The sequence below is a fragment of the Chanodichthys erythropterus genome, chromosome 13 (assembly GCF_024489055.1).
Source record: "Chanodichthys erythropterus isolate Z2021 chromosome 13, ASM2448905v1, whole genome shotgun sequence".
In the NCBI taxonomy this organism is placed as follows: domain Eukaryota; kingdom Metazoa; phylum Chordata; class Actinopteri; order Cypriniformes; family Xenocyprididae; genus Chanodichthys; species Chanodichthys erythropterus.
The window spans coordinates 36,534,361-36,656,256 of NC_090233.1; the positions used below are offsets into that span (position 1 = coordinate 36,534,361).

At 36.5% G+C, this 121,896-nt stretch overlaps 2 protein-coding genes across 12 annotated transcripts in view; both read left to right on the plus strand.

Annotated features, from left to right (window-relative positions):
- Positions 1 to 21,264, plus strand: part of si:ch211-225b11.1 (uncharacterized protein LOC561694 homolog) — a 21,556-nt gene extending 292 nt beyond the window's left edge. The window contains exons 1-14 of one of the 7 annotated variants that reach the window (XM_067408118.1): positions 2,327 to 2,463; positions 6,012 to 6,331; positions 6,418 to 6,573; positions 9,105 to 9,315; positions 9,465 to 9,597; positions 9,913 to 10,047; positions 10,677 to 10,780; positions 11,082 to 11,206; positions 14,955 to 15,067; positions 16,361 to 16,501; positions 17,090 to 17,189; positions 17,340 to 17,440; positions 19,411 to 19,581; positions 19,675 to 21,264. In XM_067408118.1, coding sequence (XP_067264219.1) covers positions 9,164 to 9,315; positions 9,465 to 9,597; positions 9,913 to 10,047; positions 10,677 to 10,780; positions 11,082 to 11,206; positions 14,955 to 15,067; positions 16,361 to 16,501; positions 17,090 to 17,189; positions 17,340 to 17,440; positions 19,411 to 19,581; positions 19,675 to 19,767 — 1,368 coding nt within the window. In that variant the 5' untranslated portion in view covers positions 2,327 to 2,463; positions 6,012 to 6,331; positions 6,418 to 6,573; positions 9,105 to 9,163 and the 3' untranslated portion in view covers positions 19,768 to 21,264. The other 6 variants (XM_067408116.1, XM_067408114.1, XM_067408117.1 and 3 more) reach the window with 6 other exon arrangements.
- Positions 21,265 to 55,274: 34,010 nt separating this feature from the next.
- Positions 55,275 to 120,252, plus strand: wscd2 (WSC domain containing 2). 5 transcript variants are annotated; one of them, XM_067407993.1, is made up of 11 exons: positions 55,275 to 55,322; positions 79,143 to 79,234; positions 94,206 to 94,320; positions 95,798 to 96,670; positions 102,690 to 102,804; positions 106,097 to 106,281; positions 108,987 to 109,108; positions 109,203 to 109,377; positions 115,481 to 115,645; positions 115,739 to 115,939; positions 119,651 to 120,252. In XM_067407993.1, the coding sequence occupies exons 4-11, from the start codon at positions 96,244 to 96,246 to the stop codon at positions 120,001 to 120,003; spliced, it is 1,743 nt and encodes a 580-aa protein (XP_067264094.1). In that variant the 5' UTR covers positions 55,275 to 55,322; positions 79,143 to 79,234; positions 94,206 to 94,320; positions 95,798 to 96,243; the 3' UTR covers positions 120,004 to 120,252. The 5 variants fall into 5 exon arrangements, with proteins under 5 accessions (XP_067264094.1, XP_067264096.1, XP_067264092.1 ...); XM_067407995.1 differs by lacking the exons at positions 55,275 to 55,322; positions 79,143 to 79,234 and adding exons at positions 69,830 to 70,351; positions 71,278 to 71,364; XM_067407991.1 differs by lacking the exon at positions 55,275 to 55,322 and adding an exon at positions 69,830 to 70,351.
- Positions 120,253 to 121,896: the final 1,644 nt, after the last annotated feature.

The following is a 121,896-nucleotide window of genomic DNA, read 5'->3' on the forward strand; positions in this document are numbered from 1 at the left end:
TTTTTTGCGCTTAAACGCTTGTAATGATGGGAGTTGGAGCTGAGAACAAGACTACGACCTTATCTACTAAGTTTGCATTGCAGCAGCTTGGAGAGGGAAAAGAGGAGGTAGATCTCGCCAAGATGACACCCGGCAATGCTGAAGCCATGAGGCTGGCAATGGCTGAACACCCGGCAACGGAACCAAGAGAAACGTGGGGACGACGTATGGAGTTCGTGCTCGCCTCGATAGGTTATGCGGTGGGTCTGGGGAACGTGTGGCGCTTTCCGTACCTGTGCTACAGGAGTGGAGGAGGTGAGTGACGAGACTCCTGCTGCTTCTCTCTCATGAATCACCATAGAGTGTTCAGCCACAAAGATGTCTTGCTCATCATGTTATTACCCCATACAAAAAATGTCATGGTAATCATAAACATAACAGTTTTCATCTGAATATTAATTATGATTTACAGTTATTAACAGTAGTTACGGGCATTTTGAGTGTCCAGAGATGACACATTATATTACAGATATTAATATATATATATATATAATTTAAAAAAAAAGAGGCTATATTTAAACTTTTATTTCCCTAAAAAAAGTCAACATATAGGGAGCCATTTTGTTGTCATGTGACATAAAAACCATAACGGCGAGAGGACCCTTTTTGTACTTGACTGTATGTCAAGGTTATTAATTATATATAATATATATCTCAAACATATAACATACCTTTAATGGAAAAGCACTTTTGTTTTCAGGTCAAACAGAGTAAAGCTTAGGAAATTTCTTGATAGGCATGACTCGAAATGATATCTGAAAATAACTTTTTTGAACATAATGATTACGTTGTGTACATTTATGTTGTAATGAAAGCCTTTTAATACGTTTTACTTGAGGTTCTACCACATTGTTTAAAGTAAAAACAATCCAAAATTGTATAAATAATTTTCATGACTTAGCCTACATAAATACAGAGATTACATTTCTAAGTTTATATTTAGTCTATAATATCATTATATTATGTTTATTGTATCTATATTTAGATTATTTGTTGAAAGCTTTTTTTTTTTTTTTTGCAGTTGTGTAACTAAGATGTAACAGTAGATCCAGGAGTTTGTGCCATTGGATATGTCTCTTGTTTTCACACGCTAGACTTTGTTTAGTCTTTGTGTTGTTTCTACCAATTCCCATTGTTAATCATTGACTTAAACCATATTCATTGACTTAGAATGGGTTGTTGTTTCCATGAATATCATCAATCCTCTGGATCAACATGCACATTGCCCAATTTCTATATCCTAATTATTGTTAATGTAATTCATTTTTCCAGGAGCTCATTGCTTCTACGTTCAGTTAAACTGCTAACAGTGATTGTAAATTAATTGCGTAAATTATTACATTATTTGCTATCTGCATTCTTTAAATTGTGATGTTGACATGCATTCTCTGTAAAGCTGCTTTGAAATGATATGTATCGTGAAAAGCGCTATACAAATAAATGTGAATTGAATTGAATTGAATGAATATTTATCAACCATAAATGTTCCTTTCTGCGTTGGCAACACACCATACTGTATATAGCATTTAAAAAAAAAAAAAAAAACGTAAAAAAAGATATACTAAAGGCATGCAAAAATTATTTGAATTGTTAAAAAACATGCAATATTTATACTGTCCCAAGAGTGACAATCAATAAAACTTAATTCCTGTAAGCAGTGATCTGTGATATTTAAGATAAACATGTTTTATAGGACAATTGTCACAAAGTTCACTGCAGATAATCCTGTCTCCCGTTGTTTAATGTTTGTATATAACCATATTTATTTTAGTGTGTTCAGTGCATATCCATATTGTCCAGATGAATGTTTGCTTTCATAAACAGTAAAACCATTCTCAACCTCAGATTTTATTTTGAATTTTTTTTAAATCAGAGGCAATAGATTTATGACCATCTATACATAACATGTCAATAAATCATCTTGCCCTTCCGAAAAAAAACTTCCTTTTTTCATGGTAACTTAGCATTAACATGAGTTGCAAGAAAATAGTTTTAACCTCACAGAATGATTTTGCGTAAAAAAAGAAGAAGAAAAATCATAAATAGAGGGGTGTCAAATTGAATTACAGGACTATTTGTCCATTGTTAATATACCATTGATTTATCCCTGTCAAATTTATGAAGACAAAAAGAATACATAAGTTACCATTGAAGCAAAACAATATATTTATTAAAAACTGTGTCCGTTTTATTTAAAGAATATTTAATCATTAATTTATTTTCATTATTTATTTAATAATTATTTGATCTTATCTCATGTTTTGTTTTCCAATCTTTCACATGTTCCAGGTGCTTTCTTGATTCCCTACTTTATCATGTTGTTTCTCTGTGGTATCCCACTGCTGTTCATGGAGTTCACCATTGGGCAGTACACCCATCTAGGGCCGGTCCATGCTCTGGCTAAAATATGTCCCCTCTTCAAAGGTGAGTGGACCATGTTTCCCAATCACTCATATCTCCTGGGTTTAATTCTACCATCCACACATAGTCCAGCAAATGTCCAGGGACATTCTAGCATTTCAGTCAACCTAATGGCCTGCTGTTCAACTCGCAACTGTATTTAAGTCTGTTGAATTATGATTTGGCGTTAAATGAGTTTAAGGAATATGTTTTAGAAATAAATTATATAAAGATATATTCCTTGTAAAATCTCTGGATGGCTTTGCCTGTTGTGCACCTTGTGGCATTGTTTGCTGTGTGATTTATTTATGTCCAGAGGCTTGTTCCATAAAATAAGTTTACCAAATAAGCCAGGCTTTTTTCAGTTAGTCTGACTCATTGTCAGTTGATTTGCTTCCATAAAGCAAATTACATAGCTCAGGCTCAGTCACTCAGCTGAGTTCCTCTAACACTCACCGACAGGAACAAAATTATATTACCACTGACTCTCTCGCAATACCATTATTTTACACTATTAACCACTATTAGTCCAAAAATAAATATACAGTATACAGAAAATTAACTTCAACTTCAAAATCAAGGGGTTCTATTATGCAGCAAAAATCACTTTTATAAGGTTTTGAACACTGATGTGTGCCCACAGTGTGTGACAACAACCAGCCTATAATGGTAAAAATTCACAAATTTTTTCCCATAAATCAAATGCAGTCTCTTAAAACGAGCTTAGATTTAGATTCAACGCCTACAGCCGGTGATGATCTGCGCTATTAGCATAGACAAAGCCCTGAGTGAGAAGCACAGAATCCGCCGTTTCTGTATCCTCGCTGTAGCAGCTGGAGTAGTACAATGTCTGTGCCAAAGAGCCATTACAAGTCTCCATAGACTCCCGCCATCTGAGTCACTGAGGACATCGTGATTAAATTAAATTTTCGAAGGAAATGTCCCAAAGACAACCAGTAAAGTCTTATACGTTGGCGCCAATCATTTTGCGCCGGATTGCTTCACAAATTAGGGTCTGCTCAAGTTGTTGCACCCACCTTTTCACTTTATTGCAATACAATACGTAACACAAATGCAATAGCATGTCATGAAAGCAAGATGACAACATAAGTTATTACCGTAATTAAACTAAACTATACCTGTTCTATCTCCATACAGCATATATTCTCTGGCTCTGTAGGCATCTTACAACAGTTCCCACAGGAGCACCTGTACAACGATTTATAGATTATCATGATGGAACATTTTAATCAATGACTTGGCGATAGTTAATGCCACATCAACTACATAAATTCATCAAGAAACCATTTAGAAACGTCATGTTGCATTCTACATGACTCCGGATCGAACATATAAGGCTGAACACTGCTACTGTTTAGTGCGTGAGATGGTACTGTTTTGTTGTTGCTGGTAATCCAGCAGACTCTGGCTCTGTAGTGGGCTTTGGCTCTGGCTTTGACTCTGTCCATGGCAGGTATCAGCTCAGGCACCGGGTCTGAGGCGGGATCAGGTTCTGTCTCAGTGATGGGCTCAGGTTATGTTTGCCATGGTTGATCGATTTGAGCCATCATCAACCTTTAGGGCTGCTTAAGAATAGCGTGCACACCAAATGATCTTGACCTTAAACCTGGGTGAAATTTGTGGGATTGCATGAAATTAAATTTTTCTTTATAGAATTTCCATAGCCCCGACTGATTTGCTAATTCAAGTCAGGTTTTGGTCTGTAATCCCTAATTTTCTTAGTGCACTTTATGGAACAGGCCTCTGCTTTGTTTCTACTGTTCTTTTTTCTTTTTTTTTTTTTTTTTACCTCAAACAAACAGGTAAAGCAAAAGTAGTAAATTAATCAAAAACAGGATAAATCATAAACATTAAATTTGAAACATAGAAACTGGAATAGGCTACTGTGCATAGACTGGTTAGATACACTGTAATTAGTTGTGATTTAATAACAGTCATGTTTCATGTTGATACAAAAAGAATCATCAGCTTAAGTTAGTTGAGAATTTTAAATTGAAATATCAAAAGTCCTTTAATCAAATGTTTAAAACATTAAATGCATAGCAACTGGAATGGAACACTATATAATAACTACTAAACAAGATTCATCGCCCCTCTTTTTTTCATTCTTAATGATTTTTCTGTCCCACTTTATATTAAGTGCCTTTAACCACTACATACTAACATTTAAATTAACCATTTGATACAATGCACTTATTGTGTACATACATGATTTTACATTGTACTTATATTTTATAATACATGTATACTACATATGTAATTAATTTCTAAATTTGATGACATCTATAATTACACTGTTGAGCCTTTCCTTACCCCTTAACCCACCCTAAAACCTACCCATACCAGCAAACCTGTCCTTAATCTTACCCATATCCCACCTCAATAGCAGCACGATTTGCAAAACAACATGAACAAGTACATCCTACCTAACCATTCTAAAACATCTTAAAACTAACATTTTTGAATAAAACTACACAATTTTATCCTAAATGTATTGTTTATTTAGCTTAAATAATATTTTTTATTTCATATAGGGGCATTCATTGCAGTTGCACCATCTGACTTCCTGGTTGCATCACCAAATTTTGCAACTTACTTTAATCAGTTTTCTTTTTTTTTTTTTTTTCTACCCTAACAAGTCCATACATATGTTTGTACCGCCTGACATGGAAGGTGTCCCATACTTACAGTAGCTATTTTCAGTTATCTCAACGGCTTTAAAACTACTGATATTTATAAAATTGGTTTATAGGAAAGGTTTCAAACTTAAGATTATGTCATAGTATTTTATTTTGAATTTCTTGCTATTAAATAGTTTTCTTAATCTGTTCATTTGTGCGGAAGGGTGCATCACCTGACATTTTGGAGGTTTAAGATACCAAAACATAAAATAAAATGTATTATTTGAATGTACTGAAAATGTTTTCAAACTAAATGGGTTTTATCGAATAAAGCAATGCGTGTCATGAATTTATCAAATTATTTTAAAAGGAAATAATGCACTTGGGCACAAAAATATGCACTTCATGTCAATGACCTATTATCATTTTGCTGGACTATGTTTTAGTGTTTTATGTTTTGTATGTTTTTAATCAACCTGTCTCTCTGTATTGACATGACAGTTCAAGCATGGATACCAAGTGCAAAGCTTATGTTCTCACCCTTGTGTTGGATTTTCCCTGTAAAATGTGTGGACCTGTAACTATGCCACTTCATCTCTGATGATCTGGTGATGGCTGATCTCTTGTGTTCATCCTGTGTTCTGTACCTAAATCAGTCCTCTTCATATTTGAACTCTTACTTTGTTGTGAAAACAACAATATTTATTCTTATTTTCCTTCTTGTAATAATACACTTTTAATAAAATAACAATAAAAGTTTTGGAAAAAACAATGCATTTTATGTAAATGGAGACAACCTATTTGTGAACAAAGTGAGTGTCATCATCAAGCTCAGCCATCACTGTTCATCATTTGGGTTTATTTTCTTGTCTTTTTTTTTTTTTTTTGGACATTCTTTCACCTGCTAACTAAAGACTTCTCTCCTCAAAGACAGAGATAGTCTACCCGGTCAAATCTTTTGGGTCCATCCCTTGATATAGCGCTCATTTCAGCCGATTATGGCTCCTTGCTAGAAGAGGGACTGAAGTAGGTAGTTCTTTCTGTACATTCTTTTGACTGAAATGTACTCTTATGTCACATTCTTTTTGATGTTTCTGATGATCCACCAGAAAAAGTGAGTAATGGGCTATTCAGTGGCTCTTCTCTATAATAGCTCTCCTTTCTGTCTCCTATCATTTCCTAATGGCTTAGTTAATCTTTCAACAGGTGTTGACATCAGGGTTGCATGATTTAACAACACGGTGCCCAAGGTCAAAATGGCAACACTTATACAAAACATTGGAATGGCTTACTGTGCACTAAACAGGAAAAAGAGAGTGTGTGTGTGTGTTTGCAGGCATTTCTGTTCAGTCATACAGCACTAATGTGATACAAAATAATGCGGAACTGGCGCCAGGATTTCATGTAGTACCTGGGAGATGATGAATTCTACTGGTTCGTGTCTGCACAAGAAAATGGAAAATACAGTAGTTGAGGATTTCTCCAAAAAAATGTATGATAAAGTTGTATGACAGAAAGCTATAATGCCTTTCTATACCTGCCTTATACTGACAGGTGATAATATTTGTCAAAGAAACAAAATTCTTACATAAGTTTTTATTAAACTGAGCTGAACATTTAAAAATGTTCTTTCATCTAGATTAGATTTTAAAGCCTTGCCTGTTTACACAATTTACATTTTGTATTGTGCATTTATAATATTTGGGGCCCAGCTCTCCATAAGATAATAACAATATGGATTTATGGGGGTTATTTACTCTTTGAAAGATAATACATATTTACATGTCAGTGCTTTCCCCTTTAATGATATGTGATGGTATTTTAGGTTCAAATTCGATCTTAAACAAACTTACAAACCTTTTAATAACTTCAAGTTTAACATAAGGTTTACAATAATGTTGCATGCAGGGATTTTAGCATAGTCAGTTAGATTGACTGTTAATTCTGGATTTCCAGTAGAGAATCCAATAATCCAATGATGCCTCTGGTCTATAGTATTGTTAAAGCAGTGGAATCATTTAGGCTCAGGAGACCAAAATGCTCTGGGGGAGTCTACGTGACCTCAGAAGGCACCACAGAATGTTCCAACAACAACATTCCTGTTTTCAGAGCTTTCTACTATTCAGGCCTGAAACAACTGTGAACATTCCATTTAGGTGGTGGGAATGGGACACAAAACAATGCTAAGCTCCGCAGAGAGTGATCTTAGCTAATCCACGGATTTAAAGCTGACATCAAGTCATGGCAAAAAACAAATCGGTGATCTTTGCATTGTCCTCCTCCTACCATGCTGATTTGGGCTACAAGGTTACTAGTTCATGCTGAATAGACATGTCTATATTGGATTCCGAACTGTTTAGTTTGGCAAGTAAATCATAAACAGACCACTAAAAATAGCACATTTTTGCTGTCTCTATATGGATTTTTTTAATGGCTTAAAAGCTTATTTTAAGAACTCTGATGATGACCGGATGGGTCTTTGAAGAATGTATTTGTTATTATCTGACACTTAATTCTTAAACATCTTCCTGATGTTCACATTTAGTTTCTAAATCTAATTCTGTTTCATTTCAGGCTTATATGAGATTTCAATCCTGATTACAGTTTGGCAATAATGAAACAAAATCAGTGGAAACAAGTCTGTTCGGTAAATCAGAATTTCAGTGATGTGCCAGCACAAAAGAAGCATAAGTTTTTCCCTGGCCATTGAATCTCTTTATAAAGAAAAGCATATTGTGTGATGTGCTAAGAGTCCTGTTTCTCTTGTTTTCTCAGGATGCAATTAATACATGAAATCATTCAGAAACAGAAATCAGCCAGTGGTTCTCAGCTTTTGTTGTTGATGTTAAGGCTATGCATCCAAATTTATCACTACGATATTTTGTTGTATCAATCACTTAATGAAAAGCAGATACCAACATGGACAGGTTGCGTGACATCCCCTCATCCAACTTGGCAGCATAAAAGACTGCATTAAATACAGTTCTGCTTGTGGCAAACACAAGATTTTTTGCACAATATATTTGGGCCTATGCAGAAGTTTGATTTTTAATACGTTTTTATATATATATATATATATATATATATATATATATATATATATATATATATATATATATATATATATATATATATATATATATATATATATATATATATATATATATTATATATATATAATATAGGGGTGAATTCAGGGTGATGGGGACAGTTTTTGCCATTGAGATGACTTGGAAAAAGTGTCTCAATCATTTTCACCCTACGATTTTGTACAGTTTGGTACCGTTTTGGGTCACCAATCGATATCCACTGTAAAACCAGTTAAGAACTATTGGTGTAAGCTACAGATAAGTGGTAAAAGCCATTCGAAGTTTAAGTTTTCATAAGATTGAAGTAAGATTATGAGACTACTTGTTCCAAAAACACATTTAATACCCCACAATATCAATCCAATCAGAAACACATGTAAGCAGGGTACAAATATTTTTTTAGCTCTTCAATATTGTGTGTGCCTGAGGTCTTTTGAAATCTAAGCTACAGCATAACATTGAACAGCCTTACTGGATTTATTCATGCAATCCTCAATAATAAAAAAAGAACCTCTTGCATAAGGTCTCTTGAGCCATAAGAAACCCCTGGTGTTTTGGCCAACCACCAAACTTTTCTCTAAGAAAGGAACACAGAAGAATCATGAGAAACTTAGTTTCTCTTCTTCTTTTCTTAGCATATGTTTATAAATATTGTCAGATAGAGTTCTCTTAATATAACTTGACTTAAAGTAAAATGAAAACATCTGTCATGAAGATTTGCTTTGTCTGTTCCTTTGAAACTTGTACGTCAACCTAAAAATGTACATCTGCAGGTCAACGGTTTTATTCTTTTTTTAAACTAAACATTTCAGAGCCTCTGAAGAGCCCTAAGTGCTGTTCCAATATGAGTCTTTTCAGCAGTGAAAGACTCGGACAAGGTGGCAGGAAACAGTGGCATTTTCTGGTGTCTCACTCTTTCTTTTTTTGTCCTCAGGTGTGGGGCTTGCCACAGTGGTGATTTCTTATGTGCTCTGCACCTACTACAACGTTCTCATGACCTGGGCTCTCTACTACCTGCTTCACTCGTTCAGCCCCTCATTGCCTTGGCAATCCTGCAACAACACGTGGAATGCAGTTGGCAACTGTTCCACTGGTTTTCCTGGCAATGCCACACATCTGCAATCAGCCAGTCAACAGTTTTTTGAGTAAGTGACAGATTTAAATTGTTTGCCGTCTTTAATGTTAATGCCATATTTGGTGAGAATTCTTGACTTTTTGTCAGAGGTTGATTTATAATTGTCCCATCCATCCATCCATCCATCCATCCGCAATTGTTCTGTGTTTTGGTTTTCAGTCATAAGGTCCTACAAATGACCACAGGGATTGAGCACGCTGGAGGGATTCGCTGGGAACTCTTTGGCCTCCTAGTCCTGGCCTGGGCCATTGTTTATTTCTGTATCTTTAAAGGGGTCAAATCCACTGGAAAGGTCAGAGTTCAGAGCTCACGTCATTTCTGAATAGATGCAATGTGTTTTAATTATCTAAATTAACCCACAATAGAATATTTATTCTACAAATTGATAGTTAGTTATTTATAAAAATATAAATAATGTGTTTGTGTGTATACAATAAGGCTCAGTATGTTAACTGTAATAGTAACTATATTTGTTCAAGTAAATAAACCTCAATGAATTTTAATCTAGTTGCTAAAGAAAGTGAGAGGAATAAAATAAAATATACTTTTTTTTTATACTATTGTCCTTGTTATTACCAATAAAAATCCCTTTGTTGACTGTCTATAGGTTGTGTACTTCACTGCCACGTTCCCTTATTTCATACTCTTTGCATTGCTGATCAATAATGTCCAGTTGCCTGGAGCAAAAGATGGTATCCTCTTCTTCCTCATGCCAAATTGGAGTAAACTCTTGGAAGTCCAGGTGAGATCATTTGCATAAACATACATGAGTCAAGTAGTGTTAAAAACAAACTTTAACAGTCAACATTATATTATAGCTTGCATGCTACCGTATCATTACTGCAGCACCACTGATAAACAACATTGTTGTGGGAATTGTGGCTGTTTACATTTTGACATGTAATTGGCACTTGGTGAAGTTAATCAATGGGTCTGGAGCAGATTTTAAAGAACTTTAACACTGCTAAATCTTAAAAAAAAAGCATGTATAATGTAAAAACAAGGTCACTGAATTAATTGTTTTATTACTTTTATGTTTATATTTATCCTATTTCTATTTGTGTTGCTTGTATTAATGCTTATATACATTGCCAAAACCAAACCAGTAATTACACATATTGTTTTCTTTTCATAAAAAGGATCTGATTGAGTCTGAATGTGTTAGCTACAAAAATGTTGTGATTAAATTGCGGTATTTAGATTGATTGACAGTACTGTAAAGCCCATAAAATAAAGCAAACATTAAATATGATTCCTGTTAATGCTTTATTAAAACATAACATTTTAGATGTCTGTATATGATAAAAAAAAATATATGGACAAAAATAAAACCCTACGCTTTTTGTGTCTTTGTTAATCTTATTGTTGTAGGTGTGGGTCAATGCTGCTGCTCAGATATTTAACTCCATTGGCATCTCCTTTGGTTCTATGATATCTATGGCCAGTTACAACAAGTACAACAACAACATCCTTAGGTAAGCAATATGGCAATGAAGTGTTAATAATACAAGTTAGGGGTATGGGATGGCTTTGTCCCAGCATTTTGTCCTTGATTTTATAGTTAAAAACATATTTTACATTTAAATAAAATAAATGTAGCTAAGTAAATGTAAAACTAAATTTTTAAAAAAGTAAAACAAATGAGCTGATGTCACTATCCAACTTGAAAAAGATTTTTATTTGCTTTTGAGTTAATTGCACTGATCAGAGCAAAAGGGTCTGTTATCATCAAGAAAGGCATGATTCACCTTATCACTATTATCTTCTATTTTACAGGGACACATTTATCGTCTCTCTGGCTAATTCAGCCACTAGTATCATAGCCGGCTTTGTTATTTTCTCTGCTATTGGGTACATGGCCCACATTCACAACCTACCTGTAGATGACATTGCCACAGATGGTAAGTTTTTTTTATTTTTATTATTATTATCAGTTTCGGCAGCTGTGAAACTAGTCCTCCCATGTCCTTGTGTTTTTCAAGGTTTGTTTACAAGCAGTAAATACATTGAATCGCTTGAACTGAAAAGACCACATTTTCTGTCATATTTTATTGCTGTGTCTCCATTCAGCCAAGAATCACAACTCAGTTTTAAGGACCAGGATCACACAGGCAGGGGCGGACCTGCATTAATACGTTAATAATACAGTATTCTAAATCTTTAACAATTCTTCAATAATTATTTTAAATAGGGGTGTGATGAGATCTCGTGTCACGAGATCTCGCAAGACTAAAATTTGATGAGATTTCTCGTCGAGGCGAAAAGTAGTCTCGTGATGTTGCCATGACAGAGTGGTTAGGATGATTAGGAAAGAACATGCCACCGCTACGTTTACATTACACCTCCACTGTCGTTTTGCTTTGTATTTAAATAAAAAACATTTAATTCAGTTGGATAACGGTCGCCGCCACTCCATATTCACAGAGTACGCGTGATCGCGAAAGTGAAAGTAAACGCGAGCACGTATTCAAACGCGATTTCAGTACCCCGCATTTTGAAAGCGGCTCCCTGATGAATACAGATATCTCTCAATATGAAAGCTGTCTTAGGCTGGGCAGTGTAGTTGTAACAATCTCTCAGCTCTGTATCAAAAAAAAATTTGGTCTTATTTGCACTTTGAATATTGAAAGAGTGTGATTATGGTTGCACATATTGTAAAGTGTTACCATAAAAATTAATAACAGTTTTCTCTTAATCTTATTAAGCACAAACAATAAGGTTTCATTTGTTAACATTAGTTAATGCACTGTGAGCTATCATGAACTAACAATGAATGACTATTTTTATGAACTAACATAAACAAAGATTAATAAATACTGTAGCAAATATATTGCTCATTGTTAGCTGATGTTAGTTAATACATTAAAGGTCCCGTTCTTCGTGGTCCCATGTTTCAAACTTTAGTTAGTGTGTAATGTTGTTGTTAGAGTATAAATAAAATCTCAAAGTTTAATGCCAAGCGAGATATTTTATTTAACAGTTTGTACTACATCCCTCTACTTCCTTCTTTAACGACGTCACTCAAACAATTTTTTGATTAACCTCCGCCCACAGGAATACACAAGAGTTGCGTTTGTAGAGTGTGTTTGTCGCCATGTCGTTGAAACGCTGTTATTTTCATCCCGCAGTCCAATCACCGGGTCTGATTCCGGCTCAAATTGATAGGGTAAAATTAAAGACATGTTTACAATAACACTGAGCGCGTGCATCTCCACGTTATGGTAAGAGGCGTGACCTTTCCGGGCAAGGAGCGCTAAGCTGCTGTCGAATCACAAAACAGGAACCGCTGACACAATCAGAACTCGTTATGTATTTCTGAAGAAGGGACTTCATAGAACAAGGAAGTCATCAGCCCGTTTTTATGACAGTGGAAACAGCTGTATACAGATAAGTAAATTATGTGAAAAATACTGTGTTTTTACATTGCACACTATAAACACAATCAAAGCTTCAAAAAACCACGAAAAACTGGACCTTTAATGTTAATAAATGAGACATTATTGTAAAGTGTTAAAATTTTCATTTATACTGTTTTATTTCTATGATCAGTTTGTGGAAAGGAGTTCAGTTAGGGGGTCAAAGGTTGTAGAAGCTCATAAATCATGTACAGTTCTGAGGTCTGAAGAGACTGAAATCATACAGAAGAGAAGTCAGTCAGTTGAGTTAGTGACAAAACCTTTTACAGTGCTTGAGTATTGTTGTCTTTTACTGCATATGATAATTCATACTCAGAAAGTAGAACTGAAATGACATTCATTATATTGTAAGATGATTAGTTAAAACATTTCAAATACATCTGCAGAATATTTTTCTAGTCATGTATTTCGCCATTGAGGATTTCTTAAAAATAGTGTGTAAAAATCTTGTCTTGTCTTGTGAACTCAATCTCGAGTCTCGTCTTGTGAGCTAACTGTCTCGTCACACCCCTAATGTTAAATGTGATTTGTCATGCATTAGAACTCTATCTTAATATTAATAAGAATATGCCAGTTCGCCAGTATGACATATGCAACACTAGTGGCACTTAGTGTAATTACAAAAAAAAAAGCAACCTTGCAAACAGCCCTTCATCATAAACACAGCTATTGCGGGTGCTTGTGAAGGCATGTCTCAACAGGTAAAAGTAGACTACATTCAATAAAAGGTCCAACATATGAGAAATACTTTTAGCTGTGTTGCTATGTGTCATGAAGCAGTGTAGGCTAACACTCTGTCTAGAGCGAACACAAGCATCCAAGGGCAAGGGATGTGCACTGGTCACATTATTTGACATGACGCCCCACAACTATTTGAGGCTGTTCACACTGGATACATGGTGGTTTCTACACCATAGTATGTATGTGCTTGACTGACCTGCCTGCAGTCCATTTCTTTCTCCTATTGAATATGTACTGCACATCATGAAAAAAAGAATCAGACAGCGACGACTGTGGACCTTTGACTGTCTTGTATCAGGCGAGATTAGGCAAAAATTCTGGAAATTTGTGAAAAATGTAACCTATTATTGTAGGTGTTGAAATAAATATGCACTGCTTTTGTGTGTGAAACAGGCCTAAGGAAGTCAACACCTTGTAAGTTAAGGAAATGAGAATGCAGTGGGGAAATTCCAGCTTCACAAGTTAAAATGAAGCGGGATGATAAATGAAAAGTTCTCAGAGAGAGGATAAGTGTGAGAGGAGGTGAAGGTAGGATTATGCCAGTGAAAGAGAATAAAAGAGACCATTCATGGAAGAAACAGGAAGAAATGAGCAAAGTGGGCAGAGCAGATCTGTGTGAATACAAAAAACAATGATAAAAAAATGTCCTTGAGTTTTGAGCTTCCCTCTGGAGAACCTCTCAGCAGTTAACAATATCAAAATATTTTTGTGTTTATATAACATTACTGTTTGCTATAAGATATTGTCATTCAAGTACATCAGTTAATACCCAACACAGAGATGCTGCCGCCCAGTGAAACCTGGATAGCTCTTCGGCAGTGTTATACTTCAGAAAAATGATTTGTTTGTACAGTGTTTGATATCCTATTTTTTAAGATTTGTTTTGTTTTATTTTTTATTTCTTTTATTTTTAGAGGAGGCATTTTCTCCTTTGCTTCCTCAGAAGAAAGACCACTGCCTCAACTATGCTCACCTTATCAGAAAATGATTTCACCCAACAGTCATCTTTCATTTCTCAGAACAGCAGGCAGATCTTTTTTCTGAGAAATGCAATTATAGTTGTGCTTTTCAGCAGTTTTGCTGAGTGTTTCACCATCATAATAAATGGTTTAATGTCTCTGTCACTTTCATTCTTTCACTCTTTGATTTCTCTCCTTATCAAAAATAAGACAGCTGTGCAGCCTTTTCCAAGCCAGTTTCTCCAATTCTTTTTACATTTTATTTAGTCTCTTTCACTTCCTTCCTACAATATCTTATTTTTGGTTTTGAGGTCTGTAGGAATCTAGAATTATTTCTTTTCATTTTTGCACTGATTTTTGGAGAATTCAAAAACAAGGAAAAATGCTAAACATTAATCAGATTCAAAGTGCTATGTGAAAGATTTGGTTCTCCTTCTTGGCCAAGACCTTTATTATTGTTTATGTTGGCATAATAACTAGTGTCATCTTTCTCTTGATTAGTGTGATATTTGAGTGTATGTGTTTTTCTGCAGGGCCCGGTCTGGTGTTTGTGGTATATCCTGAGGTGTTCTCCACCATGCCGATTTCTCAGCTCTGGGCTCCTCTGTTTTTCATCATGTTACTCTGCCTCGGACTGGACAGTCAGGTAGAAGAGGCCTCATAGCACAAGCATGCACAAACTAGCTCTGTTCTAAACCCTAGAAAGCTGACTTTTTGTCTAATACCTACATTCAGCAGGCAGCTACCTTCTAAAAAGCCATTCGCATAGGACAGATAACCAACTTACTGAAATGCTATTTAAACTTATTATTCTGCTCAGACTTCAAACTCAGCTCAGACCTTCAGGCTGTTCTGTGCTATATCTTTTCTAACTGATCCGAACTATTAAAATATTCTTTAATATCTAAAAAAAAAACTGAAGCAGCACATACGAAAATTTTGACAGCACAAACAAACAAGACTATTTTGGGTGAATTTGGGGGGTACAGTATAATATAGTATATTATAATTGCAGTATAATTCAGTGTCTAATATTTTAAAAACCTAAGGAGCACAAACAATTGGGACTTTATTGCTGACATATTGCATTGGGTGTGTGGCCAACTTCATGCAGGTTAAGCACCTAAAACTTTGTCAAACCTTCCGCTCAGCCTTTCTCAGGCCAACTTCAAAGTTTGTCTTGATGAACTTTTTTTTTATCTAGTTTTTTAATGGTTTTCTCTGTAAACATGCACTAAACTTGACTTTTGCAATGGATCTCACTATTTTTTCACTATTTCAGCATCTTAAATGCATATGTATGTAAATATTTTTATAATCAGCAATTCTTTGCATTCTGTTTTGTCACAGTGCATTCTGCAATTGTCTTCCTTATAAAGTATAAACATGATGCTGCCTTGGTAAAGTTTGGTAGGCCACAGATGGCAAATTTGCTCATTTTATGTTCTTTCATCCGTATCATAAGTTTCTGCAGCTGTAGGCCCAGTCTTCCCATGTCCTTGTGTGTTCTCAAGGTTTGTTGACAAGCAGGAAATTCATTGAATCTCGTGGAGTAAAAAAGGAGTATATTTATCATCTGATTTTATTGCTATGTTTCTGTACGGCCAACAATCACAATTCACAGGACCAAAATCACAGATTCTTAGTTTCTCTTTGAGCTGTGAAAAGCTGTTTCCTCATTGCACACACAGGAAAGGCGCAACTGTAAGGGAGTCGATTGCAAGCAAGATAAGAAAAATTAGTGTAGTTGCAAAAGTCTCTTTGTTGTCAAAATGTCTCATTGTTGTGTATGAAAAAGGTGATCAGGAAGTGCCCAGCTCACCAGGTTAAGCAACAGAGCTGAATGCATGTCTTTGTGCAATTTGTACATTCATATGTGATATTGGACTATAATTTTGGACTATTGTTTGTGTACAAATACATATGTGTATCTGTGCAGTTTGCCATGGTGGAAGTGGCTGTAACGTTCATCATGGATGGCTTTGGCAAGAAAGCTTTGCGAGTTTTTAAGAGGAAGGAGCTGATTGTTCTGGCAGTGTGCAGCATTGGCTTTCTGTTGGGGATTCCTCACATTACCAGGGTAAATATGCTCTAGTTTCACATTATAAACAAGTATTGTATTTTTACTTTAAGTTTTATTATACTTGGATCAGTTGGATTTTATACAACTGTTCCTGGCCTAAACATAATTTTAGTTTCATAAGAAATATTTAATTTAGAGATATTATATCTCAGTATTTTTCAGTATATATTCAAGTACTATATTCAATATATTTTTTTAAAATTCAAAATGTAAAATGCATTAAGTATAAATAAAGTCGTGAAAATGAATGGAACTAAAGTATTTGAAGGGAATGATATTAAATTTTTATTTATGTGCACCAATTTAACAATACAAATAACAAAAAGGATATATCTATTTACATATATTTTTACTAAAACATTTTAATGTGTGTGTGGACTTCACTAAGCAAGTGAGTAGTGAAGCAAATGTATAAAAATCAGTTTTGAATGAATTAATTGAAATGGACAATCTGACCTGATTCACTGAAATGAATCATTCTTACCAACTTGATTTTTTATTTGTTTGTGTAGCCCTTGTTTTGATTATAGAGATGAAACCTAACCCTTATTTCGGTACTAATGAAATAATATTTTATGTGTGCAGGGTGGGATATATGTGTTTCAGCTCATGGATCACTACACAGCTGTGGTGTCTCTAATGTTTCTGGCCTTCTTCGAGGTGCTCGCCGTCACTCTCATATTCGGTGAATGTAACTTCCTTCAGTGTGCACTTTAGACAATAGAAACTAGAAACTCATTGTACTGCTGCTCCTATTGAAATATGACGGTTCATGCTTTTCCTTCTCACTTCTTTCTTGCTCTCTTCCACATCTCACTCTCTCACACACATGCAGGAGTGAGACGGCTCAGTGTAATGGTGGAGAAAATGCTGGGAAAGAAACCAAACATCTTCTTCCGTGTCTGCTGGCAGTTCCTGTCACCCATGCTTGTGCTGGTGAGGAAAAAAACATTGTGATGCTCTGTATTCGATATTGACAACTACATTGATCTGTGTTCCAGTGTAAATAGCTTCAGAGTACACTTTTTGCCAACAAGCCTTTTTTTCCAGCAGTGAAGTGACAAAAATCAATAACAAAACTAACTTGTTGTCAGATTGTATTGTGCACACATCCTAAATGCCCTTGCCTTCCTATAATTCACTTTTCAAAATTTAAGGACATTAAACATTTTAAATAGCATTGAAAAAAGGTTTTACCTTTATTGATAATTATAGATATTTATAAAGTGGAGCCCAGTGTGTGTCTTTTCTAGTGCAGATCTGAGAGGTTGGTTGGGGTATGATGCTTCGGTTTTAATTAAAGGGATAGTTCACCCAAAAATGAAAATTCTGTCAATATTTACTCATCCTCAGGTTGTTTTGGTAACACTTTACAATAAGGTTTTATTAGTTCGCATTAGTTAGCTACTTTTAGTTAACATGAACTAAGAATGAACAATACTTCTACAGCATGGTTAATGTTAATTTCAGCATTTACTAAAACATTATTAAAATCAAAAGTTGTTAACATTAATTAATGCACTGTGAACTAACATGGACAAACAATGAACAACAGTATTTTTATTTGAAAACATTAACACAGATTAATAAATACTGTAACAAATCATTGCTCATTGTTAGTTTATGTTAGTTAATACATTAACTAATGTCAACAAATGAGATTGTTCAGCTGAGGTCAGTTCAGTGTTGATTCAGTTTCATACAATAACTGTACGAAATTGAAATTGTAATTTAGAGTTAAGATCATCAAAATTTAAATGAGTTCAATTCAGTTGTAAAGCAGCTCGTCATCTTCCAGCTCAGTTCAGTTCTCATTCCAATAATCTCTCAGTACAGTCAAATCAATAATATTGCAGAATATCAAGTGTCCCCAACTAAGCAAGCCAAAAGGTGACAGTGGCACTCAAAAAAAGGAACCCAAACTCTATCAGGTAGCAGAAATGGAGAAAAAAAAAAACCTCGGGAGAAACCAGGCTCAGTCGGGTGGCCAGACGAACGAACATGGTGTGGTTTAATTCCAGGCTGCATCACTAGTCAGATTGTGGATTGATCATTCATAGAATTTCATCCAGTAACTACTGCTTAAAAATTGGGATACATTATGCTAGAATTCCGTGCAGAGGGGTCAAAGTTGGCCATAAGGTCTATGCAGAGGACTTTTTTTTCATGGTTTTCACTGAGGATCTGTGTCGTATCAACGAGGTCTTCACAAGGGGATCTGTCTCTTGAGCTTGTCTTATCATGGTCTCCACTAACATTCAAGGCTGTTGTGGTCATCCAGATGCGAGTCTGCCATCTGACCTTGATGCGGACCAGATCAGGCTGACTATGGTGACCTTGGGATAAGGATGAAACGGAGACTAATACAAGTGTAGATGCCATTTTACTGGGAAGAGTTCCCTGTTCCAGTTGACCTAATTTATGCAGCCTAATCTTTAACTTTTGAATTATAGAAATGTGATAGTGTGTTATGTAAATGCTACGTTAAAAAGATTTGTAGATGAACAGGAAAAGGATCTACCGTGCCCACAGTCAATTTTGATATTCTGTGTTTTATCAACTGGACAGAATTTTGAGACCGTTTGAGACTATAATGCAATAGGAGCTCGCTCAAGTACTGAGAAGCTAAACCATATAGAGCTTTGTAAGTTTTGAACACAAAAAGACATTTTGAAGAATGTCCGACCAAACAGTTGCTGATGCCCATTTTTGACTTCCGTGTATGAAAAAAAAAAAAAAATACTATGGAAGTCAATGGGGACTATAAACTGTTTGGATAACCACATTCTTCAAAATATCTCCTTTTGTGTTCAACAGAACAAAAACACTCATACAGGTTTAGAACAACTTGAGTAAATTATTTTTGTATTTAATAATAATGATCTCTTTCCTGTCTCTCTCTGCAGGGTATTCTGATCTCCAGTATTTTTCAGTATACTCCAGCTCGATATGGCAAGTCTTACACCTACCCGCTCTGGGCAGAGGTGGTCGGCTGGTTCATCTCTCTTGCCTCCATCATCTGGATTCCACTTGGAGCTCTACATGAGCTTTGGACCACCGAAGGGTCTCTGCTGCAGGTATGTGCAGTGTACAAACACTCCCTATATCAATATTTGTTTTGTTTCGCCATGTCAGAATGAACCTAGTGCCTGTCTCTATCTCTGTTGCAGAGGTTGAAAAAGTCCATAACTCCAACTGTAGATTTGGAGCCTCTTTCAGAGAAACCATCTTCTGAGTCCATTGCGCTGTTTACTGCTACTTAGACACCTGTGTCTGTGTGTTCTTAATATGTTTACTCATTAGAGGTGCAAGGTAGTTCTGTTTAAACTGTAAAAAAAAAAAAAACTCATTTTATTATGTTTTTACTTATATTTATATTGTGTTTATTGCATTTAAAATGAATGCTGAAAAGTACAAACATCAAAATGGTCCCAGATTTACAAAATAGCATTGATATTGATCTTTTTTTTTTTAATTATTGAATTACTTTTTTACAGCTATTTATTTGATTATTTGACAGATTTGTAATGTTAAAAAAAAAAAAAGGCAGACTTTAGTAATTTTATGCACATTTTTCTTCAAGTAAAGAAATGTAAAATATGACATTCTAGTGAGAGATAAATGGCAAGATTTTAGTTGGTTTTCTCCATTCGCCTTGTTGTATTATATATTTGGATAGACTGATTTGTAGGGCTGATGAAACCTTGAAATGATGTTTAGAATATTAGGCTCAACATACTTGATTTTACAAAACTTCATTTCAAAATTCAAAACTGCACTTAACAAACTCCTGCACAAAATGTTTCCATGAAACTCTTTAATTCCATGTCAGCATCAATTTATTGTGGTACAAAAACATTCACTCTCATAGGCTTTAGCACAGATCAGAAAGAGCTTTTCAGATGCCTTTGTGTTAACAGAGGTTAAATGAACTGAGCTGAACTTATTTACAGCTTTTTATGACGCATGCAGGTTTTGCCCTCTACTTTGTTACTTGAACTGTGGCACATATTCTAAAACAGACATAGATGGTTGAGTAGTAAAAACATCTTTGCCCAAGTTTACGGATAAAATGTGAAAAAAAGGAAAGGTTGTAAGTAAAAATGTGTGCGCCCTTTTTAATATGCGCTTTTTGATGACACCTTTAAGGCCTATGCATTCTGATATAGATAAAGAAAAAATCATGTTTACTATTTTTAATTTTAGTATTCACTATTTTGTAATTTAAAGTAAACAGTACCTTTTGGAAGAACTGATTTTTTTTTATTTATTTTTTTTTAGTAAGCCAAAGTTTATATCAATGTCCATGACACTAAAATGAGAGCCATATTTAGAAATAAAATTGTTTAAAATGCGCAATGTTCAAACTAGTGATTTATAAATCAGAGATAGTGTCCACTGAAGAATTGACAAGACAGTACAACACAATACAGTTGTCATAGTAATCAGTAATAATTAGTAATAATCTGTGAAATCTGTCTTAATCAGTTGTACCAAACCATAGCACTGCTGTTATTGTTTAATGTATGTATTATTGTCATATGTCATCTTTTTTATCTCAAAATGTAGATACCACAGAAGAATAATCATTCATATTCAAACAGTTGTTCTCTATTGTGTCATCATTGACAGACTATAAAGATAAACACTTTTTATATATTTAAAATGCCATTTTATGTAATGACTGGCAGTTTCATATGCAAGTGGTCTTATCAAAATAAAAGGCTTTACGTTGTCAGTTTCCGATTCTTTTTCATTGTATTGGACAGTTCCATATTATGACCTGTAGTACTGCCGTTTCACCACAAGATGTCACCCCAGCTTAATTAACTACTGATGTCAGTCATTCATTTGGCACAAACACGCCGTTCAAAGGCAGTAACTTTTATTATTTATATACTTTATATAATTTTATATAGTTATATAATATTATTTCTAATTATATAATATTATATTTGATTGCTATATTTTTATTACTTTTAAAAACCCATTTATATTTTAAGTATTTGTAAAAAACATTTCAGATTTCCTTTTTTTCTTTTTAAATTGGCATAGAACTATCTAAGTTATTTTTATAATGTAACAATGGCCTGATGTGACCTAAAGTAACCTCATTTAAAAAATTAAAAAAAAAAACTGTAAAAGTGCAAACGCTGTTGATAATTCACAAGTTTAGCAAAAGATTTGAATGTGCATATTATTTGTCACATTGCAATGTGGGCTGGGGGTTGTATGAATAAAGAGTGATTGCTTCCTCTGAATCAATTGTATTTCCTGTGTCTGCGCACTATGTAACTGAAAAGCGGAAGCACTAATAGAAGTCAGTTGAGACTGCAGTTCAGATGGCAGATCAATACCCTTGCTCAGTGCAAAAGCAGGCTGAATGCCACCACAGCGGCTCATTTATAGCTAGCAGCAGATCAATACGCTGCAGCCTGCGATGGAGCAGTGCCTCAGTGGGAGAGATGTGCCACACTGCTGTTAGCTTGGCTCAAATATTGTGTGCAAGCAGAGGACAGGGACATTTGGATGTGTGTATCTACAACAGAAGCATGTTAGTTATTTAGGGACTGGAAAGGCTCCAATACATGAGTGTCTATATCAGAGAGTGTATAGGCTTTGGATCTGTGTGGCATTGGGAAGTGATATCTTTGTGACCTGACAGGACCTAATGCAATGAGAGAGGATCTCTGGGAGGAGCGCAGGTCTTTGGAGAGCTGCCCTAGGTCTTGGCTGACCTTTCTGTGACCTCTGGCTGACCCCTAGCTGATCTGTGGGATATCTTTGCAAATGAACTCCAGCCAAAGCGGCCTTCTCTTTTTCTTTTCTGGCGTAGGAGAGCGCAGGTGCGCTATATCACACTCAGTGTCGCTGCAGGGGAGGATTCACATCCAGTGGAAGAGGAAATCAGGCATAAAGCGAAATGAAGACACATGTCCTTTTTTTCCCTTACACACACTCACATACACACACACACACACACACACAGGCAGTTTTCAGCATTTGCTGTGGTTTCCAGTGAAATTGCAACTGTAACTACTTTCACAGTTGTCCAGTTTAAGCTCAAGAGCTGATCCTGTGATATTGTTGTAGGCCTAATATCTCAACTGTTATTCTTTTGTATTTTGTATGCAAAAAAGGTCCATCAACCAATCAGCTTCCCGGTCAACGAGTATCATCATATTCCTTCTACACTGTAAATATATCCTGTTATGGTACAAAAAAAAGGCCGCTGGTTGCCAGAAATTCACAGTAAAAAAATATGGTGACAACGTTTCATGTATTATGAATGGCATATTGGTGCCTGTAGCCTACAACTTACAACGTCTCGGTTACGTATGTAACCCTCGTTCCCTGAAGGAGGGAACGGAGATGTACGTCAGAAGTGACCGACGAATTGGGATATCGCTAGAGAGCCCTATCAGCTTTGAGTGAACTAAAACAAGCCAATGGAATTGGCGTGCGATATTTGCATAATGGCACCGCCTCCGACAGGTGTATATAAATAGGAAGCAGCTGCAATCGCACTCTGTTTTTTGGCTGAGGAGACAACTGGTGTCCGCGCAGCAGTGAGGGTACAGAAACTGTGGCGACGGGACGTACGTCTCCGTTCCCTCCTTCAGGGAACGAGGGTTACATACGTAACTGAGACGTTCCCTTTCAGTTGGTCACGTTCGCCGTACGATCAGGGAATAGAACCACTGGCAGTGGGCAGTTTCTGGGGAGGCAAACAGGTCTACCTGGGCCTCGCCGAAGTGCTGCCAGATCAGCTGGACCACCTGGGGATGGAGCCGCCACTCGCCCGCAAGTGGAGGCTGCCGTGAGAGCTTGTAGGCTGCACGGTTGAGCACACCTGGGACATGAATGGCACAAAGCGACCTCAGATGCTTCTGACTCCATAACAAGAGATGGCAGGCGAGTTGTGACATGCGACGGGAGCATAGACCACCTTGATGGTTGATGTACGCAACGGCCACAGTGCTGTCCGAGTGGACCAGTACGTGCTTGTCTGACAGCAGCTCCTTGAAGCGGCCCAGTGCAAGACGTACTGCTAGCAACTCCAGGCAATTGATATGCCAATGCAGTTGAGGCCCCGTCCACAGACCCGACACTGCATGCCCGTTGTACGTGGCCCCCCATCCGGTGGCAGAGGCATCTGTGGAGACCACAGCGTGCCTGGACACCTGTTCCAGGGGCACTCCTGCCCGCAGGAACGAGGGGTCCGACCACCGGATGAGGGTGCGATGGCAGCTCGGTGTCACAGGAACACGGAGCGTACCGCGCTGCCACGCCCATCTCGGACCCGGCCACGGAGCCAGTGTTGAAGCAGCCTCATATGGAGCAATCCGAGTGGCGTGACCGCGGCTGCAGATGCCAAATGCCCCAGGAGCCTCTGAAAGAGTTTCAGTGGGGCCGCTGTCCTGCGCTTGAGCGTACTCAGGCAGGTCAACACCGACTGGACGCGCTCCTCGGTGAGGCGCGCAGTCCGGGCGACCGAGTCTAGCGCGAGACTGAGTTAAGAGATCCTCTGCTTGGGGGTGAGTTTGCTCTTGTCCCAGTTGACCCGAAGACCCAACCAGCTGAGGTGAGCTAGAACCATGTCCCTGTGTTCGCACAACTGATCTCGCGAGCTGGCCAGGATCAACCATCCGTCGAGATAGTTGAGAATACAAACGCCTTCTTGAGGGGAACAATGGCCGCCTCCGCAACCTTCGTGAAGACGTGGGGTGACAGGGCCAGCCCGAAGGGTAGGACTTTGTACTGATATGCTCGACCCTCGAACGCAAACCGTAGGAAGGGTCTGTGGCGAGGCAGAATCGAGACATGAAATTACACGTCCTTCAGGTTGATTGCTGCAAACCAATCCTGGAGGCACAGACTGCTTCTGTGCGGTGGAGAACTGTTGGGCGAAGCTCTCCACCGCGTCGCCGAAAAGGCCGACTGGGGACACGGGAAAGTCCAAGCCCTTTTGCCTGGTAAACCTGCAAAAGGGCCAACTTGTCCACAGGCTCTGTAAGCATTCTCTGTCAGTCCTGACGAGAATTTATAGGCCCGGGACGGGAGACGCGGTTCACCGCGCCAGCCGGTGGCCATTGGACACGGCCGGCCTGAGGTACTAATCATCAAGCCGAGAGGGCCCGGGACAGGGTCCAAATTTATAGTTGTTTTCTGTAAAAAAAAATTGTTTTTACAGTGTACAAAAAATTATCTGCGCTGTGCAATCCACAATCATTTTATCGCTCTATATTCTTACTGTATGTCAACAATTCTCTCAATTGTGTGTATTTTTTAGTCATTTTTGGAAAATGAGACAAAGTTGATACTGAGAATTGGGTCTTTTGATTTAGAAAGAACAACCTTTGAACAATAAATATTTCCTCTGTGATGCTAATCAAGTAAGAGAGCAATGGCTAAGATCAATTATGTAAACTGCAAGCAAATGAATGAATGAATGAATGAATGAATGAATGAATGAATGAATGAATGAATAAGTGTTTAAACAAACAAGGCTCTTGCTACTGTGGATTCCCATTAGGGAATGAAGGGGCAGCTGTGTTAATGTTAACGGCTGAGTGTACAGAGTCTGCCAATCTGTGTATTTGTGCCTGCCTTGGAGTTTGCTGAAGGTTTGTATGTTTGTATAGTGAAGCTGTGTGTCTGAAAACAATGATAAGAATGAATCAGAGCAGCTCAAAGGACACAGAGAAATAAAGCTGAAAATACACACTCTCTCAGTCACCTTTGGTCTTACCTTTCAGTCTGGTGCCAGAGTGATTGTCTGTGTCCTTCTCAGATCTGTCACTGGAGGACATTCTAGATTTACTCTCTTCAGTCTCTCTGAAAGAGAGACGCCAGTAGAGTGGTACTTCATCTATGGGCACATTTTAAACTCTCTTAGAAAAAACACATTTCTCACTAGTTTATTTTATGTGTCTACTAACAACACAGCCAACAACCAACAATACATGGAATATTTATTTATTTTCATTGACCACAGTGTCATTTCCACCACATGCTGTATTGTGTATTGTGTGTGATATCATTCTGTGGTGGAAATGACCTTTTAAAAAATTTTGGAATAACGTGGTTGATTTTGTTTTGTTTTGCTTTTTTTTTTTGTATCATGATTTTTGTATCATTTTGACAAAATTACAGCTTGATATTATGTTCACAACTGAAATTAAAGGTGCCCTAGAACCAGATTTTACAAGATGTAATATAAGTCTAAGGTGTCCCCTGAATGTGTCTGTGAAGTTTCAGCTCAAAATACCCCATAGATTTTTTTTAATTTAATTTTTTTTACTGCCTATTTTGGGGTATCATGAGCCGATTCAGCGCACGGCCAATTTAAATCGCACGATCCCTGATCATTATACAGACTGCAAGTGTTTAAAAATGAAAATAGCGACGGCTCTCTTGTCTCCGTGAATACAGTAAGAAATGATGGTAACTTTAACCACATTTAACAGTACATTAACAACATGCTAACGAAACATTTAGAAAGACAGTTTACAAATATCACTAAAAATATAATGTGTAAGGCCCGCCCAATCAGCCCAACGGTGGTTTCCCACTGGGCGGGGAAGGTTTCTTGCGTGTTCGGTCTTTTCAGTGTGGCAAAATAGTTTAATTCCAATTAAACGTTTATCTGACACCATTTTATTATGACTTTATTTAGGTTTTTAGGTTAGGAATTTAGGTTTGAATGCCAATTGATAATTGACGATTTATACAATAATTTATCTAGACATATGATTATTCTATTTAACTCTTTACTCTTATTGTACTCGTTCATTCAGTTCTCAGAGTCGCACAGGGTCCTCGCACCAGCTGTTATGCGGGCTCACGATCACAAACTCGCCAGTCTGATCAATAACCAGAGGTTATGGCTAAAGCAAATTAACAACGCTGCCAATGCTTGCTATTGTTAAAAGGTACCCATGTAGCCCCATACAATCGCCTATATAACAACTTTAACAAAGTTAAAGCTCTGACAATAATCAGGGGTTATGACCAGTACTATGAGGTAATGTCGCCCCTCCGTAGTAATTTATCTGGCCCCATATAGTTAATAAAATAACTATATAACAACTTTAACTATAATTTGCATGAAAGACCCTGTGAAGGTGGACACACCCATTACAGAGAGCAAAATATCTCTAAAACCTTTAAACCTTTATTACCTTCTGGTTTACTTCTGTGGGAATGAGACCTTTGTACCAGTCGCACTGAGACATTTCAAATGATATCAAACATGTATAATGTTGTAAGATAACTGTTCACATTAAACCATATAGATTTTGGGTGAATTTCAGGTCATCTTTGCATGTAGAGAGAAGAGGGCATGAAGGAAGGGAGATGTAGATTAAGGCATTGCTGAGGTGTGATCGACTCAAATGGGGATGCTAATTTTGCAAGAGAAAGTTTGAATGTTAATTTCCTTTGTTTTCTCAACGAGTAGCCCTTTCACAGTCCAGACAGTCCGGCATTAGTCTTACACATGTAATCATGGATCATGTCAGTTATTATCGCTCCATCTGCCATTTTTCGTTATTGTTCTTGCTTGCTTACCTAGTCTGATGATTCAGCTGTGCACATCCATACGTCCTGCCCTTGTGTAATGCCTTGAACATGGGCTGGCACATGCAAATATTGGGGGCGTACATATTAATGATCCCAACTGTTACGTAACAGATTCGCCTGTTTTTCGGAGGTCTTTTAAACAAATGAGATTTACACAAAAAGAAGGAAACAATGGTGTTTGAGACAGTATGTCATTTCCATGTACTGAACTCTTGTTATTCAATTATGCCAAGGTAAATTAAATTTTTGATTCTAGGGCACCTTTAACCTTCTTTTTCTTCACACATTCTTCTTTTTAAGGGCCTTTTATTGACACTGTTGTCTCTTTGGTATTTTCATAAAACTTTAATTGGGGCATTATTGTTGACCATGGTGAAAATAATGATAATCATCATTTGTGTAAAAAACATAATTATATATTAAACATATTATAAAAAAACGAATAAAAACAAACAATATAAAATAAAAATCTAATATAAAAATTAAAAAAATATAAAAATGGTAAAAAATAAAATAAAATAAAATGTGACCTTCAAATGTAAAAATATTTTACATTGGATGTGGATTAGAGGTCGAGGGCTTGATCTGGTACCAAAGGCATTGCTGGTTGTTGACAGTTTTATTTTGCCTTTGTACCCCACACACTGCATTACAGAACCCAGTGCACAAGTATATATATACTTGCCTATTTATATTGCAACACAAGTTGAAATGTTGGTGAGTTTGTGAGCAGTAAGCATGCAGATGTGACCTTTGGATGAAAGGTTGCTATGATGTCTCTGCTTACTATGGTGATAAATCTGCTAAGAACATTTGTGTTGGGTTTTGTTTGTGTGTGTACCGACTATAAACCATGTTCTGTGCTCCTAAAATAGAGCTTGCCTAAAGTGTGCATATTTGTGTGACTCCACTGTTCAATGGATTTTAGCTGAGTGCAGATCTTTGCGTTTTAGCCTCTAGTCAGCTAATTGTATCTGTAATTTTTTGGATAGGTTTCCTCCCACTCTGCATAACAATGCTCGTGAGTTTATTGTGCCTCAGTCTTATGAGAGAGAGAGAGAGTTGTGTGTTATTTGTCTCTGTGTAGGAAGCAACAACAATACATCGTGCTAACCTCAGTTTTGACCTTTTCTGCTTACAGGAAATCAGCAAATGAATGCAATCCTTTATTCCTCATATCCTTAAGTCAGCAACAGCAGAGCAAAGCATTTGCTCTTTGCTTTCCATTTCAATAATAGCATCTTGCTTGTCAGTTTTCAATGAGATAATATGGTTAAAAGTATTCCTGTGAATAACACTTCTGTTCTATGCAATGAGCTTTGTGTTTGGATAGCATGCAAGATTAAGCCACACTGGTATAAGAGTGATAAAACTAATCGATACTTGCGATATTGATGCTATGTAGAGAAGATCAGTCCTCACTTAAGAGTATCGATACTAAAGGTTTTAACTAGTCTTTGTGTTATATGATTTAAATTACTTGTATCAAAATTTGAAAAACAAATACATAAAATCCACATAAGTATTTGTATTGGCAGTAATAGCATTGAAAAATGCCATACAAATTATATTTTATATATACTTTCTTTTTCAGTTGAATTAATTTGGGATTTAGTGTCTAAATATATTTATGATTAGTTAAAAATATTTAATTTATTCACACCCATAATATAAATCGATATAATATCTTTGGTTTTCACAGCCATATTTCAATTTTAATAATAGTAATTTTTCTCCTGCTAAAAGCAATGCTTTCAAAAGTATTACGGTTTCCTGGCATCAGTCACTTAATTTGAATGAGCATGGCAATTCTGAGGTGTATTCTGTGTGTATTTTGCTTTTTATATGATCATGAAATATGTAGTTTTTGATGCCATCAATTGCATTCATTTAACTGCCCATTTGTCCATGTTAGATAGCAGGTCAATTCATTTTGATTTCTGAAGTTTATTTTGTGAATCCTCACAATGCAATGATCCTGAAAGTATCTGCTATAATCCTCTTTCTCGGCATTGCCAGATGAATTGCTTGAATAAAAACACAGGAGGGTGTTCAGAGAAGAAATAATGATGGAAGTCTAGGTTTTTGCATTTATTCAACAGCCCAAACAGTTTATTCTCATCCCCTGTGAGGGTTTTTTTCCCCACTCAGCTGCTTCTTTTTTCCATCGGCTTCCCATATTGCTAGCTGAATGAGATTTAAGCCCCTATTTCCTGTCTGCAATGCAGTGGATAGTGGACTGACCTGATCGTCACTATGAGCCATGAGCCAATCACACATCCCAGCACAGTCCCTGTGAGCTGCTTCAGCTTGGCACATCTACATCTGGAAAATTGTTTTTGCCTGTCATTGTGGAACAACGCGGCAAATGTTACAAGTTCATATTAAAAACTTAAGTTAAAAAAAATATATATTTTGGGTACACTTTTTGGGGCAACACCCCTTTTTCTAAATGACCCTGTTGTAGCTATCTAAATGTTTATATATATAGTGGCGAGCAGTGACTTTTTCAACCGGGTATGCTTGGTGGTGCGTCACGTAAAAAATGTAGCCATTGCAGTTATAACGCTATACGCTGAGTGGGTTTAGCTAATAAACGTTCTCTCTAGACCAGGGGTGTCAAACATGCGGCCCGCAAAGCTGTCCAATCTGGGGTGATTTGAACTTAAAAAAAAAAAAAAAAAGAGATGCATTAGCCCAACGTTTTTAGATTTATTTTGGTCAATCTTTATTCCGGGCTTGCAAACAAACTGCTTTGTAATAACTTCAAAATTTAATTTATGGAAATATTTATGAAGTCTGTAAACAGGATGTTAACACAGATACATGCTGAAAACGGAAACAAAGAGGAGAACATGCGCCAGCAGAGAAAATACTGCACCATGCACAAGTTCACTGTTCGCAAAATATAGAAAGAATAATATAAATATTGAATTAGATATGAATGTATCTCTGAAGGGGACTGTCTTCAGAATTTTTGATGCAATTTCCTCTTATCTCCACATAAAGTAGTAGCCAAGCAGCACTGCTTTTTGTATAGAGATCGCTAAGACATGTGACCAACTGGGTGGCAACGTCATCAAAACGCAAAGAATTATGGGTATGTTTGGCCAGTTTACATGGGCTGGCATTGCAGGCTAATGTTTTGGCATGAAAATAATTAAAAATTAGCGTGATAAACAGAATATAATCCTACAAAATGTAGCGGGCTAAAGAAACATTGTCGGACCATACTGCCTAAAACTAAATCCTAATGCAAAGACGAGATATGACGAGCAAATAAAGGAAATCAAAGGACTGGATCCTTAAGAGCAGCGCGACTGGTCAAGGGACGTCAAACTGTTGCCTAACTTCCAGCACCCATATATATATATATATATATATATATATATATATATATATATATATATATATATATATATATATATATATATATATATATTAGAGAGAGAGAGAGAGAGAGAGAGAGATTTTAAGCCCCCTCATAAACACTTGTCCTCCTTTTGGAGTTGCGCTGAATCAGCCTAAAACACCCGCTCTAGAATCTTTATTAGGACGCTGCAGCATAGCGTTTAATGCCGTAAGATCTGGTCAAACAAACGATTGTCTGAAAGCGGTGTCAAATAAATATCTGATATATCATTGGTTAAAAACGTAAACAAGCCGGCTGGCTACGTCATATCATCACGTTTTGTATATGTATTTCTGTTATTTCCAGAAGTCCAGAAATTGTATGATTTCAGGCACTGTGCACTTTGCAAGACTTTTTTGAAACAGACATCACAATGTCTTGAATAAATACAAATACTGTGAACACTTTTTGCCTCTTCTGTTAGGCCTACACATAGGTCTACATCAAATTGTCCGGCAATGAATTCTTTTTCAGAATCACTGTATCATGATACCATCAGTATAATACTGCGGTCGAGCCAGCCGCCACCCAGAAATGAGCGGTCAATCTAGCCGCCCCTATATTTCGCGGTCCGCGCATACACTTGGTATTACGGTAAGACTGTCTGTGAACCGATCTGAACGTGATTTCACATTCATTCATTTATTCAGTCAGTCAGTCAGTCAATAAAAATAACTAAAAAAAAAATATTTCACAGCTCAATTTCACCTGAAAATGATAGTAAACCTCAAAGCCTGACATTGTATGCTGCTGAATTCCAAAATTAAAGCCCTCCAACACTCATACGCTGTTTTGTCCATACATTGTGAAACTGAATACATTTCACAGACCTATTTTACCTCGTGTGGAGAGGACACCTTATCACAGTGTTAACGGCACCGTTTCAGCAGGATATTCTGATGTTGGATTCCAAAATAAGAGCCCCCCAAAACTCATGTTTCTGCTGTTTTGCTCATATTTTCAGAAATTCATAAAAAATAAAATCCTAGTTTCCACAGACTAATTTCACCTCAGCTGGAGAGGACACATTCTCACAGTGTCAACTGCACCTTTTCAAGGCATTCCGATGTTGCATTCCAAAATAAGAGCCCCTCCCCCCCAAAACTCATGTTTCTGCTGTTTTGCTCAAATTTTCAGAAATTCATAAAAAATAAAATCCTAGTTTCCACAGACCAATTTAACCTCAGCTGGAGAGGACTCCTTCTCACAGTGTCAACTGCACCGTTTCAGGACATTCTGATGTGGCATTCCAAAATAAGAGCCCCCCAATACTCATGTTTCTGCTGTTTTGCTCATATTTTCAGAAATTCATAAAAAATAAAATCCTAGTTTCCACAGAATAATTTCACCTCAGATGGACAGTTCACCTTGTCACAGTGTCAACTGCACCGTTTCAAGACATTCTGATGGTGCATTCCAAAATAAGAGCCCCTCAAAACTCATGTTTCTGCTGTTTTGCTCATATTTTCAGAAATTCATAAAAAATAAAATCCTAGTTTCCACAAAACAAATTCACCTAAGATGGAGAATACACCTTCTCATAGTGTCACCTACATCGTTTCAGGACATTCTGATGTTGTGTCCCAAAATAAAAGCCCCCCAAACTTCATATCTATGCGCTGTTTTGTCTATACATTCAGAAAATCATAAAAATAAAAGTCCTAGTTTCCACAAACCAAATTCACCTCAGGTGGATAGTACACCTTGTCACTGTGTCACCTACACAGTTTCAGGACATTCTGATGTTGTATTCCAAAATAAGAGCCCCCCCAAACTTCATATATATGCCATGTTTTGTCTATACATTCAGAAAATCATACAAATAAAAATCCTAGTTTCCACAAACCAATTTCACCTCAGATGGACAGTACACCTTGTCACGGTGTCAACTACACAGTTTCAAGACATTCTGATGTTGTATTCTAAAATAAGAGCCCCCCAAACTTCATATCCATGCGCTGTTTTGTCTATACATTCAGAAAATCATAAAAATAAAAGTCTTAGTTTCCACAGACTAATTTCACCTCAGATAGACAGTACACCTTCTCATAGTGTCAACTACACTGTTTCAGGACATTCTGATGTTGTATTCCAAAATAAGAGCCCCCCCAAAACTCATGTCAGCTGTTTTGACTATACATTTAGAAAATCATAAAAATAAAATTTCTAGTTTCCACAAACCAAATTCACCTCAGATGCACAGTACACCTGCTCATAGTGTCAACTACACCGTTTTAGGACATTCTGATGTTGTATTCTAAAATAAAAGCCCCCCAAACTTCATATCTATGTGCTATTTTGTCTATACATTCAGAAAATCATAAAAAGAAAAGTCCTAGTTCCCACAAAACAAATTCACCTAAGATGGAGAATACACCTTCTCATGGTGTCACCTATATCATTTCAGGACATTCTGATGTTGTATTCCAAAATTAGAGCCCCCCAAACTTCATACACAGTTTGGAATACAACGTAAGAATGTACTGTAACGGTGTATTTGACACTGTGATAAGGTGTACACCCCATCTGACATTAAATTGTTCTGTGGAAACTAGGACTTTTCTTTTAAATGATTTTCTGAATGTATAGACAAAGTGTATATATGAGATTTTGGGGGGCTCCTATTTTGGAATACAACATCAGAATGTCCTGAAACAGTGTAGCTGAAACTGTGAGAAGGTGTACTCTCCAGCTGAGGTGCAATTGATTTGTGGAAACTAGAACTTTTATTTTTATGATTTTCTGAATGTATAGACAAAACAGCCGAAACATGAGTTTTGGGGGGGCTCTTATTTTGGAATACAACATCAGAATGTCCTGAAACGGTGTAGTTGACACTATGAGAAGGTGTACTGTCCATCTGAGGTGAAATTGGTCTGTGAAAACTAAGACTTTTATTTTTATGATTTTCTGAATGTATAGACAAAACAGTGCATAGATATGAAGTTTGGGGGGCTCTTATTTTGGAATACAACATCAGAATGTCCTAAAACGGTGCAGTTGACACTGTGAGAATGTGTCCTCTCCACCTGAGGTGAAATTGGTCTGTGGAAACTAGGATTTTATTTTTTATGAATTTCTGAAAATATGAAAATATGAGCAAAACAGCAGAAACATGAGTTTTGAGGGGCTCTTATTTTGGAATGCAACATCAGAATGTCCTGAAACGGTGCAGTTGACACTGTGACAAGGTGTCCTCTCCAGCTGAGGTGAAATTAGTCTGTGGAAACTAGGATTTTATTTTTTATGAATTTCTGAAAATATGAGCAAAACAGCAGAAACATGAGTTTTGGGGGGGCTCTTATTTTGGAATGCAACATCGGAATGCCTTGAAACGGTGCAGTTGACACTGTGAGAATGTGTCCTCTCCAGCTGAGGTGAAATTAGTCTGTGGAAACTAGGATTTTATTTTTTATGAATTTCTGGAAATATGAGCAAAACAGCAGAAACATGAGATTTGAGGGGCTCTTATTTTGGAATTCAACACCAGAATGTCCTGAAACGGTGCAGTTGACACTGTGAGAATGTGTCCTCTCCACCTGAGGTGAAATTGGTCTGTGGAAACTAGGATTTTATTTTTTATGAATTTCTGAAAATATGAGCAAAACAGCAGAAACATGAGTTTTGAGGGGCTCTTATTTTGGAATGCAACATCAGAATGTCCTGAAACGGTGCAGTTGACACTGTGACAAGGTGTCCTCTCCAGCTGAGGTGAAATTAGTCTGTGGAAACTAGGATTTTATTTTTTATGAATTTCTGAAAATTTGAGCAAAACAGCAGAAACATGAGTTTTGAGGGGCTCTTATTTTGGAATGCAACATCAGAAAGTCTTGAAACTGTGCAGTTGACACTGTGAGAATGTGTCCTCTCCAGCTGAGGTGAAATTAGTCTGTGGAAACTAGGATTTAATTTTTTATGATTTTCTGAAAATATGAGCAAAACAGCAGAAACATGAGTTTTGAGGGGCTCTTATTTTGGAATGCAACAGCAGAATGTCCTGAAACGGTGCAGTTGACACTGTGACAAGGTGTCCTCTCCAGCTGAGGTGAAATTAGTCTGTGGAAACTAGGATTTTATTTTTTATGAATGTCTGAAAATATGAGCAAAACAGCAGAAACATGAGTTTTGAGGGGCTCTTATTTTGGAATGCAACATCAGAAAGTCTTGAAACTGTGCAGTTGACACTGTGAGAATGTGTCCTCTCCAGCTGAGGTGAAATTAGTCTGTGGAAACTAGGATTTAATTTTTTATGAATTTCTGAAAATATGAACAAAACAGCACAAACATGAGTTTTTTTGGGGGGGGGGGGGGGCTCTTATTTTGGAATCCAACATCAGAATATCCTGCTGAAACGGTGCCGTTAACACTGTGATAAGAGGCTTGTTTGAGATGAGCAAATTCTGCGCAGAACCGATCACCGGTGATCACCGCGAGATGCATGCCGGTTAGAAATGTGTCCGAGGGTGGTCCGCCTTGCTCTGATGTCATGCTGACGTGTGTCAAAAACCTCTCGCGAGGGCGAGGCGGACGTGTCGGATTCTGTAGTCGAGCGCAGTTGCTCTCCACCGACTGCGCTGACCAAAAGCACGATGGGAAACGACTTGATGACGACACAGCTTAAAGCTTATTGGTTTAAACAACCGTGATGTATTGATCTCTTTTAAAATGTTTGATTTTGAAACACTAATACCATGATTTTATGCGTATACATTATGTGTGAATATTCCAAAAGTCTCTGACAGTGCGATCTCTCTGGGGGTTATGTGATTGTTATCATATTTATAAAAATATATAAAAACATGTCTGTAATTAAAATAAGAATGATTGATACACACATCCTTCGAATGGAAATAAATATCAAGTACTTTGGGTGTCTTGTTCATTATGTTTATTTTCCTATAAAAGCAACAGAATGTAAATTACATCCAGTTTATCAGCAACACAGCGCACAAGTGTGAATCCCGCGATATCCGCCTTAATCTCGCAGGTGTCTGATGCACTACGAGAAAGGAGAATTGTCCGTCTTGCCTGCACTTTTTTCACTCCTCCCCTCACTGCAGCCGCCTACTCTCGGCTGAACTTCAGGCGAGGCCAGGCGCATCTCAAACAAGCCTAAGGTGTCTCCACACGAGGTAAAATAGGTCTGTGAAATGTATTCAGTTTCACAATGTATGGACAAAACAGCGTATGAGTGTTGGAGGGCTTTAATTTTGGAATTCAGCAGCATACAATGTCAGGCTTTGAGGTTCACTATCATTTTCAGGTGAAATTGAGCTGTGAAATATTTTTTTTTTTAGTTATTTTTATTGACTGACTGACTGACTGAATAAATGAATGAATGAATGTGAAATCACGTTCAGATCGGTTCACAGACAGTCTTACCGTAATACCAAGTGTATGCGCGGACCGCGAAATATATGGGCGGCTAGATTGACCGCTCATTTCTGGGTGGCGGCTGGCTTGACCGCAGTGATATACTGGACAAAATTGTATTACGAGTACATTGTAATCGCAAGTACATCAGAGTCCTATGCAATTATTCTTGCCTCACTAAATGCCGCAAAGTGTCCTCCCTTTTGGTGTTATGGAAATGGCCACCATATATTATATATAAATATAAATTATAAATATAAATATATATATATATATATATAATATATATATATATATATAAATTTTACACACAAATATATATTTACACACAACTACATGAGTGTTAGTGCATACACACACGAAGTTTTCAGTAACTTCAAGTCGCTGCAACAGGCCCAGGTTTACAGATGGATGGGTCCAGAACCTGGACATTGTAAAAGTGGGGCAGAAAACGGTCTTCCGTTCAAAGGTATGCTAATGTTTTTAGCACACACTCCTCGCTCTCTCTCATCTATCTGCGTGCAGTCAGAATTCAACAAACCAGCGTGTGTGTGTGTGAGAGAGAGAGAGAGAAAGAGAGGCGCAGGCGCGATCGAACAGTGGAAACAAAAACATAGGCCTACTCCGTCATTTTGTTCATACAGGACATCTTTCAAACTGCAAAGTGTTTACTTATATTTGTGTACACACAATAAAACACAAAATTGTGCTTTTATCAAAATGTAAACTTGTCAAACTGTAACCTACAACTGTCACCCAACCAAAATCTCACACACACACACGCTGGTTTGTTGAATTCTGTCTGCACGCAGATAGATGAGAGAGTGAGGAGTGTGGTGCTTGAAACATTAGCATACATTTGAACTGACGACAGTTTTCTGCGGCACTTACAATCTCCAGGTCCTGCATCCATCTGTAAAAAAATACCTGTGCCTGCAGCAGCGACTTAGTTACTGTATAAAACAGCAGGCAGACGGCATCTTGAACACTGCGTTCTTCCCTCCATGCAAATAAGTCTGGCGCCGTGTGTATGTTTGTGCCGCGGATTCCCAAAATGCTTTTGGGAATCACCACCGGGAATACGTCATGATGACGACACATTAGCAATCTCTATAGCAGTAACCAAGGAAACGCTAGATCGCTGCTGTTCCATAAGCGCCACCTACTGTCAGAGATTGAATTTGCATTTTTATTCAGTCCGTCTGCTGATTGTGCAGATGTCTTATGAAGCATAATTTCACAAAGCTAAAATCAGGCTATGCTGTTTTTTGCTGTTAATCTTGAAATTATACAATCATTTAAATAACAATAATTTAAAAACAACTGCTTTTGTGCATAACATCTTTGTTGGGATTGTGATAAAATGCAGAGTTTGCCTCTAATATCAAAGGGCTACACATTTTTGTTTAAGGCCAGTTTGGCCTGTGAAAACATTAACAACAAATACATTTGCTTTAAAAAAAAAAAAAAAAAATCTGCAAACAGTACCAGAATCTGCCAATTTGCTTAAAAAATGGTGCTAATAAAAATATTAAATAAAGCATTATTTAAATAAATCTAATGGTCTTTTTGCTGTAAAACAAATGCAGTTTTAAAGAGCAGTGTACAAGTTCTCTGGCAAATTAATTTGTTGTTTATATGGTTAATATTAGGCTAATGCAACTATAAGGTTAAAAAAAAAAAGTAATTCTGCCACACATTGTTAACTTTTAATCCGGCCATCAACCTAAAATGAGTTTTACACCCCTGCTCTAGACCATGTTAGTTTACTCAGTTGCTTATGACACATAGAAACACAGCGAAAAGTACTTCTATGTTTTATTGAGAGTGGCCTACATTTACCTGTGGAGACGTGCCTTCACAAGCACCTGTAAAGGCTCCGGTATACTTCAAACGAACTTCTTTTTCGTTCTTCGTTTAAACGAATTTCGAAATGCATGACCAGCGATATACTATCTGACACCGCCCACACTGCTAAGAGTGACGTTTAGATGAATAAGTAAATATGTGCCGTGCACTTTCTTCTCAGTAACAAAATAAACACAACAAAAATGAGAAAACAGTAAGCATTTATTATAGAAAGCACAAGAAAAGCGTCTGATTATAATAGCATGGGAATGTTACCACGAGCTCTGCAAAGTAGCACTCCAGTCACGTCACGTCTTCATATAGCACTTTATTATATGGATTGCTTAAAATCAAGCAGCTTTACGGTATCAAACATGAAAAACTGTGTTAGTGCCTCATTTTTTTACAAGCACGACTTCATTTTGTACTATAAAACAGCTATCCAGTGTGTTTGTGTTTTCACCCGTGGAGATCTTACCTCAACAAAATCTACAGTCGAAATGAGTCAGAGACGCGGGTCCGTGTACGTTTTGATAGTTTGTTTTCCAATTTGAAAGGAAATACGCAGAACCGAGAAAACGGTCGTTTCCCGTTTTTTCGTTTGTTAAAAAAAACGGAAAAAACGAGATTTTGACTCGATTTTCGTTTTTTCGGGTCACGGATAGAAAACGGAAACACGACTTCAAAACTCGTTTTCCACATGTGGGCGGTCATTACACGCCCCTTTCAGCCGATTGGTCAATCAAATCTGAGCCAGTGACGTCGTCTTCAGTTCGTTCTACAAAATAACAGTCCTCTGCCGCTATATCAGATGTTGTCGGTACACGATCCGTTCCACCTGCACGATCCGTTCTACGCATGCTAGTAGACTCTTTAGAAAACGAGAGAAAAGAGAGAGACTGTGTGAGAGTGTGTGTGTGTGTGTAAGAGAGAGAGAGAATTTTCACTCTTAAATAAAACTTCTGTGTGCACACATGCAAGTCATTCAAGTCATTTCCATTGTCAGTTTGATACTCTATAACGTTTCCCCACACTTGTTTGTAGTTCTTTCTTCAAGTAAGTGCAGATAGTCTTGGCAGAAATGCATATTATGTTCCTTATTGTCTTCTGTAAACAACATTGAAGGGGTTATTTTCCTCATTTAGATTATATAGATATATATTAGCCTATATAGACCAATACTAATACAAATTACTCAACATAAAAGTTAACTATTAGCAGCTTTTAATAAAAAAAAATAAAAAAAACGACAAATCATCTTTGACAATACTACTGACCTCAGACCAAAACACAGCAAGTTAAGTAAGTTAAGCCTTATACCAGCAATGAATCGCAAAGGAGAGTATGAAGGAAACTGATCGTGTATGTTCATGTATCGACTCACAACTCCTTTATTATTTTGGATTGGCAACCACGTAAACACATTTTAATGCATATATAGCTTAAGCTACATTTAAAAGCATCAAAATAGACCCGCTGTTAAATGTTAAACACAATACAACTAACGTTAGGCCTACCGTCAAGTGTTACCGATAGTGTAGGGAAACCGTGACATTTTCTACTACGTAATTACGCACATGCGTGAAACGGATTGTGCAGGTGGAACGGAACGTGTACCGACACCTGTCATAAATCGGCTTTCTTCTGTGCAACCTAACGCGTATTTCACAGAATATTTATTTCAGAAATGTTAATCAGCACACAGACTGTTGTAATGCATAGTGAAACTGCACTACCCACACAAAGGAGCGGATGAAAAGAGCAGATTAAAAAAAAAAGAAGTTTTTATTTTATTCTATTTTGAATAAATAGAATAAATCACAATAAATACGTAGTGTAAGAACTTTTGAAAAACGAAAAATAGCTCATCTCTCTTTATTTATTTATTTATTTATTTATTTTATATGGCCTAATGCCTGCTGAATATAGGCTAATGTTAATAACCCTTTGGTTAAAAGATTGAGGGAATATGTAAAGATCAAACATTAAAGATCAAAATTACAGCTACATAGCTATTTTAGTTATGACAAAAATAATATATAAATGTTAAGCCAAAACGAATTAGTTTAAAGCTGAACTGAAAGAGAAACCGGCGTTATAACTAGGCCTACCTCTCTAATTTGACAAATCCAAATGTTTCAATATTCACGATTTGGAGGCTAAACTATATTTATTATTTACTAAACGCTTTTATTGTAGCCTACACAGACAACTTAAAATGAGCAGTATAACTTTTTTTAAATTTGGTTGAATGTATGTTATTTTGAAAATTAACAGACTGTGATGTCAAGTTACTAAAACTGATGTTGTGTGAGCGCGTGAGGCGCCGACGCGTTCACTTGAATTTTCGTATAAAAGCGGAAACAACTTAAAATACTCAGACATTTATGGTCAATGTAACACCATTCGAATCTGTGAAGGGTTAAATATGCCTATTATTTTTGTACACTCACAATAAAAACAAAACATTGCTCGTAAAATAAAGAAATTTTCTGCAGTCTCGGTTTCCTTTCTGTGAACTTCTCAAAAATGAACCGACACTCATATTGTCGCATTTTTCCCCTTTCATTTTGGTAATATGTTAATTACTTAAGTGAAATAAATTTCGCGCATAGACATATGCTATTTATTCCTTTTATATAATTTAATCCTTTTTTTTTTTCGTTCACAGAAGCGCGGCAGGTGGGTAATGATGTTCTGTTGTTTTTTCTGCTATTTGTTCATGTAGGCTAAAACTAACCCCCTTGGATTTTTTTGTTTTTGTTTTATAATTCACAGACATTTATCAAATTTCGTTTAATTCTAATTTAATATAATCTTGTCGGTTAATGAAACGATGATCGCATCAGTTGAAAGTCAGGGGGAAAAACAGAAATTATATTGACAAGGCAACAACAATTTTCGTTTAGTTTAAGTTTTTCAAAACATGAACTGCATACAGTAAATTTTCCCGCTGTTTAAGCCACGGATATTTACGAAATAAAATAATTATAAAGATGATAAAAGAGGTGAGTTTTTGTTTTGCTGTTGTCCACTAAAGCAATTGACGCAGAATCGCCAATAGCCGTTAAATCGAAATTGAAAGCAAAATGTTCAAGGCTGGGTTTCCCGAAACCTTCTTAACTCTACGTCGTTCTTAAATTATACCTCAAGCTGTACCTTAACGTTAATACGTGTTTCCCGAAACGTTCTTAGTTAAGTATACCTTCTGTAAGTCATACTTTCGTAAGGTTGGTCTGGACCACTCTTAGCTATACCTTATCACTGTTTATAGTCAATACGAATATAAATCTGAAGCTGTAATACACCCAGTGTTCGATTAGGATTATGGCAAAGAATAAAATGCAAAAAAAAAATCACTGCTAAATTCAAATGTGCTTTAGCGCTGATCCAGAGACAGACGCGCGCTCCGCGCTTGTCATGTAACTTTATCACAACTATTCGGTGTTTTTAACCTCATCGCGCTTTATTTTAGGTTTCAGACATTTAAATACACATTTGAATTAAGTAGGCTACTGCATAAAAAAGACATTTATAGTTTGTTAAATTCAAATTACACTTATGTCTACGGAAGCTGCAACAATAACCCTTTTTTTATATTTGATATGTTTTATTCATATCAGATACACATTGTTTATGAAACAATAAAGTTTACTCCATTCTTCTCCCAGTTCACCGGCCACATACTTTTATGTATTTCGGGGAAGATTTCGTATAGGCTATCCGACAGCTCTAACTGCCGTGCAAACTCATAGCGTGACAAAACACATTCACTTCCACATATTTTACAATCGTAAATTCATGATATAGTTAACAAGTTTGTGAATAAAAAAAAAAAAAAAAAAAAAAAAAACGATATAAACGCGATACCTACATGTCTGTCAGCTGCATGACGCGTCTCCAAGGAATTAAAACTTTATTCTAAATAAAGGTCGCCTTAAACTCACGCTGATGGGAGCTTCGCGCCCCCAGAATATAGATAAATTACAATATAGATTTAGTTTGCAATTTAGATTACTTTTATAACATATCATGAGTCCTGATAAATGCAATTTCTACTTCTGAAGTGCTTATTTTTTATAAAGAACACTGATTTCTCACATAACGCACTGTATAGAGTGAATTATCGATTCTCGAGCCATCGATATCAACCAATTCAGCACCGCCACCATGGACAGCACCTGGTAACGTGGCACTTAAGAAGATATACCTTAAGCAACCTCCTAAGGGATAGTTCGGGGAACCCAGCCCAGGGCCATAGCTAATTCATTCAAAAGCGAAGGAAAGACAGAAAAAGTGAGGATAGCAAGTAAACTGTGACATATGATAATGTTCACTGTGTTCATAAAAGTGTTTAATTTAAGAGATAAAATCAGCATGGCCATTTATAAGCTAAGCGAAACTAAAAAGCCCCCCGATGGTGATACCGTTATTAGGTGTTGCCACCTAGTGGATAGCCTATTTTCTAATATGATTGCATAGTTTACTGCAAGGAATGCATCTGCTAAATGATTGAATTTAAATGTATAAAATATAAACACAACATTAAAATAAGAAAAAAAAAAAAAAAAAAAAAAAATGAGTGCAGTAGCCACTGATCTATAATAGAGAATAGTCTATCATTATAGCCTATTGATCGGTGGTAGTAGCCCAAAGGATGTCAATGTCATGCGCTTGGTAACAGATGTAGAGGAATTTACATTTTAAAAACACAATGACAGCTTAAAAACAGACTTAATTCAATTTACTGTAGTTTTTTTTAAACTACTTTTATCTGTGCAAACATATTTCTGTGAAATACGCGTTAGGTTGCACAGAAGAAAAAGCCGATTTATGACATCTACTAATATAGCGGCAGAGGACTGTTATTTTGTTGAATGAACTGAAGATGACGTCACTGGCTCAGATTTGATTGACCAATCGGCTGAAAGGGGCGTTTAATGACGCCCACATGTGGAAAACGAGTTTTGAAGTCGTGTTTCTGTTTTCTATCCGTGTCCCAAAAAAAAGAAAATCGAGTCAAAATCTCGTTTTTCCGGTTTTTTTTAACAAACGAAAAAACGGGAAACGACCGTTTTCTCGTTTCTGCGTATTTCATTTCAAATTGGAAAACAAACTATCAAAACGTACACAATCAGGGTCTCTTCCGTTCATTCATGTTTTGATTTGATATTGAAATCAGAAAAATGAGAAAACCACACTTTTTTTCGTTTTTCATTTTCAAAATGAAAACGAAAAAACAAAAAATTGGCTTGATTTTTCTTTTTTCGTTCTGGGGTTGGAAGCAAATAGGCAGTTTGAATATTCGATCTCTACATGTGGGCGGGAATGAAACGCCTCTTTCCGCTGATTGGTCAACCAGACGTCAAACCATGTCGTCATCAGTTGTTCATCGGTTCAGCTCAACAGAATAAAAGTACCTCGTTTTACAGCTGTACTGATTCTTAACGCGTTTATTCTACATTTTATCTCTTTCTCATCAAATAGCCAGACTAGTGAATGTTGACACAAATCGTTCTGATGCAGAGTCAGGGCTTTATTCTGTGTAGACATTAATTCATCACGTGAAATATTAGTTTATCTCATAAATATTAATTTACTTTGCAGCTGCACACAACTACCCCCAGCCTACAACTTTGATACATTGAGTGTAGAAATGTCTTTTGTTTTAGACAACATGGGATGGAACTGAAATGATAGATAGGCTATGAATATATATATATATATATATATATATATATATATATATATATATATATATATATATATATATATATATATATATATATATATTGTGTGTATTTTACAGTCACAGCACATCTATTATGCCTATTCTATTTTGAGTTTTTTTCATAGAGAAGTGTAGGACATGTCAAATGTCAAATATTAAGTTATCATTCTGTTTCATAATATATGTGCAACATGCTATTTTTTTCCTTTTCTTAAAGCTATAACTTTTGTTTGAGGCAATATTCTGAGTTTATTTCATTAATATTGAGTATTAATGAATGTCACACAAACCGGTGTTTTAATTTCTCTGCCGACTAAACTTCCAATGCAGATCAGAACCGTTGTCTGACTGACTCGTAGCGCACAGAACAGTGTTTCATTCCTGAATGAATCAGAGTCTTTGAACAAATCAGTTGACCGAGTGATTCAATGGCCCAAAAGATTATAGAGCTCCAATTGATATATTCTTGAATGAATCAGGGTTTTGAACGAATCGCTTAAATAAATGAATCATTAACACAAAGACTTGCTGACACCTACTGGCGACATTAATTTCATAATCCAATTATCATTTCATTTTGTCATTTAAAATTTTCTCTATTCAAAATGATGTGTAAAACATTAATATCATTACATTATGCAGTTGTAATTCGTACACATATACTGCCCTCTCTGAGCAATCTAACAACTCATAAATCTAAAAGCAACTTCAGGTGCTGCTTCTTTGACACCTCTGCAGGCCTTTGTTTGATACTGATTTAATTGGTAACAACCTATAGCATCATATTATTGTAATTTAAATGACAACATTTAAGAACTTAACATTAAAGAAAGCATACATATCTAATAAGATTAGGAAAAAAATCCTAAAATCCCCTGTAAATCAATTAATCAATTTAATCAATTACAGTTAATTTCTGACACAGACAGATGACAATAAATAGGCTATAAAATACTCTTTATCTCATTATTGTTAGTGTTATTTCAGGGTTTTGATATATAGCCTAATATTGATAAAGTATAATTGATATCTTCTTAAGAGAGCACTATTATGGTTATTTTTAACACTGTTTTATCATTTTTCCCTTTATTTATTTATTTTACTTTTTTTTTAAATGTGTGAAAGCCTATTTCAAATGGGCATAAACGAGTTCACCTCCATCATCAAATCATCCAATTCGCATTTTAAGTCCATCTCTCTATAGCACCGCTTTGATGAACTAATAACATGTAATATATTTTCATATCTGTCATATTTCAAATTCATCCTAGATCCCAAAACTCAGGGTGTTGTCTACAACAAAAGTTATGACTGCTGCATATTTACATCGGCTACTGATTTGCACTTTTTAATTCAATGTGTGCCTATACATTCGCTGCCCAGTGCGTTGAGCAGCTTCGCTAGATTTTTATAGTTGGTCACTTCAATAAAACAGGCATTGTGCCAACATTGTAGAATGGACGTAATTGTGTGCAGCTGCAAAGTAAATAAATATTTCATGAGAAAGAGATAAAATGTAGAATAAACGCGTTAAGAATTCGTACAGCTGTAGAGCGAGGGACTTTTATTCTGTTGAGCTGAACCGATGACGACACGGTTTGACGTCTGGTTGACCAATCAGCGGAAAGAGGCGTTTCATTCCCGCCCACATGTAGAGATCGAATTTTCAAACTGCTTATTTGTTTCCAACCCCAGAACGAAAAAAGAAAAATCGAGACAGTTTTTTGTTTTTTCGTTTTCATTTTGAAAATGAAAAACGAAAAAAGGTGTGGTTTTCTCATTTTTCTGATTTCAATATCAAATCAAAACATGAATGAACGGAAGATATCCTGATTGTACACGGACCGACGCGCCACGCAAGTGAAAGCGGAGCGTCAGCGCACACCTGTTACGTTATCGTCACTGACCAATGGTAGTACGAAGGTGTTTTGGTGCTGGAACGAACTTTTCCTGAAAGTTCGCTTTGGCAAGTCGTTTCGAACTTCCAAAAAGAACACAAAACGAACTTCTTTTTGGCCTGATTTTGTTCGAAATGACGTCACATCAGTTCTTTCTTCGATTTCGTTTGAAGTATACAGGTGTTACAATATATTCGGTTCCTGAAATATTCTGTTCCACTGGGTGGCGCTTATGCGAATTCTTTTATGATATCCTCCTATTGTGGGCGTGTCCTTGAGACAACGCGCAAGTGAATGGAACTTAAAATATTAGTACACGCTCCTCAAATCGCATCGGTTTAATGGATTATTTCGAAAAGGTAATAAAATATTCAGTGTTAAGAAACAGTTCACATGTTGCTTAAATTATTATCATTATAGTCCAACAAGTAAATGCATACTTGATGTTATTTGTCACAATTTTTTTGTTGCAAAGCAACATCTTTTTTTTTTTCTTTTTTTTTAGTTTTTCACTTTCAACTGTTTTTCCAGCAAATTTCTTAACATGTAAATATTTGTACAAACAAAAAGATTCAACAACTGAGACATAAACTGAACAAATGTCACAGATGATTGATGAACATCTGAATGTCTGGTGTGGCACCTGCAGCTTTACAGAGCATCTCATCCTCATGGACAGCACCAGATTTGCAGCTATTTCTGTGAGATGTTACTCCACTCTTCCATCAAGGCATTTCACATTCTCAAACATGCCTGGAGGGACTTATGGGCACATGTGGTTTGGCACTGGAAGGACAATCAGCTGTCCTTCTGTCTCCCTGCACTCTCTCAGGCATCTTCGTGTGTGTGATGGAGGGATTCCCGCCGCTGTTTTGCCTCCTTTACACATTTTAGGAACATTGCAGTTTATTGCCCTGTTCACATCTGCAGTCCTCATACCTCCTGCAGCAGGACTAAGGCACGTTCACACAGGTGATCAGAGACCCTGGGCATCTTTCTTCTGGTGTTTTTCAGAGTCAGTAGAAAGGTCTCTTTAGTGCAGTGTTTCTCGACCAGGGGTCCGTGGACCCCTAGTGGTCCTTGACGTAATGCCAGGGGGTCCTTCTAAAATATCTGAATATGAAAATTTGTATATTTTGACATTTGACAATGTTACCATAAAAGAAGAAGATAATGTATAATATAACCGACAATATGGCTGAATATTAGACAAGTCAACTAACGTAGTAGTAAATTATACTTGATTGCATTTGGTCTTCACAAAGACATTAATGATACCAATGAGCCAATGTTATTCTGGGGTCCTTGAGGATGGTTCTAAATATGACGGGGGTCCATTACTCAAAAAAGGTTGAGATTCACTGCTTTAGTGTCCTAAGTTATTGTAACTGATTACATTGATTGACCGCTATAGGTGCATGTGAAATATTTGAAAAACATGACAAACATTGTTAAAACCTTTTCTAAATATCTGTAAAGCTTATTTGGATTGTACAAAATCATTTTTAAAATACTATCCTGAATTTTTTTTCATCTTTTCTTGGTTTAATTTTTTTAAAACAACAAATTCAGTTGTAGCCTATATAAATATTAAATACATTAAATGTTATAACAAGTACAGAAGTAATTACTCTATGAATGTAACTCAAACTGAAAAGACATTTAAAAATTCAAAACAATGTGTGAAAAGAAGCAATGCTAAATGTGAGGTTCTGAGGTAAATATTAAAACAGGGTCTTGGCACTCGGGAACAGCCTTCATGCATGTCCAGATCACACACTGCCAGAGCTATCCAAGACTTCAGCTCTCACATCCAGCCTGAAACAGACAGCGACTTTACAAGATGATGAGTATAATGTGGAAACATCACAAAAGCAAAACAAAACCATATGACATTGGTGATAATAACAATTATAACGTCATCTTGTAAAGTAGCTGTCTATTTTTTCTGTGCATTTGTGCTGTATTACCTCACAAAATAAATATGATTATTATCAGATTTTTTTTTTATTTGACTGCTTTTGAAATTGTTTTAAATCAGGTACATAAGGTTGTTTGAGTATGTGTTATGTTTGACACATTTCAGGGTTTTGTATTGCAATATCCTGCCTTGTCAAACTTTAAATAAAACTAAACTAAATTATAATTTTCTTATCATAATTATAATATTTTAAACAAAAATAACATTCTTTAAGCAGCTGCTGGCATGAAGACTGTCATCAAAACAAAGCTCCTAAGGTTTATATTCCAAAGGAATATTTTATTACCCGAAATAATCCATTAAACCGATGCGATTTGAGGAGCGTGTACTAATATTATCAGTTCCATTCACTTGCGCGTTGTCTCAAGGACACGCCCACAATAGGAGGATATCATAAATATTCGCATAAGCGCCACCCAGTGGAACAGAATATTTCAGGAACCGAATATATTGTAACACCTGTGCCCTCATTTATCAATGGTGCGTACGGACAGATTTGTGCGTAGTGAGTGCGTAAGAACAGTTTCACGCAAAGTGTGGGATTCACCAACTTGTACTTAAAGGTAGAAATGTGTGTAAATATGAGCACACCTCTGAGCATGCTTACGCAGATAATCTAGTGGTAGAATAGTGACACTACACACAAAGATCATTTAAGAGTGTCACAGTATGCATTAAGCAATCCACGTCCTGTGTTTCCTTTATTTATAAAACACTCAATTTATCAATTGTCTAGTTTTACACACAGTGCGTAATTGGTGTCACTGTAAAAAAAAAAAAAAATATGGTTAAGTAAATAATACAGAAAAAAACAAAACAAAACAAAACAAATGCAAGTTATTTAGCAGTACTCAATTTAAGCTTGTAGAAATTACAGTGAAAACATCAACATTATAAAATTAAGTAAAACTACTCAACTTTTTTGATACTGGTGTTCCCATCATGCCCTGGGCCTTGAATAATTAATGAGGTCAATTTTTTGCTGTTTTCCAGCTGTTTTTACACTGTTTTATCATTGCTTTTGTGGTTAGGTTTAGTAACTTAACATTTTGTAACATTTGGAGCTAATTTTCTACTCAAAATGCCAGAATCACGCTCAAAAATATTCCATCGAATGTTACCGTCATTGTGTGTTGTGTACCAAGTATTGAGGTCTCTGTGTTCAACAATAGCATTTACATTTAACGTGTAGATATGTTGTCTATACAATTTCTTTCATATTATCTGCTTAGATGTTTCCAAGTAAACGCATACATTTCAACAGCATGGTTTCATTCAGCGTTAAATTGTTTTGAGTAAAATGTATTGCAAGAGAATTGTAAACTAAATAGAAATTACTCAACTTTTCACTGTTAAAGTTACTTATAATTTTACTTATCTTAATTAAGTAGAGTAACTTAAACCCATATTTGAAATTTACTTAAATAGTTTATGTGTGGAAAAACTTAAGTAAAAATTAACTTTATCTTTATTTTATATTGCATTATTGGAAGACTTTGCAAACAATGCGCTCCAGAGAGCACATTTTCCAAGATCATGCTGATCTGCTTGGCAAGAGCTCTCTTTGCTATTATTGCAGTGTGGAAAAAACACAATCACGATATGAATCGCCGTCGATATTGAACGCGATATTGCGTGGCTTATCAGTGAACTACGGCTCTTTCTATTAAATGCCGCTTCATTTGAAAGCAGGTGATGGCGATTTAGCGGCTTTACTGAAGAAATGCGCGTAACAGCCCTAATATATATATATATATATATATATATATATATATATATATATATATATATATATATATATATATATATATATATATATATATATACACTATGAAAATAGTGTATATATATATATATATATATATATATATACACTATGAAAATAGTGTAAGTTATGATTTTTTCCCTATTTAGCTAAGTCTAGTTAGTTTTGTATCAAATAAAATGTGATTTTCGGTGATCGAGATCTGGCAGCAGCTCGTTTTTCCTCTTGGGCGAGCGGTCCGCTCATAGCTTATCCTGCCCATGTAAACTCGGATAGACCAGCAAACCAATGAGAACGCGGGACAATGAATCCTGTTAATACTTTCATGAAGAAATTTAAAAAAGATATTGACACAAATTGTTCTTTTTGCAAACAACACCCAGAAACCATTGTGCATTTGTTCTGGCTTTGCCATTACTCTAAAATATTGTGGAAAGACTTTTCCTTTTTTGTTATTGAGCACATTGATAAGGATTTCTCTTTGGGAAAATGTTTTGTTTGGAATTGTTAATTGGAAAAAAGAGCATTTAGTGGAAAACAACTTACTAAATTACTTACTAAATCTTCTTATTTTATTAACAAAATTTTATATACATAAATGTAAATTTTCAGGTCAGAAACCACTTTTTTGTGTTTTACCCACTGAGCAAATTACGTCCAGAAGACGTATTTTTGAGGTCTTGTCTCAGGTTGAAAAGACGTCCACTGAGGGGCCAGAATGAAAGTTTTTATGACGTCTTATTTTGACGTCTTCTGGACATCCGATATAGATGAACAAGCAGAATCACCAAAGGAGAAATATCACAATTTTTAAGCCACCATCATGGAGATGAGTTATATCATAATTTATTCATGAAGCAATGCATGATGGGAGCCATGGGTGAATTTTGATTGGTGGCTCCCAGAATGCACTGCAACATGCTTTTTGATGGCCACCACTGTTGAGATTCACAGGCTGATTTTGATGTCTGTGTGTGCCTAAGAGAAATATATATGTATGTTTTTTTTTTGTTCAGCACACCTTTTCTGAAATCATGTGAATCATATTGTAAAAGCTGATCTTCTGCTGTAGAATCACAGTGCTGCTGTAATCTATAATGCAAATCTAACTCAGATATTTTTTTTGCTTATCTGGCTGTTATGACTCAGTTAAAACAGCCCAAACAAATTTTAATATAATAAGTCAAGGGACAAGAGCCCAACTAAAGCAAACACTCATCTCCACGATGGTGGCTTAAAAATTGTGATTTTTCTTCTTTGGTGATTCTGCTTGTTCGTCTATATCGGATGTCCAGAAGACATCAAAAAAAGACGTCATAAAAACTTTCATTCTGGCCCCTCAGTGGACGTCTTTTCAACCTGAGACAAGACATCAAAAAGACGTCTTCTGGACGTAATTTGCTCAGTTGGGCAATATCACTTTCGTTTCGCTTTCAGATATCTCTATTATATATGCCATCACTGCTTTTAACTTTCTAGATGTAGTTACCGAAATCAAAACAGTCCATAAACTATATCCTCACGAAAACGTCAGTCAAGCCAGCTGGCGCCTCAACCTGAGAGATCGGCCTTCAAATTTCTCGGTTTCTAAATGGACGGTTTGGCTTGATTGACAAACGCTAACGTTCAGCCATGATTTATATACCATGGACCTGTCCTAAAACGTTAGCACGCTTTGATCTATGATTTGGAGATTGAGTGTTTCTCCATTCAAGAGCGTCACGTGACGTCACGTGATTGGCTAGATTTAAAAGCAAGACAGACTCGATACGGCAGCTGCTGTATGATACGCGCATCGTCAGGAGTTCATGACGATGTATCGTTGTATCGATATTCTGAGCACAGCACTAGTTCACACAGCTAATATAACCCTCAAAATGGATCTTTACAAAGTGTTCGTCATGCAACATATCTAATCGCATAAGTATGGTATTTATTTGGATGTTTACATTTGATTCTGAATGAGTTTGATAGTGCTCCGTGGCTAACGGGCTAAAGCTAACATTACACACTGTTGGAGAGATTTATAAAGAATGAAGTTGTGTGTATGCATTATACAGACTGCAAGTGTTTAAAAATGAAAATAGCGACGGCTCTTGTCTCCATGAATACAGTAAGAAATGATGGTAACTTTAACCACATTTAACAGTACATTAGCAACATGCTAACGAAACATTTAGAAAGACAATTTACAAATATCACTAAAAATATCATGATATCATGGATCATTTCAGTTATTATTGCTCCATCTGCCATTTTTCGTTGTTGTCCTTGCTTGCTTACCTAGTCTGATGATTCAGCTGTGCACATCCAGACATCCTGCCCTTGTAATGCTTAACATGGGCTGACATATGCAAATATTGGGAGCGTACATATTAATAGTCCCGACTGTTACGTAACAGTCAGTGTTATGTTGAGATTTGCCTGTTCGTCGGAGGTCTTTTAAATGAGATTTATATAAGAAGGAGGAAACAATGGTGTTTGAGACTCACTGTATGTCATTTCCATGTACTGAACTCTTGTTATTTAACTGTTATTTAATGCCAAGATAAATTCAATTTTTAATTCTAGGGCTCCTTTAATGCTACCAGTTATGAAACAAAGGGTAACATTTTAGTATAGGGAACACATACAAACTATTAACTACTGCTAATTTACTGCTTATTAATAGTTAGTAAGGTAGTTGTTAAGTTTAGGTACTGGGTAGGATAAAGAATGTAGAATAATTTCATGCAGAATAAGGCATTAATATGTGCTTACTAAGTATTAATAAATAGCCAATATTCTAGTAATTTGCAAGGTTATAAGCAACTACTTAAAAGACCCTAAAATAAAGTGTTATCAAACAAGGATATAAATAGCTTTAACCTCACACTATATTTCCACCTGTCACCATCACGCCAGACTCTCCCCTATTCACTCAGCCTTCACAGTCACCAGAGTACTAACCAAGCACACCTGCCATCAGCCCTCATGACCAGCACTATAAAGCACACACACACACACACACACACACACACACACACACACACACACACACACACACACACACACACACACACACACACACACACACACACACACACACACACACACACACACACACACAATGTCAGAACTTAAAAGTTTTCTGGCCTCATACAGAGAAGACAGACTCTCTCTCTCTCTCTCTCTCTCTCTCTCTCTCTCTCTCTCTCTCTACCATAAGCTCAGTTATCTTGTTCTACAACAGTAGTTCCCAACATTTTCCAACTTGTGGCCCACACAAACAAATGCGTGGCCCACTCCAAGAATTTTAACGGACCCGACTATTTGTGTTGTGTTGGTTAATGAGGACATAGAAACAGAGATTGTTAACGCAGTCTTTATAGAATAAACTGGCAATGAACATAAAATGCAGATAATGTGTTACCGACTTTTGTCTCCTCAATTGCTATGGTCACTGTCAATCATTGCAGAGTGAATTCTGCATTTGCAATGTGTATGTGGCCGTTAATCAATTAAGCTGTCTACAATGTACTATAAATCTCTTTACATCATGTCTTTGTTGAAATGAGAGGATTCTCCAGCTTGCATAACTCAGCACTGAACAAAAACTCTGGCATTTTGAGCGGTAAGTGGATTCTGACTCATTTAAACACCTCTAATTGGCTACATTGCTCAACACTGCAAAAGCTGGTTGCAAATAGAAACATTTAATGCTCTCTAGAGCACAAACAAATACGCATTGAATCAACAATATACTATTACAGCTTCATCTGAGGGTACACTTGCTTTCATTTGGGGCTTTGCCTTACCACTGCATCAAAGCATTAAGTATTGGAGATTATTTGAAAAACCTACTTTCATAGTCAGAGAGGTTTTACTCAACCTTGATAAAACCTCAACCTCTAGGTCAATATATATATATATATATATATATATATATATATATATATATATATATATATATATATATATATATATATATATATATATATATCAGTGGCGTGCGGCGGTCCTGTGAATGCTCTGCATACCCAAGCCATTCGTGGACTCGGCAATTAATAGGCTATTAACATTATAAATTACTATTGAATCCCTTGTTTGATGTGTACCATAAAGCCTACATGATTGATAATGCGTATCAATTATTATGATTATTTATTTGCCAAACTACGGTAATTTTCTTTAAATCTGCCAGTTACAGAGACTTCCGGGTAAGCTGATCTACAGCAGCTTTTTTTAAATTTTTTATTAAGAACATTATATAGACAAAGAACGAAGCAGTCACAAATAACAAAACATAAAATAAAATAAAAGGTACAAGACAGGGGTATATAACTAATCACAGAAGATCACCTTAAAGGAAAAGATTAAAAAACGTACAAATTTCGATTGTTTTTAAAGCCTTCTTGTTACAAGAGTTAAGGATAGTCCCAAAGTAATGCTGCAAAGGACGCACGAGAGGAGACCTGTGCATTTAATTAGTATGTGTATGCTAATACAGTAACAAATGTATTGCTCATGGTTGGTTCATGTTAATACATTATCTGATGTTTAATACGTTATTGTTAATTGTGTATTGTAAACTCATGTAGCCCATATTTTGTAGACCACGTTAATAAAAATGTATGTTGTTCTAGAATCATTTTTACAGATGAAAAAAAAAACAAAAAACAAAAAAAAAAACAGGCAGTATAGACATTATTATAATATTATAGCCGATATAATTAACTAACTTAGTTTTCTTACAAGTCAACTTACTGTTGCAAGTGAAATTAGTCATTGAGCTTTGTTGATATGCTTCAGTGTCACTATAATTGTCAATTCAGTTACTGAGGGAGTGACTTTAAAAGCAAGCTTTTAAAAGAAGCTTTTTTTGTGACATTTTTTTATATTTAATTTAAATCATTGTTTTTTTAAATGACAAAAACAAAATAGTTTTTTCAGTTATCATGACTGTTATAACACTGGTTACTCAAAATAAACACATATTACTGTTACTAAACTCTGCTCAAAAGAAATTTAAATTCTAAATTGAACCATATCGTGATACGTATCGTATCGTGGCTTTAGTATTGTGATGCGTATCGTATCGTGACATTGTTGGTGATACACAGCCCTAGTGTGAACTTTGTTTATGCACTGTTTAAGGCAAGCGCGAGCTCTGTGGGCGGGGAGCGTGAGCATTTAAAGGGGCCGCAGCCTAAATCGGCTCATATTTAATGATGCCCCAAAATAGGCAGTTAAAAAAATTAATTTAAAAAAATCTATGGGGTATTTTGAGCTGAAACTTCACAGACACATTCAGGGGACACCTAGGACCTATATCACATCTTTTAAAAAGACGTTCTATGGCACCTTTAAAATAACAAGCTCTTATGAAACTTTCATTGGGAGAGATTACAGATTTTCAAATTTAAATTTTAAAATAATTTTTTACTTAAATATTAGTGGTACTTAGCCATTCAAAACCCCATTTTGCAAGGCTGTTGTGGGTGATTGCTGGGGTGTTGCTATGCAGTTGATAAGGTGTTACTAATTTGGTTGCTTTGACATTCTTGATGGTGAGTAGTAATGAGTGCATGGTTCATTTCTCCTTTCTCTCTCTCTCTCTCTCTCTCTCTCTCTCTCTCTCTCTCACACACACACACACACACACACACACAGAGAGAGAGAGAGACACTGTCTTTAGTATGCCTGCCAAAAAGCCCCCAGAATGGTTTATGTAAACATAGATTAGGCTGTTGAAATATGAGATAGTCAAGTGAATAAACCGGTTGACCATGCAGCCAGATTTATACAGTACTATATGCAAGTTTACAGTAAATTATTTCTGGGATTAATTCCATGTTGCATGTTTTCAATTATAGCAAAATATTTAACTTCATAACATTTGCCTTTCATTTGATGCTTTAATATTTGGACAATTTAAAGCCTTTACAATATGTGGGATAATCTTTTATTCTCTTGGGGCATAGGTCTCCATTTTCACTCTGAATTACAACATATTTGCGCAATATCTCTCATACTTCAATGTGCAATATAAAATGCCATGAGTTCCTTTTATTGGACTGGCCTCAGATTAAATGTCTCCATCTGATCCAGTGTCAGGGTCCAAGTGAAATGTGATATATCAAGATGTGCTGGCAGGAAATGAGATCACTTAACTTACGTGTATTGAGTTTCAGCTCCCTTTAAACAAGACAGATTTTACTGTCTGCTGTGGTGGAGGATTTTAAAAGTAAGATTTTATTTCCTTTAATTATTTATTTAACATGAAAAGTGTGTGTAAAACCTGATGATCACATTCTCCAGCATTTGATAATGATCCACAGAGAATTTTGTGCTTTAATGGAAGCAGAAACATCTGACTGTTTGTAATTAAACATAGTAAATAGTCAAATGTTACATTGATCTCTGAATCTAAAATATTTTTATTATTCATTTTATGTAAAAGCTTGTTGTCTTCCCATCAAATTCTAAAATTGTCCAGGTTTAAATGCAAAAAAAAAAAAAAAAAAAAAACCCAGCATTTTGCACTGTACTTGTAATATACAGTATATCAGAGGCTCAATGATAACATGTTATATGTCACCGATGCAGGCTTTAATTTGTGGTAACTATGAGTTCACTGTATCTCTCTTGAGATTGTCATCTGAAGGTCAGATGAAGTTTTGAAGATATAGAGAAAGTCTGAATCTTCACAGGGAATTTATTATGCAATGCTTATGAAGGTTTTATACCAAAGAAAACGCAAATGAGATGTTTGTTTGTCAAAGCTGAGCTAACATGAAAATGTCAGACACATTTCACACATGACTGCATGTCCACAAATCAGTGCATCGATTAGCATTTGTCAGCCTTGATTTAAATGTGAGATGTTGTACTATTGGGTCAATTCATCATGTTTTTATATTCCTGAAAATGGGCTGTGATATGGAGCGTATGTGCAGTGAATATATGAGCTGTCACTACACCCTATCAACGCTCCCATGATTCCCTGCAGTAAATTCAGAAAAGCTTGAGCTCTCTCATTGTAATTTTACCTGATTTAACAGTCTTATTATCAGACAGTTGTCACGGTTATGGACTTTTATTCTGTTTTGTTAGTTCCTGTTCTCTGCTCCGTTCAGTTTTGGTTTTCTTGGTTCCTTGGTTCTCCTAGTTTGCTTCTATGGTTACATATAATTAACACCTGTCAGTCATTATTTTCATCTATTATTTAAACTCCCTGTTTTGTTCAGTCCTTTGTCCGTTCTCATTTCAATTTATGTGGTTTGTGTTTTTGCCTACTTGAACTTTGTTAACTCTGTCACAACAATAAGAAGTCTAGTATTTAAAGGAAGAGTTCACAAAAATGTCCAAATTCTGTCCTTCACTCATAATCTCAGGTCGTTCAAAACCTTAATGCTGTGATTCTTTATATACAAAAAAGAAAGGAGAATTACAAAAACCCTTACACGGCTATTTTTTCAAATAAAAAACAAACAAAAAAACATAAATAACAATAATTGCTCAAATACACAAATATACTTGTGTATTTGAGTAAGAATCTGAAGATCCTCGTGGATGAGCGCTGATCTTCCTGTTCTATGGCGGAATCGAATGATAAATGCAAAAGTCAATCTGAGTGATCAGTCCAATCCAAGCATGCTCCTGCTGTAAAACAGTCCCCGATTGGTCTTCACTCATTGTCCCTTCCCTCTATACCCACCCAGCATAGCTGAGATCCACACTTTATATTCAGTGACCTTCCAGAAGTTGTCAAATGACATTAGAAAACACTGCACCATCAGATCTTGGATGTCATACAGCTTTAGCAAAGCAGCATGTAATGCCACTCTATGAGGATTATCTCAAAATCTACGTGTTGTGTTATGTTTTGTTCTGTTTGGGCTTGTTTCAAACAAGAACTGCTCCAAATAAATATTCCTAATATTGTGTTGGTCCCCCTTTTGCTGCCAAAACAGCCCTGACCCGTCGAGGCATGGACTCCATTAGACCCCTGAAGGTGTGCTGTGGTATCTGGCACCAAGATTTTAGTAGCAGATCCTTTATGTCCTGTAAGTTGGGAGGTGGGGCCTCCATGGATTTGTTTGTTCAGCACATCCTACAGATGCTCGATTGGATTGAGATCTGGGGCATTTGGAGGCCAAGTCAACACCTCAAACTCATTGTTGTGCTCCTCAAACCATCCTGAACCATTTCTGGGTGCATTATCTTGCTGAAAAAGGGTTCATGGTCTGCAACAATGCTAAGATAGAGATGGTATGTGTCAAAGTAACATCCACATGGATGAGGACATGAGCATCAGAACTGGACCATGGAGCAATGGAAGAATGTGGCCTGGTCTGATGAATCACGTTGTCTTTTACATCACGTGGATGGCAACAGGATGCACTATGGGAAGAAGGCAAGCCGGCTGAGGCTGTGTAATACTTTGGGCAATGTTCTGCTTGGGTCATTTGTATACTGTATTTAGTGTAGAGAGCATCAGTGATTATAATAAGTTATTTTTATATTTGACGCAAAGCGACGCTCAAATCCAGTTTAGGAAATAATCAGCTGTTAAGTGACTGAATGCCAGAGGGCGGGGCCTATGGTGCATTGATGCACAACTATTTGTCAATGGTGGCAGGCGGTCTGGAGGCAGTCATATGCAAATGTTTTTACCTGTGTGACGTCACAGGTCACCCAATATCAGAACGAGCTGTTTTTGGAGCTTGATTAAATAAATGCTTTGTTTATAAAGAGGAGGATGTTTTAAGCTATAAAGCTTATAGGATGTTTTAATGGCACAAAGACCTGTATTTCAAAAGATCAAGGCAAATTTAATTTCTCGTGTCATCACCCCTTTTTGGTGGAGACAGTGATACATTTTTTCAGGATTCTTTGATGAACAAAGTTCAAAAGAACAGCATTTATTTGAAACAGAAATCTTTTGTAACATTATAAATGTCTTTATGGTCACTTTGATCAACTTAATGTGTCCTTGCTGAATAAAAGTATTAATTTCAGAAGTGTAATGTAAGTATATGTCTTGTAACTCGCCTTATGAAGCTAGACGATAGCTATGGGTTTGCATATGACAGTTTTTTTCTAAATTTTACCTGACAACCGTTTATTGATTTAGGACATTTGCATGATTACTCTCTCTCTCTTATGGATCCTATTCACAGATAAAGGGACGATTAATAGTTTAGTGGTGTAGGATGTCTTATTAAAAATCCTTTTTGAGTCTTTGAACCAATCTATCGGCCTTTGTTCTTCCATAATAGCCCTCATTTTAAATGATTGGTGCCCTTGAGGGTCATAGCCTGAAATTACCACAGTTATTATTAAGTCATCCTTAATACCTTGTAGTCAGTCAATAATAATTGCAGTGACCATTTTTATAAATGAACTTGAAGCATTACAATGGCAAATAAAGGCACATATGTGTTGAAATAAAGAGGCATAGAAAAATGTGGCTGACTGTCAATGTGCCTTATTCATGAAACACAAGCAGAACAAATTTGTGAGTAAAACATTTGCAAACCAAATATTATGTAAATCGTCACACTGAAATGAATTGCAAGTTGGGTTATAATGGTTTTACAAGTAATTTACACAGAAATGAGTTCTGTTCGTGTACATGAATGAGGCTTAATATTTAAAGTTTTTTTTTTTTTTACCTATAGAGGAAAATAGAAATGTTGTCGGCATGTGGAAAAATTTTTAGCAAGTGTAATTATTATAATGCCCCCACTTTTCTAAACTATTTAGGTCACTGCAGTGTTCACATGCACAACTGAAGTCTTTAATCTCAAGAGAGTTTAGTGATATCTAAAGAGAGAGGTAACGGGAAAGTGCTGACTGGAATCTTGACACTCCGGGTTCCAATCCCTCGTGGAATGAATCCATAGCCATCACTGAATGATTTGCCTAATAAAAGCTGATCTGGTTCTGTGGGCCAAACAATGAGCATTTCCTGAATTTTGATAATGAGATTACATTCCAGAACTAAAACTCAAACAACTCTTTGCTCCTGCCTGATAGAAATCACATACTGGATATTTCTATTTCTGTTGTTGACTTTGTAGATTAAAAGCGAGAGTTTAAGATAATCTTGTTATTTATTAATTTGACTGCTAATTAATTCTTCATGTGCCTTTAATAATTCACACCCTATTTTTTTCTGTCAAGAGCTAAGATAAATCATTTATCCCAACAGACTTTTCTCACTGTAATAAATGTTGATTGTTATGTCCAAAATATTCTTGTTTTCCCTTATAATATCTGTACCTATAGAAATCTATGATACTGGAACATAATATTTTTTAATTAGCAAGCATAATAGGGCTTTTATTCTGTGCATGTGATGTGTGCATGACTTCCTCTTTTTTTTTTTTTTTTTTTTTTTTTTTAGAAAGGAAACCTTAATATTTTTTAGAAACCTTAATATTTTGTTAAGTGGTAAAAAGAGAGTTATTTTATTAAATAAAAGCTGACCTTAAATTATCCAATGTGGCTTGAAACAATGTATCAAATATCGCCTGTTTAAGCAAAAGACATTTAATTTTTCATATTTCTGATATTTTGTAACTGGTAAGAAAAGCATGCTCTGGAAAAAACACATAGTAGGTTATATATATGATATAGTATATATAGACATACTGAACACTGTGACTGTTTTTGAGGGCAAGAGTTTCAAAGTGGAAAGTGGGAGCTTTTTCATTCACTCTGAAGATCTTCAGGATGGGTTTTACATATACAGTCAAATTGAGAGAACTAATTAAGACATGCAAAAACATCCTATAACATTTTTTTTTTTCAGCCAAGATTTGTAAATCTTTCAGTAATCTGTACTTTGTAACTGAAGATATTCAAGACAAGCGCAGACAAGAATTTCTTCCTATTATTTTTTTTTTTATCATGACGAATTGGCATTTTGGCAGAAAACAGCTAAACAGACGTCTGTTTTAAAATACAGGGTGAGTAATTTTTCACTTCTTTATTTGCTTAATAAAAGGCTACTTTAAAATATTGCGTTTATGGTGTATTGTACGACACCAGCATCAAGCATTCTCATTTCAGCTGGATTATTTGGATTTTCTGTCAATCAAATGTTCTCTAGAATCTGAAGTGTCCTGCCCCCTACACTATAAATAGACGCTGAAGCTGCAGCTGAAATCAGTCACTTGTTCACACATTTACTATTTACCACATGGTGAATGGCACATATAAGGGATTGGGAATGACTCTGTTAGTGTAAATTCTATTGGGGCGAATGAAGTCAGGTTTCACGTTAGTGTCATGCGAACCGCCATAGCGCGCACATAGTCTGCTCCTGTCCAGAGGCACGATGGTACAGAGCGGATCATATGCGTGAGTAAAACGTATTGGACCCATTTGAATTCTGATAAAGTTTGTATAAACTACCCAAATTTCAAATGAATCCCCTTTAATTCCTGTAAATTCTTGTTAAGGACCTATTAGCCTGCCCATTTAGAGTTTCATGACAGATCTTTGTATTTTTCTTTCATTGCATTGTTTTTGTGTCGTTATTTTGGTGGTCGAAAAGTCAATTTGATATTTTTTTTCGGCATCAATTAGACATCAGCATGTGGGTGTCAAATTGATGTAAAAAAATTTACGTCAATTTGATGGGGTTTTATTCGACATCAACTGGACATCAGTGCGTGGACATCAGTTTGATGTCAATATATACATTATGTATATATATATGTAAAAAATACTGCTGCTGTACAATATAGCGTACATAAATTACCCGTAGGAGATCTATACAGGTGGAGCTGGGGAAGGTGGAGGGTTTCTGAAGGTGCTCTACGTAAGAATGAGAGCTAGTGGTTGGAATGAGTACTGCAGTCCAAATTCAAAATATTGTTAGCCCCGCCGCCTCCTCCTCAGACTCGACGCTCTTGTGGTTGCCAGTTTGAAGACATGCAACAGGAGTGAGCGCAATTGACACTGGAAGGTGAGGAGAATTACACACTGTAAGATAATTAGTTGATTTATTTTGATATCACGTTTTAATATGCTCCGTTTTAAAGAGATTTTTAGATGGATGCTGAGGCTTTTTAAGTCAGGTAGAATCTGCGATCTCTGACCCAGTTTGTTCACTGGCTTCCATGGCTGCAATTCGCTGCATGTGTTTTCTGCCAACTGGCAACCCGGGGTGGCGAAATACTATTGGGTAAATTGGCAACGTGCGGTCTTGCACAGACCAAAACAAAAACAGAAATTCTGACACGGAACGCAAATTTCAAAGTAAAATAACTGCCTGTAGTAATGGTTTTCAGAGAAATTAATATGTGAACTGAGCATGTTTAATAAATATCTGCAAACACATTATGGTATTTTTATGCTTTAGTACAGTCAAAAACTTACATAGAGCACCTTTAATTTGACAAAATCTTTCTGTATTTATTTATTTTTTACAGTTGTTTTACCTGTATTTTGAATTTTGTGTTTTAGGCTTAACGGAAATGTCTGTAAAATTACTGGATAATGTCCTGATAATTTTCTGCCAGTACATTATCCTTTTTTTGTGTGTGTTTGTTTTTTAGCTTAACTTGCCATGTAAAGTTTCTGAAAATGTTCTGCCGCTTTGCAACCCTAATTTCAGACACGTGGATACAAGGCCTAAAGTCTGTGAAAACAAACATTGGTCTTTGAAAGTGCTTAAATTAAACTTGAACTTAAATTTATTAGAGTAGTATGTTGCTGTTACAACAGCGCTGCTGATTTAGGGGAAATCAGAAAAAACTTGAAAAAACAAACAAACAAAAAAAATGGCATGGGTAGATGGGTCATGATCACATGGGTCCTGATCATGAGCAGGATGCATGATGATTGTGTGAGAAGTGTGGAGCTGTTTAACTAGCTCAGTGCCAGGTAAGTACAAATTCAATGATGCTTGGCTCAGCTACATAAAATTGGTTAATCACAGCCATGTATACACTGCAGCTAAATTTGGTTGTCGGTTAACCTTTTAGTGCAGCCTAATCTTGTTCTGTACACACAGTTCAGTAAAATATAGGAGTGACAACCAAATTACAACCGAATTAACTCCTGAAAAAAAAAATACAGGTAGTGACAACCCATTTACAGAAATTCAGTGTGTACGGAACCGAACTGAACAACTATAGTTGTTAATGATGTTTTTAAACGTGCATCAGATCTCTTCTGTATGTGCAGTGAAGAAACCACAGGTGAAGCAGCACTAGCTGTGACTAGAGTGTTGCCAGATCTTTCTAGAAAAACAGCGAACAAGAACAAGTCTATGATAAACTGAAATAAATCCAAATGCTTTATGCTGAAAATAAGATCAAAATATTGTGAACCATGTCTGTTTTCTTTAATAACTCTGTAAAGTCGATCGCTGTAAGCCAAGCTTAAACAACACGATCAAAAACTCTTGAAATAAGGTGAACATGGCAACACCGCGAGAGCACACTCTGCTCCCGGGTATCCACCTGTTTCCGCGGGGCGCTACTGTAAAAGAGAACGTGGGTACAACTTCCGGTAAGGCGGCGGAAGTAGCATACCAATGGTATTTTGTGTGCTAATTAGCGAAGAGGCTAAGTGTTTTTTGGATCATTGTTTACTTTGTAAAGTTGCAAATCTTTATGAGAGATGTCGTTACGGTGTTCAGGGGCAACATCTCAGTTTACTACATTCTTAGTTAATAATATCACAATACAATAAACAGTTTTCGTGTCCTTAATTGCTCTTTACTTTACTGACCTTCCACAAAAGTGCTGCTGCATGACTAGAGCATCCTGACCCTGCAATACATGAACAACCCGCTGTCTGTACTTCACCCGTCACTGATGCACCAAAGCGATGTGATATTTTACTCCTAATGTGTCGTGCTTGCCAGAGTCAGTCGCGTTTCCACTGTCATATATGCGATGCTAAAGGCTTCTTATGTTAACCACTGCGATAATAAATACGTTTATGGAAAATATCAGAGACTGCTTGAGGAATGAAGACAATTCTTATGTTATTATAATCGTGTATTTATTTGGTTTAATGTTTTATCTGTCTCTTCCATGCCTGTTGATTCCTGACAAATGTATCTTTCACAGATTCACACACTCCGGTTAACTCGTATAACTCATAACTCCTGTTGTCTTCTCATGAGCTCCCTCTGTTGCTCTGGCTGAAAGGATCAGGATCAGGATAGAGAGATCCCGCAAACATCCTCGGATAGCAATCATTGCATAATTTAGAGGAAAATAAATAGAAATGCTCAGAAAAGTGACGTAAACATAGGGCATGTTATCAATATATTTCTAAATGTGTAAGCCTTTGGATTTAAAAGCCTTAGTGGAGTTGTTTTTTGCGTTCTTGTGATCGCAAATAAATGGAAGCATGCGCAACTGAATAGGTCTGTGTTTTCTTTTTATGTCAATATAAATATCAGTTAGATTTAGCATGATTTATGTGCACTCCTGACATAAATTAATACATTACTATTACTGTAACTTTTTTTATTGTAAAACATTGTTGAAATATTGATACCGGAATCTTAAATCTTTAAGTACAAAAACAAACGTTCGCAAGTTTGGATCGTTAAATCTTGAATGAATGAGTGTCACGTCCAGCTTGTTTACTTCGAACCGGAAGACGCTCCCACGTTTGACGCAAGGCCTCATGGGGCGTAGGAAACTTGTGGATACTTCACTTTCTGCGTCCGGACGTGTCTCGGGCTGCGTTCCAGTTCGGTTTTTGAATGCCCTTCCCTCGCTAACTTCACTCGGTCTCGTTGACTCGGATGTACGCCATTGCTTACGTTGCACGAGTGCCCACTTCTGGCGGAACTTTTGTATGGGCTGAACTGGAACATCCTAAGCCCTTGATCACTTGGAATCCGCAATGGAGCTGATTTATTATTTATTTTTTTCCCCTTACAAAATTGTTTAATACAGCATTCTATATGTATATATGTGTGTTTTAAATGTTTAAAAAATAATTAATATATCATAGAGTTGTTTATGGTGGGGTAAATTAAACGCGATATGCGGTGACGTCACAATCGTGTTGCATTGTGGGTTATGGAGCTGCCTGAAGTGTACATATGAAGTAGACTCGCTCCCTCTGTCAAAATCGAGGGAACGAGGGTCTGTCCATATAAACTTCCCTCGTCCACTTCACGAAGTGGAACGTACTTCAAAATGGCGGCAGGGATTCCCCCGAGGGGAAGTGTTTAGGGAAGTTCGCGAGCGCGTGTCTAACTGGACCAAACTGGAACGCAGCCTCGCGCCCATACGAGTCTGCGCATCCTTCAAAAGCCCTGTCCCAAATGGCACACTCCGGACTTCTGGACTTCCTCAGAGTCCACACTTTGGTGATGTCATGTAGTGCAGACCTATAGGGCTCTTGGCGCGAGTCCATGAGGGCGCATTGAGAGGGACAGACTTGATCGTCACGCCGGAAATAACGGTCTGGTCTGTACGTGAGTTTCATATGACTCAGTAAAGCCCTGACATTCGGTTCTATTTATTTAATGAATCATAATGCGATCGTATTATTCGCGCTATTATTTTTGAGATATCAGCCACTGGTCGATGACCATAATGTTTGTAGAAACTGTAGGTAACAACTGGTAAAATGTACACCTAGGTCATAAAAACCGTAATGATACCTACACTTAAATATTTTCTTCTCAGCCATGTCATCAATTGCTCTTGAGCGAAATCTCCTCCCATCCGTTGTCTGATTGGCATTTCGCAAGGATTCCTGGGTAGTTAAAGTGTGCAGAGCCTGCATCTATGCGGGCTTCGCGGAAGACCGCTTCAAGGGTACAAACAACATACCGGTAGTTCAGAAGATACACCTATTGCACACGCACTGTCAGCGCAATCTCGAAATTTGGGCTGCACGCAGACGGGGTGTGCGGTATGGTTTCCAAGCTGTCAATAATCGGAGTTTCAAGAATGAGTTGTGTTCCATACGTAACGATAATTAGGAGATTCACTCCCGGATTTAAATGCATCTATCACTCCTGATACCTTTACAGTGTGTACGCAAGCGCAGCGCTGCTGTGTTTACAGAGGTAACCGGGCAAATTGAATTGCATTTTCATTTAGCGTGTCTTACATTTTATTCGGACCAATGCGAAAATAGACCCGCATTTCCACACAGCTTGCATGCAACATTGTAAATGTTAACCGGTGGATTGTTAAGAAGCTAATGTGGTTTCCAAAAAGTTTTGAATAATAAGGTATCTTGAATATTATATAATCATATTGTAAATTAATGTTTATAATCATTAATAATTTTCACTTTCATCCATTTTCTTACATGTTTTAATAGCTAAAATCAGTTTTTTTTAATCATTTTTTTTTTATATATATTTTTTAAATTTATTTATTTGGTCAAAACTTGTATTATTTGAACTGTTGTTGAAAACAGTTTTTACAGTCATTTTATGGTTTAGGCCCTAACATAAACACTAATCTTTGTGCAGGTGTTAAAAAAGGTTTTAAAAGCCATAACATTAATTTTTATTTTATTGTTTGTTTTTGTGAATTGTGGGGACTTTCCATAGGCCGCAATGCATTTTATACTGTACAAACCGTACTTTCTATCCCCCTACCCTACCCCTAACCCTAAACCTAACCATCACAGGAACCTGTGCACACCTTTATTTTCTCACAAAAACATAATTTAATATTTTTATTAATTAATTTACATTGTGGGGACCGGTGGCTGGTCCCCACGATGTAGGTGAACTCAGGTTTATATTACATCATGGGGACATTTGGTCCCCACAATGTAATATAAACAAACTCACACACACACACACACACACACACACACACACACACTGTACCAGCCCTCTCTCCTCATTGGATTTTTAAAAAGTCATATGCCCCTTAAATAATGTCAGTATAAGCCTTAACATTACTGCAGTAATGATAGACACGGCTAGTGGGTCTTTGATATTGTCCAAATTGGCAGTAAACAAACCCACCTTTATTGTCTTTATTGTGTTTAATTGATATAAAATAAAACATGCTTTAAACAGTCCTTGAAAGTCTTTGAATTGGGTGTTCATGAAAGAGTGGGAACCTGTGTTTATAAGTAATGCAATTTTAGATGTTTGATCGGCAAGCCAGTGACTCCACAATAAGACTGTATTCAGCATGGTTTGAGGGATCGAAAGGTCTCTGTCTGGCCAGCATGAAATTTTTGACTGAAGAAGAGTAGAGAGGCCCCGTCTCTGGCCTGCAGGTTGGGTTCACTTTTTTTCTAACCATTAAAAGTGCAGGACAGTGATTAGACCTGACAGTCACTTGGGGCCCAACATCCAGGAGAAAACAAATCACTAACCCTCTCTACAGACTCTTCATCCTAGATTGTGATGAATGTGAATTTGCTTTGCTTCTACACTTACAAAGTAGAATTATTCACCCTCCAAAATAGCCCTGTACCCTATACTGCATTTTACTGCCCTGAAGCAGTACAGAGGGTCAGCTGGCAGCAAGATGCTTTTAGCAAAAATGTCTGATCAGCATGAATCATCACATTACAGAAGAAATAGCTGTTCAGCACTTATTAGGTCCTACACAAACACAACTGGTATAAAAGAAAAATGTTATTAATATTCCAGATCTGGTATCACTGAAATACACATTTGCATGCATGCATTTCAGGAATCTTAACATGTAATCTACATATTAAAAATGACAATCTGTGTTTGTTGTCATTTGAAATCCATTATTGTCTGATCATTGTCAGAACTGGACACTCACCAACTTAGTCATACAGCACAACATACAAATGGATACAACCAGACAAAAGCTTTATTCAGTGCAGGGCATGAATAGAGGATATACATGAAGTATTGCATGAACTCTCTGTATTCCCCTTCGAGTCAGGGGTCTGTGGGTAAGAAATGTATTCAGAAGGATGAGATCAGCCTTGGATCAGAAGGGATGAAGTTTCATTCATTTCAATGAGCTGGCAGGGGAACAGTTAGCATGTAAATTGTTATCAGAGAGCTAAAGAATCCTCAATCAGATGATGATGATATACAGAAGACCGCATTCTGACTTCAGACTTGTGATGCAGGCTGGAATTAAACCACACCATGTTGCTTCATTTGGCCAGAGGAGGACTGGTCCCCCGACTGAGCCTGGTTTCTCCCAAGTTTTTTTTTTTTCTCCATTCTGTCACCTGATGGAATTTGGGTTCCTTGCCACTCTGTCACCTCTGGCTTGCTTAGTTGGGGACACTTAATGTTCAACGTTTTCACTGATCTGACTGCACTGATGCTGTTGAATGAGAACTGAATGATGACATCATCATCGCCCAGCTCAGAGATGATATATAGCCAAATTGAACTAATTTAATATTTGATGATCTTACAGCTGTCTGGAGTCAGTTATTCCACTTATACTACGGTTACCACACCTCAAGACACTGTTCCGATGTTGTATTTCAAGACATTTGTCAGATTTTTGTCCTTAAAACACTCTTGCATGTGGGACTAATTTCTTATGCATCCCATCCCAAGCCTCCATTGCTAATTCCAAAACGTCATTTCAGAACTAGTAATGGATGCTTGAGCCTTGATAGCAGAATAATACAGTTATTAGTGCAGTTGAGAGAGAGAGAGAGAGAGAGAGAGAGATGGAGAGAGAATAAGCAGCATATGTGAATTAGCCTACTTGAGTCTGTGTGTCTCTCACGGCAGCAGTGTCTGATAATATCATCCAAAAATTCTGAGAATCTGGAACAATCTCTGTGCGTAAGGGTCAAGGCCGGAAAACCATACTGGATGCCCGTGATCTTCGGGCCCTTAGTCGGCAATGCATCACATACATGAATGCTACTGTAATGGAAATCACAACATGGGCTCAGGAATACTTCCAGAAAACATTGTCGGTGAACACAATCCACCGTGCCATTCGCATTGCCGGCTAAAACTCTATAGGTCAAAAAAGAAGCCATATCTAAACATGATCCAGAAGCGCAGGCGTTTTCTTTGAGCTAAGGCTCATTTAAAATGGACTGTGGCAAAGTGGAAAACTGTTCTGTGGTCAGACGAATCAAAATTTGAAGTTTGTTTTGGAAAACTGGGACGCCATGTCATCTGGACTAAAGAGGACAAGGACAACCCAAGTTGTTATCAGTGCTCAGTGCAGAAGCCTGGATCTCTGATGGTATGGGGTTGCATGAGTGCATGTGGCATGGGCAGCTTACACATCTGGAAAGGCACCATCAATGCTGAAAGGTATATCCAAGTTCTAGAACAACACATGCGCCCATATAGATGTCCTCTCTTTCAGGGAAGACCTTGCATTTTCCAACATGACAATGCCAGACCACATACTGCATCAATTATAACATCATGGCTGTGTAGAAGAAGGATCCGGGTACTGAAATGGCCAGCCTGCAGTCCAGATTTTTCACCCATAGAAAACATTTGCCGCATCATAAAGAGGAAATGCGATAAAGAAGACCTTAGACATTTGAGAAACTAGAAGCCTGGATTAGACAAGAATGGGACAACATTCCTATTCCTAAACTTGAGCAACTTGTCCCCTCAGTCCCCGGACGTTTGCAGACTGTTATAAAAAGAAGAGGGGATGCCACACAGTGGTAAACATGGCCTTGTCATTTTTCCCTTAAAATTATACATTTTCTCAGTTTAGACATTTGATATATCATCTATGTTGTATTCTGAATATATTGAAATTTGAAACTTCTACATCATTGCATTCTGTTTGTATTCACAATTTGTACAGAGTCCCAACTTTTTTGAAACCTTGCTAGTGAGAAATGTCATGTATCTTCTAAGTTGCTAAACTGTTTTACTGATTAATTCGTCAGAGCAGCGCTGACAAACCATTTCTGTGCGAGTGTGTGTCTAACATTGCTCAGCCAACATAAGCAGTAGCTCAACCGAACTTGAATGACGCACAAGAGCAAACCTCTTCCGGAAGCTCAAACGTGCTGCATAACCAATGAGGTTCATTCTCGTCTGTTATGCAGCACGTTTGAGCTTCCTAAAGAGGTTTGCTCTTGTGCGTCATCAGCTTAGGTTTCTGCTCATGTTCGCTGATCAGTTTAATATGTACATCATATAAAGCGATCTAGTATCTTCAGAAAATTTGGACAAAACCACTCGATTCATATGGATTGGTTTTACGATCTCTTTATGAACTTTTTGAAGCGTCAAAGTGTCAGTTGCAAAGGCAGTCTATGGAAGGAAATCTGACAGCATTCTGTCATCAAAAATATCTTCATTTGTGTTCTTAAGATGAACGAAAGTCTTACGGGTTTGGAACGACATGGAGCAATGACAGAATTTTTATTTTGGGGTTGACTTACTGGACTGACATTTTAAATTCATGAACTACAGCTGTGGTTGCTAAAATCTTTTAGAAGATTTGCATACAGCGCATAGAAAATAAAAAAGTTATAAAACGGTACGCACACATAATAAAACATAGCACTGCGGCATAACTTTAACATCAAGTTAATAAAATGTAAGTTGTTTCTATATCAGAAAAAAAGATTGCTTCTCCGAGTCCACATTCTAGATTACTGCCATGTGAATATAATCAGCCAAAAGTATTTTAGATTCCTGTCAGTGTTTTTACAAAAGAGCAGAACGTACTGTTCGAGCAGTCGCGTTTTATTCGTATCATCTCGATTTATTTATTTAATAATTTGTGTCATGCTGTGTCTGTGTGAGAACTCTAGGCAGTGCTGTCGGGCGGTGCGGAGTGCGAGCGGACGCGCGGCTGCTGCTGTTGCTGTGAACCGCAGGGATGTGAGACACGCGCTGTGTACGCGAGAAGAGACAGACAGGACAGGTCTCCTGACAACATCAAAAGGACGGGACACCTTTCTGACCTGATTCTGACCGTCTGTGTAAAAGAGGAGGCGAGTAGCAGGTACTATGTGGCCGCGTTGTGGGTGCGTGCGTACGGCTCTGAGCTCGAGACGATGTAAAAGGCTGCGCGTACGGATTCTGCGGCAGCTGTAATCGGGAATAACTGGGATTGGAAAACTCAGCGGGGCATGGAAAGCCACGCTGATCACTGAGCAAATAATCAACCAGACAATCATTTGCAGACGTATTCATTGTGTGCGCCTCCAGGCGCCCCATTCTTCGATCGATTACCACAGTGGAAGAGGCACACAGAGCATTTGAATGCGAATTTACACTCAAGGGGTTCGGTGCAAGAGATTCCGTAGTTTCTTCCCTGCTCAGTTCAAAAGCTGATGGAAAGACCTTATAGTCAGGTAAGTCGTCAATATAGGCTACAAGTTTATCATTTCGTCAGAGGACAAGAGTGTAAAGTACTGAATGAAGGTGACGTTTCAGGAGCAAAGTGAATTGGAGTCCGCATCCATAGTTCATATGGCAGCTATGATGCACCGTCAACTTAGTCTTCTGTTTTTTGATTAGTAAAGAAAAGCTTAATGTTCTTCTTTTCTTTATTTGGGGGAATTAAAATTTGTTTGTTTAATAATGATACAATAATTGTAGAAAATGTTTTATAAAATTGTTTTAGATATATCAAGTCACACTGCAGGACACCGCTGTGACTGGCCGACAGATGCGTGTTATATTCATCTAACATGTTACATTTTTATTGCTTTGATTTTTTTTTTTTTACAACGCAAATGGCATAAAATACTCGATAGAATAGAACTCCAAAGAATATTTTTATAGATGCATTATACATTGCATTAAACTATTTTTAAAGCTTTGTCAAGCCGTTAAAACCTTTTTGCTGTAAATTTAGTTTTTTTTTTTTTTTTTTAAATCTGTTCCAAAGAACCGGAATATATAAGAACATTGCCAAACATCTGAATATAATCGCTAACACAGCCCCACTATTGCATATAATACAAAAAAAAAAAAAAAACAAGTTTTCTGATGATGTAAAAAAACAAGGTCCCAATATACTGTAGATCTGGCATATTCAATTATTTAACTTTAAAATATGGCATAGGCCGGGTTAATATGATCATTTTCACTTCTTTCAGCATATATGTGAGCTTAGACATAGATTTCACTGTTGCTTGAATGCTAACTTATGTTTCAAAGGAAAAATTTTACACATCCTTTGAACTGACACATACCCATAATACAGATGCTCTGTTGTGGTGATATAAATGTGTTTATTCATAATGATATAATTCATAAGTCTTTGTTGGATCAGTTGTAACAGGATCAGTGTTTTGACAGCAGTGCTGCTTTGAATGACCTCTGGTGCTCATGAATGTTGAAGAAATTCCTTTATCATCAGGTACTTGAAAGCTACATGTTCAGAAGAAGTTGAACTCTTTGTGTCACTTATTGGTGTTAAATAGCCAGTTTTGCACATCAGACAGAACTTACAAACTGAATACATATCATAGAGGTTTCTCAACTACAAAAGCAACTGGGCCCTTTCACATTAAGCATCTGGATGTCTTGCGTGTGTCTGTAACTAATTTGAGAGCGGTTGTGGGGAGCTTGACTTGTAACAAGGTTTAATAACTCACTACTGTCTGAAATGCTTCTCTGCAAATTAGCAGCACAGTGTGTGTTTTATGACTCTGTTCATTCTCAGTCACTGAGATACAGTTGCTATAGTGAATTGCCCTCTTCATAGTCTCTAACCATCCATTTTCCCAGATTCTGCTAGAACATTGATTCATTTTTTATCTTTTACTGAAATGTAAGCTGGTTTCCCTCTCTTTCAGCCTCTTTGCTTGCCTTCTTACTAGTGCCCTTTAAGTGCTGAAACACATCTATAATTTAATCAATCTCTGCCTGTTAATATGTCATTTCTGAAAAGAATCTTCTGTTCAGACTGTTGTTATAGAGAACACTTTAATGCTCTAAAGGAGTGCCAAACCAAACCAGCAAAGATGAAATGGAGAGAAGTAATGAAGCCGACATGAACCTTCAAACATCTGGGGGGTATTTTAGTTTGCATAAGAGAACAAACACGTTGGTGCTGTATGAGCTTATTTCCTATGCATTTCAGTGTTAATGCTGTTCTGGAATTTTTGAATTTCCATATTAGATAAGTAGATTACAATTTGTATGTTTTTTTATACATGACCAACTGCAAGGCTGCGTCATGTTAATCGGTTGTGTTCGTCATAGGTTCTGTGCTCTGGGCTGTTTTTATGAGTTCAGTGGTGTGTGAGATTAATTAGTCTGTGTATCTGGGAGTTATGAAACTCCTCTGATCGGAGGCTGTGTTCCATGTGACTTGTTATCGGACACAAAGCGCCAGATTTACCAGAGTCTTTAGGACATGTTTGATGTTCGCACATGTCATTTCAATGACCAGATCAGTGAGACTGTAAGAACTTCTATCATAAACTGGGTGCTCTATTTTCAAACTAGAGCACTACATTTTTATCTAAGATTCCTTCCATTCAGAACCTGCACATTAAAAAGAATGTAAAACAGTTCAAAATTATCAGTACTTCATACTTGATGTTTTTTTCCCCTCAGGATGTCAGTATTTCTTTCAAACTTCTTCTAAAGATTTGTCTATTATCTTCATTTCATACTCGGTACATGTATGGTACGTAGACATGCAATGTCATGTCATGTTTTAATATTTCAGGTTTTGTCTCATCATAAGATACTCTCAATTAATCCAGGGTGCTTAATTAATTTAAAGCAGTCAATTAAAGTCTAATATGTATTTAGAATTCAGACTTTAATCACCAGTCAGTGTGTTAAATATGGCACTGCAACATTTTATTTTAATTTGTGATAAACTGCTGTTGCTCGTATTGCAGCTCTTTTCCTATTCAGCACTGAAACACTATTCAGAAAATGAATTATTCAGTTCTGCTCTACTACTTAGAAATCAACTGGTAAATCTGGCCTGAAAGTGTCAAATCTCTGCTGTTGCACAGTTAGGTAAGGAACTAAACCAGAATTCAACAATCCGGTAGAGGAAATCAATCTACTTTTTTCCTGGGGGGTGAATGCACATTGGATGTCATATTGAACTTTATCTATGTGTCTGTAACCAAATGTGGAACAGACAGGGCTACACCATCATGTTGTGTCTCTGCAAGATTTGAGACAAACTGTTTTTCTAAATTGGGTTATTTACCATCATTTCACATTGTTTACCAACTGGACAGATTATATTTAATGGTATTTTTTATGAGTAGACATGTCACATCTGAGTTTTCAATACATTTCATCTAACATTGGAATTGCAACTTGCCATTCGTTAAAAAAGTAATAGGATTAATAAATCTACAGGACTGACAAAGAGTTTTAGAGACTGATTACACCTGTATTTAGCACTGACCACTTGATGTCAATAGCATAAACAGGGCTACACGGCCATTCAGTTCCTAACAGAGTTTGCTTTCCAACAGCAAGTCTCTGGATAAAATGAGACAGATAATAAAAGATCATATATCTTGTTTTTGACAATTGTCCCCTGAGCTCTGCAATTCTTCCAAATGTTTTCCCTTGATTTATCCATTATGGCTTTCGTTGTAATGTATCACTTTATTATTAATTTCCTGTTATCTGTGTGCTCAGCTGAGTGTACTATATGCATTTTAGACTTACTGTCTGTCGCTTAACTCTCTTCTTGACCTTGGCAGAGTTAAAGTTGATTGCATTGCTGCAGATTTGTTTCTTGGCCTGCATACAAATGTGCATGTCCTAAAGATGTTTCATCATGAGATTTTCTTGCTTGAGATTGCAAAACATATGCCCTGTGTCCAAATATGCATACTTTCGTATAATAGGAGAAAAAAAGTCGTATGTCCGAATACACATTATAACGTACCAGGTGACCTACTACTTCCAGCGAGATTCTGAAGTGTGCGTCCGATGAACACTTAACCAGCCCATGAGGACATGGAAGAGGATTTGTGAAAGGCAGTAAAGCGACGCAGCTGACGGCGTAGGTCACATGACATTGACAACATGGTGGATGTAGTACGCCCAAATTTCATATATAGCTACTACACACATCCATGCTATAGAATGTATAACTATTTTAGGGTGCGTTCACACTTGTTTGGTGCCATGTTTGGTTCGATTTAAACGAACCCTGGTGCGATTGCTCGGTTAGCGCGGTTCATTTGAACATATGTGAACGCTGCCATCCGAACCCTGGTGCGCACCAAACAAGCGGACCGAGACCGCTGAAAAGATGGTTCTCGGTCCGCTTCCAAACTCTGGTGCGGTTCGAATGATATATGAACGCAACACGGACCAAAGACATGTAAACGAACCAAAAACAGGAAGAAGAGACCCTAAAAAGGACAGAATCCTCACGCATGTCGGTTTTTCTTGTCATAATCGCGAGTTTGCCCATGACAGGCATCAGACGCGCGTCTCCACGCAGCAGATCATTTGTGTGTGTGAGGGTGGATTCCCGCCGTTGTTTTGACTACTTTACACATTTTATAAGCTCTTCACGAGTTCCCAGCTGACCAAAATACCATCACGTGCAGGCTACGCACCGCTACGCACACACAACGAGCACATTTACCTCAGCAAACAGCATTGTTTTGGATGTTCGGTGAGTTCCGTCTCAAAATAGGCAATACGTCATAAAAACCGACAAATCACGTTGTGAATGTATCCCTATGCCTGAAGGTTCGGTATCTTTTGGTTCGGTGATAAAATAGCCAATGTGAACGCTAACCGGACCAGGACTAAATGTTTTTTTTTTCTTCTTTGGTCCGGACCAAATGAACCAAACGAACCGAACTACAAGCGTGAACGCACCCTTAATGGTCGTGAAGCAAGTTACAACCAAGTATATTTAATATACATTTATATACTGTATAATTGACATTTCTCTAAGCTTGCTGCAATGCATTTTAGAACTGTCTTTACCCATGAAGAATACTGCCTTATAATTTGCCCCAAAATTAGGTATTTTAGGTGGCACCATAAGTACGTTGTCTACCTTTTTGGAATAGCCTTCACTTTGGGATTGTGCATATGATGCTCACTATGTTTAAATCAATATTTTATAGCTTGTATTTGATTCTTGTAAAACACTTTGTACTGTTGGTTTTAAAAATGCTTTATATTTATTTTTTTATTATACTTTGGAACAGAGCTTGAATTGTTGGCTATATTAACTTTAGATATTGCATTTATTGTATCATCAAAGTTCAAGGTAGGGGTAGTGGGGTAGTTTTTTTCCAGTTGTATGAAAGATTTGTGCGCATTATCTTTCTTTGATCATCCCTGTCCTCTGCTTGACCAGTCGCTGAGGCACAGCATCAATGCGAGATGAAATTATCTGAGGAAGATCACACTAAGCTCTTTGAGTTGAACTCTTGAGTCGCAGTAAGTGATGTTTGCATTTAAGATGCCTGGGCTGTCGGAGGATTGCAGTCATGCCAGCATAGCATTAAATCTGTTGTTAATGCTCAGCTCAGAAAATGGATTTTAAATTAAAAATTCAACAACTTTACTTTACTGATTGTGACTGTTACTGGCTGTGAAACTCCAGAAGTGTGTTATTTTTCCAGTGGTAAATTACTTTTTCCTATTCCAGCTTAATATGCAGAGACAAATCTAAGTAAACCATCTGTAGGTTGATGTACTCAAGAAGTGTATACGCTGTGGCTTGTTTTGTTTGTTTGAGAACCCCGTCCGTCCCAGCATAGCAAAAATGGATCAGCAAATTGTGTGATTTTGGAGCAGGGCAATCGGTTTGGTCGACCAATGGTACGACAGCAGGAGTTTTTTGGGAAACCTGTTCAAAAACAATCAGGTTTTTTTGCAGTTGATGCTAGTGATGCAAAAATGCCTCTTTTTACCATTATGTATAGATGGCGACGTGATTCACCACACTATACATGCTCTACTGACATTCTGACAGCCTTATCGACAAACAATTACGGCTGAAAATAAGACTTTATGATGGTATTTCCCCTATATCTCTCTTCATTCATAGAGAAAAGATAATCTATTGAGCCTTTTTTGATCTGTTACAAGGAAAGCCTGAAGAATGGGTTGACTGCAGAGCAGCCGTATACATCTCAGCCAGATTTTCAGCTTAGTCCCGGATTATTAGCAACACTGGGCTTTTTCAGTAAATAATACTCAAGTAATCGCTTTTTGGACAGGTGGTGGGATATGAGAGAACGGAGCAATTTTTTTTTTCTTCTTTTTTTTTCTTTTGATGTTGGTTTCCTATACTAATGCAGCTTTGTAAAATTATAAAAATTAATTAAATTAATATATAATTGGCAGTTGTCGCTGCTAACCAATTTCTTGCATAGAAATCTTTTATCTTTCAAATCTTTCATTGCTCTTATTGGTTTCTTGTCACATATTAAATTAATTTAAACTTAAATTAATGTTTAATGTCCATTTGGTAAGTGCGTCAGGTCCTGATCACTTACCACTCATCGGGGTTTAATCTTTTGCAATAATGATGGGATGACGGAATGTTATAGCTTTCATAATTTGCACATACCTCATGCATAGCTTTTTATGAATCAAGCAGTTGGTAGTCTGGCTAGTTATTTGCTTCTTAATTAGCTTTAGTTTCAAAACATGACATGAAAAAAATAAAAAGTCTGGCCAGATGTTTTAAATCCTCTGTGACTGATACATAAGAACTTTCACATGGAATGAACTACAGGGGTGCAGTCTGGAGAGGCTTGTGTGTGTGACCTTGTGAAGGTGTGAGCAGGGGGTGTTTTAAAGCTGTCCTCCAGATACTTCTGTGTCTGTTTTGTCAACTTTTCACAGCTCTAAGCTATGACTGTTTTTTTTTTTTTACATTGCATGGATGATGAATCTTAGGTCAGTTTGATTAATGACCATGTTAAAGCACTCTGTGGGGGACTGAGAATCTTGCAGAATTAGATCATAACAGAGAATGAATTGTCACACTGGAGGTGGTAGTTTAGGAGTGAGACTAAAAGTAGAAGGCCATATAAAGACAGGGATGGACAGAATGAGCAAAGTATCTAATTTGTTGTCCTTATATAATAGTGTACATCACAATATAGTTAATATAAGGACTTGCAGAAGACAAAATGAGGTATGTATAGTGGTTCATAAAGTTAATAATGGTATTAACTGGACCCTGTAAAGATCTAGGGGTGACCAAAACATCACATTCTCAGTCATTTTTGTGGATGTAATGGTATACATCACAATATAGTTAATATAAGGAATTGCAGAAGACAAAACAAGCTTTATATAGGGGTACATAAAGTTCAAAGTTGAATTAATGGGACCTTGGCCAGGCTAATTATAGGCTTTTTGACTTTATCGCACATAACCAAGATAAAGAGGCTGGCTGCTGACAGCTAGAGATTTATAATGGTGCACTAATAGTGTCATGGCTATTATTCAAGGTCAGTCTGTTGGTCTGATCTTCAAGATGGAGACCTGACTAATGCAGACAGCTTCCACAGTCTTCTTATGTCTCAAGGGGCCTTGAACACTTGATAATGATCTTGAATGGTTCATGTGGTTCAGCAAATGGAGGAGAAAGTGTAATTTTTCCAGCAAAGATTTTCAAGGACTGTATAGGAAGGAAATAAAGTATGTTTCCAAAGAAACAGTACTTATAAAGAAGTCTATATGAAGCGGCATAAACAGATGGAGAAATACTGTTTTTGTTATTTGAGAAACTAGTGGTTGATATTAATCAGTGTCTGAATCATTGTGAATGAATGAAATTCAAATTCAGTTAGTTATAAACCATCGATTCTTCACAGCAGTAAGGAAGCCATTTCAACCTCTTTTTCAGTCTCTTCATTGAAGGGTAGATTGGAATGGTTACTGAATGTGACCCGGAGCCGGGATAACGAAGAACTGATTGTGTGCGAGAGACACAGAGGACCCTGAGAAAGACGCTCCTGAAAGGGAGAGAGAACGAGAACAATAGGGACTTAAAAGTGGTCTTGAGATAACATTCACCATGTCAGTAGACTTGCAGCAAGCAATAATTACCCACTGGGAATGGCCGACCTGTGCTTGTTCGACAGTGAACTCTTCAGTCTGCTCAAAGGACGGCCTTTGTGGGTGTTTGTGAACCTGAGAGGGTGGCCGTACACAGGGCCACCACACTCTGGGATCCTGCCAATGTTCATTACCACTTTCAATCCAATCAGGATGTTGGATGAAATTACCAGCCACAATGGCGGCAATGTGAGATCAACTTTCACCAATGGAATGGAATAGAACAGAATGAAAATAAATGGAAGTCAATGGCTAGGAATGGCACTCTGTATAATGGAATGAAATAGAATAGTGTGGAACACATTACGTGTAACAATAGAATGCAATGGAGGGAATAGAAGGAAATAAAAGAGACAGGAAGGACTGTAAGATCCGCTTGCACTGTAAATGCACACGCAGCACTCCTGATCCATGGAATTTAACCATATTATGCTTAATTCCTTGAAATTAATTCCTATTCTGGAGTAACTAATGCACTCTGAGGGAGATGATCAGTGAGACTGCACAGGAAAGATAAACAGCTGCTGCTGTTTTAGGCTTTCCTCTGTCTTTTTTCCCCATATGCTGTTTGTTTTATTAATGCATTCATTATACACCCAGTAATCACCTGCTAATGGAGCAGGATTCAGTCCAAACCAAAAACACTGAAAATAATCAACTCTGTAAACTGACTGTAATTTAGACTGTGAGTATGAGCATTATTGGGAGGTTGTGGGTCGCTTTAAATGGGGGGCAGCACAAAACATTGAGTGATTTGAACAATGTAAACTGTTAACAATGTCCTTAAGGGCATTTTTGCTTTTACAAATGTTACAGTAATTTGCATACATAAACATTAATGCTTTTACTTGTTTTGCTGACTTGACATGAATAATGATTTTGTACAGATTTACTTTTGTTTTGAAATACTGTCAAAAGTAGGTCACAAAAACCTGTAGTGGGCATTTCGTTCATCTCTGCCTCCCTAAAGGTCTGTGATTATGTGATCTCTCTTTAGGTTTACTGAAAGCAGTGGCTGTAGTAAGATATATGAATCCTCAGCTTACAAGTCGTGAATAAGCTTTAAAGTTTCTAACAAGTTTTTTTCTTTCCTTTTAGTCATTGGTGGAGCCCAATTCATACCTAGCTGTCCCAGACGAGAGTTTCACATCTCTCATCATTACAGTGAAATCAAAAAATGCAATCAAGAGGTTTGTGTGCCATTTACAATTGAAAATGTTTGAATTGAGGTTGCAGATTTGCAATTTGAATGCAAGGAAGTAAAATTAAAAATGAATTAAAATTTTACTTAATTCATATAACTGAATTCCTGTGGAGTGTGGCCAATTGAACTCATGAACTGTAGGGGAACTAATAGACCCTTTTCACAGACTGTGATGATGCATTTTAACTGTCATCAATATCGTACATCCTGCAAAGTTTTTTTTTTAATATTTTCATTTTTAAAAAAATTATTTGCGTTTATAACACTATACTTAGTATTATATTACCATTGCATCAAATTACAAAAAAACCCTCACAGTTGCTGTGAGGGTGTTTCTAATACAGCGGCTATGAGAGTAACGGTAAAATGGACATCTTTCTCTCTTCTGACTGCCGTTATCAATCTCTATTTCTTTTCCTCTTTTTGAAAGTTGTGAAAACACTATTGTGGAGTTTTTCTTTTGCTATTTGCGCAAATGGAAACACAAAAACTATTTATAATGAAGTCTCTCATTCAACACTATAAACATTGACCAACTATGCCGACTTCAGGTTCTGAGAAACCCAGAAATGTGAAAAGGGTCTATTCTTGAGTTCTGGCAACCAAATACACTACTGTTAATGACACTATATGACACTTGTCATTTTGGTTGGTTTATTTTAAAAAGTTGTTCAAGATTTGAACTTGCAACCTCTCGCACTTCAACAACATATACACTTCATTCAACATATACTACCTTTTAAAAGTTTGGGGTCGACAAGGTTTTTTGAATATTTTTATTTTTTAAAAATAAGTCTCTTATGCTCACTGATGACCATAACCAAATTATAGCTCGTTAGATTAAATAAAACAAACAATGGTTACGGACTGAACATATGAATGACTCACAGACACTTGAAGCTTTTTTCAAGACGTCAATCCATGCCTTTGTTTACTTCCATAATAATAGTAAAAAAAACAATCAGAAAACAATACATAATGGTTCACACAGAATGTATACAAAAACATATTAACGAATAAAGGCAAAGAAAAATAACAGTAAACTGGTAGGGCAGCTATAGGGAAACAGAGAACACCTACCTGCACCTGCTCTCACAAGCAGATCAGACCTGACTCACGATAAAATAAAACAGGTGAGTCGTCTGGGCCTCTGCTTCTGCTTGAATAAAAGTATTTATTTAACAACACAACAGCTCATCTATTCCTTAGGTTGAGGGCTTAAGCCCCCCAAATTTGCCCTTATTCATAAATATGGGCTACATTAAGAATGAAGGTATATAATAAACTCATCCTGCACAGCTCATCCTGCTGTCGGAGATTGTTTCATCCCATGTCATCATGTACAACTAACAGTCAGTAGCACTCTGTTTAACAGCATTAACACAGTGTTTTATAAACAGGATTTTAGATTTACTCTGTTGAGACTACAAAAAATGTAAACCTCTGTGGTGGCAGTGTGTCTGTGGTCTAATGAGCCAGTCTTCGCTTACGCTGGCATGAGGCATTTCTCATATCTCTGTAGAATGCGTTTACTTTGGACAAATCATCAAGCACTTTGCTTCTGCCAAAGAGGAGAGCTTAAACAATGCAGTCAGGCACATTAGGAATGTCAACAGCTATTCCTACATGTCAGGTGGGGGGTCTGGCTTTTAGGGACGTAATGGGTACGAACAATTGGGATGAGCAGTTATTCTGTCAACAGAGGAATCTTACCATTTCACCACTGTTGAATAAACTTGCTGAATAAACATAGCTCAGGATAGAGATCATGTAATCACTAATAAGTCCAAATGGCTAATGTGTGCTTCATAAATGTCTGTGTGATTAGATCAGATTTGAACTTTTGATCTGATCATATATATATATATATATATATGATGTGTGTGTATGTATGTATATTAAATCAGTAAGATTAAAAAATGAACATGATCAGAGGTTTGCCTCCTCACAGCTAATATATTAATACATTTCTGCAGTGGAATATGCCTTCCTGCCACATCTCTCAAAGGAACTCGCAGTCATTTTATTTTCATGCATGCACCTTTCTTCTTGTTCTCCCTTCTGGTATGTGTTCTTCCGTTCGTCTCGTAGTTCACCCTATTTCTGCAATTTATCTTCCGCCCACTCTCTCAAGACTCACCAGCTCTTTGTTTTGTTCTCGCTCTCTTTCGTAGTCTGTTTTTCTCTTGCTCTCTCAGCTCATTTTTTATTCATATTCAGAATGGTTTCTGAAAGGAAGAACGGAAACTTCAGTGCTGCTTGCAGGCGCTCAGCAACAAGGACATTTGCAGTGCATACCCACTCATAGGCGCTGACAGACATCTTTTTGTGTGCATGTACACAAACAATGTAGTCCTGTAGAACTGATTTTATTTTATTTTTTGTCTCTGTCTCTTTATCAATTGCAGGGATAATTGCTAAAAAATGAGTTACATCAAGCACCTTCAAGTCATTTCAAACTGTTTGAGGCCCTTTCTTCTGTGGAAAAAAGGGGCATTTCTAAGGAATGTGCTAGTCACTCTTTTATGCAGTTTTTATGCAAAATTGGGTGCTTTCAAGCTTCAAAATAGGTAACAGAAACATCATAAAAGTACCATAGAAGTGGAATCTATGTATTCAAATACTGAAGTCATTATGTACATTTGTGTGAGAAACGGATCAAAATTTACATTATTAGTTGATTGACAATCTTTCCCACTGAAACCAGGGCCCATATTCAGGGGCCACAATTCTAAGAAAATTCTTAGAAAGGTGGGTGTTTCCTCTTAAAATTAATGAAAAGATCCTAGTAAAGAAAAAAATGAAGCCTTAAAGGATTAGTCCACTTTTAAATAAAATTTTCCTAATAATTTACTCACCCCCATGTCATCCAAAATGTTCATGTCTTTCTTTCTTTAGTCGAAAAGAAATTAAGGTTTTTGATGAAAATATTCCAGGATTTTTCTCCTTATAGTGGACTTTAGTGGCCTCCAAACGGTTGAACGTCAAAATTACAGTTTCAGCGCAGCTTCGAAACATTCTACAAGATCCCAGACAAGGAATAAGTGTCTTATCTAGAGAAACCATCACTCATTTAAAAAAAATAAATAAATAAAATAATTCTATACTTTTTTTTAACTATAAATGCTCATCTTGAACTAGCTCTCTTCTTCTTCTTCTCTATTTGAATTCCGACTGTGTAGACAGTGCTAAAGCCGTGCACACACTTAACGATTGTAAGGCCGATTATGAGTGTAAATTGATACTTATGATCGATTGCGCTCAAATGCGTCCAGTCAGAGCCAGATGCGTTCAGTCTGCGATTACAGTCGGTGTTCAAATTCCATGTGTGAGTATATAAATCGGCTCCAGTCGAAGGAAACAATTGGTATGTGTGTTCAGTTCAGTCTTAGAATGTTTCAGCTAATCGTTAGGTGTGTCCCCGGCTTATTACTGCCCTCCACAGGTCAAAATTTGAACTAATTGTTATATACTTGCACTAGCATATTGTATATGACAATTTAGTTCAAACTTTGACCTGTCGAGGGCAGTAATACACTTAGAAGTGTCTACACTGTCAGAATTCAAATAGAGAAGAAGAAGAAGAAATCTAGTTCAAGATGAGCATTTATGGTTAAAATGTATAAAATTAATTATTTTTTTTTTTAGAAAATGAGCGATGGTTTCTCTAGATAAGACCCTTATTCCTCATCTGGGATTGCTGTAAACTGTAATTTTGACCTTCAACCGTTTGGGCTCCATTGAAGTCCACTATATGGAGAAAAATCCTGGAATGTTTTCATCAAAAACCTTAATTTCTTTTTGACTGAAGAAAGAAAGACATAAACATCTTGGATGACATGGGGGTGATTAAATTATAAGGAAATTTTAATTTGAAAGTGAACAAATCCTTTAAAGGATCACTCCATTTTTTTTTTTTTTAATTAGGCTCATTTTCCATCTCCCCTAGAGTAAAACAGTTGAGTTTTACCGTTTTCGAATCCATTCAGCCAATCTCCAGGTCTGGCGGTACCACTTTTAGCATAGCTTAGCATAGTTCATTGCATCTGAATTGACCAAAGAGTTTCGATATATTTCCTATTTAAAACTTGACTCTTCTGTAGTTACATTGTGTACTAAGACTGACAGAAAATGAAAAGTTGCGATTTTTCTTGGCCAATATGGCTAGGAACTATACTCGCATTCAGGCGTAATAATCAAGGAACTTTGCTGCTGTACCATGGGTGCAGCAGGTGCAATGATATTACGCAGCTTCTCTCACAAATATCTCCATGGTTGCAAGGCATGCTCCCCGTGCAAACAGGGGCTTGCAGCCGCTGCGTAATATCATTGCGTAATAACATGCCTTAGTAAAATATTGCTGAAAAATCCTGTAAAAAATAATTTCCCCTGATAATATTTCAACAGTCATGTCATGTGTTTTCTATCAGTTGTTTAGAACTAATGATGCCAGATTAATCAATCGGTCAAACGGTTTTACAAAAAGGTGATTCAGTATTATTCGTTCAAACTGTTCACTCTTGTACTGAATCATATAGATCGGTTTCTCACAGAATAATATTAACAGGATATTTTATAATACAGAAAAGAAAACCAGCACTGAGGGTGGATGCAGTATTTAGAACAGAAGTCGCAAATGTCTTCTATCATTTGCCAGTGATGAAGCAGCTCTTTTACACACAGTACTGATAAAAGGCTAGAAATGCCCTTGTTCAGTCTGTTTTGTGAATCGATCAATAGGTTCATTGAAGATCAGACACAAAAGAATAATTTGTTCATGAATTGGAGATTGCTACTTTTCTCAGTTGTCGAGGAGAGGTAGAGCGACGTCATCTGATTTTCAGTGAACAGTGACAAATAACTATCATATGGCTTTCATATAGACAACTTTTATGATATCTTTATAGTGTCCTTTGGAAGCTTGACTGTTTCAGTTCCTGTTCATTGTAACTGCATAGAAAAAAGATACATACATTATTTTCAGAACTTTTCCTTCTGTATTACATAAAAGAAAATGTTGTACAGGTTTGTAAAAACATTAAGGTGAGTAAATGATGACAGAGTTTTCATTTTTGGATGAACTATCCCTTTAATATTAAAAGACTCAGCAATAAAAACCCTTCTTTATTTGTTTCTTGGTTCTCTGCCTCTCTCTATCCTAGTCTCTCAGCTCTGGAAGGATTTGAGAGACACAGTGCTCTCCTGACACACATTAACAGCCAAATCGTGTGTTCTTCCTGCTGTTCCATTGCTCTGAGACTAACCCAGCTCTAACTAGAGCTCTAGCTGAAATGAAGGGTATTACACTTCAATACTCATTCAACAAGCCAGAACAAGGCTCTGTTCACACAGGACTCCTCTCCTCTCCTCTCCTCTCCTCTCCTCTCCTCTCCTCTCCTCTCCTCTCCTCTCCTCTCCTCTCCTCTCCTCTCCTCTCCTCTCCTCTCCTCTCCTCTCCTCTCCTCTCCTCTCCTCTCCTCTCTGGGAAAGGAAATCATTTGGGTGGGATGTGAGAAAATAATGACTAATATAGCAAGGTTTTTGTGTGAAAAATGTAGCTGCATACTTGAAATGATCACTTCAACAATTGGTGTACCAATGTCCATTTTTCTCAAATTTAATCATACATATTTTATAAGAAAACATTTATCTTCATAATTTGCTTGAGGGGGAGAGTTTGTTATTTATCAGGGTTGAGTCTGGTTTTCTCTCACTCGGTTGAGAGGAGTCAGTCTAGACTAAGAGGCTTTAGGAGCAAAAGACAGACAGGATTATAGTGTCTCACAGTCAGTTTACTGTGTCTTATGCTCCTTTAGAATACAAAGCAGATTTTTAAAAAATGCTTATTAGTTGTTATCAGACTTACCCGTGGTTTCACAGACAAGGCTTAATATATAAATACATGTGCATTTGCACTGACATACTTTAAAATGTCAATCGGAGCCATTGTTTTGTTTCAAGATGCACACCAGTAATGTTTATTTCCACTGTTTTGCAAGTTACTTCCAAACTGTAATACAATATAGATTACTTGTTACTGTTATTTATAAGTAATTCTTTACCTTACAATGTCTCAGAATTGTAATGCGTTACATTACTCCTGTATTACTTTTGAGTTACTTTCACCAAAATAACTACAGAAGTAGAACTAAACATAATGTCACACAATACAAAGTTACACCAGCGAGAGGGAGATGATGAATGAAATAAATCGCTAAACAAATATATCAGAAGCTGTCATTTAGTCTTTATTTACAAACTTGGACACCACATGCGGCTATTGACTGACCACGAACAGGTAATAGAACTTACTTGCAGCATTTTTCATTCGTTAAAGTCCACTTTCTAATAAAAAATTCCTGATAATTTATTCACCCCCATGTCCTTATAGTGGACTTCAATTGGCCCCAATCGGTTAAAGGTCAAAATTACAGTTTCAGTGCAGCTTCAAGGGGCTTTAAATGATCCCAGATGAGGAATAAGGGTCTTATCTAGAGAAACAATCGGTTATTTTCTTAAAAAAATGGAAATGTAAATGCTTTATAGACACAAATGATTGAAGAATACGGAATCGCGGTCTGGTGGAAGCTACTTAAATGCCCTAATTGAACTAAGGCCTAATCCTGTCTTAATCTAAGCTCTGTCTGTGAAACTGGGCCATCATGTCTTAACTTTATTTAAAACTTTGTTTTTACTAATATATATATATATATATATATATATATATATATATATATATATATATATATATAAAATCATGTTGACTGCTTTTATGATACCTGCACTTTTTTTTTTTTTTTTTTTGAAAATTTTATTTTCTGTATTAATTTCCTGTGCAGTAGGTATGGGTGGAACAAATTGAAAATTCTAAAAATGTTAAAAATCTATAAAATTATAAATATATATATATATTTTCAGAGGTCTGGTTTGAAGTAATTTAGAACTTAATTGAACTGAGTTGATTTAAGTGATTTGTTATTGTTTAGCTGAAGACGCGCACTGGCGTTATGCTGTGAATTGGCAGAAGGTTCTTGGCTCTGATCTGGTGGTCTGTGTGGGTGGGTGTTTGACTGACATTAGTCAGATAACAAAATCCATCCTCTGACCAGGCTCAAAAATCAAAATAATCACTGGCCCATTGCTCCCTCTCCCTCTCTGGCTCAGATATGCAGAGGTCAGCGTGTGGCAGATTGAAGTAGCATGCTTGTGTGTTTGTATTCGGTCGGTGCTTTGAATTTAGGATGTTACTGTGTAACAAGGGTTTATGAATCCACTATTATAAGAATATGAAGTTCAAATTACATCCAAGTGGGCTTTTGTTTACCCATTAAAAAAGAATACAGTAATTTTGTATGTGGGTTGTATGAGTTGTAAAGAATGGGAAATCACTGGGTTTGGGAACAACGTCCAGGAAGGGAGAGCCACACTCCCCACAGGAAAGATCAGTGAAGCATTTTTTTCCGGCTTGGCTATAGTGTGGAAAAACTGACTAAGTTAATTAATGACGCTGTTGACCGAAGGTGACACAGGAAACACTGCCATAGTGAACTCTACTGTGAGTGTGTGACTGTAACTACTTGAGTTGACTTGTTCAGCTTATCTCTTGATGTACATATTTAGTACATCGATTCAGATCACATCAATATCCATTATGAAAACAATGTTTGTTCTAGGAACAAACATTCGATCCTCAACATTAGTATATGTTGAGTTTACAATATTTATGATTAATAAATGCTGCAGTGTTGCTCATTGTTAGTTCATGTTAACTAGTGTAGTTACAGTGTTTCATTTGTTAACATTAAAGTGTTACCAATACATTTTTAATATCAAAGATTGCATCTGCTAACATTACTTAATGCACTAATGGCAAACAATGAACAACGGTATATAACATAAACAAAGATTAATAAATGCTATAAAAAAACACATCGCTCATTGTTAGTTCAATGGCTAATGCACAAACTAATGTTACTAAATGAGACCTTATTGTAAATTGTTAACATTTAAGGCCAGTCCATGCTTATGTGATCCTTTATTGGATATATGGGGTTAATGATAATAACAGCAAAAGATCTAATCAGTTCAATGGCCCAAACCACTGTGCTGCTCATTATCTTGATTGGAATAGCATGGGAGAGTTTCAGGTCAGTTATTTTTGAGATACAGTTATTACTTGGGTGCATAGCAATCATGCCATGGTTCAGATGTTTCTAGATTTATTCACTAACTGCAGAAAAAGATCTATCTGTCTAAGATGAGGTCTACAAAGAAATGCATCTATCTTCTATCAAATATAGTTTGCTAGGCCTTTTAGATAGATTGACAAAGTTCACCTGATGCATACAGTATCACATAAACTACCTTTCAAAAATTTGGGGTCAGTAAAATTTCTTAATGTTTTTAAGGAACGTCTCCCTATGTTTAGCAAGGCTGCAGTTGTTTGATCAAATCCAGTAAAAACAGTAATATTGTGAAATATTATTACAGCTTTTTTTCTCTGTTATTATATTTTAAAATGTCATTTATTCCTGGGATGGCAAAGCTGAATTTTACTCGTCTTCAGTGTCACATGATCCTTTAGAAATCATTCTGTTGAGTATTTCTGCTCGCTGCAGAGCAAGTACAGAGACTTGCTACTGCTAATACATTCACAACGTGCTGCTGTGAGCATGTAATACATGCTGCTGCTGCTGCACATATACCATACATGAACAACCCCACAACAAAGCAGGAGACACGAGAAATAGACAAGACAATATAGCATGCTGCTGAGTGCAATAAAACAAGCTACATTGTTATACATAGACATATGTATATATATATATATATATATATATATATATACACACACATATGACATAGATGGGACGAAAATAAGGCAACCCCCCAAACAAGCAGATCTACCACCAACACATATTTACTGTTTGTTTTTGTTTTTTTAATGGGACTGCATGTTTTACTATCTATGCGTGCCTGGGCTACCTTTCCGAATGGCTGAACACTAGCGGCCTATGACTATGTGTGCTTGGGCTACCATGCCGAATGGCTTAAATCTAGATACGCACACTATGTGTTCTCGTTACCAATTGATATCACGTTGATATCAGATAAACCCAGCAACCACCTGAGCAAATATCATAATTAAAGTCATTTGATAATCATTGACATAATCCTTATACTCTTATTCAAAAGTGAAAAGCCGTTGGGAGCGATAAATGAATGACAGCAGAGATCAGTGTTATTGTACAGCACATATGTGATAGAATTACTGTTCTTTCAATCTACTTTTGTTAGCTCCCTCTCCCTCTATCCATACCTCCCTCTGTTTCCCCAGATGAATAAAAGCATGAGGATTGAGGGTAATGGACTATGTAATATTATAAAGATTACAATGAGGCACTTCTCTCCAATCCCTCTGTTTAAGCTTAACTGTAAAACCCAGTGTTCTTATTGTCCTGGCCATAGAAGCATTACAGTCACTATTAGCTGACGTTAGACATTTTGATTGAAAAAGCTTCTCAGTGTCAGCATAATGGAGATAAAGTAACAATTAGACACACAGCAGATATTCCCTTACCTTTGCGGTCTGGTAGATTCTAAATACATATCTCCCCTTTATGTCTAGATATTTTTAGTTTAATCAGTTATATCTCATTTCCTACCATGCATTTTTAATGCCGTGTTTTCGTGACACGTACTGTATTTCACCGCTATTTTTAGGTTTTGTTTTGATTATTTTCGGAAGGCTGTATGTTTAGAAATTTAAAACGTTTATAATTGCTTTCTCACATGTGCATTCAAGCCTATAGATAAATTATTATTATAATTTATTGATCTCAAAGAGGTTGTCTTCAGCACTTAGATAACCCCCTTCTCCTCTCACCTGCTACACACAGGAAAATTGCTTTAACTGGGATGTAAACCCCAGTAGCAGGATCAAACAGAGGAGAGGAGATCCCTATGGATTCTCACTGAGAAATTGTTATCTGGCTGCCAGATCGTTTGAGCAGGCACACCAGTTATTAATTGCAGTTGGGCATAGAGCCAGTAACAGGCACATGCTAAGAGATCAGCCATCCCTCTAATTAAAATGGCTGGCATTAAAACGGCAGGGTGAGGCAGACTTTGTGTGCCTAAAACAGGCTATAGCAATAGATAACTCATCCAGTCAAGAGATATGACATTAAGTGCAGTGCATGGCTGTAGATTGGGTTATGAATGATAGGAACATAACAAAGTTTCTAACAAAGTTAAGAGTTAAGTCTTTTCCGGTAAAGTAAATGTTTTTTCTTTTTCCCTTTTTAATTAATTAACACAACACTTACCAGGGAAGCTGTCTTGCACACAACTGCCGCAATGATTTATATGTGACATATCTGCATATTCTGCTCACAACCAGATGCTGCACTCATTTTCTGTGCACTGTTTTTCATAACTGAAGGCCACAGTACAAGGGAAATATCAGCTGAAATATCAATAAAAGTAGAGTGCTGAACTTTACAGTTTGCCGTAGTTTGATTAGGCTGCCCTATTGATAAAATATTAATTGTAAACTATTAATTATTCAATATATGCATAAACAAAACAAAAAAAAGACAAAAACACCTAAATCCATTATCTAGAATAAACCACGCTCAACCATGACTTTATTCTTTAGAGCCTCAAGGCATGTGAATGAAAAATGAAAATGATTTACATATTAAATTACTTGGTGAAATCACATTATACATTAAATGCATTTATTTTAATGCTATAGTTTTTTTTTAATTGATTTGCCGTAATTTTCACAAGCAATTGGCAAATTTTCAAAACTCTTAGTACTAATATCACAACAGATCATCAAAAGTGCAAATTTTTTCCAAACATTTCAGCATATTTTCAACTGTGTTAATACAATACACAAAATGACAAAGTATCCTTTTCACTATGCAAAATAAGTGCTTCATTTAAATAAATGTTTCATTCACAGTAACTGCCTTTCATAATGCTATTACTATCAAACTTTTCATTTGCATCTCTTTTCATTCTGTTAAATACATTTGTATATTTAATCCAACTGATCTTGATGGTTAATCAACGAATCATTTGGTACATCACTAGATTTAGATACGGATTCTATAGATATAATTTCTTGTTTGCAATTTCCGATACTGTGTGTGAGTGTGTGTGTGTGTGTGTGTCTGTGTGTGTGTGTGTGTGTGTGTGTGTGTGTGCGCGTGTGCGTTTTTGTGACATATCAGGACATAAATGTGTATAATGACATGGGTATGACATAGGTATTACAGAAAGAGATGACTTATGAGGACTTTACCCAATGTCCCCACTTTTTAAAAGGCTTATAGATCATACAGAATGAGTTTTTGTGAGAAAGTAAAAATGTGCAGTTTCCTGTGATGGTTAGGTTTAGGGGTAGGGGTAGTGTAGGGGGATAGAAAATACGGTTTGTACAGTATAAAAAACATTACGCCTATGGAATGTCCCCACAATTCACAAAAACGTGTGTGTCTGTCTGTCTGTCTGTGTCTCAGTGGTCAAAAACTGTAAAACAAGCTGTACAAGAACCTGGATTTATTTTTTATAAAATCATATTTTATTGTTTGGATGTTTGTTATTCTGTGCACAAAATGTAGTGGACAAATGCACACATATGTAAACACTCTTTCTACTGATGAGCTGACAATTTCACCTGTGTAGGCGAAGGCAAGGTGCATCTGTGGTACATCAAATATCATGACATATAGTAAGTAAAATATGGTCTGATATGTTGAAATGTGACAGTAAACCAGAGTTTAAATACACAAAGGCAATGTTAAGTAGATCACTTGGGCATTCATCACAAATGAGAGTAGTCGTCAAAGTTTGACACATGCTGGTATATGGCAAGATGCCTGCGGGCCTGTAGATTCTAATGTAAACATCATTATGGTAGATGTGGAATTCAGCCTTTAATCTGAAGTGAAAGCTGCTGAACAAAGAAAACATGAGGAGGCAGAGCGAGAGAGAGAGGCTGAGAGAAGGGCCCCTGTGGTTCTGGGGTCATGGCACTTTAATGGGGGAATGCTGATGCTGTCATTTTTAACACACTACATGAGGTTCCGCTCTGAACTATTGGCAGGGATTGGGGATTGTCTGCTTTTGAGAGATATGTTTGTGTGTGCTCAGAATAATTGTAACCTTTTCTACAAAAAATCCTAAATAACTAAATTGCCATTCTGTCAGGCAGAAGAATAAGCTTCTGTTGTGTGTAATGATGGTTATTTCCTATTGTCATTTGAAGGTTTGATGGGGAAAAATGAAAGCTTTATGAGAGCAACAACATAAAAGTAAAGGTTGATGTTTTCTAGTTACAGTTTTTTTTTTATTGTTTTGGTTAATATCTCAACAGTGCACTTTTTCAAACATTTCAGCATATTTTCAATTTTGTTAGTACAATACACAAAATCACAAAGTTTCCTTTTCACAACACAAAATAAGTGTTTCATCTATAGAAATGTTTCATTCACAGTAACTGCCTTTCATAATGCTATTACTATCAAACTTTTGATTTGCATCTCTTTGCATCTCAAAAAAAAATCTTTAATTTACTGTAAATGTTTGTCTTTGTGATTTTAGGTGGATTTTTTTTTTTTTACAGCGAATGGCTTAAAGTTTTTTTTTAGATATTTTCTGACATGTTAAAACAAACCACAAAACACAATTCCTCATCGTGTGAACTGCTTGGGTGGAGTGTGTAAAAAGACATCCATGGACTTTCCCCACCTGACCTCAGAGACTATATTGCCCAATCAGTAAGTAATACACTTCCGAGGCTCTGAGGCTACACTTGTTGCCAGCGCTTGAATCCAGAAAAAGTGAAGGAATGTTTCTTTGTTAAAAATCAGTGTTTTTGAGTAACTAAAGTTAATGGCACTAACTTAACTACATTTTCAGCAGTTTATTGGTTTTCAAAATGGAAGTTTTGCACTTGTTTAAAGACTCCAAGACTCCAAGTTAAGTCGAAGGTTTACTTTCTGTATGCGACAGCAAGCGTGGTCCCACAGGAGCGGATGTATTTTTTATTTACAGTGGGGAATGTGCAGGAAGGCCTGTAATGGCACTGTGGCGCTCTGTGTGCTGATGCGCAGTGGCTTGCCCCCTCTAGCAGTAACGGAGTGTGTATTTATGGAAAAGCCTGTGGACTGTAACCTGAGGTCATAGCCCTTAACTCAAGCAGCCAAGATTAATTCTGACATGGTTTGCCCATGAGTCTCTCTTACTGAACATTTTTCAGCTTATTTGGTGTGAATGTGAAAAATATCCATCAAAGAATGCCAATGCTGTCAAAGTAGAGGTCAAACCACTTTTTTTCCAATTTTAAAGCAGAACTAAGTAACTTTTTTACCTTCATAAATAGTTTTCTAAGTCCTTACAATGGTTAATTGACTTGTAGTGGTGTGTTTGAGGTGAGCACTAACCCCCTCTGGCACGTCTATGCCAGAAAACAGCACTTGCGCCGACCCGACACAATCTCGCCTCATGTTCACGTTCACGTGAGAGTGACAGAATGCTTTACGGTAATTCAAAAACAATGTATATATTATGACTTTATAAGACAATTTCGAAAATTACCCACCTCCATCGAGATTTCTTGTACTGTATTTGCAAAACTACTACGCTGGTGAGCGTTGTAGTCGTTGTAGTCCAGAGCTGCGCTTGGAGTATTTACGACAGTGTGATTCACTGAAGGAACCTGTAGGGGGAGCTTCACAAATCTTACTGAGCTCCGCTTTAAATATCCAGCTACCCTGAGAATGTCCTCCAAATTAATAACAAGGTAGTCAGATATCAGTGTTAGGATTAAATATAAAGTAGCCTGTTAACTATACTATAGGGATTACATAATCTAAGAATATTGGTTTGTTTAAAAGTAGACATTTCAAGAGATGGCAGAACACACATCCTGATTGTTTTCATTATTTTACAAAATCACAATGTTTTGATGTTATTGTACTTTTAGAGTTTGCATTACTTTTATCTGTATGACCAAAATGTAAATTAAATGCAAGTGATCGCACTGGCGCCTCCGTGTCATGCAGTAAGCACGCTTTCCACACAAGCATTTGGATATGCGCCAAATAATAGCACACATTTATCTAGGACTAGACTAACATTAGAGAGAGCGGATTTGTAAAGTTGCTAATACTTACATGTTTCAAGTGATAAGCCATATTTGAGGTTGATGAATGATAGGCTAATGTTTGGATTTCCTGTCGTTAACGATCTCTCCCTCCCTCCCTCCACTTCCTGTGGAGTTTTTTTTCTGCCACTAACCGACTAATAAAATCTTGATTGACCAAGCCTGTTCTAGTTGACTATCAGTTAGTCGAGTATCAGGGGGCAGCCCTAGTTCTGTTACTGTTTGACAGCCAGAAAATCAAATATTTTTGTCTTCATTTTTTTACCCGTTTTGTAAATTACAGTAAAACCCAACAAACTTGTTTTTGTGAAATATTTTTCTTGAATGGTGTGCCTGCCCTGACCTATCTTTCTATAAAATAAAGTATATGGCCTTATTTTTTATATTTTGTTTCCAAATGCAATGACATTCATATATTTTAACTGTGACTTTTTGGGGACACTGTACTTTATATCAGGGACCTCAATGCTTTTGATTGTATTTTAGTTGATCTGCACTCTTGACTGCTTATTTACTGTCACACCAACAGACGCCCATATGTCTCCAAGCAGTCTGAGTTTTACCACAAGAAAACACATTTGCACACATTCACATTTACAAGCACTTTTAAAGGCCTGGGCCTACAAAGTTAATAAACATGTGCTTAAGGCAAATTAAAAAAAAAAAAATAAATAAGTATAAAGAGCTTACACTAAATGAAATCCTTGACACCCTGGTGTGTAACATGAATTTAAAAGAATTTTCCTTGTCTTTCGCCCTTCTTTTCCCCTCTCTATAGGAACTGAGGTATATATCTGCACTGAATGAAGTCTGTGTGCTGCTGGTTTAGAATGTCATGATAACATCAGCCTGACTCCGCTCTGACTGCGAGCAGGTGGGAGCCCAAGGGTCAGGTAACGGTGACATTGGGTCATTGTATGCCCAAACACACACGCACACACACTCTCACATGCACATTCACGCAGAGTCTGTAGGGAGATGTTAGCTATGGAAATTTCCGTTACCCTTGGAATGAGGCTGATTATGACTGCTTGTTTAAACACTTTGCCTGAATGTTTTTCCCCAATGTGGACACTGGGGTCTTTGAGAGAACGGGAATGGACTACTTCCATCCCGTTTAGCTCTACAATGTATTCAGTGCGAAAATGTATTTGCTGCAAAAAAAGTAAAAATTGATTTCTAGTAAAAAAATATATAAACTAGTTCATTTACTAATGAAACAAAATTGTGTCAGTTAAAACAACTTGTTTTCTGACAATATATCTTAAATTAAGTTGGATATTTTTATTGCATTTTTAAGCACGCATTTCACTATGTTTTGATTACATTCAGATTTATGGTCCAAACATTTTTCAAATGGATTTGAAATATAAATGTATTCAAAATTATCTGAATCATAAACACTTATTCAGTTTTGTTTCTCAAGTAAATTTTCAAGTATAAATATCTAAACATCCTTTAAACAAGATAGATATTTTACAAAATTCACAAATGTCGAATTAAGTCTTGATTTTAAATCTAACAGTTTTTGTGAGGTTTCTGGTTAAAACCAAATACCATTTTGTTTTCCCTTTGCTTATTTTTTTAGCATTAACATTAACAATCTCTGAGCATTTTGTCATTTGCCTTTCATCGTTTAACGATGTTGGGATGTTTCCAGGTTTCCAATTGGTTATGGTTTAAGGATGTTTTATTTTACTGGAAAATGAGACAAAAATATTATTTAGGAAAATTGCAGTGGTAGGAAAACTACTTATTACTTAATACTATGCTGAGAAGTAAGACTTTGATACATTTTGAAACAGATTCCTTTCCTCTGATCCTTACTTTACACACTTTTTTGATCGCTTCACTCTTTGAATGAAGCAAATTAATGAGTTGTGGCACTGTGTACCCCTGAGTGATGTGATGTTGATGTAATTTTGTTATGAGAAAAGAAGAGATCAACAGAAGAACAAATGCATTTTAAATGACTCTTTTAATGTCCTAAAGTGGTTCTTTAAGTCACAAGATGAACATTTTAATTAATCAGCCTTGTTGTTTGGAAATATCTGTAAAAACATCCTCAAGCCAAACAACTTTTGGATGTAACTAAGACATGACCAGCCTCTGTCTTTCTGAGCGTAGCTGTTGCATAAATGTGTACATGCTCCTATTGGCACACTTCTGCTCTCTGCAGAGCCAGGCCCTTAAAAGTGTCTCGCCTCTGTGTTTGATGGTTTGGGTGTTCATGAATAATACTGCTGCATTGTGTTATTGAATTTTAGCTCTATGCCCTTTTAATCGCTTTCAGATATAGTTCTTTTCTTTGCTCAGAGACCTCATCAGTATTTACTTCTTGTTCAGTATCTGTCATTTTATGTTTTTCAGTCTTTGAGTGAGGACTGAGTCAGGAATGAATGAAGAAGCGCTGCTTTTGATTGACGGACAGCTTGGTGGGAAACAAGGCCTCTGGAGAGCGAGAGTCCGATAACAGGAGTGAAAGCATCGCTACGGCAATATCATCTTTCAGTCTTCACTGCCACTCGTCTTTCACAACATGGCCTCTGCGGTAGCACCGATCTCTTCTGTTGCTTCCTCTTTGAGGACATAGAAAGGCACCAGACACACGGACACATTCCTGCACACTGCCGCAGAGAGAAGCTGGGGAAGTGTCTTCAGACTTGAAAGTCCATAACAGATGGACAAACTGTGTTAAACATCAGTACCGTCACCTTTACAGCTAAGCTACTGTTTCCTGGGACTCACAGCACAATGAACGTTTTAGGAGGGTGCTGTCTCTGATTTTATATGTTTCTGTTCAACATCAAAGGCCAATGCGTGTGGCTCGAGAGCCCATCATGGCCAGAACGCTGCTGAAGATCCATCGCTATTTCCGGCGCAAACCGGTACGCTTCTTTACCTTCATCCTCCTCTACCTCACCGCTGGCAGCCTTGTTTTCCTTCATTCTGGCTTCTCCAGTGATACTTCCACCACTGGCACCTCCGGAAGCGGCCGTGACCCACTTATATCCGAAGGTGGGGGCGGCACAGGTGGTGGGAGCTCTACCTCTGATGGTCTGGGGCTCCTAGGGAGGGTGTTTAAGGAGACACGGAGATCCCCCCGGAGATTTGGACCACCGTGGATGAAGGAAAATGGAGCACAGGATGCACCAGAGTGGGCCGGAAGAGGAGTCGAACACACCAGTAGCTGGAGCCATGGAGCCAAAGGAAGAACCACCAAAGAGATGGATGACGGGAGAGGTAGGAACATTTCCCTCACCATGGAACCAAAATTTAACATCTGTTTTAACTTCTGTTATAGACAGATCATCTTAACCATTGACCTGATGTTATTCAAAATTTAGAGAAGAATGTTTAGCAAAGCTATTCGACAAACCAGTAGCAATGTATTTCCATACTAGTCCAACTTGGTTAATAGTATATTGCAAAAAAAAAAGTTGAAGCTAGTTGACAAGCATAGTCTCTTTGATGAAGCTGACTGACCAAAGATGACTTTCTGCTTAAGCATTTATAACACTGTTGTCAATGTTGGTCTTTTCATCTCATTATAGACAGAGTTTTCCTTATTTAACAGAATACCTTCCACATTCTCACACATATGACACATGTGGTTATGTGTTAAAAAAATAAATGATTAATGTTGCACTTCTGTAATGACACAAACCACAAAGCACAGTTCTCCTTGTGATGATAGCAACCTCAGACACTCTCAGTGGAGAAGTAAAGGAGCGTCTTAAGGGAGGAACTTTGTAATATAATAACACTGAGTATGCGTCGATTGCCCTGCAAAAAGACGCAAAAGTCTTAGGCACGTCAGTTTTTTCACCCCCCAAAAAAGGTTTTAAGCCAGTTATTTATATATTTTGTTGTAGTATCTGTAGGAAATATCAGTTTACATTTCCAAACATAAATTTTGCCATTAATTTTAATAATCCAGTGAGATTTTTGAATACACAAGGAGTCTGACAACAGCCGGTGCTCCACATGGAGATCAGAGCTCACCATCATCGAATCTGTCTGTGATTACATGAAGAAACAGATGAAACTGAGACAAACTAAATCCAGAAGAACTTTGGCCGTGTCTCCAAGATGCTTGAAAAAAACGACCTGCAAAGCTACCTAAAAATGATGCACCTGGACCTGGACAAAAGCCGTTTTAAACGCAAAGGGTGGTCACACCAAATATTGATTTGATTTAGTTAATAGAAGTTAATTGGTAAATAAAATCTATTTATAACAGTATTTTTGAAAGCATCCTTACTTTACAGAGTTCCTAAAACTCTTCACAGTACTGTAGCCTTGCAGGTCGGTTTCTTCAAACGTCTTGGAAACATGGCCACAATTCTTCTGGATTTACTGTATCTCAGTTTCAACTGTTTCTTCATGTAATCATAGACAGATTCAATGACGGTGAGAACAGTGTGGAGCAGACTCCTTGTGCATACAAAAATCTCAGTGGATTATTACAATTAATGGCAAAATGAATGTTTGGAAATGTAAACTGATATTTCCTACTGACACTACAGCAAGAGATATAAATAAAAAAATACATTTTTGGGGGGGGGGAATACTGATGTGCAGAGACTGTAGCACAGTAGTGTGTGTGTGTGTGTGTGTATATATTATATATATTATATATATATATATATATATATATATATATATATATATATATATATATATATATATATATATATATATATATATATAAAATATACACACTCTTATATAAAATATTAATTATGATATATTTCTAAATATTTACATGATATTTCATCATATTCAAATTTAATCTGTGTGACTCAAGTGCTACAGGGCATTCCAAATTAGTTTATTTTTGTCAGATGAAGTGCTCGGGGTGTAGTGAACACTGCGTGCCCTGTGAAGCAGAACACAGCTATTGATTAGAACAAGGTGATTGGCCCTTCAAGATCAGAATGGAGCGATTTAGCGTGTCAGTGGTCGGTTGTCAACGACAGGCCATAGTTGAAGCTCAGTGGAGTATGGCAAACCGCTTGTGTCTTCATGTTAAGCTGGAGGACTGAGGTGCCCTTTTGGTGACTGTTGAAGTAAATAATAAATATGTGTATATTTTTTCTAACGCTAGAGTAGCACATTTGAGAGCTGTTGTTAGTTCATAGCCTTTGACAGATGTGTGATCTCTCCTAAAAATCATATTGCTAACAGATGTCACATGTAGTTCTGTTTTGTTTTTCCTGTGCCATTTAGATTTATTTATTAAAGCACTGTTTGCTCTAAAGTGTTGTGGTGCACTTTATACCGGACATCCGCTTTACAACAGCAGGCACAAAATAGTCTTAAAATCAAGTGTATAATATTTATTTCACTTTTGAATGGAATAAGCAAAATGTTATATTATAGAGAAAATATCCTTGATGCATTTAATAAAACCTAATTTGAGTGATCCTAATGATAGCATTTATGGTTATTAAAGAATTTTAACACTTATTCACATTCATGGGTTAGTTGTGTGCAAATGAAAAAATCGGACTTTCTCAAGTCCCCAGTATTCCTGTAAATAATTGTAAAGTCAGTTCATTAATCTTTTAAGTAAAAGCTTTTTCTTTGAGGTGATGCGATTAAATATACATGATGTGACCTGCATCATATTTGGTTTAGTAGGAAAGTGTGATTGAGGGTGTTTGCTGAAGGTCTTCTTAGACGTAAAAAGCTGAAACATGCCAGTTATTTATCTCTCTCTCTCTCTCTCTCTCTCTCTCTCTCTCTCTCTCTCTCTCTCTCTCTCTATATATATATATTTATTTATTTTTATTTTTATTTTTTTTTGAGTGCTTGTCAAACAGCTGACCAACAGACACCAAATATCACTTTTGAATCAACATACGATATTATCATCCCTAAAGGTCCATTCACATAAAGAACATTATGTGAATTATAACAATATCTAGTATGACAACTACACTACTGTTCATGAGTTTGGGGTTGGTAACTTTTTTTTTAATGTTTTTGAAAGAAGCCTAACTAAGGCTGCATTAAAACACAATACAATTACAGTAAAAACAGAAGTATTGGGAAATATTATTACAATAAATAAATAATTGATTGTTTTCTATGTTAATATATTTTAAAATGTACTTTATTCCTGCGATGGCAAAGCTGATTTATCCAGTCTTCAGTGTCACATGATCTTCAGAAATCATTCTAATATGCTGATTTGCTGCTTAAGAAACTTTTCTTATTATCAGTGCTTAATATTTTTTTGGAAGTCGTGATACATTTTATTGCAGTATTCTTTGATGAATAGAAAGTTTGAATTATTGATGAATTATTGGAAACAACTTAATGTATCCTTGCTGAATATATAAGTATTAATTTCTTTTAAAAAAAAAATCTTACTTTTAAATAGTAGTGTATATTGGTGTCCACACCAATGCACAATTAATCCATTTATTTTAAATGTTGGGCTTCAGTTATGTTCTGTGATCATAATTGCTCCTTGTGCTTTAAAGTAGGGAGGATTTTGATTGGCTGTCTATGTGTTTATTGTTCATCAGCTGGAAAAATTATTTTGAAAATGATTCCAACAATATTGTGCATTTGTGTCCTTACAGTTGTTGCATGGAAACGGCTATTATCTTGAAAGGTAAAATTTTATGGTTATAGATACAGTTTATGGTGTGCACAGACTTTGCATTTCCTCCTTGAGTCCAAAGTAAAATCTGAAAGACTTCATGATTGGTTTAGTTTACAGGATGCACTTTGCAAGTTACTTATATCATAGTGAACATTACACCACAAGAAACAGCTTGATTGAATTGCCAATGTGGGCCCCTTCTCTGTGAATGGACTACATCCAGGAAAGTCACCACAGTCCCCTGTGCTAACTCACTATAGTTCAAACAGAAACCCACAAAAAAGCAAAAGAAAGCCAATTAATGGATTGTGTAAGTCTCGGGTCATTAGCTTTATCCATAGTGAGGTTTGAACAGATGGTTCTCAAGTGTAACCCTCAGGGCTTCTAGCAAAACACTGCATGTTTCACTTTTGACAGTCATTTGTGGCATGACTTTAGCAATCAGCCTCTAATAAAGAGGAAGCCACTGTATTATAATTGTGACAGAGGTGGAATATTAGCTCACTTATATTAGCTCACTTATTTCATCAGCCTTATGGTCTGAACTACATCAAACACTTACATCATTGTAAAAGGTAAATCAACAAATAATTTCTTCTTCAGTCTCCTAAGTCTCACAGAGACACTTTTCCACAATGAGAGAAAAAGAAAGGGAAAAGAAGTGTGAGTTTTAGCCAATGATACCCAGTACTGTTTAACATGTAAGACATGTGGAAGTTAACTTTTACAACCCTCTTTACTTTCGTAATTAAGTGTATTTTTGGGTGAAACAGAATTTGATTTAAAGGAACTAATGATTATACTTGTTTAATATTTATATAATATATTTATGTAATTGATTATGTATTGAATCATTCAGACCAGGGAAATGTATTATTAAGCAGAGGGGGTAAATTTTGATGTCATGTTGTGTTTCTTGTTATTCTTCCATGTTGTCCCTGTCTCAAGTCTGCCTCCTTCAGGACACTTTTATTTTACACTGTTCGTGACTAAAAGAAGCTTTCGTAATAGTAATATGGGGGAGACTGGAGCTAGCTGTCATCTGTATTATTATTATTATTATTATTAATAATAATCTAAATTCATAGAACACTTGTATTTGTAGCTCAAAGAGCACAAATAAAAAGTTAACAATAATAATGTCTAATAAATGAAATATTATTATTATAACAGACAAATACCAGAGACACAAAAGCAAAGAAAAGGCTTATAGTTACAAAGCTTTAACCTGCTGGTTAAGAAAATAAAATATAGAAGCAAGTACAAGTTTAAAGAAGTGTAAAAACATAAAACAGTTTTAATTTTATAGGCTATGATTTTGAGGTTTATTCAAATATATTATGTGAATCTATTACAACTCATCCCTGTTCACCTCTTCATTACTTTTCTTATATCCAGAGCAAACGGTTCGTGCAGAGAGCTCATCATGTGAGAACAGCAGAGCATCATTAACTCTGTAGTTGTGCTGCTAGTGAGAGTTTCATCGATGCACTTTGCTGCTCCACAGAATGGCAATACAATGTTGAGTGAATGGAGCTTGACTTGTAGATAAAGCAGATTACCGAGCTTGCCCTCTGTGCCTGCCAATACGATTAACTCACAGACCGCCATCCTGCTCACTGCATTTTAGACAATTGCAATTACTTTAATGTTGCACTGGTTAGTATGTGTATATGACAGAACCCCTCTTCTCCAGCTCATCTCCGCTATTAGAAAATACATTCAATCCTAATGGGTAGAGATGAGATTACAGAGAAAGAACGGATGTCATGCAGCAGGGCATTTTTGGGTCATTTGTATGTGTGTGTGTGTCACAAATGATGAGATTGATGGAGCAGATGATGCATCAGTGCATCGGACTGTAAATGTTTTCAGAACAAAACGTCCAGAACAATGTGGTCATATCCAAACTGTAGATGTTTTTTAATGTTTTGTGTCACAAGCTGTTAATATTTGGAATGGCATTCTCTATATGGTAGCTAATCACAATATGTGATGCCAGACTGTTAGCACTTGTTAAAATTTATTGTTTCATTTAATCTTCAGAGGATCCATAATTGGATCTTCTAATCAAATTCAGCTCTTTATAAAGAATGTTAATTATCCCATTTTTACTTGTCCCTTAGTTTTTAAAAACAAGCAATATTCAGTTGCACCTGAATAAACAGTAAAATACAAATACAAATTAGTGCTATTTAATTATTACAGACTTAAATAGTATACGTGTATTAACTAGTGTGAATAATAATAAACTATTATTCACTATATTTAAGATGTATGATATTTAAGTTTATATTAAGGAACTTATCCAATATTATTCTCATTTTAAAAATGATCTAATTCAATTAATCTGATGCTTTGCATTTTTAAAATATGAATTAATACAAATTAATATTAGAAATTCTCTATTCCAGAGCAGTCATGCAGATCTGGCTGTGATTTCACTGTTTGGCCACTAGATGGTGTTGGGTTTCAACATTAGTTATTATGAAACGTGCTTTGCAACCTTGAATTGTTCTTGAATTAATTTCATGAATCAACAGGATTTACTCATTAAGAGGATTCATATCAGCACTAATTTATTTTTCTAATTCATCATACCAGAATTAATAGTGATTTTTTTTCATATCTTTCTCTTTTTAGCAAAGTACATTGGCTGCTATGTTGATGACACACAGAAACGGGCTCTTAGAGGGGTGTCCTTTTTTGACTACAAAAAAATGACTGTGTTCCGTTGCCAGGACAACTGTGCTGAGAGGTATGTCAACTGAAACTTTTTATCTCTATGTACAAGAATACGCACACACATTTGCATCTCAGTGACAATTTTTTTGACTTATATTGTTTATATTCTCAGATTTTCAGTGCACTAACCTCAAAATAAATGAGAGAAACCTTTCATTAAGACATTATTTAGTATGTTTTTAAGCAGTTTTCTTGATGGCCATTAGCAGATATCTGTCCCCCATAATGCAACTGATTTCAAGTTTTACCTTTCATTTTTTTAAGATAACATTTCCTTCCCACAATGTTGATAAAACCTCTCTTACACATCCAAACAAAACCCAAACAAATGCTCAAGTTATCATGTACAAATACACATAAATACACATTATGAGTTAGTAAACATCATAAATATGTAATTGCTCTCAGTTAATGCCCTTTCACTGACAAGACTAATTTAATGCTCATTACGCTTTTCCATTTCCCTGAGTTTATCTTGTTTCCTTGACCTCTAATGAACTCATTATCAGTTGTGCTGTTTCGTCTGATGGTCCTTTGATTGTCACAAAAATTAGTGCTTGAACACGTAGTCTACTCACCATGTGCTCAGCAGTAATTCAAAATTTTTAATAAGTTAAAGGGATAGTTTACCCTAAAATGAAAATTGTCATCATTTACTCATCCACATAAACTTGAATTCCTTTCTTTTTGCTTGGAACGCAAAATGGGAAATACTGAAGACCCATACCGATCACTCTTTTCTGAGGGATTGCAGTGAACTGAAGATTTCATGATTCAAAAACAATGAGACCAACATGGGAGTAAAGCCATATTATAGCTTTATCAGAGGAACAGATAGAAATTTAAGTCATTATTCACTTTTAAATCAGATTTTTGATAAGTGGTTTTCAACCTTTTTGACTCCAAGGCACCTTTTTTTTTACTCACAATTTCTACCTGATAAAATATTTTAGATCTGGCATAACTAGAAAAATGTATATTTATTATAAAAATAGAGAGCCCATGGCACTCTAAGATTGCATTAATTTACATGATTTTTCCAAATCTAAATCTCACTTTTAAAATTAGGCCTCCTCATATATCCAGGTTTTGTGGAGGGGAAAAAAACCCAGCAAATGTATTCAGAATTCCTCCAGTTTTGATATTAGGGTGACTAAATGATGATTAAATTAAAATGAATTTTCATTTTTAGTTGAACTATCAATGTTGCTTTTTATTTTACATCCTGTTAGCACTCTTGCTTCCTTCCTCTTTCCATAGTTCCTCTACCCTTCCTGCTTTCCAGTGTTTCTTAACACTGCGTATCCATTAACATCAGTATACTGAATCACCTTGGAAAAGCCACAAAAAGAGAGAAGGGGAGGGGGAGGGGGGGAGTCTAAGGGATTTTGATACCAGGACAGCTTTGAAGGAAAGCGTGAGATTCAACATACTGTAAAGAGGACATCTGTTTGTATTTAGTGCTCAATGCTCCCTAGTGGGCCAGATACTGAAGAAAAACAATCCTTTGTGTTCTCTCAGGGCCTATTAAACTGACATCATGCATCATCTTTAAAAAGACAGGCTCTGTATCATGGACTGATCCTTTAAAGCTTTCAGACTGGGGGTTCAGCTTGGGACAGTTCTCACACTTTCGAAATGTCTGAAAACAACTGCGTAGAGGAAGGGGATAAGGGGTGGAGAGAGGGATGGGCCCTAAAGCTGAATACCTTGTTTGTAAAGTCACAGAAAATGAATAACACATTTACAGAGCCTCTAAAGGGGCATGTTAAGGCTTGCTGCAGTAGCTGCGGTTAAATAGTATTCAGCCATACACCAATTACATTACATGCCCACTGCAGCTCCACCCCCACTGCCATTTTGCTTTTTTTATAGAAAGAACTAGAAAGTTGTGCACGCTACAGTTTTAAACTGAAATTGTCTGCTCTGCTTCATATAGAAGGAGCTGCAGAGTTGCAACAGAAGTCAGATTTCACTTATGTGAAGAGAGTAAGGAGAGATGAAGCCAATTCCCCATAAATGTTAGAAAAATACTTACCCTACACAAATCATTGACGAGAGTCTGTCACTCTGTCAGATTTGCAGGGGAATACATGCAGCTCCTTTGTATTTATAAGACCATAAAATTTCATGTTCACAACCAATGCCTCTGTTCAGCTAACTTATCTCTTAGCCTTGTAGTTCTGATGCATTAATTGAATAAACCCCTTGAGATGTAACATCTCGTTTTCGAGGGGGTCCCAACATTCAAAATTACATAATCCTAACACACAAACATCATACATTATAGCTAACAATACAAACACAACAGCACACACACCCCCCCCAAAAAAAACAAAAAAAAAACAGTGACAGTCTCAAGGGTAACATGTACAATCGTTCTTAAAATAAGATGTTACACATTGTTTAAACAGCCCAAATGATTAGTCAGGTATAGAACCACAATACACCATTTTGCTTGCCAACAGCTTGGCAAAAACTTTTTTTCCAAGAGTGCTTGGAAATGATACTCTCTACACAGTGCGTCAGCTTTATCAAACCAATATCTTATGGACATTGAAAAATGGACATTGTTTAGATTTGGTCCAAGTGTCAGAACAATAAACCACATTCTTTCTGCTGATTTCAACAACCACATCAACATCCACACCCATGTTCCCAACTGAATGCCTCAGTATAAAGTAAAATTGTGGTGCACGTATTACACTCCCCCTTGAAAAGCCTGTTATTAAGTGACCTGCTTAAAGGCACAAAATGTGATAGTTCATGAAGCATGCCTTTTTGAAGCATGAAGCAGTGAAGATAACAATAATACAGATAGTGTATTGTTTACAGTGAAATAATTTCATTTCTCTCTGTGTTTTAAGTGTTTATTCATATATATATATATATATATATATATATATATATATATATATATATATATATATATATATATATAATATTTACAGGATTTGTATGCATCCCAGTTGCATGCAACTGCAACACTTTCATTTTTAAATACATATGTGTTCTATGTTTTATACTCCCAGAAAAACCTATTGTACATTTTCCTAATAGCTATTTTTTTTTTTAATTTGTGCTTTTTTTTTTTTTCACATTTTTTTGCACATTTTGTGCACAATTTTAGATAAGAATCAGTGTTGGAAATGGGATCTCAAGCATGACTTGATATTACATTGCTTCACAAGCATCACAGTTCAGCATGTTGGATCATTACCTGGCAGTCCAATGTCCTGAGGCTGAAGTGGACTGAATGCATAATAAAGATGTTTTTTTTCTTTTTTTCTTTATCCTGTTATTAGGGGTTATCTCTATGCGGGTCTGGAGTTTGGAGCTGAGTGCTACTGTGGCCATAAGATCCAGGCGCCCAACGTGTCAGGGAGTGAATGTAATATGGAGTGTAAAGGGGAGAAGAGTAACCTCTGTGGAGGACCTAATCGACTGTCCATATACAGATTAGAGCTGAGCCAGGAGTCGGCCCGCCGATGTGAGCTCCCTAAAACACACAGATACACTTACACACATGCATCAGCATACATCCACTCACACGTTTGGACAGGCACACAGATATGGCTCTATGGAAGTAAATTAATGCCAAATGTTTTTGAAATAAAAAGCATGTTGAGTTGCACTAATTGAAAAAAAATTATGCATTACATTAGCTGTGCTTGCATTTTGATGCATTGTATTTTTAAGGCTTGCATTTTTATGGGCTGAAATTCAACATGGTCGAATATTTAAGCTGTGAATATTTCAATTAAAAATATTACACACACATTTTCATTATTAAAAATTCAATAATTTATATTCACCTTTCAGATTTCACTTCCAAAATATTCATTCTGTTTAAGAATACAACCTATAAAATTCGACTAGCAATTTTCAGTCCATTTTATTTCCCTTTACAAATTCGCTTCGACAAATTCAGTGGCAAATTCAGCAGAAAATTCAACATTTCACATCCGGGAACTGCAGGAAAAGTAGTAGAGTGTCGATGCATGTTCTCCATCTGCTGTTAGCAGACTTCACCAGCAGGTGCCGCTAGCGGCTGTTTAAGACCAGATCACGCTAGTAAGTCATCATTCATTCATAAAAACGGATTTTGCTGAAATGGAGCAAGCGGTAAGAGAATGTCTGACGATTATCAGGGACAGTATAAATTCAGAAAAGCTGACAAAGTCACAGAAGCTGCATTTATATTTAATTCAGTGTCTTTACGGTTACTTTCCCTGTGTAGGCTACATGTAAGCTGCTTTCTCTACAGTGAATGAGATTAGGCTATATAAAAAAAAAAGTGCAATTCAACAAGCTTTTTATTTCAAAAACATTTGGCATTAACATTAATTTACTTCCATATGGCTCAACATTTTGGTGTCACTCTCAGGAAAGTGGAAATGCACACATAACTGCTTTTATCGATAAGACAATCTAATTTCTTAAAGGAAATTTGGCAAGACTTTACAATAAGGTTTTCTTTGATAACATTAATTTACTACATTAGTTGACATGAAGTAACAATGAACAATACTTCTAAAGTATTTTTTAATCTTGATGTTCATTTCAACACTTACTAATGCATTTTTAAAACAATTAACAATTTTATTTTTAATAACAATGGTTAAATGAAACAATATTGATCTAATGTTATTAAATGAAACCTTACTGTTCCTGGAAAGCTAGAGGAAGTGTAGCACAGGGATAATGACTCCCCACAATTGATTTCTTGGGTGAGTGACTATTTTAAATGATTTCCTTCTGTTTTTGAGGAAAGATTCTATCTCTATGATAATCATTTATAAATGTTTAAATATATTTATTGGAACTTTTCCCAGTATTGTTTAGCTGATTCTCATAGCATTCATTTTTATAATTCCCTTTTCCTTATGCGTCATGTTTGATAAAAAATAGCACTGGCAGAAACTTGTGACATTCCGTCCCGTGTGTCCTGATTAAGCACTTTCCCTTGTGACAGGATGTGTGTGCATGGGAGAGGACAAGTAAAAAGCACGAATAAAATAGCAGCGCACGAACAACTTTGATTTATTAAGTTAAGAAGTGCTTGGGGCCAAAGCAGTTTTATTAAAGGCAAAGACTATTTCTACTAAGTGTACATAGCAAAACAGTATTTTCTTTGCACTAAGTATAAATAGTGTTAGATGCTATTTATACTATTTATAATGGCAGAAAGTATTTGTTCCTCATTGTATTGTATTGTTTATTTATACCACTTTATACAATGGATTGTTTAAAAGCAAGCAGCTTTACAGTATTAAACATGAAAAACAGTGTCAGTGTCTCTTTCAATTAGAATTAAAAATACAAAGTTCTGTCATGAAACTCTTGATGGCGCAGTCTGATAGGTCTTTGACTCAATTGATTGGTTCCTGCTGTATCAGTAGCCAATGAGCTCACTGCTCGACCTTCAAAAACTTTGTCAGCATTTGCTGTAGCATTTGCAGCACTCTTTCATAAACCCTCCACCTTCCCCAGCTCCACCTGTATAGATCTGCTACGGGTAATTCATGTCCGCTATTATACAGCAGCAGCATGTCTTATTTGCTCACAGCAGCGTGTTGTGTATGTATTGGCAGTAGCAAATTCCATACTTGCTCTGCAGCTGTTTCAAACTCCCGAAACAAACAGAAAACAAACTTCATTTTGGCCTGATTTTGTTTTAGATCACATCACACCAGTTCATTCTGCAATTTCGCTTGAAGTTTATCGTGGCCTTTACTCTCCATGCCACTGTCATTTTAGTTTCTTTTTTAATTTTGATTGGGTCAACCAGGCAAAGTTGGGCAAAGTTAGTGTAAATAACCTTTGCCAACAAGATTTCCACGTGTGTGTGTGTCGATTGAACACAATGCAAGTCATGATGTCCAATTTGTGAACTAATTACTCTTTTGATTCTTTTTGAGTCAATCAAAAATATTTTGAAAATAGTTTTGAGCTTGCTCATTCGTGCTTTGAATTAGAGTTAATTGTTTAGAGCCGTTTTACAGCTGACATGCTGAAAAACCACATCAGCAACCACATAGCATGACTCTGGAAACCACTCTAGCATCATGCGGGCGAGATTTTTATCATGTAAGCGACACAAATATCTCCTTTAGAAAATACTAAAATGTTGGGTTTTTTTTGTTTGTTTTTTTAAATTTTGAAAATCATGTACTTGTTTATTTTGCTCTTAAGATGGGAGTGCCATCTTCAAGGGTTGTTTCAAGAGGCCAGACAACGTGACCCTGGCGCTTCCTGCTAGTGCTGTTATTCAGAACATGTCTGTGGACAAGTGTGTTGACATGTGCACAGAGAAAGTAAGTATGTATGCATGATGTGAATCTGGTGTCTCTCATACTACTGTGTTTATGCAATTCTGTCTTACATAATCTCTTCCTTTGCCTGGCATAGGAATTCTCTCTGGCCGCTTTGGCTGGTGAAAAATGTCACTGTGGGTTTCCCACTCCTCTATTCACTCTGCATGAGCATGAGGATGAGGAATTGTGTCTCCAGCGATGCGTAGGAGAAGACTTTGAGAGCTGTGGAAACAATGACTTCTTTGTAGTGTACCAGACCCAAGTGCAAGGTAACATGACCTTGTTTGGTTTAAAACAGTGTGCTCAGGCCAACGCACAGGCAGCATACACAGATTTTATTGCCATATTTGTTTGCATGTTTGGGACTAGAACAAACGCATCAGGTCACAGAAGCACAAAAATAGCTCCATCTGTACTGCTTTAACACATTCTCTCTTCATGGTGTTTCAAATATGTGATGAGCTCTAAATGAGCTTTCGTGGCTTCTTATCACTTCTAAATTTGTCCACCCTCATGTTTGCAAAACTCACACTTACTCTTCTCTTCCTCCAAGTTCGCTGTCAAAGTGAGCAAAACACTGAATCCTTTATTAAAGTTTGCTTTGTTTTCAAGAGTGGTCAAAGGTGATCTTGCCACCAAATGTAAATTTGACACTAAATCGATTGCAGATATATCTAAATGCATGATATAATTTGAATAAATGCACACTTGCAACACATAAATGATGCAACTTCTCTGCTGTGCAAACAGAGCCTTCTTTCGAAACATGCAAACATGCACTCGGCCAGAAAAAAAAAAACCACACACACACAGACACACACACACACACACATGTTTGTTTTTGTGAATTGTGGGGACTTTCCATAGACTTCAATGCATTTTACACTGAACAAACTGTACATTCTATCCCCCTACCCTGCCCCTACCCCTAAACCTAACCCTCACAGGAAACTGTGCAAACTTTTACTTTTTCACAAAAACTCATTCTATATGATTTATAAACCCATTTACATTGTGGGGACCGCTGGCTGGTCCCCACGATGTAGGTGAACTCAGGTTTATATTACATCATGGGGACATTTGGTCCCCACAATGTAATATAAACAAAAGCACACACACACACACACACACACACACACACACACACACACACACACACACACACACACACACACACACACACACACTGTCTTGACTTTGAGGGAGGAGAAATATGTTCTGGGTCTATGCTCCAAATTAAATATTTGGAGCATAATGTTGAAAAACTTTATCTGTGCAACCAGGAAGGCACAATGACAATAAATACTGTCCTTGTAATCCCTTACGAAAAAGAAGTATACTTCAAATTAAATGTTTAGTTCACTTTCAAATATAATTTTCCTTATAATTTACCCACCCCCATGTTATCCAAGATGTTCATGTCTTTCTTTCCTTTGTCGAAAAGAAATTAAGGTTTTTGATGAAAACATTGCAGGATTATTCTCCTTATAGTGGACTTCAATGGAGCCCAAACAGTTGAAGGTCAAAATTACAGTTTACAGCAATCCCAGATGAGGAATAAGGGTCTTATCTAGAGAAACCATCGCTCATTTTCTAAAAAAATGTTTTTATACGTTTTAACCATAAATGCTCATCTTGAACTAGCTCTCTTCTTCTTCTCTATTAGAATTCCAGCAGTGTAGATGCTGCTAAGTGTATTACTGCCCTCCACAGGTCAAAGTTTGAACTAAATTGTCATATACAATATGCTAGTGCAAGTATATAACAATTAGTTCAAACTTTAACCTGTGGAGGGCAGTAATACACTTAGCAGTGTCTACACTGCCGGAATTCTAATAGAGAAGAAGAAGAGAGCTAGTTCAAGATGAGCATTTATTGTTAAAACTTAAACTTTTGTTGTTGTTGTTGTTTTTGTTTTAAAAAATGAGTGATGGTTTCTCTAGATAAGACCCTTATTCCTCGTCTGGGATTGTGTAGTTTCAGCTGCTCTGAAACTATAATTTTGACCTTCAACTGTCTGGAGGCCATTGAAGTCCACTATAAGGAGAAAAATCCTGGAATGTTTTCATCAAAAACCTTAATTTCTTTTCGACTGAAGAGAAAAAGACATGAACATCTTAGATGACATGGGGGTGAGTAAATTATCAGAAAATTATAATCTGAAAGTGAACTAATCCTTTAAGTGAAATTTTAAAGTCCCTGTAAAGTCAATTCTGACATTTGTTTCTAAACACGTTTATAAATGTTACAAATGTATTGCTGAAACACATTACAAAGACTGTGAATTATGTAGTGCTGAACTGTGAAGTTAGAGCGTTAATCAGTGTATATATATATATATATATATATATATATATATATATATATATATATATATATATATATATATATATATATATATATATATATATATATACAGCTATGGAAAAAATTAAGAGACCACTTAACATTGGTTTCTGAACTTGGAGTGGTCTCTTAATTTTTTCCATAGCTGTATATATATATATACAGGGTGTGCAGAATTATTAGGCAAGTTGATTTTCTGATCATATTTTTTTTCCAAGCACATTTTACCAATTCCAATCCACATCAATCTTAATAACTACTATTAATATTGTTTTTAATCATTTATAAGTGATATATAATTGTTCATGAAGGCTGGAAATGAAGAATGCCCTATATTCAGGTGTGCAGAATTATTAGGCAGGTTTTCTTTTACAGATAAAATGAGCCAAAAAAGAGCTTTAACTCAGACTGAAAAGTCAAAAATTATTAAATACCCATGAGAAGGACGCAATACTAATGTAATACTAGAAATTGCAAAGTTAAAGCATGACCATTGGACAGTGAAATGCTCATTGGGTCAGCGGGGTCATACAAAAACAGCTGGAGAAGAAAAGACACGTTAACTGCAAAATAATTAAGAATTAAGGTGAAGAATTAAGTGTGAAACCATCAGGAACCCTTTAGTCTCCAGCGCCACCATTTCCCAGTACTGAAACCTACCTGGAGTCTTCAGAAGTGTGAGGTGTCAGGATCTCAGAGACTTAGGTTAGGTGAAGAATCCTAAAAAGCGACCTGCTCTTAATAAGAATCACAAGCTGAAGTGTTACAAAATACATGAAGACTGGGTTTTTATAGGCCTTATAGACAGACAGCTTGAGAGTGACTCCTGAAGGACCAGCACCACATCCTCTTGTACCACTGTTTGAAGAATTTATCTTCCAGAATCTGGCAGTAAGGTGTGGGAGTTCACTTTTAGTCCATCTCTTATCCTGAAATGTCCATCTTGCAGAGATGGACTAAATGATCTTCCAAAACTTACTGCCAGATTCTGGAAGATAAATTCTTCAAACAGTGGTACAAGAGGATGTGGTGCTGGTCCTTCAGGAGTCACTCTCAAGCTGTCTGTCTATAAGGCCTATAAAAACCCAGTCTTCATGTATTTTATAACACTTCAGCTTGTGATTCTTATTAAGAGCGGGTCGCTTTTTAGGATTCTTCACCTAACCTAAGTCTCTGAGATCCTGACACCTCACACTTCTGAAGACTCCAGGTAGGTTTCAGTACTGGGAAATGGTGGCGCTGGAGACTAAAGGGTTCCTGATGGTTTCACACTTAATTCTTCACCTTAATTCTTAATTATTTTGCAGTTAACGTGTCTTTTCTTCTCCAGCTGTTTTTGTATGACCCCGCTGACCCAATGAGCATTTCACTGTCCAATGGTCATGCTTTAACTTTGCAATTTCTAGTATTACATTAGTATTGCGTCCTTCTCATGGGTATTTAATAATTTTTGACTTTTCAGTCTGAGTTAAAGCTCTTTTTTGGCTCATTTTATCTGTAAAAGAAAACCTGCCTAATAATTCTGCACACCTGAATATAGGGCATTCTTCATTTCCAGCCTTCATGAACAATTATATATATCACTTATAAATTATTAAAAACAATATTAATAGTAGTTATTAAGATTGATGTGGATTGGAATTGGTAAAATGTGCTTGGAAAAAAAATATGATCAGAAAATCAACTTGCCTAATAATTCTGCACTCCCTGTATATATATATATATATATCTGTCGTCACGCAAATGCATATTACCTGGTTGTTATAATATACATTACAGCTCGGTCTCCTTATTTAAATTTCCTAAAACAATGATATGAAGGGGTGGATTAATTTTGTCTCTAAAGTGATCATTCTATACCGGATAGTTTTACAAACTTTCATCAGACAGCTGGGATTCATTGATAATCCGCTGTTTTTGGTGAATGGGGCTGAACAGACTATCTTCCGCCTCGGCCTTCATCCTCCCGTCCCACCGACAACCAATTATTTGTGGCCGGACAGAGTCTCTCCCGTCCCGGCCTTCATCTTCCCGTCATCTGTCAACTCGACAACAGTAGGCAGTACGCGCCCACCAGTGAGTGTAAGATGCCTTGTGTGCTTATGTTATAATTAGTAGGTAGTCCACAGTAACTCTACTAAATTTTGCAACCCTCTAACGTGATTCTTTTGTTTATATGCATCAGTTGAGATGGCAGCTCTCGCGAGTGGGTGTGGCTTTGAGCTCCGGCATCCGACACGCCCCCAGCGTTTGATTATTTGAATTATTTTGAGATTTTGATAACTTAATTCATTTACTTGCCGATTTTTTTAATAATTCAAATTTGGCTGGGTGGTTAATAACACATTTTTCTGCGGTGTGACAAACTCAGAACACATAGGCCTATGTTTTGTACATTTTTCTTTAAATGATTACAACTGGTTAGAAAGGTTGAGAAAGTACCAAAGAACAGTCCAAAAAGGTGTGGGAGTCACTTTCAAGCACCATTTAAAGGTGGGACGTCCTGTTCTGACACTTGGTCACAGGAGCACATGGTGTGAGAAGAAGGCAAGATTATTTGCTTTAGTAATCTTATTTAAAATGACATGAACTGTACATAAAAAATATGTGTGTGTGTATGAAGGTGTAGAGAAGCCTTTTGTCAGGTTTTATGAAGTTTTTTTTATTTAGCATGTTCAGAAAATCAGTTTTTCATTTTGTTGCCTCAGGGCAACGTTGTGCGATGAGGGGTACTTTTTGAGGAGGTTTTGGACAATACCTCACATTGGACATAATGTATTATAAGAAGGGAAGATGCAGGGTTCCTGGATGTGCAGGAAAACCCAAAGTGATGTGCAAAAATTGTAACATACACCACTATGTCACAGCAGAGAAGAACTGCTTTTTGAAGTTTCGTATGGAGTGAAATCTTATTACATGAAGTACATTATATGGCCTAGCACACTAAATGATACAGACCTATGCATGTATCAAATTCAATATATCAATGTGTTTCAAGAGTTTTTCCTTATTTACTTAAAAAAAAATTTAAAAATTGAAGAAATCATTTTGATTTTGATGATAATTTTCTCTATGACTCTGTACCATTGTCGCACAACGTTGCCCTGAGGCAGCGAAAACATTTTCATATTTTGGGGTTGGGGGAGGGTGGGGGTCAAACTTTTTTTTTATCAATAAAATGTTCCCAAACGAACCCCAAAAAAAATTTTTTTCATGTGCCATCAACATGTGTGCAGTAGGGGCATAAGTACATTTCTGAAAAGTATACAGTATATTTCTGAAAAGTACATAAAAAGTAGACTGAAATTATACTTATTTTTAGTTTAAAAGAAGTATACTAATAGAACACTATATATAGCTATACTTTTGAAACCGTGTATATTTCCACAGGACATTTCTGAAAATATTTGCTATAAATTACTATGTGTTTTTCTTTTCTCTAATTAAAACAAAAAATATGAAATATTAAACAAAATTTTAAATATTATATGAAATTATTTATAATGTTAAACAACACAAGCACAATATTTTTGAGTGAGGAATTTGTCTTAAATTTCATTAAATGTTCTGTACTGTAATCATTGTGGGCCCCTAGAATCATTCCCACCTTTCACCCCGTTATCTCTGGCACTGCTTCCCAATAAAAGTACAAACTCATCTCATTTTCCTCTCGGTTTTTAATAGTCATCAGCTCTGTGGTTCAAATTCTGAATGGTCATCATGAACTTGTCCAAACCAAACTTGAAATCTAAGCAACAAAACATGTGATGCGTGCATTATTAGCCTTCCCACTGTTTATCAAACTGCTCAAATTTGATTTTATCTGTCTTTTACAGAATGTTTCTGTCATTATTTAAAGACTATTATTGTTGTGGTTTTAATCCATACATGTTAGTTTTAAGACCATGTATATGCTAGTACACTTGCTTGTCAAGCAATTTCAAGGAAACTTTAATGAAACTAAGGATTTGTTTTACTTCAATATCTCATGTTTGGTCCGATGTATATCCTCCTTTATATCTACAGATAATCGCTGTATGGACCGGCGCTTTTTACCCACTCGTTCCAAGCACCTAATGGCACTAGCTAGTTTCCCAGGAGCGGGGAATACCTGGGCCCGTCACCTTATTGAACTGGCCACAGGTTACTACACAGGGAGCTACTACTTTGATGGCTCACTGTACAACAAAGGTTAACTTTAACTTTTAGTTCTCCATTAAGCCATCATGTTCTCTCTTGCTTGCTCATGGTCTTCCTCTCTGGTTGAACTCTTTGAATGTGCAGGATTCAAAGGGGAGAGAGATCACTGGCGCAGCGGTAGAACCATATGTATCAAGACCCATGAGAGTGGCAGGAAGGAGATTGACGCCTTTGACGCTAGCATCCTCATGATCCGGAATCCTTATAAAGCACTCATGGCTGAATTTAACCGAAAGTATGGTGGCCATATTGGATTTGCCTCTCAAGCTCACTGGAAGGGGAAAGGTGAGAAATGAAAGCTTGATCTAAATCCTAGTGCACTCTCAAAAAGGATGTGTCAATTAATAACACATTTTTTGTGTCAGTTTAAGTTGATCATGTGTAGAGAGAGAGAGAGAGAGAGAGAGAGAGAGAGACAACACTGTGTCCAACACAACATTTGTTAACTATCATCCAATCACATTGCTGCTACATCACTCCCCAAGCCGTTAAGAAAGTTTGTGCCTCTTTCTTCATCGGTGGATGACTTGTGTTCATTTTAACACATTAAATGTGTCAGGAATGTGATCTGCTGTTAACAAGCAGACTCAAAGGAGAAATTCACAATTTTAAGTTACCATCATGGAGATGAGGGTTTGCTTTAGTTGAGCTCTTGACCCTTCTTAAAAAGTTGTTCTGATCAAAAAATAAAATATATATATATTTTAGGCACACACAGACATCAAGAATCAGCCTGTGAATCTCAACAACGGTGACAAGCAACATATTCTTATCAACAGATCACATTAGAAAACAAGCTACTAAAAAGTCACATAAAAACAGAAAAAAAAAAAAAAATAGTGAGAATAAAGGAAATTACTAAGACAATTCAGCTCATAATTTATTCATGCAGCAATGCATGATGGGAGCCATGGATGAATCTTGATTGGTGGCACCCAGAATGCACTGCAACATGCTTTATTATTCTCACCACTGTTGAGATTCACGGGCTGAATCTTAAAGTCTGTGTCTCGAACTCATTGAGTTTTTTTTTTTTATCAGAGCAACTTTTAAGAAATCCTTCAGAGTATATTGATGATATAAAAAAAAAATGTAATATTATAAAGTCAAGGGTCGAGAGCCCAACTAAAGCAAACACTCATTTCCACGATGGTGACTTAAAATTGTGATTTTCTCCTTTGAGTCTGCTTGCTAACAGCAGATCACCTTCCTGCCACATTTACTGTGTTAAAATCAGTGACTCATTAACACAATCATTAACACAACACATGTCGTCCCTAAACTCACACACTGATCTGTAAGAATTTTAACACATACTTTCTAAGTGTGTGTATTGCATGCATTTAACTGGTCAAAAATAGCACATCTATGACACAAATTGTGTGATTTATGACACATTAGTGTGTTAAATATTTTAATACCGCCTGTGTTAATAAGAATAACACACTGGTTGAGTTAAAAAAACACAACATGTGTTGTCCTTAACTAGTCACATGGATGTGTTAAGATATAACACAGGTTGTGTTGTTTTTAACTCAACCTGTGTTATATCTGAACACACCTGTGTGTTAAGTCATCCACCAATGAAGAAAGAGGCACAAACTTGCTTAACGGCTTACAGGCAATGTGATTGGATGACAGTGTTGTCTCTCTCTCTCTCTCTCTCTCTCTATCTCTCTCTCTCTCACATTAGTGTGTTAAATATTTTATGCCTTTATTAAGAAAAAATAACACACTGGTTGAGTTAAAAGTAACACAAAATGTGTTGTCCTTAACTAGACACACAGGTGTGTTAAAATATAACACAGGTTGTGTTGTTTTTAACACATCTGTTTTAAGAGTGTGCTACTCACATGAAGCACATAAACATGTTAACTGGCTCTATTAACTTTCTTTCCTACTGCTGCCATATTGATTATTTTCCCCTTTGCAATTTGTAAATACTCTCTTCCATAATAAAGCTCTGGTTTGACATAAACATAATGCTGAGCTAATGGTGCAATACTGTGAAAAGCATACAAAATTCATCCATTGAGGTAAATAGAACATTTTAGAATAATCATGATCTTCTGAAGAACTTCTGTTTTGTTTTGTTTTTTCTTGATGTTGACATCAGTTTGAGGGTAAATCTGCTGTACTGTGGTCAGGAAGCATGCACTCATCGAACACAAAAAGCCATGACTATCTTTAATGTGGTTTTGTTGAGAATCTTTTCCTTTTTTAACTCAGAAACCTCCAGAAAACTGATGCAGAGAAGCTGGTGCTTATTTTTAGGTACACGAGTCACTCATAGGCACCAAATACATGTTACTGGTGTCTACGTCTTTAATGGTTAATGGTTATAACTATTAAACCAAGACACATTTTTCTTGCAGTTAAAGTAATTTTACTAAAATCATGTGCATTAATCAAAAGTGTGTGAACAGTGGTAGCAGTCAGTAAAAAGATTGTGCAAAGTTGTCTTTACCCCACCAAAAAACATTTTTAAGCAACATTTGCTTCTTGTTCTTCTTTTTTTTTTTCCCACAGTGAAGCAGATGCTTGTGACATTTTGGTGTCTTGTTTTTACGAAATGAGCACTTTGTCATTCTGTTTTTGTTTCATTTTTGATTAGGTTTCTGTAATTTTAATGACGTGTTTTTTTAACTCTTTTCTTAAAATGTGTTCCTCAGTTGTTGTTTCAATGTTCTTGTTGACATGCCAACAAGCTTATTGGTTCTTTCTGATGCGTCACACTAACCAAAACACAGAAGCATTTTTTTTAAAAATCAGCATTTTTTAAAAAAAATCAGCATTTTTTGCTTCTACAGAAGTTCTAATGCAGTAAATCTTAGGCACCATGGGACAGCATGTTATTGTAAGACATGGGTGTCCAGTCCTGGGGCCAATTGCACCAGCTGTGCGCAAGTTACAACGTAGACTAGTTTTGACGTAAATGGGCACTAAGTTACAACTTACGCACTACTAAATATTTTTGTTTTGCACCATTAAACTTAGTTGAAGCGTAACTCTACGTATACACTAAATATTTACGGAAGCCTCCTATCAGGAGTAACGGTTGGAATAAAATTGCAGACTGACTGAACTGCATCAATAAGCTCTTGTTTTACCTGACAGACTTCATTCTTTACACATATATGATGCTGCTGACATTTACACTCTCTTAAATTTTAAGAGAGAGAACATCATGTGAAAAGATTACTTTGTTAGACACTTCAACACGAACCCGTTAAACAGCGCACCGCTGTGTGCATTGGTCCTATCACTCCGTGTTGTGCATGTCAAATAAAATCAGTCATAATCAATAAATGTAATTTCTTATGTTTTTGTTGTTGTTGTTGTTGTTTCAGTATTTATTTATTGATCCTTATTAATTTAGTTTCAAATACAGTTTCTGAATGTTATTTACATATAAAAACATTTATGATTAAGTAGTAGGCTATTATATTTAATGGGAACTTATTTTTACTGTTAGCTACATGAGGCAAAATAAGTCAGAATGAAGGATAAACTGAAATTCACGGAATTTCAACAACTTCTGCTCCTGTATTTTGAAGGATAACTGAAGGTAAACGTCATATTATGCGACTACGCATTACTTTACAGAGACCTTACGAGCTACTAGCTACGTTCTGCCTTAAGAACAAATGGTGCAAACGAATAAAGTACAGAGTTAGTTACAAACTAGCTAGTAGTTACTAAGCCACTAGTGTGGACTTTACGTTCCAATTTAAGAAAGAACTTACGAACGGCTGGTGCAACCCTACCCTGGAGGGCCACTGGCCAGCAGAGTTCAGCTCCAATCCCAATAAAACACATCTGAACAGCTAATCAAGGTCTTACTAGGCATACTACAAACTCACAGGCAAGTTGGAGCTAAATTCTGCAGGACAGTGGGCCTTCAGGACCGAGTTCGGACACCTCTGCTGTAAAATGTTATTTAAAAAAAAAGTTAAACTCTCTCTCTCTCTCTCTCTCTCTCTCTCTCTCAATCAGAGTGGCCAGAGTTTGTGAAGAACTACGCTCCATGGTGGGCATCCCACACACTAGACTGGCTGAAGTATGGGAAGAAAGTTCAAGTAGTGCACTTTGAGGATTTAAAACGGGACCTTTTCTCTCATTTAAAAGACATGGTCATCTTTCTGGGCCTGGAAGTGTCAGAGGACCGCCTGCTGTGTGTGGAAGGACAGAAAGATGGGAACTTTAAACGCTCTGGGCTCAGAAAGCTGGAATATGACCCTTACACGCCTGAAATGCGTGCCACCATTGACGGGCTTATTAAGACTGTGGACACGGCACTCAGAAAGAGAAACATGTCTGGTGTACCTGAGGAATACAGGCCCAGATGATACTAATTTCTTGACCTTTGCTTTTTTTCACACACATTTTTTCCTTGAACTTTTTTCCCTAGAATATAAAATTGTTTATTACATCCTCCTTGTTTGCTTTCAGTTTGCACAAAAGTACTACTGAAAAACTGGTTGTTCTATCACTAATAATCTAAAGATACACTACATAGTAAGACATGGGCTTGTGCAACAATTTGGCTCCAGTTAATATGGCTTTAAAGGGATAGTTCACCCAAAAATGAAAATTCTGTCAGTAATTACTCACCCTCATGTTGATACAACCATGTAAGTCTTTCTTTCATCTTCGGATCACAAATTAATATTTTTGTGATTAAATATGAGCGGTGGAATACTCCTCCATTGGCTTTAAGGGGGCCCAAACTTGTCTGTCCAGAAAATGTTAAAATAGTCCATGCCACTACAGTGGCTCAACCGTACGTTTCTCAAGCGACGATAATACTTTTCGTGCGAAAAAAACAAACAAAAGAACGACTTTATTCAACTATTAATTTTCTCTCTTGTAGGCCTCTGACGTTAGTTCACGAGAGCTCCACGACGCATACGCGAGAACTAAACTGACGACGGTCTTCTTCTACTACTTGTTACTGGCTGCTCAGTATTACCACCACCTAGTGTTCAAGATGAAGTGCTGGCATAGCCAGAAGCGCTTAACTTTGTTTACAAGCAGGTGAACGTGCTCGCTGTATGTAAGCTATTGAATTCGACATTGATCGTACTTTTGGTCTCGCTCTAAGTAATTGTGAATCGTGAATTGTGAAAAACTTAGACTTAACATTGCCACAAAATGAACAGCTTACCTTTCACCGTTTCCCATCAAATGATCGTGATTCACTGTATCATGTATTATGTTAAGGCACCTTTACGTTTACTCGTTAGTTTTTCACGATTCGGACATCCAGGAAATGCACACTTTCTAACCATTGTAAACAATTACTTAGAGCGAGACCAAAAGCACAATCAATGTCGAATTCAATAGCTTACACACAGCGTATTATCGTCGCTTGATAAACGTACGGTTGAGCCACTGTAGTGGCATGGACTATTTAAACATTTTCTTCACTGACTTTCTGGACGGACAAGTTTGGGCCCCCTTAAAGCCAATGGAGGAGTATTCCACCGCTCATATTTAATCACAAAAATATTAATTTGTGATCCGAAGATGAAAGAAAGACTTACATGGTTGTATCAACATGAGGGTGAGTAATTACTGACAGAATTTTCATTTTTGGGTGAACTATCCCTTTAAGTTTAACCACCATGGATCAATCTTCATTAGGCCAATTTAAGTGTGTGGTAACAACAAATTCAGTTTGTCATCACGGGCAGTGACTGTTCACTCTTTTTTATGAAAGTGTCTGTTGCCACCAACACATCCGGGTCAACTATTTAGATGGATACATCACATCTGTGTTTCATTGAGTTTGCTTTTCCTGCCACTACTGGACTATGATCCATTAAGCACTTCAGTCTAATTGGGAATATATGGACAACGATTTCATGTTTAACACTGGAACCCCAGCTCCCTGTTTCTGAAAAATATGTGAACATTGCCTTCCAATTATGATGCTTCTTAAAACCGATTAGTAAAATAGGTATATGGACAACAAAAATCCTCAAGCTAATACCACATGTATTAGATAAATGCATGGACAACTCAAAAAACATGTTGTCTGGTAAATTGCAGATATAGTCCTTCATCGGGCTGTTGAATTAGATAAAAGTAACCAAGTTAGTTGAGAGCACTTCTATGTTAAGATCATTTTTTCAAGTTAAATGATTTACTTTTCTATTTTCACTGAGGTTTTAAGATATATTTGCAGTGGGCAATCAAAAAACAATTCATCTTGTGTTCACAAAGTAAAAGAAATGGGG

What these genes read in the sequence shown, in the direction of transcription:
- wscd2 (XM_067407993.1), top strand. Translation starts at nt 96,244, where the DNA reads ATGCGTGTGGCTCGAGAGCCCATCATGGCCAGAACGCTGCTGAAGATC. An exon ending in CAGGACAACTGTGCTGAGAG is followed by an intron (nt 102,805 to 106,096) that starts GTATGTCAACTG and finishes TCCTGTTATTAG; the next exon opens with GGGTTATCTCTATGCGGGTC. An exon ending in AGCTCACTGGAAGGGGAAAG is followed by an intron (nt 115,940 to 119,650) that starts GTGAGAAATGAA and finishes TCTCTCAATCAG; the next exon opens with AGTGGCCAGAGTTTGTGAAG.